At 39.3% G+C, this 142,869-nt stretch overlaps 6 protein-coding genes and 1 pseudogene across 16 annotated transcripts; 3 read left to right on the forward strand and 4 right to left on the reverse strand.

Moving 5' to 3' along the window:
* Window positions 1-22,347: 22,347 nt before the first annotated feature.
* LOC119743076 lies at window positions 22,348-28,853 on the reverse strand (annotated as a pseudogene).
* Window positions 28,854-28,952: 99 nt separating this feature from the next.
* On the forward strand, window positions 28,953-45,282 carry LOC119743074. Of its 5 annotated transcripts, XR_005272962.1 has the most exons (8): window positions 29,142-29,154; window positions 30,006-30,007; window positions 32,782-32,966; window positions 34,572-34,729; window positions 42,779-42,827; window positions 43,143-43,206; window positions 43,455-43,490; window positions 45,246-45,282. XR_005272962.1 is itself a non-coding variant. In XM_038219419.1 (6 exons), the coding sequence occupies exons 1-4, from the start codon at window positions 29,063-29,065 to the stop codon at window positions 42,791-42,793; spliced, it is 450 nt and encodes a 149-aa protein (XP_038075347.1). In that variant the 5' UTR covers window positions 28,969-29,062; the 3' UTR covers window positions 42,794-42,827; window positions 43,455-43,490; window positions 45,246-45,281. The 5 variants fall into 5 exon arrangements, 1 of the variants encoding a protein (XP_038075347.1); XR_005272963.1 differs by lacking the exons at window positions 30,006-30,007; window positions 43,143-43,206 and adding an exon at window positions 43,267-43,313 and having other exon boundaries at window positions 28,953-29,154; window positions 45,246-45,279; XR_005272961.1 differs by lacking the exon at window positions 30,006-30,007 and having other exon boundaries at window positions 28,959-29,191.
* Window positions 45,283-45,363: 81 nt separating this feature from the next.
* Window positions 45,364-104,822, forward strand: LOC119742921 (tRNA (uracil-5-)-methyltransferase homolog A-like). Its single transcript, XM_038219185.1, has 8 exons — window positions 45,364-45,403; window positions 71,927-72,076; window positions 72,873-72,921; window positions 80,512-80,575; window positions 80,835-80,870; window positions 82,529-82,686; window positions 102,334-102,422; window positions 104,589-104,822. Exons 2-8 carry the CDS (start codon window positions 71,937-71,939, stop codon window positions 104,725-104,727), a joined length of 675 nt encoding a protein of 224 aa, XP_038075113.1. The 5' UTR covers window positions 45,364-45,403; window positions 71,927-71,936; the 3' UTR covers window positions 104,728-104,822.
* On the reverse strand, window positions 51,922-54,394 carry LOC119742922. 2 transcript variants are annotated; one of them, XM_038219186.1, is made up of 4 exons: window positions 53,658-54,394; window positions 53,051-53,170; window positions 52,742-52,792; window positions 51,922-52,370 (listed from the first exon to the last, which is right to left on the reverse strand). In XM_038219186.1, the coding sequence occupies exons 1-4, from the start codon at window positions 53,770-53,772 to the stop codon at window positions 52,273-52,275; spliced, it is 384 nt and encodes a 127-aa protein (XP_038075114.1). In that variant the 5' UTR covers window positions 53,773-54,394; the 3' UTR covers window positions 51,922-52,272. The 2 variants fall into 2 exon arrangements, with proteins under 2 accessions (XP_038075114.1, XP_038075116.1); XM_038219188.1 differs by lacking the exon at window positions 53,051-53,170.
* Window positions 54,472-62,059, reverse strand: LOC119742920. Of its 6 annotated transcripts, XM_038219179.1 has the most exons (7): window positions 61,855-62,059; window positions 61,232-61,293; window positions 60,760-60,821; window positions 60,524-60,585; window positions 60,288-60,349; window positions 59,895-59,956; window positions 54,472-59,527 (listed from the first exon to the last, which is right to left on the reverse strand). In XM_038219179.1, exon 7 carries the CDS (start codon window positions 59,461-59,463, stop codon window positions 54,631-54,633), a length of 4,833 nt encoding a protein of 1,610 aa, XP_038075107.1. In that variant the 5' UTR covers window positions 59,464-59,527; window positions 59,895-59,956; window positions 60,288-60,349; window positions 60,524-60,585; window positions 60,760-60,821; window positions 61,232-61,293; window positions 61,855-62,059; the 3' UTR covers window positions 54,472-54,630. The 6 variants fall into 6 exon arrangements, with proteins under 6 accessions (XP_038075107.1, XP_038075108.1, XP_038075110.1 ...); XM_038219180.1 differs by lacking the exon at window positions 60,524-60,585; XM_038219182.1 differs by lacking the exons at window positions 60,524-60,585; window positions 60,760-60,821.
* Window positions 104,823-109,724: 4,902 nt separating the features above from the next.
* LOC119742457 lies at window positions 109,725-112,776 on the forward strand. Its single transcript, XM_038218390.1, has 3 exons — window positions 109,725-109,761; window positions 110,276-110,444; window positions 112,102-112,776. The coding sequence occupies exons 2-3, from the start codon at window positions 110,288-110,290 to the stop codon at window positions 112,251-112,253; spliced, it is 309 nt and encodes a 102-aa protein (XP_038074318.1). The 5' UTR covers window positions 109,725-109,761; window positions 110,276-110,287; the 3' UTR covers window positions 112,254-112,776.
* A 26,961-nt stretch (window positions 112,777-139,737) lies between these two features.
* LOC119743328 lies at window positions 139,738-140,730 on the reverse strand. Its single transcript, XM_038219732.1, has one exon. The coding sequence runs from the start codon at window positions 140,728-140,730 to the stop codon at window positions 139,738-139,740; it is 993 nt and encodes a 330-aa protein (XP_038075660.1).
* Window positions 140,731-142,869: the final 2,139 nt, after the last annotated feature.

Raw genomic sequence — 142,869 nt, forward strand, 5'->3', positions numbered from 1 at the left:
ATTTAGGTACTAACAGGTACTGAAATAGTCTTAAATATATGAACGATTCCATGGTAAACTGTAAGTGTACTCTTGACCAAAGAAATCTTGTCCACTTGACCATCGTGAAAGCTAATTACATTGAGCTATTAGCAGACACCCTTCTAGATATTTTTGGCTGGTTCATATTATGATTCCGAGGAAGTGCAGTTGAACCCTTAATGATATCTTTCACATTGCCTCTTGTATTTTCTTTGCTGTCCTAAGCTTCAACAAAGCCTCTGATACAAAATCTGGACAGGGTAAGACTGCTCTTGCCAGTCTACTCTAATGATACATCCTTTCCTATGAACACAACACCAAATTAATATACGACATATATCACCATTTAGGGTATGGCTTGCCAAGGGGCAGTCAACCAGTTGGAGCTGGTTCTTTAATTGTTTAAGTACAAACAATAACTATACAGATATTCAATGTAATTTAATTGTTTAAACACCGCAACAAACTCCCGAAGAAACCCACTGGATTAAAAACCAGAGATAAAACTCCATGAGCAAAAACTCTGGGAAAACCTTGTGGTTGCCAGCAAAACAAAACGTTTGGCACTTTTACACAAAGCTATTTTTAAAGCTGATCCATTCTCAGTTTTTCCTTAACTGAACTGAAGTCGCAAGCTAGAATGATCCCCCCAACGCCTCGTGCGTTCTATGTACGTTCTATGCACGTTCTTGCGTATGCAAATTTGACACACCCTTTCTACCCTTACGTAACACCGCCTCCCAGAATTCATTCCTCAACCAATTAGACACATTTTGCCTGTTATACAACTGTAATGCAGGCAAAGATAATTCTTATCCTGGAATTAATTGTGACAGGGCCAACACATGTATCCCCACAGGAAACAAAAGGGGACGCTGCGCCATTAAGCCAACAATGCTGTGTTATTTTGATAAGTTTTCACCAATTTTGTATTGTGTGCAGAATGCTTATTTTTGCTCTGCACTGCCAGTATTTTTTTGCAGAACCTAAAAATATAGGCCTAATCCCTTGAAATAATTAATTTCTTGTATAGCAACATGAGAACTACGTGTGTAACCCTCTTAAGCAGGGACACTATATTGTAGTTGCAGCCCATGAGGTCTTGGTGAAGTTTACAATGTATTTTGCTGACAAACACTAATGAGGAACAGGGTGATGATACCATGTCACGTAGATACCCTGGATTACATGCAGATGGGGTGCAGTGAGCTTGTCATAATTGCCTGTCCATACAGCTAGGCATGATATGATGATTTTAGGTTGATCTGTTTGGACTCTGCATGAATGCCACTAAAAGAGTAGCACATCAGTGGAGCTTGGAAAGATTAAGACGATCAGAATACAAACACCAAATATTGGACAAGTACAGTTCTATGTACACGTTATGTACATGTACCATTTAATTTGCAAACCTACTTCTTACACTTGCATTATTTACAATTATTATTAAGTCGTAGAAAGATTATCAGTTGGTCAAACTTTAAACATATACGTCAACTTATGCAGTACTCCGAATCACTAGGAAGGTGGAAAACAATTGCAAACTAAACTTAGTATATTTCTAAGTTATGAACTCTTAATTCAAACAATTCAAAAAGAAGAATTGATATGAAATAAATCTCTGGTTTTAATTTCTGATTAAACGCAACTTAAAGTAGAATGCAATAGGCGTGGGTACTTTTCATTTGCTTTTCCCACTAGCATATAAAGACATTACTGTTCTATACATTTAAAAATATCAGCAACAACTTTAAATTTCGATTCTCAATAAAAGTGGACACCCCTGCTTAACACCTTTGAAAATTGAATGGGGCCGGACATAAAACCATTCATTAAAGCCCTGCTTGAAATATCTGTATAAAATACTTTCATATAATAAATAAAAACAGGGCCGAAACAGGTTCCAAAGCTTGAAAAAGAAAATTCCAATTAACTGTATCAAGCTTTTCTATTGATCTAAGGAAATGATCAAGGAATTAAGACTCTTGGAATCTACAGTCGACTCTCGTTACTACGAGGTCAGCTGTTGTTGCCTAATCATATTACTCTTTAAGCCATCTAGTTCAAATTGTTGATTCAGACATGGAAGCCTGCATTTTGAAAGCCTTTTGAAAAAAATGTCAGCACTATATTTGAAAGTCTGCTAATTTACACTCAGCACGTGAACTGTTAATGGACTGTTGAAACTACTAGACTGTTAAAGGGACTCAATGTTCTACATGTTATTTTTTAAAACAAAAAATTGAGCGCATTTTCCCACAAACTCAAAAAGGGGAGGTTGTTACAATATGTACAGTACACCCTTTAGCCAAAAGAGGGCGCTGTGTATATGTCATTCTCAGAAACATGGCTGCTTCCAGAAAGTTATAATTTGTGTCAAACATTACCAACAGTTTGTACACGGCGAGTCGCAACAGAACAGCAGTATTAAACTTTACTAAGTCAGTTATTGGTAACGTGAAGTGCGTGTGGAACGGTTTTTGTCGCAGCATTTGGGTTATCAATTGCATGTCTGTATACACCGTGTGTGATGTACAAGTCTACCATCGCCTTTTGTACAACACAGTGGTGGAGCGTAGTAAAAAATGATGTTTGCTGTGTTTTATGGCAGCCAAAGGACTGATGAGTAGACAAATTTGTTTGTCCTTGGTACGGGGTCTTAGTTTTACCAACTGCATTGAATGACCGATCAAAATGAAGCCTACAAAATCCTCTGTACAGTGCAAAGTGTGCATTTATTACTTGAAGTAATGGCGCGTCATGAATCCGGGAACTTTCAGCGCAGTGCGCACACTACGGTAGCCCGCCGGTCACGCTGTCAATTGCGTGCAAATCTCCGTAGCTCATTCTGCTGTTAGTCAAAATGTGTGTGTTGTCACAAGTAGGAAAATGTACCAGGTACGGATGCATGGTCGTTCATTTTGTAAATTTGATTTCCTCCAGAATGTTTAAGAAATATATCTTCTAGTTAAAACTCGGTGTGCATTAATCTGAAAAACACTTGGGACTTACGACAATACCTCGTGTTATCCGATGAGCATTTTTCACGCACTCACTGACATGCACCATGGATCGTTTATGTAGCTAATACAAGGGCCACATGCTCTTGTTGAAATGGTAATGAATTTGCCTTCAAAACATTAAATCTTGTTCTCCATGAAACTATGATGTATAAGAAATGAAGTCACACAGTATGTAACAGTAAAACTTGTATGGTATTTGAGAAGAATAAAGAAAACAAAATAAACAGACTTTCAACCCAACAACCTGACAACGGGGCAAGCGGAAGCATCGCCATCCGCGTACCGGTACCGTACCAAATGATGCGATGTCACCAACCTCGCGAAGGCACGCACATAAGTACATTAATATTTTTAGTTCGTGACCAACAGAAGTGTTGCATTCAGTGTGCACATAAAGATGAGGATACTGGTGATTTATTTTCAATGTAGACAGTAGAGGGCGTAGGTCTGAGTTGAATTGTTAATGCACTGGTTGTGTGATATGATTTCGGTGGGGAATGTGGGTGGCTTTTGTTAAAATTGGGATATTTAGAGCATGGGTGGGAGAATAATGAATTTTAAAAAATAATTTTACGTCTATCTCAAGTCAAATGAGTGTGACTTTGTGTATGTTAATTGTTTTCAAATCTCTCAGAAGTCTGGCGTTATCTTGAATACTTCTGCCTTGGATCCTGCAGGTCTGGAAAGGATTAATAACAAAAGGAATAACTATTCCCAGACAAAGGCAAATAGCTATAGAGACAATCTTGTAATCTACATTGAGTAACGAAATAAGTCTTTCTTTCTGAGGATTAAGCTGATCTCCAGCTTTTTCAAGCAAAGTTATCACAGTTCTGTATTGGGAAGTTGGCAAGATGTTATCGTCAAAAGATCTATGATACACTTCAAGAAGTTAATTTTCACCCTCTGCTTCTTGTTTCAGCTTCCTTTCATTAATTCAGTGTACCCACTGACACCCCATATTGAACAGAGCTAAACAGTGCAACTGCCCGTTGCATCATCCTAATTAGGCTAGAATCATTCATGGGTTTATCTCTATCCTAATCCCTGGAGATGTTTATCGTGAATTTATTCCTGCATGTACACTCCCAGCAAGTTCTTATTAAAAAGGGGCCTATGGGTCATTCTTTAGTATCAAGTGTCTACTTTCATGTCCTGACACTTTAAGGCACTATAAATTGAAACATATAGAATGAAAATTATATTTTTAAGCTTCTTCTTTCGTATGCTACCATCGTCTCTTCATCACACCTGCAACTTGGTGGAGAAAAGCCATGTCTTTGTGTCAGCGTCCAGGGTGATAATGCTATGTTCGCCGTGGGGTGGCCGGTGCTGTGGACAGGACTCGATTATATGGTCAACTGACTGCTCTGGGTGGCCACAGTCGCATGCGGCGCAGTCCCTGAGCCCCCAGCCTTTCATAGTCGCAGCGAAGGGGCCTACGCCAGTTCTGAGGCGGTTCAGCATCGTCCACTGTTTGCGCGGCAGGTCTTCGCCGAGCAGCTCGCCTGGCTCGTCCATGAAACGGTGCAGCCTGGAATGGTCTGCTGCTTGCCACTCTTCTGTCCAGCGCCGTTTGAGCCATAGCCTTTTGGAAATGTCAGGTGGTACGGAGCACAGAAGCTGGTGGGCGTGCTCCTTGAAAGGACGTCGTGACTTTAGGCGGGCGCGGTGTGGGATCTCTGTGGCAGTTTTGTGGAGAAGATGGTTGTCGTCATTGGTGGCCTTGCGACGGTGCCAGGACGGCGGCTTCTCGACGTAGAGATTGTGGGGCAATGCCTGCGAGGATCGGTAGTTGGTTGACCAGTGTGGCGCGCAGGCAGCCGGAGACCGTGCGCAGGGCATTGTTGAGTGTAATGTCCAGCTTCTTGGTGTGGATGCTCCTACACCAGACTGGGGCGCAATACTCAGCGGCGGAGAAGACCAGCGCTTGGGTGGAGATGCGCAGTGTCTTAGTCGATGCACTCCACGTTGTGCCAGCTAGCCGTCGTATGAGGGCAACGCGGGCTGATGTCTTTGCTGACACATTTCCCAGGTGTTGGCGGTACGTCAGGGTGCGATCGAGCTTGACCCCTAGGTATGTCGGAGTGCCTGGAACTGGAGTCTGTTGTTGTTCATGATGTTGAGCTCGCGGCTTGCCTCTCTGTTGTTGAGATGGAATGCGGAGGACATGGTTTTGGCCACAGAGAGCTTCAAGCGCCAGTTCAACAGATACGTGGACCAGGTGTCCATGTCGGCCGTGAGCCCCGATATTTTTAAGCTATAAAATTAACTTAAACATGACTCTGATTATGTACAGTGTTAAAAACTCTTTAAAATAATGGACAAGATGCTCATTCTTTACAATACTCCCTCAAAACCCCCTCAAAATGCATGTCCCAGTGTATTTCTCAAAATGTATTTACTGCCATAATTTTTAAAGAAAACAACTTGAAGAGGTAATAATACCCCCACAATACTGGTCTCTTCAAAATGTAAAATTAACGTTGCACCAATTAAACCATATTTTCATGAAATCTGCGCTTTTTCTGGTAAAAAAAAAACGTGTCCCTGCATTTTTTGTCATCTCTGTCACAATATTTTGGAGCTCAATATCTGGTACAGAAATGACGTAAGTTAGACTTGAATCAGTCCATTCGATACCTGGGAGCATTTACAGTATTAGAAACAATCCATTTCAGTGCCTTGCAACTCATAGTTGCCGAGGAATTGTGGATTGTCAAAAACAGTCACGAGAGTACCTTTATTTGGCTTCATCTCCAAAAAAAACCACAAGTTCTGAGCTGGCTTGTAACTCTTATTTGTCAATGTAAAAATTACTATGAAGTGAATCAAATAATCCAGAGTTATAGCTTTGTTGGCATCAATGTTGATTCCCTGACTTACTCTTCAAACTTTGGAATTAAAAAATAATAGACATGTATGCTGCCTCTGAACTATGCAATAATAAATCAGACAATGGTTCTATTTTGGATTATATATGGGAGTGCCATAAAAAGATTAATGTCTTTAAACAAAATCAGGTTTTCCCTCAATTGACAAAATGATTTTTTTTCTCCTCAATAAATTTAACTTGTCATAATCTTTCCATGTGTGTGAGGAAAAATTCAAACCCAGGAATTGTGGTCTTAGTCAACTAGCTGTTTTCCCAACAGTGGAGAATTTATATGAAAACACTATCAATTAATATTTCTTTGGGCCCTATTAAAAATAAAGCATTATTTCCTCACATAGAAAACTACTTCACATCACCACTCCAATACAATAGAAACTAAAATTACAGAGAGATCATGTTGCAAGGATTGAATGAAGTCCCTGAAAGCCATCAGCCCTGTTTTTGGTACATAATAATTGTCAATTATCAGATTGATCTTCGATCAGGCCAATTAAATATGTTGAACACTTTCAAGTGCTTCAACATGGGGGGGGGGGGGTGGGGAAATGCACATATGTGATGTACGTGAGCAACCACTAGCTTAATTGTCACTTCCTTAACATGCTCAACATCCAAAATGTTTCACTTCCTTGACATGCTCAAATTCCAAAATGTTTAAATAGGATTATGTGAAATCTTATGTGAGATCTGCGGTTTATGCAACAGGATGGGATCGGTGCGATTGCAAACCCCGCACTTTGTGAATGCACATCGCCATGATCCCAACCTCCTTGGTATACGATTCTTTCCCTGCTAAATACTAACGACGGGCCATGAACTCCTTGCAGTTTTTCAGGTTTTAAGAAAATCAAGTTGACGGTGGACACACTGAAACCACCTCACAAGCAGAGATACAACCACGACAACAGAAAGTTCCATGACCCAACATGGCAACTTTTGCGAGGCAGGCATTGTTACATTTTTTTACAGCTACACATGCTGTTTCAATTTACCCCGAGTAAATTTAAACTTTATTATTGATTTGTAACCACTAAAAAGTGTGAAATTATGCTTAGAACAATGGTACGGACTGCTGACTCTAAATCTGGAGGTTGCGGGTTCAAATCCAGGGTGGGAATTTTACATTTTAAATTTTTTTTAGGGGGGGTAAATTGAAACTTTATAGTTAACTTTGTAACCACAAAAAGTGTGAAATTATGCTAAGTGCAGTGGTTTAGACTGCTGACTCTCAATCTGAAGGTTGCTGGTTCAAATCCAGGGTGGGAATTTTACATTTTAAAATTTTATTTCTTTTTGGGTCAATTGAAACTTTATAGTTAATTTCGTAACCACCAAAAAGCATGAAATTATGCTTAGTGCAGTGGTTCAGACTGCTGACTCTAAATCTGAAGGTTGCGGGTTCAAATCCGGGAAGGGAATTTAAGATATTAAAATTTTATTTCTTTTTGGGTCATCTGAAACTTTATAGTTAATTTCGTAACCACTAAAAAGTGTGAACCCACAACCTTCTCAATTTGAAGGTTGCGGGTTTAAATCCAGGGAGGGGGGGGGGGGATTTTAGATGTTCTAATTTTATTTCTTTTTGGGTAAATTGAAACTTTATAGTTAATTTCGTAACCACTAAAAAGTGTGAAATTATGCTTAGTCCAATGGTACGGACTGCTGACTCTAAATCTGGAGGTTGCGGGTTCAAATCCAGGGTGGGAATTTTACATTTTAAAATTTTATTTCTTTTTGGGTCAATTGAAACTTCATAGTCAATTTTGTAACCACTCAAAAGTGTGACATTATGCTTAGTCCAATGGTACGGACTGCTGACTCTAAATCTGAAGGTTGTGGGTTCAAATTCAGGGTGGGAATTTTACATTTCAACATTTTATTTCTTTTGGGGTAAATTGAAACTTTATAGTTAATTTCGTAACCACTAAAAAGTGTGAAATTATGCTTAGTCCAATGGTGTGGACTGCTGACTCTCAATCTGAAGGTTGTGGGTTCCAATCCAGGGTGGGAATTTAACTTTTTAAAAATGTTATTTCTTTTTGGGTAAATTGATTTTTTATAGTCAATTTCGTAACCACTAAAAAGTGTGAAAATATGCTCAGTCCAATGGTATGGACTGCTGACTCTCAATCTGAAGGTTATGGGTTCAAATCCAGGGTGGGAATTTAACATTTTAAAAATGTTATTTCTTTTTGGGTCAATTGATCTTGTATAGTCAACTTCGTAACCACTGAAAAGTGTGAAAATATGCTTAGTCTAATGGTACAGACTGCTGACTCTAAATCTGGAGGTTGCGGGTTCAAATCCAGGGTGTGAATTTTACATTTTAAAATTTTATTTCTTTTTGGGTTAATTGAAACTTTATAGTTAATTTCGTAACCTCTAAAAAGTGTGAAAATATGCTTAGTCCAATGGTACGGACTGCTGACTCTAAATCTGGAGGTTGCGGGTTCAAATCCAGGGTGGAAATTTTACATTTTATTTATTTTATTTATTTTTGGGTAAATTGAAACTTTATAGTTAATTTCGTAACCAATAAAAAGCATGAAATCATGCTTAGTGCAGTGGTTCAGACTGCTGACTCTAAATCTGAAGGTTGCGGGTTCAAATCCAGGGTGGGAAATTTACATTTTAAAATTTTATTTCTTTTGGGGTAAATTGAAACATTATAGTTAATTTCGTAACCACTAAAAAGTGTGAAATATGCTTAGTCCAATGGTGTGGACTGCTGACTCTCAATCTGAAGGTTGTGGGTTCCAATCCAGGGTGGGAATTTAACATTTTAAAAATGTTATTTCTTTTTGGGTAAATTGATTTTTTATAGTCAATTTCGTAACCACTAAAAAGTGTGAAAATATGCTTAGTCCAATGGTACGGACTGCTGACTCTAAATCTGAAGGTTGTGGGTTCAAATCCAGGGTGGGAATTTTACATTTTAAAATTTTATTTATTTTTGGGTAAAATGAAACTTTATAGTTAATTTCGTAACCTCTAAAAAGTGTGAAAATATGCTTAGTCCAATGGTACGGACTGCTGACTCTAAATCTGGAGGTTGCGGGTTCAAATCCAGGGAGGGAATTTTACATTTTAAAATTTTATTTATTTTTGGGTAAATTGATTTTTTATAGTCAATTTCGTAACCACTAAAACGTGTGAAATTATGCTTAGTGCAGTGGTTTAGACTGCTGACTCTCAATCTGAAGGTTGCGGGTTCATATCCAGGGTGTGAATTTTACATTTTAAAATTTATTTCTTTTTGGGTAAATTGATCTTTTATAGTAATTTTCGTAACCACTAAAAAGTGTGAAAATATGCTTAGTCCAATGGTACGGACTGCTGACTCTCAATCTGAAGGTTGTGGGTTCAAATCCAGGGTGGGAATTTAACATTTTAAAAATGTTATTTCTTTTTGGGTAAATTGATTTTTTATAGTCAATTTCGTTACCACTAAAAAGTGTGAAAATATGCTTAGTCCAATGGTACGGACTGCTGACTTTCAATCTGGAGGTTGCGGTTGCAAATCCAGGGTGGGAATTTTACATTTTAAAATTTTATTTATTTTTGGGTAAATTGATTTTTTATAGTCAATTTCGTAACCAATAAAAATTGTGAAAAGATGCTTAGTCCAATGGTACACACTGCTGACTCTAAATCTGGAGGTTGCGGGTTCAAATCCAGGGTGGGAATTTTACATTTTAAAATTTTATTTCTTTTGGGGTAAAATGAAACTTTATAGTTAATTTCGTAACCTCTAAAAAGTGTGAAAATATGCTTAGTCCAATGGTACGGACTGCTTACTCTAAATCTGGAGGTTGCCGGTTCAAATCCAGGGAGGGAATTTTACATTTTAAAATTTTATTTATTTTTGGGTAAATTGAAATATTATAGTCAATTTGTAACCACTAAAAATTGTGAAAAGATGCTTAGTCCAATGGTACAGACTGCTGACTCTAAATCTGGAGGTTGCGGGTTCAAATCCAGGGTGGGAATTTTACATTTTAAAAATGTTATTTCTTTTGCGTAAATTCAACTTTTATAGTCAATTTCGTAACCACTAAAAAGTGTGAAATTATGCTTAGTCCAATGGTACGGACTGCTGACTCAAAATCTGGAGGTTGCGGGTTCAAATCCAGGGTTGGAATTTTAGATTTTAAAATTTTATTTCTTTTGGGGTAAATTGAAACTTGATAATTAATTTTGTAACCACTAAAAAGTGTGAAATTATGCTTAGTCGAATGGTACGGACTGCTGACTCTCAAACTGAAGGTTGTGGGTTCAAATCCAGGGTGGGAATTTAACATTTTAAAAATGTTATTTCTTTTTGGGTAAATTGATTTTTTATAGTCAATTTCGTAACCACTAAAACTTATGAAAATATGCTTAGTCCAATGGTACGGACTGCTGACTCTAAATCTGGAGGTTGCGGGTTCAAATCCAGGGTGGGAATTTTATGTTTTAAAATTTTATTTCTTTTTGGGTAAATTGAAATTTTATAGTCAATTTGTAACCACTAAAAATTGTGAAAAGATGCTTAGTCCAATGGTACAGACTGCTGTCTCTAAATCTGGAGGTTGCTGGTTCAAATCCAGGGTGGGAATTTTACATTTTAAAAATGTTATTTCTTTTGTGTAAATTCAACTCTTATAGTCAATTTCGTAACCACTAAAAAGTGTGAAATAATGCTTAGTCCAATGGTATGGACTGCTGACTCTCAAACTGAAGGTTGTGGGTTCAAATCCAGGGTTGGAATTTTAGATTTTAAAAATTTTATTTCTTTTGGGGTAAATTGAAACTTGATAATTAATTTTGTAACCTCTAAAAAGTGTGAAAATATGCTTAGTCCAATGGTACGGACTGCTGACTCTAAATCTGAAGGTTGCGGGTTCAAATCCAGGGTGGGAATTTCACATTTTAAAATTTTATTTCTTTTTGGGTCAATTGAAACTTTATAGTTAATTTCGTAACCACTAAAAAGCATGAAATTATGCTTAGTGCAGTGGTTCAGACTGCTGACTCTCAATCTGAAGGTTGCAGGTTCAAATCCAGGGTGGGAATTTTAGATATTAAAATTTTATTTCTTTTTGGGTCAATTTAAACTTCATAGTCAATTTCGTAACCACTCAAAAGTGTGACATTATGCTTAGTCCAATGGTACGGACTGCTGACTTTAAATCTGAAGGTTGTGGGTTCAAATCCAGGGTGGAAATTTTACATTTTAACATTTTATTTCTTTTGGGGTAAATTGAAACTTTATAGTTAATTTCGTAACCACTAAAAAGTGTGAAATTATGCTTAGTCCAATGGTGTGGACTGCTGACTCTCAATCTGAAGGTTGCGGGTTCAAATCCAAGGTGTGAATTTTACATTTTAAAATTTATTTCTTTTTGGGTGAATTGATCTTTTATAGTAATTTTCGTAACCACTAAAAAGTGTGAAAATATGCTTAGTCCAATGGTACGGACTGCTGACTCTCAATCTGAAGGTTGTGGGTTCAAATCCAGGGTGGGAATTTAACATTTTAAAAATGTTATTTCTTTTTGGGTAAATTGATTTTTTATAGTCAACTTCGTAACCACTAAAAAGTGTGAAAATATGCTTAGTCTAATGGTACAGACTGCTGACTCTAAATCTGGAGGTTGCGGGTTCAAAGCCAGGGTGCGAATTTTACATTTTAAAATTTTATTTCTTTTTGGGTTAATTGAAACTTTATAGTTAATTTCGTAACCTCTAAAAAGTGTGAAAATATGCTTAGTCCAATGGTACGGACTGCTGACTCTAAATCTGGAGGTTGCGGGTTCAAATCCAGGGTGGGAATTTTACATTTTATTTATTTTATTTATTTTTGGGTAAATTGAAACTTTATAGTTAATTTCGTAACCAAAAAAAAAGCATGAAATCATGCTTAGTGCAGTGGTTAAGACTGCTGACTCTAAATCTGAAGGTTGCGGGTTCAAATCCAGGGTGGGAAATTTACATTTTAAAATTTTATTTCTTTTTGGGTAAATTGAAACATTATATTTAATTTCGTAACCACTAAAAAGTGTGAAATATGCTTAGTCCAATGGTGTGGACTGCTGACTCTCAATCTGAAAGTTGTGGGTTCCAATCCAGGGTGGGAATTTAACATTTTAAAATTTTATTTATTTTTGGGTAAAATGAAACTTTATAGTTAATTTCGTAACCTCTAAAAAGTGTGAAAATATGCTTAGTCCAATGGTACGGACTGCTGACTCTAAATCTGGAGGTTGCGGGTTCAAATCCAGGGAGGGAATTTTACATTTTAAAATTTTATTTATTTTTGGGTAAATTGATTTTTTATAGTCAATTTCGTAACCACTAAAACGTGTGAAATTATGCTTAGTGCAGTGGTTTAGACTGCTGACTCTCAATCTGAAGGTTGCGGGTTCAAATCCAGGGTGTGGATTTTACATTTTAAAATTTATTTCTTTTTGGGTAAATTGATCTTTTATAGTAATTTTCGTAACCACTAAAAAGTGTGAAAATATGCTTAGTCCAATGGTACGGACTGCTGACTCTCAATCTGAAGGTTGTGGGTTCAAATCCAGGGTGGGAATTTAACATTTTAAAAATGTTATTTCTTTTTGGGTAAATTGATTTTTTATAGTCAACTTCGTAACCACTAAAAAGTGTGAAAATATGCTTAGTCTAATGGTACAGACTGCTGACTCTAAATCTGGAGGTTGCGGGTTCAAAGCCAGGGTGCGAATTTTACATTTTAAAATTTTATTTCTTTTTGGGTTAATTGAAACTTTATAGTTAATTTCGTAACCTCTAAAAAGTGTGAAAATATGCTTAGTCCAATGGTACGGACTGCTGACTCTAAATCTGGAGGTTGCGGGTTCAAATCCAGGGTGGGAATTTTACATTTTATTTATTTTATTTATTTTTGGGTAAATTGAAACTTTATAGTTAATTTCGTAACCAAAAAAAAAGCATGAAATCATGCTTAGTGCAGTGGTTAAGACTGCTGACTCTAAATCTGAAGGTTGCGGGTTCAAATCCAGGGTGGGAAATTTACATTTTAAAATTTTATTTCTTTTTGGGTAAATTGAAACATTATATTTAATTTCGTAACCACTAAAAAGTGTGAAATATGCTTAGTCCAATGGTGTGGACTGCTGACTCTCAATCTGAAAGTTGTGGGTTCCAATCCAGGGTGGGAATTTAACATTTTAAAATTTTATTTATTTTTGGGTAAAATGAAACTTTATAGTTAATTTCGTAACCTCTAAAAAGTGTGAAAATATGCTTAGTCCAATGGTACGGACTGCTGACTCTAAATCTGGAGGTTGCGGGTTCAAATCCAGGGAGGGAATTTTACATTTTAAAATTTTATTTATTTTTGGGTAAATTGATTTTTTAGTCAATTTCGTAACCACTAAAACGTGTGAAATTATGCTTAGTGCAGTGGTTTAGACTGCTGACTCTCAATCTGAAGGTTGCGGGTTCAAATCCAGGGTGTGGATTTTACATTTTAAAATTTATTTCTTTTTGGGTAAATTGATCTTTTATAGTAATTTTCGTAACCACTAAAAAGTGTGAAAATATGCTTAGTCCAATGGTACTGACTGCTGACTCTCAATCTGAAGGTTGTGGGTTCAAATCCAGGGTGGGAATTTAACATTTTAAAAATGTTATTTCTTTTTGGGTAAATTGAATTTTTATAGTCAATTTCGTTACCACTAAAAAGTGTGAAAATATGCTTAGTCCTATGGTACGGACTGCTGACTCTAAATCTGGAGGTTGCGGTTTCAAATCCAGGGTGGGAATTTTACATTTTAAAAATTTTATTTATTTTTGGGTAAATTGATTTTTTATAGTCAATTTCGTAACCACTAAAAATTGTGAAAAGATGCTTAGTCCAATGGTACACACTGCTGACTCTAAATCTGGAGGTTGCAGGTTCAAATCCAGGGTGGGAATTTTACATTTTAAAATTTTATTTCTTTTTGGGTAAAATGAAACTTTATAGTTAATTTCGTAACCTCTAAAAAGTGTGAAAATATGCTTAGTCCAATGGTACGGACTGCTGACTCTAAATCTGGAGGTTGCCGGTTCAAATCCAGGGAGGGAATTTTACATTTTAAAATTTTATTTATTTTTGGGTAAATTGAAATTTTATAGTCAATTTGTAACCACTAAAAATTGTGAAAAGATGCTTAGTCCAATGGTACAGACTGCTGACTCTAAATCTGGAGGTTGCGGGTTCAAATCCAGGGTGGGAATTTTACATTTTAAAAATGTTATTTCTTTTGTGTAAATTCAACTTTTATAGTCAATTTCGTCACCACTAAAAAGTGTGAAATTATGCTTAGTCCAATGGTACGGACTGCTGACTCTAAATCTGGAGGTTGCGGGTTCAAATCCAGGGTTGGAATTTTAGATTTTAAAATTTTATTTCTTTTGGGGTAAATTGAAACTTGATAATTAATTTTGTAACCACTAAAAAGTGTGAAATTATGCTTAGTCTAATGGTACGGACTGCTGACTCTCAAACTGAAGGTTGTGGGTTCAAATCCAGCGTGGGAATTTAACATTTTAAAATGTTATTTCTTTTTGGGTAAATTGATTTTTTATAGTCAATTTCGTAACCACTAAAACATGTGAAAATATGCTTAGTCCAATGGTACGGACTGCTGACTCTCAATCTGGAGGTTGCGGGTTCAAATCCAGGGTGGGAATTTTACATTTTAAAATTTTATTTCTTTTTGGGTAAATTGAAACTTTATAGTTAATTTCGTAACCACAAAAAGTGTGAAATTATGCTTAGTGCAGTGGTTTAGACTGCTGACTCTCAATCTGAAGGTTGCGGGTCTAAATCCAGGGTGGGAATTTTAAATTTTAAAATTTTATTTCTTTTGGGGTAAATTGAAACTTGATAATTAATTTTGTAACCACTAAAAAGTGTGAAATTATGCTTAGTCGAATGGTACGGACTGCTGACTCTCAAACTGAAGGTTGTGGGTTCAAATCCAGGGTGGGAATTTAACATTTTAAAAATGTTATTTCTTTTTGGGTAAATTGATTTTTTATAGTCAATTTCGTAACCACTAAAACATGTGAAAATATGCTTAGTCCAATGGTACGGACTGCTGACTCTCAATCTGGAGGTTGCGGGTTCTAATCCAGGGTGGGAATTTTACATTTTAAAATTTTATTTCTTTTTGGGTAAATTGAAACTTTATAGTTAATTTTGTAACCACAAAAAGTGTGAAATTATGCTTAGTGCAGTGGTTTAGACTGCTGACTCTCAATCTGAAGGTTGCGGGTCTAAATCCAGGGTGGGAATTTTAAATTTTAAAATTTTATTTCTTTTGGGGTAAATTGAAACTTTATAGTTAATTTCGTAACCACTTAAAAGTGTGAAAATATGCTTAGTCCAATGGTACGCACTGCTGACTCTCAAACTGAAGGTTGTGGGTTCAAATCCAGCGTGGGAATTTAACATTTTAAAAATTCTATTTCTTTTTGGGTAAATTGAAACTTTATAGTTTATTTTGTAACCTCTAAAAAGTGTGAAAATATGCTTAGTCCAATGGTACGGACTGCTGACTCTAAATCTGAAGGTTGCGGGTTCAAATCCAGGGTGGGAATTTTACATTTTAAAATTTTATTTCTTTTTGGGTCAATTGAAACTTTATAGTTAATTTCGTAACCACTAAAAAGCATGAAATTATGCTTAGTGAAGTGGTTCAGACTGCTGACTCTCAATCTGAAGGTTGCAGGTTCAAATCCAGGGTGGGAATTTTAGATATTAAAATTTTATTTCTTTTTGGGTCAATTGAAACTTCATAGTCAATTTCGTAACCACTCAAAAGTGTGACATTATGCTTAGTCCAATGGTACGGACTGCTGACTTTAAATCTGAAGGTTGTGGGTTCAAATCCAGGGTGGGAATTTTACATTTTAACATTTTATTTCTTTTGGGGTAAATTGAAACTTTATAGTTAATTTCGTAACCACTAAAAAGTGTGAAATTATGCTTAGTCCAATGGTGTGGACTGCTGACTCTCAATCTGAAGGTTGCGGGTTCAAATCCAGGGTGTGAATTTTACATTTTAAAATTTATTTCTTTTTGGGTAAATTGATCTTTTATAGTAATTTTCGTAACCACTAAAAAGTGTGAAAATATGCTTAGTCCAATGGTACGGACTGCTGACTCTCAATCTGAAGGTTGTGGGTTCAAATCCAGGGTGGGAATTTAACATTTTAAAAATGTTATTTCTTTTTGTGTAAATTGATTTTTTATAGTCAACTTCGTAACCACTAAAAAGTGTGAAAATATGCTTAGTCTAATGGTACAGACTGCTGACTCGAAATCTGGAGGTTGCGGGTTCAAATCCAGGGTGCGAATTTTACATTTTAAAATTTTATTTCTTTTTGGGTTAATTGAAACTTTATAGTTAATTTCGTAACCTCTAAAAAGTGTGAAAATATGCTTAGTCCAATGGTACGGACTGCTGACTCTAAATCTGGAGGTTGTGGGTTCAAATCCATCGTGGGAATTTTACATTTTATTTATTTTATTTATTTTTGGGTAAATTGAAACTTTATAGTTAATTTCGTAACCAAAAAAAAAGCATGAAATCATGCTTAGTGCAGTGGTTCAGACTGCTGACTCTAAATCTGAAGGTTGCGGGTTCAAATCCAGGGTGGGAAATTCACATTTTAAAATTTTATTTCTTTTTGGGTAAATTGAAACATTATATTTCATTTCGTAACCACTAAAAAGTGTGAAATATGCTTAGTCCAATGGTGTGGACTGCTGACTCTCAATCTGAAAGTTGTGGGTTCCAATCCAGGGTGGGAATTTAACATTTTAAAATTTTATTTATTTTTGGGTAAATTGATTTTTTATAGTCAATTTCGTAACCACTAAAACGTGTGAAATTATGCTTAGTGCAGTGGTTTAGACTGCTGACTCTCAATCTGAAGGTTGCGGGTTCAAATCCAGGGTGTGGATTTTACATTTTAAAATTTATTTCTTTTTGGGTAAATTGATCTTTTATAGTAATTTTCGTAACCACTAAAAAGTGTGAAAATATGCTTAGTCCAATGGTACTGACTGCTGACTCTCAATCTGAAGGTTGTGGGTTCAAATCCAGGGTGGGAATTTAACATTTTAAAAATGTTATTTCTTTTTGGGTAAATTGATTTTTTATAGTCAATTTCGTTACCACTAAAAAGTGTGAAAATATGCTTAGTCCTATGGTACGGACTGCTGACTCTAAATCTGGAGGTTGCGGTTTCAAATCCAGGGTGGGAATTTTACATTTTAAAAATTTTATTTATTTTTGGGTAAATTGATTTTATAGTCAATTTCGTAACCACTTAGAAGTGTGAAAAGATGCTTTTTGGGGTGTGAAAATATGCTTAGTCCAATGGTACGGACTGTTGACTCTAAATCTGGAGGTTGCGGGTTCAAATCCAGGGTGGGAATTTTACATTTTAAAAATGTTATTTCTTTTTGGGTAAATTCAACTTTTATAGTCAATTTCGTAACCACTAAAAAGTGTGAAATTATGCTTAGTCCAATGGTACGGACTACTGACTCTAAATCTAGAGGTTGCAGGTTCAAATCCAGGGTGGGAATTTTACATTTTAAAATTTTATTTATTTTTGGGTAAATTGAAACTTTATAGTTAATTTCGTAACCACTAAATATTGTGAAAAGATGCTTAGTCCAATGGTACGGACTGCTGACTCTAAATCTGGAGGTTGCAGGTTCAAATCCAGGGTGGGAATTTTACATTTTAAAATTTTATTTATTTTTATGTAAATTGAAACTTTATAGTCAATTTCGTAACCACTAAAAAGTGTGAAAAGATGCTTAGTCCAATGGTACGGACTGCTGACTCTAAATCTGGAGGTTGCAGGTTCAAATCCAGGGTGGGAATTTTACATTTTAAAAATGTTATTTCTTTTTGGGTAAATTCAACTTTTATAGTCAATTTCGTAACCACTTAAAAGTGTGAAATTATGCTTAGTCCAATGGTACGGACTGCTGACTCTAAATCTGGAGGTTGCGGGTTCAAATCCAGGGTGGGAATTTTACATTTTAAAATTTTATTTCTTTTTGGGTAAATTGAAACTTTATAGTTAATTTCGTAACCACCAAAAAGTGTGAAATTATGCTTAGTCCAATGGTATGGACTGCTGACTCTCAATCTGAAGGTTGTGGGTTCAAATCCAGGGTGGGAATTCAACATTTTAAAAATGTTATTTCTTTTTGGGTAAATTGATTTTTTATAGTCAATTTCGTTACCACTAAAAAGTGTGAAAATATGCTTAGTCCAATGGTACGGCCTGCTGACTCTAAATCTGGAGGTTGAGGGTTCAAATCCAGGGTGGGAATTTTAGATTTTAACATTTTATTTCTTTTTGGGTAAATTGAAACTTTATAGTTTATTTTGTAACCTCTAAAAAATGTGAAAATATGCTTAGTCCAATGGTACGGACTGTTGACTCTAAATCTGGAGGTTGCGGGTTCAAATCCAGGGTGCGAATTTTACATTTTAAAAATGTTATTTCTTTTTGGGTAAATTCAACTTTAGTAGTCAATTTCGTAACCACTAAAAAGTGTGAAATTATGCTTAGTCCAATGGTACGGACTACTGACTCTAAATCTAGAGGTTGCAGGTTCAAATCCAGGGTGGGAATTTTACATTTTAAAATTTTATTTATTTTTGGGTAAATTGAAACTTTATAGTTAATTTCGTAACCACTAAATATTGTGAAAAGATGCTTAGTCCAATGGTACGGACTGCTGACTCTAAATCTGGAGGTTGCAGGTTCAAATCCAGGGTGGGAATTTTACATTTTAAAATTTTATTTATTTTTATGTAAATTGAAACTTTATAGTCAATTTCGTAACCACTAAAAAGTGTGAAAAGATGCTTAGTCCAATGGTACGGACTGCTGACTCTAAATCTGGAGGTTGCAGGTTCAAATCCAGGGTGGGAATTTTACATTTTAAAAATGTTATTTCTTTTTGGGTAAATTCAACTTTTATAGTCAATTTCGTAACCACTTAGAAGTGTGAAATTATGCTTAGTCCAGTGGTACGGACTGCTGACTCTAAATCTGGAGGTTGTGGGTTCAAATCCAGGGTGGGAATTTTACATTTTAAAATTTTATTTCTTTTTGGGTAAATTGAAACTTTATAGTTAATTTCGTAACCACCAAAAAGTGTGAAATTATGCTTAGTCCAATGGTATGGACTGCTGACTCTCAATCTGAAGGTTGTGGGTTCAAATCCAGGGTGGGAATTCAACATTTTAAAAATGTTATTTCTTTTTGGGTAAATTGATTTTTTATAGTCAATTTCGTTACCACTAAAAAGTGTGAAAATATGCTTAGTCCAATGGTACGGCCTGCTGACTCTAAATCTGGAGGTTGAGGGTTCAAATCCAGGGTGGGAATTTTAGATTTTAACATTTTATTTCTTTTTGGGTAAATTGAAACTTTATAGTTTATTTTGTAACCTCTAAAAAGTGTGAAAATATGCTTAGTCCAATGGTACGGACTGTTGACTCTAAATCTGGAGGTTGCGGGTTCAAATCCAGGGTGGGAATTTTACATTTTAAAAATGTTATTTCTTTTTGGGTAAATTCAACTTTAGTAGTCAATTTCGTAACCACTAAAAAGTGTGAAATTATGCTTAGTCCAATGGTACGGACTACTGACTCTAAATCTAGAGGTTGCAGGTTCAAATCCAGGGTGGGAATTTTACATTTTAAAATTTTATTTATTTTTATGTAAATTGAAACTTTATAGTCAATTTCGTAACCACTAAAAAGTGTGAAAAGATGCTTAGTCCAATGGTACGGACTGCTGACTCTAAATCTGGAGGTTGCAGGTTCAAATCCAGGGTGGGAATTTTACATTTTAAAATTTTATTTATTTTTATGTAAATTGAAACTTTATAGTCAATTTCGTAACCACTAAAAAGTGTGAAAAGATGCTTAGTCCAATGGTACGGACTGCTGACTCTAAATCTGGAGGTTGCAGGTTCAAATCCAGGGTGTGAATTTTACATTTTAAAAATGTTATTTCTTTTTGGGTAAATTCAACTTTTAAAGTCAATTTCGTAACCACTAAAAAGTGTGAAATTACTTAGTCCAATGGTACGGACTACTGACTCTAAATCTGGAGGTTGCGGGTTCAAATCCAGGGTGGGAATTTTACATTTTAAAATTTTATTTATTTTTGGGTAAATTGAAACTTGATAGTCAATTTCGTAACCACTAAAAATTGTGAAAAGATGCTTAGTCCAATGGTACGGACTGCTGACTCTAAATCTGGAGGTTACAGGTTCAAATCCAGGGTGGGAATTTTACATTTTAAAAATGTTATTTCTTTTTGGGTAAATTGATTTTTTATAGTCAATTTCGTAACCACTAAAAATTGTGAAAAGATGCTTTGTCCAATGGTCCAGACTGTTGACTCTTAATCTAGAGGTTGCCGGTTCAAATCCAGGGTGGGAATTTTACATTTTAAAAATGATATTTCTTTTTGGGTAAATTCAACTTTTATAGTCAATTTCGTAACCACTAAAAATTGTGAAAAGATGCTTAGTCCAATGGTACGGACTGCTGACTCTCAATCTGAAGCTTGTGGGTTCAAATCCAGGGTGGGAATTTTACATTTTAAAAATGTTATTTCTTTTTGGGTAAATTCAACTTTTATAGTCAATTTTGTAACCACTAAAACGTGTGAAAAGATGCTTAGTCCAATGGTACGGACTGCTGACTCTCAATCTGAAGCTTGTGGGTTCAAATCCAGGGTGGGAATTTTACATTTTAAAAATGTTATTTCTTTTTGGGTAAATTCAACTTTTATAGTCAATTTCGTAACCACTAAAAAGTGTGAAATTATGCTTAGTCCAATGGTACGGACTACTGACTCTAAATCTGGAGGTTGCGGGTTCAAATCCAGGGTGGGAATTTTACATTTTGAAATTTTATTTCTTTTTGGGTAAATTGAAACTTTATAGTTAATTTCGTAACCACAAAAAGTGTGAAATTATGCTTAGTGCAGTGGTTTAGACTGCTGACTCTCAATCTGAAGGTTGCGGGTTCAAATCCAGGGTGTGAATTTTACATTTTAAAATTTTATTTATTTTTGGGTAAATTGATGTTTTATAGTCAATTTCGTAACCACTAAAAATTGTGAAAAGATGCTTTGTCCAATGGTCCGGACTGTTGACTCTAAATCTAGAGGTTGCCGGTTCAAATCCAGGGTGGGAATTTTACATTTTAAAATTTTATTTATTTTTGGGTAAATTGAAACTTTATAGTCAATTTCGTAACCACTAAAAATTGTGAAAAGATGCTTAGTCCAATGGTACGGACTGCGGACTCTCAATCTGAAGGTTGCGGGTTCAAATCCAGGGTGGGAATTTTACATTTTAAAATTTTATTTATTTTTGGGTAAATTGATTTTTTATAGTCAATTTCGTAACCACTAAAAATTGTGAAAAGATGCTTAGTCCAATGGTACGGACTGCGGACTCTCAATCTGAAGGTTGCGGGTTCAAATCCAGGGTGGGAATTGTAGATTTTAAAATTTTATTTCTTTTGGGGTAAACTGAAACTTTATACATGTCGTTAATTCCGTAACCACTAAAAAGCATGAAATTATGCTTAGTGCAGTGGTTCAGACTGTTGACTCTAAATCTAAAGGTTGCAGGTTCATTCCCACGCTCGGAATTTTAGATTTCAAAATTTTATTACTTATTAGGTCAATTGAAACTTTACAGTTAATTTTGTAACCACAAAATAGTGTAAAGTTGTGCTTAATAAAGTAATACGGACTGATGACCCTAAATCTGAACTTCTGAAGGTTGCTGGTTCAATTCCCACAGTTGGAGTTTTAGATTTTAAAATTTAATTAATTTTGAGGTCAATTGAAACTTTATATTTTTTTCAAGTTTGAAACCAGTCCACACTTCTAGTCTAGCAAAAGCCAAAAAGTAAAAAAGCAAATACTTTTAGCTTGAAGCAAATAGTGAAAGCATTTGCTCTCATTTTTATTCACGCAAATAAAAGTTATGCTTAAAAATACGTTGTAAAAAAAAAAGGAAATGCTAGTTTTTATACATACGGTCGAATGTTTCAATGTAAAAAAAAATTGCATCGTTTATGTTTCAGTAATACATGTAGATATAAAGTGTTTGAGGACCTATGTGGATCTGTTCGGGCCTACAACGACACCCATTCACTGAGCGGATTCGGGATTACCCATCGAGAACTCGAAAAGATAGGAGAGACCAAGGCCAGTTGCTTTGGTAAAATTTTTCATTCAGGTAAGACAAACTTCCATGAAGACTCAACTCATTAGTTCAAGTCCCCCCCCCAACTAAGCCCTAAGACAACACTGAGTGTACACTGTTTACAAAATATGTCAGGTTTTATTTAGTTAAGTGGCTTTCAGGCTGTTAGTTCTCCCACGTTTTAATGGTGGTCTCTCATTTGACATGTCGTCTCCAAACGTTCTTTTGTCGAAGCCGTCGGGGCAGAATATTTTGGGCGTGCTGTTGGAAAGATCAATTTCAAACTTTTGTTCTTGTGAAAATCCTGTTGCATGACATCACAGCCTGTATTGTGACGTGGATGAGTTCTACCTGATTGATAAACGTGACCTGACAGAGAGGTGGCATGTCTTGGTGACAGTCCCTTGCTTGTCAGTTGGTATGGAATGTCATTTGGTGACAACTGAATGTCCTTATCCAAAGGCAAGACGTCGTTTCCCACGGTATCTCTGGGGTTATCGACAATGTTGCCGAGCGGCTCCGAATCCTCCTCCAACGTTATCGTCATGACGACTGTCTTCTCCATGTTCCCAAGGGTGCCCTCCGAGGACGACATCATGGCCATGTGTGAAATGTCCTGTGATTGGTCGGTCAGGTCTGGTACCAAGACTGTAGTTTCAGCTGCAGATTCCTCGGGGGCTGATTTGGATAATGCGCAGGCCTGAGCGTACAGCCGCAGCTGTGCTAGATGGTGGTGCAGCAGCTGGGTGTGCTCCTCAGACATGTGTTGCAGTAACTCTTGCAAAATGGACTGGTTCTCACTGTTGTTGGTCAGACGTTTCAAACTGGACGTGTGCATCATGGACAGCTGCTGCTTGAGTGACGTGTTTGTGTTGGACAAATACTCAACCTGGAGGGCAAGAAGGATGGGCAGAGAAATTATTTGTTAACAGATGGAATTTTAATAGACCAATCCATTAGGCTCTGCCCCATGATGTGTAACCAATCACAACCATGACAGCGCACACCAAAGTCTGACATTTATGCACTTACTTTATGATGTGTGCAGTTGGAGCATGAATGCTTAAGAAGGCACATGTGTTGTTGCCCAGTTATTTAGTGCAACTAGAGTATGAGTGCAACCACGGATCTTCTACACAAGGATAAACGACACATCTGAGCTTGTGTACATAATGTGTGGAACGGTTTGTCTGCATATATGATATGCAGCATCAGAGCATAGAACAACGTAGAACGTGTAGAAAATGTAGAACAATGACAACAACAGTGCACACCATGATCGCCCACAGCTGGCATCCTGACAGAAATCCGACCACTGAAAGAATGCAGTCGCATTAGTGTGCCTGCATTAGTTCTGATCAAGGTATGTCCCCCCTCCCACTTTTGAGAAGCGATTGACGCCTTTGATACCTGTTGCATTCAGGGAACAAAATCCAAACTCATTCTTAGACCAAGACCAGATGGAATGCCCGCTGACCTTTGTACAAAGCCTTTCTATATTGCCTTTCATCCTGTGCTCTGTCTGGGCCCACGTGGTCCGCTCCTCCTCAAGAGTCTTCTCCAGACGTTCCTTCTCCTGCAGCAGCAGCGACAAGTTGTGCTCTGTGTAGCAAGTCTCGTCCTCCAAATCCCCTTTGCTCCCTCCGTCTGGTATCTCAATAAGGACAACTGTTTACGAGAGGACAGAATGGTCGAGGGAAAGGTTGAGTAATTATCCTGGATACTAATTCCTGTATTATAGAAAGTCCCTCAGGCCACTCCGGGTGAGGGCTACACAGAGGGGAACGACAGGAGTTTATAGAGTAGAAATGTCGACATGTATGTTGCGCTTCAATGGGACAGATAATCTGTAGCCTTAAAAACAGGATACAGGCAAGGAAGTCCCAAGAGATGCTGTGCGTGTCAAGAACACATAATTTCATGTAACTGGGTGTAAGCAATCACTCATTTTTCAAACCTTATTCCTAACATTAGGTGGGCAAGGTGAAGGACAAATTCCAATATTTAATTAACTGTTGAAGTATGCTTTCAAAATGTATTGCCACCCTGACTTATTATATTTTTTTTGTTTAGAACCTTCTCGAATCTTCCAAAATTCAATCAACTTAAATAACACCAATGGCACACCCTTTACACCTTGTAATTTCAATTTGTAAAATCCACTGTCAATATTGGCCCTCACCCGCCCCAACCCCTTAAAAAAATGCTGAAATTTTGGTTGTTTTGTTTATTTCAATGACCAAACAAGTGCAGGAGTGAAGACAACTGTTTTAAACATGCTGTTGTCTACCCATTCCCTTCTTCCATATGGATTCACGATGTATCAATTGAAAACAAAGTGGAGGGGGTGTTGGGTGGGGGTTGGGGGAAGAGTTCTTCCTTGCATCAAATGCCTCCCTCTTGGCTTTTAGTCAGCTTCTTCTAATTATCCTTCACTGCTGGTGGCATTATCCTCCCTAACCTCTGGGTAGATGCTGAAGGATTCTTGGAGGGTCATGGTTAATATTCTTACCATCTTACCTTCCCCATTGGCAGTGCTCTGGCTCGGATCATTGATGCAGGCGTACTGGTACTCGATCTGCGGCTGCTGCCCGTCAGTCTGCTCATAGCCCGGGGATGATGTGTCCGTCTCCGATGGCTGCTGTGACTGGGGGACTATGAGGTGTGTTACCAGGCTGGCACTGTTGGGTGCTGGATCAGTGTATGTGGTGAAGATCTGGTTGACATCCTGGGTAAAAATGGTGGGGTGAAGTGGTTGAGGATGATAAAATGAGACAAAATCTGCAGGGTTGCAAAAGATTTACGACACAAACGTACAGTGATAAATTTGGTTCACACTTTCTTAAAAGACACGAAGTATTGGCATTTGATATCATCCTTGTAGAACTACCATACCTGCTCACAGGGTACATACATTTCAACTGATTAAATGCATTTCATTGGTTTTTTTTATGCAGATTATAAAAGGGGACCATTACATCACATCAACAGCATACTAAGTTGTCTTGAAGCAGCACTGAAACTGTGAAGGTTAAAAAAAAGTAGTTTTATACACTTTAAGCCACAAATTATTCTCAAAAGAATGGATACTTGAGTCAAATGTTTGATTGTGAAATTTATTTCAGAGAGTCTTTTGACCCTAAATCCCTAGCATGATTTACTAGGAACCATACCCATCCTGGCAAATTCCAACACCATATGGGAAACTGCACACACACATATTTCTGACTTCAGTTTAGGGGTACTATACCCATCCCAACAGATTCCAACAATACATGCTGTTGGGGTTTCATGGGTTGAGTTCTGTTCAGGTGTAAGCTATAAATAAGTCCAATGAGTTTTGGAATTCAAGCATCAGAAATTTGAAACAGTTTCTGAGTGAACCATGGTAGTTTTACCAATCTGTGTCAATGTTTAACTCGCCCGTACCCCCCGCCCTGCAAACAGGACGCTGGGATACTCTGATGAGCTTCACAGAATCTTGTGAAGGAAATGGCCTATGACCTATGTATAAAGCATCTGGCTGCAGCTGTTCAAGACCGCAGTTAGACAATGTGCGCAAATGCTATCCGAAAACTTCCCATAGAATTGGGCACATTCCATACCGGATGTGATTTCTGTTTCATTGCGGACCATGTGGACACAATTTTGAGCGTCGCATAATGCAATCCGACCGTTCGTGATTCGAAACGGAGTCTGCGCAAGTGACGGGAATTGTAAATTTACAAAACAGATATGTTTTACAGAATTTCCGTACATTGTTACGCTTTTCAACGAGAAAAAAAATCCCACAAACTGGAATAAAAGAGAAATGAATCAGTCTCAATGGCCGTTTCAAACCTTGCAGAGTCATGACCTTGATGACGCGCAGGTCACTGGTCACGCAAAATCCAACCAATCAGAGCGCGAATTCATCAGAGTATCCCAGCATCCTGTTTGCAGGGCGGGGGGTACGAGCGAAAATGTTTAACAGCTTCACTGTTGACACAGTTTAATTGTAGTTTACATGTATTGTACATGCAGTCTTATGTGCCCACTGGAATAGAATGAAGTACATGATTGTAAAATTGACCATGACATACTGTACCCGAGTACATACTGTATCCGAGACAGGCTAGCTACATGACATATGTTGGCCCCATCATTGAGTACGCCGCTCCAGCCTGGGATCCCCACACTGAGAAAAATATCAAAAAAACAGGAGCAAGTTCAGCACAGCAGCGCCCGCTACGTCACCGACAACTACGACCGCACCTGCAGCGTAACATCAATGCTTAACGACTTGCACTAGAGTCCACTCAAGGCCAGGCGTCTCCAGAGCCATCTAGGGATGCTTTATAGGATCTGCTTCAACGTGGTAGACATACAGTACACTGGAACACCTTCCTCACTGAAACCACATCTAGTACTAGAGGTCACAGTTCACGGTTCTTCGTGCCCCATTGCAGAACACTGGTCTATTCCTCATCATTCTTCCCACAAACTTGCAGAGACTGGAACTCCCTGACGTTTGACGCGCAGGTCACTGGTCACGCAAAATCCAACCAATCACGTGTACTATACATGTACTTATAGTTTTATCAGAACAGCGAGTCAAGCGCATTCATTGTTCTTGGAGCATGCCCCCCCCCCCTCCCCCCGCAGTGCATTGTTCTTCTCATCGCAGAAGTCTGCACTTTATGAAAGGAAGGAATGACTATCTGTATTGTGGTCTCTGGATTACGGAAGTGTTGCTGGTAGTGCTTCATAGCCTCGTCCCTCCTGCTGAAACCGTTGCGACAGTGGTAGCAGTTCCAGTGGGCACCCTTGAAGTATTTCTACTCGTGTATGATGCCGTGGACGATGCAGGATCTACAACACCGCAATATTTTAAGACCTGGGGAGGGATACAGTAGAAGATTGGTTTGACAATTTTGACATAAGCTGACAGCCGTATGCACTTTGACAAAACATGAACTATGGATCTTTTTATATGGTTCTCTTGCTGTAGGCACAAGTAAGCTATTGACCTGAGTTAGGACTCTTGTTCAGGCAGGGATGCAAAGATTTTCCCGAGACACAGTCGGCGTTTGGGCATGGCCTGTGACAATTGAGTCTATCGAACACTGATATCTGCTAAGAATAACCACCCCAGGTATCTGTCAATTTCATAAAACTCCCACAAATGCCACTACCTTGTCCTGCTGTCCACTACCTTCAACTTATCTTAATTCAACTCCCAAACCTTTCCACAAACACGGACCACAAGTCGTCTTGTTGCATGACTCATGAAGAGAAAGTGAAAACATTGTCCTTAACCTAAAACTTATTTCTTGGGATCCAGTCACAAGTATGCGAGAGCTTGGTCTTGTTCCCAAATGCAAACTCACCCCCAAAGTTGATGCCTTTATCCACGTGCTTGACCCTGTAGTGCACCTTGAGGAGAATCTCATCAGTGAAGAGACTGTCCTGGGAGCAGAATGGACAGTGCAGATGCGGAGCCTTCATCAAGGAGTGGCTACACTCCCTGTCTGTGCATTGTATGGGCGTCCAGTCTGCCTCAGCGCCTTTCATTCGCACTGATGGATGCGCCTACAGTTGCAAAAAAAATGAGACAACCGTCAAGTTTACATGTATGATGTAAAAAAAAAAATATATATAAATGTATGAAACGGCAACACCAATTAAATCTTCACAGAAGTTTTCAAAGTGGAGAGGGGGAAACAAATTAGGCCAAATAAAAAAACAAAAACATGTCTAGCGTCCCCGCCTGCTTCCTTTTAGGAGGCTGCCTCCTTAGGTTCTTTTTTTTTAAACCAAACTTTTTTTTAAATTTTCAATAGTGACATCAGTTTAGCCTCTTACATTGTATCTGTTGCATCATGGAGCTATAAACACATTTCAATATAAAGCTGGTATGTAATTTGCCGAGTCCAATGGCGGCCATTTAAAAAAAAAATGGCAGCCATCTTGAAAAATAGCCCGGTCGGGCTATTGGGGAGGACAAAAAAAAAAAGAAGGGTCTCCCGCTTCCTTTTTTAAAAAAAAAGCAGGACCCTAAGCATATTCTTTTTGGAAAGATTCCCACATCTGGCCATCACTTGTCATCCTGTGTTTATAGTGTGTACAATGTGAGACTGGTCTGAACATTTCTAAGTGTTTTCTCAGTAAATACCCCAATAAATTCCCTGCTAAATTTGACATACTTTCTGATGGCTGATAGGTCGCTGAAGGAAAACATTATTGATGGCCAGATATGGGAATCTTTCCGAAAAAAAGTAGCACTAGCCATGATAGGGATAGCGAGCAGTAGCCATTCAATATTGTGAAGTGTCCGGAAACTGGGCGATTTCACATTTTGCTTTTTGTTTAAAAAAGTCACACGACGAGGTGTCCAACTTAAAAATATAAATAATTTTCCAGAATATCTTGGGTACCTACCACATGAATAGCCATATTCAACAACTCCTTTGCCTTGAACATGCCTTGAATAATCACATAAATAAATTCTGGGGGAAAATATCAAGGGGAAAAACTAGTGTTCAGCGTAAACAGCGCCCTCCAGAAAAAAAAGAAAAATGTGGCTTTAAAGGGTTTTCCAAAATTCGATTCATTCCCAGTGCGGCTTGTTCTATTAAACCAATTTGAAGAAGAATAATTATGTAATTTCCACACAGCTACTCAGAAAGCGTGGGATGTCAAATAAGAAGAGACAAAAAGGTATTATTGAGCTTCCGTTACGGGAGACGCAGGCATCTCGTTAAAAAAAGAAGGATGCCAGTTCAATGATGAAGCTGCGAACCTGCGACGAAGGCCGAGGTTTCGAAACAGCTTGCATGTGAGGGACACATGAGGGCAGCATTCAACAACATAAACACGCGACTCTTGAAAATCTGGCGCTACGCCGTATTCTTCCGAGTGGCTGAAAACTTTCTTATTACGTCAGTATCAGTACTACAAGTTTGTTTTAATTATAAGGTAACATTAATTTGGTTGTTTTAATAGCTATTGGTGAAATCTGCATTATTTTATTTAGTGAAACGTACTGCAGAAGTAGCCGTCATGACTGCACTCCCGTAGACGCACGCACGTCACTGGCACTGCGTTTATCAATAGCGTCGTATCATTGTATCAAATTCGTTATGTGTGTTCGTGAAGAGTTTGAGATGCTGGAAAAAAAGTCCATACTGGGCCACCAGGCAAGATTACCATATGCGAAGTTCACTAATTTTCCTCTGTATTGACTAACAAGCCCCCAGATAGCAATTTCATGTCATCAAAGTCAATTTGAGCAGTGAGAAAATACAAGCATTTTCTTAGAAAACACTTCAAAATGCAGACATTTCCCACAGAACCGCTGCACAGTTGCCCCTAAACTCCACACAATACCTCATGACATACTCACGTAATATGCGCAGAACAAACATCGCTGGATTTTGTCGGGTTTTTTTTTGCTAAAATGATGAAAAATATGCCCTTTCCGCACTGACAACCTGACGTGCACGCATATGATCCAGCGATGATTTTCAGTTGCAAAAGAAATGATAGTATGCGCATGTGTACAAATGCAAGTACCGTACCTCCCGCGGCGCGCTCCGAGCGAACCGAAAAATCATCGCTGGATCATTCATATGTGTGCACGTTTCTAGTGTCAGATTTGCTCAGTGCGAAAAGGGCATATTTTTCATCATTTTAGCAAAAAAAAACGACAAAATCCAGCGATGTTTGTTCTGCGTATATTACGTGAGTATGTCATGAGGTATAGTACGGAGTTTAGGGGCAAACTGTGCAGTGGTTCTGTGGGAAATATCTGCATTTTGATGGATGTTTTTGTACTTAATTAGTGTTTTGTGCTGCAAACAATTTTGCGGGGTTCTTCATCTACGTGGAGCCTACGTGGAGCCTCATAGTTCTAGGAGTAAAACGTGAGATGTGCCCATTGTATTTTTCACAACACAAGTGAAAGCCCAACACAATGAAAGCCCAATGCTGATTGGCTGCTAAAAAAAATAAGTAACATATTTTATTTTTATCAGCCAATCAGCAGTGAGCTTTTACATTGCATCTAGCTTTCACATTTGCCATCTTGGTTTTTGAGTCTGTTTTCTGGTTGTCGTCGTCTTTTAGTTCTACCCCTTAATTTCCCTCATAAATCAAAAGCCTGCCCTCTTTCCACAAAATTAAAGTTTTGATAATAAAGAAGGTGTCATTACCACCTGTTCAGATGTGTCAAGAAATATCAGAATGTCACTTTTTAGTGTCATTTAGTTGGCTGTCTTGATGAGTCTTTCAAATATAGGGATGGGTCCTAAATGTAAGGATTACCCATAGGTATGTCATAGATAAAGGGCAGTGTTTTTAATATATGAAGAAAATTTGGGGGTAAAATGACGACGACAACGACAAAACGCAACACGAAAATAAAGATGGCGATCACCGCGCGATGGACTATGTGTACCATGAGCACACAAGTCGCGCTGCATGACACCAACTGGCCTGTAAACCGCGTAGGACAATCGTAATTTCTACCCCAAGAAACTTTTCAAAAATTGCCAAAAATGTGTCAAAACATTGAGAGAAGTCTGTTTAAGTTGACAATGTCATTTTTTAGAAATAAAAAACGTTCCTGATTCTAATTTGATAAAAACAAAACAGGGGCCCTACACTACACGATTGCCCTAATTTTTCCCTTCAGTGACCTATCAGCCATCAGAAAGTGATAATAGGCCTGTGTCCTAAACAGTCAGATTTAGCAGGGAAATGTTGAAGTAGGCCTGTATTTGAAATTGAGAAAACACAGAAATTTTCAGACCAGTCTCATACGGTTTGTGCTCAGGGTGAAAAGCGATGGCCAGATACGGGAATCTGTCCAACCCCAGCTCCAATGCTCATCGGCAATTCAACATGATATGAGCTGGTGGTAGTCCAAGTAACTTATCGCTTTTTCAACATTCAGACATGGTCTGGCAAGAAGGTCACCAGACCATGTCCGAATGTTAAAAGGGCGATAAGTTGGGTCCAAGTTACTCGGACTAAAGCTGAGGCACACATCTGTTTTTTGTCCAGCAACCAAAATATGGCAGAGGCTGTAAAAAATGGCCTCGGAAAAGCCATTGAAATCATTTTTTTTCTTCATATTTTAGTTTAATAAAGCTAGTTTGAGTAACACCAGCTCCAATGCTCATCAGGAATTCGACATATAGCGCTAAAACTGTGTTGTGCAGACACAGGAGTATATGAGAACATGGGAATCTTATGCTTTCAAGGTTTTGCCTCCTCTAGAGACCTTTATATTTTAATACTTATATTATTTTTTATTTCTGTCATGAAGAGGAAATTCATGTGTTTGAAATTGATACTAGATTCTAAGAGGCCCTAAAAACGGGACTCTCTGTATAGGTCTGTATCACAAAAATGGTCCCTTTCCCCTCTATTAATCCCAACCCAGATTGTGATACAGATACAGAGAGCCCTGTTTTTCAGGGCATCTTAGAATCTACAACATACTTTTAGCTCCGAGCAGCTCTATATGTCAAATTCCTGATGAGCATTGGAGCTGGAGTTACTCAAGCTAGTACTAAGCATTGTTCTGTTTCAAGTCAACCATTTGCTTCGTAAATGATTGCTGCATGGCGTGAAGTAAGTTTAATCTCATCTGGGTTTGGATAATAGGGGAAAAGGTAAAGTTTAGTATAGGCCAAATTTCACGGCCTCCGCCATTTTCCAACTGCTGGACAAAAACTAGATGTGCCTCCAGCTCTACATGTCAAATTCGTGATGAGCATTGGAGCTGGAGTTTCTCATCTCCATCTTGTATGGCAAGTTTTCAATACCTTAATTTTTGGGTCTCTCATAGACGGTATTGAGAGTCCCAAATTTTTGGACTAGAGTTTCTCAAGCTAGAGCTGGGGGAACAACTATTGGAAAGAGTTCCATACCTGGACATCACTTGACACCCGGTGCACAAACCCTATGAGACTGGTCTGATAAATTTGAAGTGTATTCTCAGTAAAAACTTCAATATTTTTCTTGCTAAATTTGACTTTTAACTTGTAATCCCTTTCTGATGGCTGATGGGTCACTGTGGGGAAATATTAGTGATGTCGATGCAATATGTATGGAATTCTTCCCCAACTATTTTTTCCCCAGCAGTCAGAAAATGGCGGAGGCCATGAACAACTGAAATTGTCTTTTTCCCCCATTATCCAAACCTAATTGAGATTAAACTCACCTAATACAATGCAGAACTCATCACAGAGCAAAGGATCGGCTTGAAACAGAACTAAACCGACTAAAAGATGGGGGGAAAATGATGATTTTGGTGGCTTTTCAGATAGAACCGTCGCGTCGCAGCTGTGTTGTGGCGACATTTACAGCGCACATCTGAAACTGGTATGGTAACCACATGTACATCATGCTGCATAGAGACATGAACACAATATGGTTACCATACTAGTTTCAGGTGCGTGTTGTGATTTCAAATTTCGACCCCTCCCCCTAGATATCCCACCGGTCATGGCTTCCAATAGTTTGCAACTGCTTTATGTGCAGTTTCTTTATATTTCCAGTGTGTTTTTGGTCCAACGTAATAACACCAAAATGGATGAGAAGCAGGGAGCAACTTCTGATGATGTCCCAACTGGGGAGGTAACGTCTACCACAGTTACGGAGGGTGATGTTGTCAAGATGCCAACAGATGTGGCCATCACTATGGATGCTATTCCCAATGAAGATAAAGAGGACAAATCCAAAGGTGACTTGTTATTCTTTTACTTGGTGAAGACGTTTGCCCCTTTGCCAGGTCAGCTAAGTGTAATCCCATTCATGTGATTTTGTCCATTCTTGCCAATTGCAAAACTTGATACTATATTCCAGTGGAATTCACTTTGCTGCAAAACAGTTTCATTGTTTTCCAGGTTGTTTTTTTAAATTGGGGGATCGAGGGTTCAATTTCATAAAAAATTGTCATTGTTGAACTGTCCAACTTGTTAATTTCTGATGAATGAATGCAAAGTTTACAAAGCCATTCATATCTTAAAACATTAATTCTTTGTGATTAATACAAAGCCCATTGAGAAAAGTTAAATAAAAATATCAAAATATTACGAGGCATCAAGTATCAAGTATCAGAAAACCTTACCAGCTCAAGTACCAGACTGGTGATAGTACAAATCATTGTTTGTGTTTGGTAGTGTTTAATTACGTACAAAAAGAATAGTTTACAAGTAATGAGTGATTCAGAGTGAAATGGGAGGAATATTATCGCAAGGTAAAATCTGGACTTTTCCATTTCACGAGGCAAAGCCAAGTGAATTGGGTGGGAAAGTCCAGATTTTACCAAGAGATAATATTTCCCCCATTTCACAATTTAAAGCCATTCATTATTTGTTATATATAACTGATTTATATATCCTTGTCATTTGATATATTTTAATTTTTTATTTCAATACAAAATTGGTGAAAACTGTATTTCTCTCTTCCAAACCACTCCTTCATGAAAATGTTTGAACTCAACTCTGTAGCGCTGGCTCTTTGGAGCAACACGCGCCGCGCGCAATGCTGAACGCACAACGTACCAGCATACATTTGCACACAAATACAGCTTCATGGAACAAGAATGATCCTTCGCTTGTACCCCCGCCCTGCAAACAGGACGCTGGGATACTCTGATGAGCTTCACAGAATCTTGTGAAGGAAGTGGCCTATGACCTAAGTATAAAGCATCTGGCTGCAGCTGTTCAAGACCGCAGTTAAACAATGTGGCAAATGCTATCCGAAAATTCTCGTAGAACTGCTCATATTCCATACCGGATGTGATTTCTGTTTCATTGCGGACCATGTGGACAAAATTTTGAGCGTCGCATAATGCAGTCGTTCGTGATGCGAAACGGAGCCTGAGCGAGTGATGGGAATTGTAAATTTACGGGGAAAAAACATCTCTAAACTGGAAAAAAGAGTAATGAATCAGTCTTAATGGCCTTTTCAAACCTTACAGGGTCATGACCTTCATGACGCGCAGGTCACTAGTCACGCAAAATCCAACCAATCAGAGCGTGAATTCATCAGAGTATCCCAGCGTCCTGTTTGCAGGGCGGGGGGTACGAGCGAAGACATTCATATTTTGTAGCATTCATTTTTCAATTATCCATGGGTACGTTACAGTGTATATGAAGACTATTAAACTTTGGAATGCTTTTTATTCAAAGATTGAAGTTTATTGAATTGATTTTCTTGTGCAGTGTCTCACTTGAAAACTTATAATTAAACCTAGAAATATCTCATGCTTAAAAAAAATCAAAGTAACTTGATTTTATCTGATTGGAATTGGTCTTTTAATTTGTTTTTTTTTGTCTATCAGGTCTTGACCCACAAGATAACCATTCCACCATCACCTCTGACGGACCGGTGACTGGCGCTGCCATAACGGATCCTTATCACTGTCTGACACAACAGCACTTCACCTCAGAGATCTTTAAGATTGAGATCCAAAACCTCCCAAGACATTTTGGATTTGCGGTGAGTTTGCTCTCTAAGCACTCAACTCTCGATAATGATAATACAGTTTGTGCTCTATTAAGAGTTTATGATGTTCTCCATGGTGAGGATTTCTCAGGGTCTTTTTGTAATTTTGTATAACAGAATTTAAAGGCCATTGGATGAATTTCACTGAAACCTGGAAATATCCTAGCCTCATGTCTATATGAAAGTAATGGTAAACTGCATGTAGAAAGTTGTAATCTTTTTTCCAGTGCACTTTTTACATTGCCTGTATACTTTAATAGTTTTTTCTACTGTTGCTGTGATATCGCTTTAGGTATTTCACATTTACAGCTTTGTGATTTTCTGTGCAACTTGTGAAACTAAAATTCATTGCATTGAAAATGTACATGTACACGTAGCAGCTTGTTGTTGAAGTATCTGACTGACTGCCTGTGCCTCGTGCACAATGAACAAAGAGTCACATCAACCTCAACCAAAACACTTTGTAACTTTTCGTCCTTAAACAGCAGTGACTCTGAAGTTCCAGCTCATGACATCACTGCCCCACTCACAGAGTTGTAATGACTCGAGTCAATGACTCGACTCGAGTCCGACTCGAATCACAAATTTTGGTGACTCGACTTGACTCGAGTCCCTAAGGGCAAATGACTCGACTTGACTCGAGTCCCTCATCAGAAGACTCGACTCGACTCGAGCGAAGGCTAATAAGAGTCCCAAAAATAAAAGCACAACTTTGCGAAAAGTATTTGCAATGACTTACGGTGCAAAATTTAGACTCAATTCGCTTTGCGAATAGCACTCTTGTACAAATATACAATGTGATTCTAGAACGCACAAAATACTATCCAGGAACCAGATTTGTAAACACATTTTCTAATTGGCTGTTTCATCATTGGTTTTGGGCGATTTCTTATTAAAGCTCTTGGATTCGAATGCTGGCTAAACTTGTGGCCTCCTTTCATAAATGTTGGTATAAAGTGTTCAAATAATCGTGACTCGAATTGACTCGAGCTAAATATTTGACTCGACTCGACTCGACTCGACCTTTCGGCCTAATGACTCGACTCGACTCGAGTCACTTCTTTAAAATGACTCGACTCAACTCGAGTCACTTCTTTAAAATGACTCGACTCGACTCGAGTCGCAAAAATCAGTGACTCGTTACCACTCTGCCCACTCATGAATATGGAACTTGGCACTTTCTTAAAAATATTTCAAAGCCTGGATCATCGCAACCCTTCATGAACTAAAACCTCAAAATCTGTTTCAAACGCACTTGAGTACATGTATCTGCAGTGGAAAATGTAGGGTATCAATGTAGATGTAGGGTATAAATGTAGATGTTTGTGCCAATTCATGTAGATTTTCACACAGACAAAGTTTAAAAACAAACTTGCTCATTTAAAGGCACACAAAAACCTCATTTAAGTAACAGTTAACATGTACATAAGTATGCAGTTTTGTAATCCATTTGCCTAGACATTCATTTTCAAGTGTTTCTGAGCCAAGAATATAAGATTTGCTGTGATCTGGCAGATGCAAGATCATGAAGATAGGCGCAGATACAAGTGGCGCTTTCAGCGTGCTCAATGCATGTTCCTGTGCCTCTTCCCATTTCACATGATTTGGTTTTCATTTCTTAGGCCCCCCCCCCCCCCAAAAAAAGTCTCCGGTTTGTGGTATGGAGCTTGCCCAAAAAGTGGTGCGGCGACGCGGCTTTTTTTTTTGCTTCAAATGTCAGCTGATGACTGCAAATGGTGCCCGACTAAACTTAGTGCAAATATATGGGAGTCCATAGAGGCCATATAAAGCTTATTCTCGATCATAACCCCATCTAAAAACATGTTAAAATTGTGCAGAAGCAGGATTCCAGTCAAACCAGTGAGTTTGGCGGTTTTGAGACATCTTTTTTTATTGAAAAAAAAAAACTTTTTCATTTTGCCGACGCGCATGGCTACGGCGACGCGTGCGCATACCAGAAACCGGAGACTTTTTTTTTTGGCCTTAGTCAGATCTGTAATTGGCACTGCAATGGCTGAAAAGTTTGGAATGAATTTACAATAGTAATTCACAAGGCCCATAAGTGATCTAACTTCCTTTTTCATTCTTGGACGAGATGCATTCAGGATTTTTGTGATCTTTTCCGGCTGTGGCTTTACAACACCGTTTCCTACAATGTGCCCTAGAAAATCAAGGGAATCATATCCAGCCATACATTTCATTGGTTAAGCAGTCAAATTTCCTTGCGCAAGGGGTTCAAAACATCTGAATTATTTTGATGCGTTGCTCCCAAGTATCCGTGTATATCAGAATATCATCAATGAAATTCACGACATGCTGTATGTTTTCCAGCAATTTTCTCATCATGCGTGTGAAAGTAGCCGGTGCATTTACCGTTCCGAGAGGTAACACAGTGAATCAGTACAAACCCTGGGAGGTAATGAATGTAGTCTTATCTTTGCCTGCGTCGGCAATCGGTATTTGCCAGTACCCTTTTCGCGGTGCCTACTCGTGCCATGAGGTTTTTTTGATTTCGGATTGGTTCAGGATCGAAAACGGTGACTCTGTTTAGTTTCCGAAAATCTACGCAAAACCGATTTGTGCCGTCTTTCTTTCGCACTAGAACGATGTTTGAGGCGTACTTCGACTCTGATTTTTCGACAACACCGAGTTTGATCATGGTATCGATTTCCTTCTTGATTACATCTTGAGTTGAAAATGGTACCAGATATGCTTTGGAGTAGATTGGGTTATCCGTTGTGAGTTTGACATTATACTCAATGAGATCTGTGCAACCAGGAAGATGGGTTAAGACGTTGGCGTATTCTGCGAGCGTTTCCGTCAGTTGCTGTTTCTGTGCTACTGTTCGAGTCTCACAGATCTGCACATCTTACCAAGTTTCAGTTCGTGTTTTCGGTAGTAGTTTTACCTCCATCATTCCTTCTTCGATCTCGTCATCGATTACTCTGTGGCTAACGTGGGTGAGACTTGCCGCGGCATGGATGATTTCTGGTGCGTTTTGGGTTTCTGATCGAACTATGTACTTTTTGAGGAGATTTATGTGAAATGTACGCAGCTTACCGTTCATCTCGATACAATGTCACGTTGTGCAACTTTCTGTAATACAGGAAAAGACCCTTTCCATTGCATGAGTAATTTGTTTGCGTCAGTTGGCAGGACAACTAATACTCGGTGGCCGGTATCAAACTTTCGATCTCAAGTACGCGCGTCGTAGTATTTCTTATAGCGAGTACTGGACTTCGCGAGTTCTTCTCAAGCTAGTTCGCAAGTAGACTCTAGCCGTTCACACAAGTCTATGACATATTGGTAAGTTGTCTTTACCTCTTCATCTAATTCTTCTCCAGTCCATAACTCTCTGAGGATAGTAAGAGGACCTCGTACTGAACGACCGTACATGAGCTCAAAGGGAGAGTACCCCATGCTCTCTTGTGGAGATTCTCAGTAAGCAAACAACAACGCAGGGATATACCAATCCCAATCACGAGGTCTCTCACTGCACATGCGCCTTAACATTCGTTTCAGTGTACCATTGAATTTCTCAACAAGTCCATTACAGATTGGATGGTAGGGTGTTGTTTGCAGTTGTTTCATTAACATAAGTCTGCCTATTTCTTTCATTAGATCCGAGGTGAATGGTGCGCCCATATCTGATAGCATTTCATTTGGATCGCCCATTGGAGTGAAGATTTCAAACAAAGCTTCCACTACGCGTTCTGTTTCAATCCTAGGTAGGGCTACGGCTACCAGATAGCGCGTTGCATAGTCGACCAAAGTCAGAATGTATCTATTGCCTCGTTCCGTGATGGCGTGAATTGGTCCTATTAAGTCTATGGCTACTCGTCTAAATGGCGTATTTATTAAAGGTATTCTACCTAGAGTAACCTTGCCGACACAACCTTTCGCGACCGTTCTTTGGCATATGTCACAGGAAACGCAGTATCTTCGGATGTCGCCTTGCACGCCTGGCCAAAAGAAATTTGCAAGTACGCGGTCTGTTGTTTTCTTGATACCGAGATGCCCTGCCATGGTGAAATTGTGTGCATGCCTCAATACCTTCGAGTGCATTTTCTTTGGGAGTACCAACTGTGTGATTACACGATAGTTTTCTGTCGATGGTGAAGCCAATTCATGGTAGAGTAATCCGTCCGAGATGAAATACCTAGTTTCGTTATCCTTACCAGTTCGTCGGCTTTGACCTGTTTCCGCGAGGGTCAATAGCTTTTCCAACAACGGATTTTCATGTTGCGCTTTAATTATTTCCGTACGAGATTCGGAGAGATTTTGCACTTCGAGAAATTTAAGATGACGCAAGTTCGTGACTTTCTTTAGCTTTTGCGCTCTTGTCTCAACTGCAGCTGTTTTCTCGTCGCAAGGGCTTTGGCATTTCTGTTCCGGTGTGTCATTTCATTTACCTGACCAACTGGGATCAGGATCACGCGGGTCTCTAACACCTGTTATGTTTCCCTATAAGATCGTACAAGGGATTTGGCATACACAATGAATTCACGGTTCCTACAAAATACAGCGAATCTATTTCAATACGCGCGACTGAAACATTCCGTGTACTGTCTAGAAGAACACACTTTTGTTTTGTCTCCAACATTTGTTCCTTCTTAACTAAACTCTGTTTGACGACAACCGTACTACATCCGCTATCACGGAGAACCTTAACCGTTTAGTTGCCTTACTGGAATTTGATTACCGATTGTACACGCGACACTAATCATGGGGACTTCATGCCCACAAGACAGTTTCAAGTTTTCTCCTATTTGACCTGCACATTCGCATAGTGATGACTTTTTGGTTATGCACCCAGCAACTTCTTGTATCTTGCCCTGTTTCTTCGTCGGTTCGTTCTGTTACTTGCAGATTGCAGATTGAGCTAGATAGCCCTATGAACAAGAACAATAGAAGCACTATCAAACTAATCCTAGCGCAAGTGCGTTTGTGAGGGGAGATTCCAGAAATACCTAACAGCTTGGTTTCATGTGACTTAGTGCGTGTTACATAATCGCCAACATGACATGACAATCTGTCTATAGGCATCGCAATTTGGGCTTCTCAATGCACGCTGCCTAGCAAGGGCTTCCATAAACCACCTTGAACATCTATCGTGTATAACCACACACCTGAGACTACCGGCTTTTCTCAATTTGTTTTTTCATTTCCCGGACGAGCCCCCATTTGTTACATTCCCTGGTTTGCTCCTCCCCAAGAAATATAACCCTCAGTAGTCTGGTACACCGTCACACAAAATAAATTGTCAATTCACTCGAATGAATTGACAATTTATTTTGTGTGACGGGTGTACCAGACTTCTGAGGGTCATATTTCTTGCGGAGGGGCAAACCAGGGAATGTGACACTGATAGTTGGTTACCATCTGTTCTTGGCCTGCACATTACTGAGGACACAGGAAGTATTGACAATTCCCTACTTTAAAGTAAAATACGTTTCTATTCTTGATAATATGCTGTGAACTTTTCTCGTTACCAGTAAGGTGTTTCACGGTAATATGCGCCAATCACAAGATGGAATTTTTGCAGATGAAAATCAAATTAGGTTTCGCCCTTCTCCGACGTATATACACTGTTTACTCGGTGTGTTAAGGGCCTGTCACATTATATGTGATCTCATAGGAGACCTTACGGCGACCAAAAATATTTCATAAATTTAACAATCGCAGCGAGGACACAAGAAAATGACATCTTTCTGTATCAAAGAAGCTCAAGCTATGCTCATACTGTGCTCTTTCCACGCTTACGATGCGCTCAACTTGCTCTCTATGCACCCCTGTCAAGCTCAATTACTTGATCTAGTCGCTGCGCTGTCACTGCACTCTTACTACGCTCTGCTCCCTGTTGATACGTCCTAGTAGCTCGCGTCGCGCTCTCTATCCGACCAAAATACGCTCATTTGACGTCACTTGCGCTGTATAAATACCACGACAAAACGGTCAATACACAGTCCAGTTTCAAAATTATTCTACAAGTTCACCGCATTCGAGTTACTTTCTCATGGAGACTACATCGACTGTCTTGCGCCTAGGCTGCCTCAATGCCACTTCAATGTCGCACGATTCATGCTCGCACAGCGCCCGAGTTGCATCATTGCGGCATCCTGGCCAGAGCGCAGAGGTGTTGCGATTGTTTTGGGCATGTTCAAAGACCTTGGCACTCATCGAAGACCATTAAGACCCTCCGGCGCCCATCTGGTGACCTATGTAGTTGTCGCTGTGATCTAGTAGTTGTTTTTGAGCCCCAGCTATTTTTCAAGGACGCAGTAAGAGCGCACATAAGATTGCAGACAGTGTGACAGGGGCTTTACCTCCCAAGAGAAAGTTGCCTCATACACGAACATCAATGCGTTGTGTACCACGTGTGCAAGCACTGAGAAAAAGGAACATTGTTCTTGACAGCTTTCCAGTGACTGCTGACTCGCTGTGTGTTGTGCATGCCCTTGTCTTGGTGGCTTGCTGCTGCTTGGCCTGGCAGCATGGTGCTCTTGGTCATTTTCTGCCTGCATGTGGAATCACATGAAGCTCAATCTGCTTCCCTGGCTGCAATGGTCGGCTGGGATTCCGTCTTGGGAAGCAACGACAGCACAGTTTGAGGAATGAGAAAGCCTTGACTACAGCTGCACGACAGTCAGCGTTAGTCAGCACTGTAGACGAGGGAATTAATTGAGCTATTGATAAGTTTGAAGATTTTCTGCAAGTTCTAGATATTCAATAGCTTGGGCAGGCAAAGTATAAGTTGTTCCCAGGGTATAAATAATTGCAGCTGAAACGTTCAGTGGGTTCAGAATGAAAAAAAAATGGCAGTATTGATGATAACCATACAGAGGACCTTGCCTACTCGCTTGGGACAATTTGGCAACTGTGCTGATTGCTTGCACACTTTAACTACTACAAAGATGTACAAAGCAAGAGTGGCTACTAAACAGGTAGTGTTGGTAACAAAATTAATCCAAAAAAATGATGTCTTTAAAGACAGTCTCTGGCAACAATATCGGAATCACACCAACAGTAATTGTTGGCACCCAGAGTCCTGCTGATATCTTTGCTGCTCGTGATTTAGAGGCTTTTTCCTTGAATGTCAGAGGATTGCGCACTGCAGAGAATCTCTCAGCTGCTATGATCACTACAAAAAAACTGGAAACAGCACCAAACATGTATTTGACACTCTGGAATGCTTTGTACACTTTGGATGAACACAATACAAATATAAATTGATTTCAGCTTTGTTTGTTTTGGATTTCAGCGTTTTTCCCTCACTTGCCGTGTACAAAAGTATAGGAGATTTCAAAATTTCAGCTTTTGTACACCTTTTTCAGCTGTTTTCAGCTATTTTTATCAGTGGTCAATCACACCCCTGAATAGTCCAGAAAATGTTGCCTCATTTTTCTTGAGAATCAATTGAAACTCAGCAAACTTTGGGCCAACTTTTGAAATAAACTTCCTTTCCACGCACAAAAATCCCAAAGATTAAAAGGGGGGGGGGGGAGTTGGTAAAACAAATGTTTACAAACAAAAAGCAAAAAAAATGAACACAAAACCAAAACTTCACAATTCATAAGCTGCTCGAATGAGACTCGCACCAACAATCTCCTGCTTCCTAGTGCAGATGTCTCAACTACTTGACCATCAGGCTTGCTGGGGTTGGCTGGCTGGTCCCAATCTGATATAGCAGGTGCCACAATCAATGAGTTTAATTAATTGTTTACGTAGGGGAGTTGTGAATGTGAATACCTGGTTTTGCCCTTCACCAATGTAAATTTGAATGCACTGTATATTCAGTGCTGTCTGAGAGCTTACGAGCAAAGATTCTGCCAGCTTGCTTGGGTGGGATATGAACCCATGACCTCCTGCTTACTAGTGCAGACATCTTAACCACTCAATAACAGAGCTTGCAAAGGTTAGTGGGCCAGTTTGAATCTTGTGCATATATAGCTTTGGTTACCACAAGAAATTCACAAGCCTGTTGGAGTGGGATTCGAACCCACACCTTCATGTTTAATAGTGCACTCTTCATTTGATTGACAGGAAGAACCACAGTAGGATGGCATGTGAGTTGGAGCCAATTAAGCCATCGGTGAGTAAGCTAGGTGACAAATATTTGTTGATAAAAATATAGATTTTATTTAAATTTATTTGTAGTATTGTGAATGATTCTATGAATTTCAATCTGAATGATAGTTCACTTTGGCACATAGTGTTAGGTTAGCTTGACTGGTGTGATCTTTGAACTCGGGTAGATAGATAGAGTCAACTTACTTGTACTAAATTAATATTTCAACCTGGATTTCTTGTTAGATAAACTACACAGCATGTGAATCTTTTGTGGGGTAAATATTCCTGATATTGGAGATGTCTGATTTGTATTCATTGTTTGTTTGCCCACTCACAGCCAGTATTGGAGAGTTATCGCAACAAGTGTGAGTTTACCATCGGCAAGGGTGTAGATGGCATCGGTGAGTGAAACTGGCATTTATTTTTATTAATCCAATCTCTTCATTTTTTGTGTGTATCAGCTCCGTTCACAAGTACCCCTTCGCCTGGATATAAAGTGTGCACACAGGTACGTTATAAAAACCGCAACAGAAAGTTTCAGGATTTTTTTCAGTTATCCCCCTAATTTCTTGTCAGGTCTTCATGAAACTTAGCCCTGGATAAATTGTGCAAACGTTTCAGTTTCATGTCTTATTATTTTCATTGACAGATAACACTGTTGGTTTCCGGCTTGGTGCTTACAAAGGTAAGTATTTCCTCTGAAGTTTCCTTTTTGCTAAAGCAAAGATCAGCTTTTATGTTAGATTGGATCGGCTGTCGAGGGGCGTGGCCTATTAGTAGCTACTGCTGATCAATGCAAACCAATCAGAATGCAACACACAGAAAGATTGACAGGTGTACATATTGTGCATTGTCTAATATGTCTGTCAGGAATTAATTATTGAAAAGAAAGAAACAAGCCACAAAAGACTTAAACCCTTGTCATCCCCTTTGCTAACCAATATGTTGGCTTACTTTTGTGGCATGAATATTGAGAGTATATGTTTGTACTTTCAACATTGACCAGCAAGCTCTTTTACTCAGTAGGGATTTTTCAACAATTACATTTGTACAAGCAAGAATTAGGTTTTAAATAAAAACATTCAGGAAAATCACTGTTTGTTTAAATGTTGCTAGTGAACACTTTTATTTATTTTATCACTGATCTTGCTTTTACACGCAAATTTGTTTGTCCTATAAAAAGGACGTGACTTTTAGAAACATGGTTTGCCCTGCAATTTTTTTTCTCAAGTATTACTAGGTATCAGAAAGACGTATGAGCTCAAACACCGATTTGGTGATAGTACATTTCTGTATTATTTGTGTTTAGAGTTTTAAATTACACAAGGAAATCGCAGCTTTAATGAACATATAAAAAGCAGCAATTCCTTGGATACTGTGCAAATTAAGGTTCATCTTGTATGATGCTAACTTTGCAACGACATTCATATTTTACAGCATTGATTTTTCAATTACCCAAATTTGAAGTACCCTTGAGTCCATCTAAAAGAAATATTAGAATATTGCTTTGCATTTAAACATCATACAGACATGGAGCTCATAATGTAATACAACAGACTAGTGGTGCTACACAGATTATGTACAATTATAGAGCATGCAAGTCTCGCCAGTTCACATTCACTTTTCATGTGAACATCTTGGTTCCAAACACTGACTAGTCTAGCCACAGACTCCCGTGTTTGAATTCACCCAATTCACCCGGTGAATGGAAGTGGAGGTCCACATTTTTTTCAATTTACTATAGTAATCAACTTGCAATAGTTTTTGAATGTGTTGTAAATTGGAAAGATTTTTTTCTTGTTCAGAACCCATTCTTTGCCCTTGACTGGATAAACCTAGTAAAATCACCTAGGTTTTTGAGGTCAACTTGCACGCTGTATTGACAGAAGTGGAGTACAAATTGCTGACTTTAACTATCAACTACATTTTTTTCCAGCTAGTAGCTGTGTAGACACCTTTAATACACCAGACTTAAATCCCATACTGTACATCTAAAGCCTACAATGGTCTCGTATATTATATCTGTGCTCTGCAGCAAAACATCTATTCAATTGGATTTCTCCTTGCTATAGATAGAATTCAAGAAAGGTTGAACAAAAATTCTGCACTTTATTTGGTCTGCAAAAAGTATTTTCCACATTGTGCTACAAGTATGCACAAAGATTGGTGTAATGTATTTGGAATCAGATGCTCCTAATGCATAACTTGCAACTTTGTTGATCTGTTACTTAGGCTGTGTCTGAAACGGGCTTCTAGAGCTATGGCTACGGCTATTGTCAGATTGTTCCCATGTAATTGTTATGGGTGAAGACCTAGACAATAGCCATAGACATCTCACTTGCTCATATCAGACTTTAATATACCTTAAAAAAAATACCATTTTAATCTTTTTTCTTCTTTAATTGGAGTTGGTTTTTTAATCTGTTCATTTGTGCATCAGGTCTTGACCCACAAGATGACCATTCCACCAGCACCTCTGATGTACCGGTGACTGGCGCTGCCATAACAGATCCTTATCACTATCTGACGCAACAGCACTTCACCTCAGAGATCTTCAAGATTGAGATCCAAAACCTCCCAAGACATTTTGGATTTGCGGTGAGTTTGCTCACTAAACATTCGACCCTCGATTGTGATAAACATACAGCAACTGAATTAAAGGGCCATGGAATGAATTTCCCTGAAACATGAAAATAATCATATATGAAAGTAATGGTAAACAGCTGCACACTTGCTATCTTTTTTAAGCGCACTTTTTACAATGCCTGTGCACTTGCACAATTGTTTCTAATGTAGCTGTGATGTCGATTTAGATATTTTACTCTTTACATCTTTGGAATTTTCTTTGGAATTTATGAACCTAAAATGTATACATGCAGAGATATCACTTTCAAGTTGTGCATTAAAGTATGTCATTGACTACCTGCTATGTGCTAAATAATGAACAAATCAGTGACATCAACCTCAACCAAAGCACTTTCTCAGCCATAAATTACAGAGGTGCATTTCTTTCCTGAAATAAAAACCACAAAATCTGCTTCAAAAGCACTTAAAAAGTGTTTTACAGTGGAAAATGCCAGGGTCATATGTTAATAGATGTAGTGCCAATACATGTATATATTCACACAGAAAAGAAAGAAGAAACTTGCTTATATAAACATGCATACATGTACACAAAACTCATTCGAGTAACAATTACAATAATTTCTGAACCACTTGCACATACATTGAATGAGTTCCCAGCTGTTCCCTTTACTGACAGTTGGTTGCAATCTGCTCTGGGCCTGCACATTACTGATGTCATGATTTGTACATGTATTGGCAATCTCGAAAGGAATTTTCATTTCCACTGCAGCATATTATACTGTTCATGTTTCTTGACATCAAATCTGCTTGGCATTCCAATGAAGAAGATGCATGAAAAAGAGAAGCCTTCAAACCACCCTACAGTTTGAGCACTGCACAGCAAGTTCAAGGCACACTAACTGTGCATACTGCCCAATTTACGTGAGTGGTTTCCACTCATTACTCACCTGAGAACATTGTTCTTGACAACTTTCAAATGATGGACTCCCTCCTGGTTCTGGATGTGCATACTGCTGCCCTGATGTTGATCTGTCGGTGCCAGTCAGCCCAGGACATTGTTCCCGAGTACTTGCAAGTGACTGCTGGCTCTCTGCTGGTTCTGGATGTACACACTGTTTTCCTTGCATGGATGGCTTGCAGTCAGTCAGACTAGAGCATTGTTCCTGATGAGAACTTGCAAGCGCTGGGGTCCCTGCTGGTTTTGCATGTACCTCAATATGCACTTGAACATGCTGCTGACTGTGCATGGATGCCTTGCTGCTGCTTTGCCTGGAACATTGTTCTTGACAGCTGTCCAGTGACTGCTGACTCTCTGTGTGTTGTGCGTGCCCTTGGCTTGGTGGCTTGCTGCTGCTTGGCCTGGCAGCACAGGGCTCTTGGTCATTTTCTGCCTGAGGAATCACGTGAAGCTCAATCTGCTTCTCTGGCTGCGATGGTCGGCTGGGATTCTGTCTTGGGCAGCAACGACAGCACAGTTTCAGGAATGAGAAAGCCTCGACTACAGCTGCACGATAGTCGGCATTTGTGGCGTTGTAGACTAGGGAATTGATGGAGTTATTGATAAGTCGAAATATTTGTGCACATACAAGCAGAATATGTAGTTTTTCTCCAAGTTCTAAATATTCAACAGCTTGAGCAGGCAAAGAATAATTTAATGCCACTATTGTAATAATCACAGCTGCAATGTGCAGTGAGTTCAGAATGAAGAACACAGCAGTATTGATGATAACCATACGGAGGACCTTGCCTGCTAGCTTGGGACGGTTTGGTACCAGTGCTGATTGCTTGCGTACTTTCACTACTACAAAGATGTACAAAGCAAGAGTTGCTATTAACCAGACAATGGTGATAATGGAAGGAATCCAAAAGATGATGTCATCGAAGACAGTCTTTGGTAAGAATATAAGAATCACAGCAACAATAATTGTGGGCACCCAGAGTCCTGCTGATATCTTTGCTGCCCGAGATTTAGAGGCTTTTTCTTTGTGTTTCAAAGGATTGCACACTGCAGAGAACCTCTCAGCTGCTATGGTAACTACAAACAGACTAGAAACGGCAATAATCATGTATTTGACACATGCGAATGCTTTATGCCCTGCGAAGGTGTACTCTATGGGTGAAAGCAATGCAAATATAAAGTCAGTTATAAGGTACAGCGAGTCAGCCACAGCCAGATTGGATAAGTAGATGTTGATGATTGTACGCATGGACTTCACTCGTATGACTGTGAAGAGAAAGACTAAGTTGATAAGGAGGCCGATTGGTGCAATGATTTCAGCACTTAACCATATTATTTGATCACTTCTGTCTCGACTCTTGTTATAGTCCTGAAGATGCTTTCGTATGTCAGTTGATGGAGTGGAGCTGTCTTGGTAGCCATCACCCATAGTTCATGTACAGTGTAGCCTTGAGCTCCATATCCAACATTTTATTCAGATGCAGCAGAGAGTGTTCTGCCCTATTTCAAGATCACTCCAGTTTTATACACACAGGGAATATAAGACCTCAAGAAATGTGAAGTTGAAACAGAAAGTTTGTTGAAATGTTCTCCCTATTTTTCGGAATTTCTCTTAGACATATTTATACATGTGACATATCTCATGACAGCAGTAGCTGTAACCAAAGCAGACAACTCAGTTTCATTACTGGCATGAATTTGAATTCTGAAAGTTAAATTTGTTTCAGTTTTTATTATTTGCTCCAGATTATACACATGTACATGCACATTGTGTAATCCTCTGTTCATGTTCCTGATTCTGGAAAGTAACATTCACTTAAAACTCCTTTAACTAATTGTAATCACCAACTTCACATGGTACATGTATGCCGACCTATGTAGGTAACAACAAAAAGACAAACTGTCCTCAAAAATGATGAATTTTTCAACAGCTTTTTGCTATTGTGGCTGTCTGCAACCATAGAGCTATATTAAATTACTAGAACGCTAACTCTTCATTCTTGCGCACGGAGACGCTTTGAAGCCGATCTGGGCGCAGACATTTTGAATTTATGTGCGTTTGAAGAACACAATCAAAATAGATAAATTGAATATTAAAAGTGTACTCTACATGCAACATACGCAGTAGAACATACGCAGATAACTTCAGCGAGTGATGACGTTTCAAAAAACGTCACGGCAAAAAGCATCTGCAGCACGGAGGGCAGGGACGCACAAACGTTGCGCTGTTTGCGTGGAACAAAATGAAACACTCATTTGCTGATCGTGTATTTCGGTTTTGGGCATATCGGCTTCAACGACGCACCGGTATGGAATACAACGCAGATATACAAATGGCCGTACAAGAGCCATACAAAATTTCGAGTTTTCTATAGGTTTGTGCACAAACATGGATGCGCCCATAAGGCATTACTTTGTACAATGAGTTAGCGCTCTAGTAATTTAATATAGCTCTATGTCTGCAACCCTCACAAAAAAGTCTTCAATTTTTGCATTTGCAGTTGCACACAATACGATTTGCCCAGTGCGTAGACAGGTTCCTAGTCCCTATATTATCAATTCTGATAGTGGTGGTAAACAGTTTACCACATGAGAACTTAGTAAAAGTCAGGCCATGTTTAATTTGAAATTTATTACATTTATTCCAAAATGAAGCTGGGACTATTTTGGGGGGTTTGTCAAAGTGAATAAATCTTGTATTGCTAGAAAAGAATCCTTTTTTTCTTGTATTGAAACTTGAAAAGAAAAACAGTATTGACTGTATCTTTAAAAGATATATAAAACCGTGAAGGTATTGAACATGCAGGATTAGTTTGAGAAATTATTCCCACATGGTGTTTCCACAAACCTTTCATTCATAAATACATGTAAGTGCACTCCATCTATTATTCAGAAACTTTCACTGTTTGTTGGTTTGTTTGTTTGTTTGTTTTCCAGGAAGTCATAGATGTCGAGAAGCAGAAACTGTGTGGTTACTTCAAGAAAGGGGAGGGCAAGAACTTTCAGCTGACGTCATTGTATCTGAATCTCCAGGGAGAAAGGTGGGTTCATGAAAACATCTCACTCAAAGTGATTTGTTATGTAGGGTCACTGATTGTCCATGTCAAATATGTCTGGTTTTAAGGCCGTGACAGGTACCCTTGGTACCTGTAACCTGACCGCTGATTACGGGTACCCGATTCCATTTTATTGATTTTATTACCCGTAACTGCCTTTGTAAATTACAACAACATTTCAGATCGGCAAGCGCCCTTTTCTATTGATTACTTGCGTATAAATTGACAGCAAAAAAGAGGAGACTTTCTTTTCTATCAATCCTTGCTGTCTTTTTTTCCCAAAATGAATTATGTTCTTCCCTTGGATGTTGATTTATTTACCCATACAACAATTCTGTACTTCCCTTCTGTTTGATATTCAATTTGATCTGATAAGGAATGAAGTCAAATGGAAGTTTTTATTCACAAACCACCATTTGATTTCTGTTGATCTGTGTTTTTTTTCTTTCCTGGGCAAATGTTGGTTTTTATCTGATACGAGTTTGTTTTCACTTTCTGGGGTTGAAATCAGTCTCTGCCTTGCCTGACAATCAAGTTGATGTTGTCATATTCTCAGTTTTGTTGATGAAACATCTTTGCAAGACAATTTGCAAGGGCTAACTACTTGGTCTAACTACGTGTTGGCATGATTTAGTAGAGGTTTGCGGTACCACTATGTAGAAGTCTCTTTGCGGAAGATGTGCGGCTCTGAAAAGAACCGGTTGGTTCTTTTCAGAGCTACACATCTTCCCAAAAAAGACTCTACAACATGCTGTTACTGCAAACCTTCACAAGAACAGTGTCTTCCACACATGTGACAATTTGGAAGGGGAAAGTGTGTTTGTCTATTTTTTTTGTGGCGGGAATGTAACCCCCCCCCTTTTCTTCCCCTGACCCTGACACCCCCCCCCCCCCCCCCCCCCCCGCTACGGATACTATGTAAATATTTCAGTGATAATCAAGATTGTATTGATTTTATTTCAGTCATAGATGTACATGGAAAGTGTTTGAGGACCTACGTGGATCTGTTTGGGCCTACAACGACGCCCATTCACTGAGCGGATTCGGGATTACCCATCAAAAAATCAAAAAGATAGGAGAGACCAAGGCCAGTTTCTTTGGTAAAATTATCCAGTCAGGTAAGACAAACATCTGTGAAGACTCATTTGCATTGGTCGGCATCTCAATTCTATGTGGATGATTTTGAAATTTGAAATTGTGATCAGAAAGTAGGAATCAAATTTAGTACAATTGGTTTTTGATTTCATCCATATAACTATTGATCTTCTTTTTCATATATGTAATTTTTTTGTTGCCCTTCGCTGAAGTATTTTACAAACACTGTACACTCGAGTGTTGTCTGAGGGCTTGCAAGAAAAAAACACAAGCTTACTCGGGTTGGACACAAACCCACAATCTTCTGCTTCCTAGTGCAGACACAATAACCACTCGACCTTGCTGTGGCAAGCTGGCGGTTTGGAGTCTGATGTAGCAGCGCTTAACCCAACTTTGTTTGTGTAGGAGGTCATTAGTTTGAGTCCCACCTAAGCCTTCGGACAACACTAAGTGTACAGTGTGTAAATATGTCGGCGAAGGGCAAACAGAAATCCAATATAAAAAAAGATAATTTACATCTCGTAATTTTTTTTTCCCTGCCCAGGTTCCCATCCAGATGATCCTTGATAAGACAGCAGACGGTACAGGCATCGACTCCAACACCCTAGCCTTACAGATGAAGGGCCATCCTGAGCTGAGGGACAAGCTTCATGTCGTCACCTCATGGGGGCCTTTGCCTGTCTACCCTAGAGTGGTCAACTCAGAATTACCTGGTAGGTACAGTGGACTCTGTGACCAAGTACCAGTGTTGTAGTCAGGTCACCAACGTCGAGTCCGAGTCCGAGTCTCCAATCATAGTTCACTAGCGGGATGCCGCGCTTCGCGCGGCACCCGCTAGATGGTTGGAGTTGACTGGTTGGTATTGTTTGTAAAGTAAAATTTGGAGAAGTTACACTCTGATAATGAAACACAACTGCGAAGTGAGATAAAAAAAAAATTAGACTCTGCGTTGTACACAATCCTGTTTGGAGTCATTTTATCTGAGGCGATCAGACTTGATGAAATATTGTGGTAATTGGAATCATAAATGAGAGGAATAATTGTCGTTGCGAGTTTTGGCAAGTTATACATCTCCATTGTTGGAAAATATGTGATAGTATGCAGCGGTGGTAGTTGTTGTGGTGTTTTCAACCTCATTTTTTTTAAATGTCCATCAACATTTTTGTTACTTTTCTAGAGGTGGGTATACCTTGTGTATTTGTATTATAATCATTGATGTGGTGATTTGATAATGACCAAACTCCCAAGTTGATGGCCTATTTGTGTTCTTAAGAGTTTTGTTGAGCACACAGGACAGTATTTCAGTAGAGAGAAATGGATTTTTTAGGAAAGAGTGGAATAACAGATTTTGTATATGTGGACACAGAAGTCAGGGCCAGGGGTTGTTCACATTGTATAGAAACAGAAGGGATAACATTGGGAAAAAGTAGAGGACTATGGCGTTTTTTATTACAGAAAATACAAAAGTAATAAATTATAATGTAGAGTGATGAGTAAGTAGGTTTTTTTTTAGTGGCAGAGTGTGAAATTGAAGGGGGTGGCACTGTAGTTGTAATAGGAAAATTGTTAATTAAAATCGAGTTTTGAGAAAGAAATAGGACTGGGTGGGTGTGTTTTGTAATAAGGGTTGCTAATAATGATATAACTGGAAGCGATATTGCAACTGATTGATTTAATAAAAAAGTAATAGAACTTTAAAAAACTATGTGGCTAACTACGTTTATAAGGGGTTTCTAGATGATGTTTGGGGAAGTATCTTTTGTAGAAGGGGTTTATTTTTCAGTTTCTGGTGGAGTTTCTGTGTCGGTGAGTGGGATATTGGTGAGTGGGCCATCAGCAATTTCGTCGTTGAAGGCGTCATCTGGAAGTGCTGGAGAAAGAATGAAAAGAAATAGAGGAAGGTTAGAAATGTTGGATATCAAGGCAGGAGTTTAAAATGCTTATTGTTTTGTGTCCTTGAGATGAGTTGCAGTCATAAATATATAAATACTGATTTGGGGATTGTAAAATGGTGGAAGAGTGGATTTTAGGAAAGTTGTGGGTATTCGGTAGGGTAAATGGTAGTATGTGTATGGGAGGGTGGGAAATGTGTTTTATTAGTTGAAAATGAATGTTTGGTGAAGTAATTGAAGAATATGTATGGAGTTGAGTGTAAGGTGAGTAATGAAGATGGGAATAGGGGTATTTAGATCTAGAAAAATGTAGATGAAAGGAAATTTGAAGAAGAATTTTTGACCTTACCTTCGATGTCGGACCATCCTGCCTGGGAAAGGATGTCATCACTTGGGTTGTCTGGGGGATGAGAATGAAACGGATTGTAAGGAATTAATTGGGTATGTGGTGGATCTATATTGTGGCAATAAGTTACAGTAGGAAAGTTGTGTATTGTGGATTGATGTTAGAGAAGTGTGAGAATTTGTTTTTTGTGTTGTGTGTGAAATAGTATGTAAGTTAAGTGATGACTTTAGAAAACCATTGTATTGCGTTTAATGATAACAGTTATGTGTAGGGAGAACAGATGAAGTTTGGAGTGAAAAATGCGTGTGTTACCTGTTTGTTTGTTGTGGGACCTTGAAGGGAGGTACACCTTTGTTGGTCGAGAAGGAGGAATGGACTCGGGTCTTCTTTTGGGAGTAGTTGGAGAGGTTGCAGGAAACAGTCTTTTTTTGGCTGGAAAGGTTTGAAATAAATGTATTGCAAAAATTAAAAGCATTCAAAGTAAACATATATGTTGAAAGGATTTGGAAGGAAGAATTTGTAAAGAGTATGAAATGAAAAACTGATTGTAAATGAGGTCAGGGAGGGGAGTTGTCCTGAAAATGTAAGTTGATGTTGTAAGAAGTTTAGCATTGTATGAATGTTTAGTGAGGTGTTTGAATGGTAATACGTAGTGAAATGTGAATGGTTTATAGTTGTGAGGGCTGTATTGTGAAAGGAGTTTGTGATGGAATTGAACTTGAGGAGGTTTAGAGGAGATGATTGTTTTAACATTGACTTGCATAGAATAGTTGTGTAGATAATGTGTAGGTAGTATTTAATGCGTGAATGGTGTGGAGTTTGTGTTTTGTTCGAATGCTTAATAAGGGGAAATTGAATGAGGATGTGTGTGAGAGAATTGTGAGGTAAAGAAATGAAATTGGAAGGTGGAGAGGTTTACCTGGTGATTGGCGGAGTGAAGCTGAAAGTTTGTTGAGTGCAGATGGAACTTCTTCGCCCAGTGCGGTGATATGTTGGCGTGCTTGCAGTCGAAGCAGGGGTTTTGGACTATCCATGTGGCGTAGTGCGAAGTCCACAGATGTCTGTATTTGTGTGCTAACTTTGGCAATCTGATTAGATTGACATTGGAGAATGTTCTAAGAAAGTTTGTATGTAAGTAGGTGAGTTGGAATTGTTAAGGATTGTGCTGTAAATGGTGAAATTGTGAGGGGAAGTACAGTCTGGGAAGGCAATTTTCAGACAAATGGATTGAGAAATCAGATGTAAACGTTTTGAGAGTATTAAGATAGATTGAACTGGTGTGTGGTAGTTTTGGTAATGGTTGTTATTGTTGTGAACTTTGGAATAGTTTATGGTTATGGATAAAGGATACATGTAGATGAAGTGGGTGTGAGTTTGTGTTTGCATTCAATAGGGGCTGTTGAACAATAGAGGACAATATAGTTTGTAAGAGTGTGAGAGGTACCGTATTGGGTTTCAACAACAATTTTGTTTAGAAATATTTCAAAATTGAAAATACAAAGAAAAGAAGGACAATAAGGGTTGTTGATTGCAGGGCAATACATATGTGTGTGATTTGTGTTGGATTGGAAATGGGAATGATATGGAAATGAGGAGTTGCATTGAATGAGGTAATAGCATGAATTTTGGCATAGTTTTGTAGTGTTTGAATTTATGACTTACTGTGGCAGAGAGGTGGAGTTGATGTTGTTGATCTTTAGAAGAGGGGAAGTCTGGTGAGGCCATAACTGTTCAGATGTGAGGAAGAATTGGGTAAGACATTTGGATATAGGAAGCTGATGAAAAGTAAAAACAGATACAACATAATATTTACAATATGTACAAATGACAGTGAATGTTGGTTAACGGTAGGAGAAAGGCTGAAGTTATTGAGAATTGTGTGAGTTTAGTGTTCACACAAAGATTTCAGGATAAACGATATTTGTTGTTAAAACAGAACCATGTTCATGTTCTTTAGTCATGACTTGGATTGCGTTGGAAGAGCCAACTCTGGAGAGGGCCACATATAGTTGTCCATGTGTGAACACAGGCTTATGAAGTAGGACTCCAGCTTGCGAGAGAGTTTGTCCTTGGCTTTTGTTGATGGTTATTGCAAAGGATGGCCTAATGGGAAATTGTCTCCTGTAGAACTTGAAGGGGAACAGATTGTCTGCTGGCATCATGGGTATCCTAGGAATGAGTATTGTTTTTCCTGCATGGGTTCCACATGTGGCAACAGCATGAATTATGTTGGGAGTGAGATGTGTGATAACATATCGAGATCCATTGCAGTGTCCTTGTGATGGGTTGAGGTTGCGTAGCAGCATAATGGGTGTATGCTTTTGCAGTTGTAGTTTATGTGGAGGTAGTCCAGTAGGTGTTAAGGTGTTAAGAAACTCTGTAGGATACAAAGTTGGATTTTGATCAAGAGGAACAGTGTCAGCACTGTTGAATGTGTGTGAATCTTCAGGAATAGATTTGGAGATGATTTCATTCAGATCATCAACGTCTTTGTTGGTTGTGGCAAGGATTGTTCGTGAACTTATCCAGTTGTTGTTTGTGTAATTATCACTGATGTCAGGGAAGACATGGTCTATGAGATCTTGCACTTTTTGAGTAGATGAAGCAATGTGAGAGGGAATAGCAATTGTGTTGTCGTGAACGGTTGGAAATGAACCATTGCCTATCTGTAGAAGGAATTTGGAGAAGTCATTGCTGTCTGCGCATTGTGTTAAGTGCACTCGCATATTTGTGGTCAAGGATAGGACTTGGACATGTTGCCATAATGGAGATCGTTTTAGGGTGGCGTTGACAATGATGCCTCTAGTTCCATGTCGTACAACTGGAAGAATTTGGCGAAAGTCTCCAGCTAAGACTATGACTTTACCGCCAAAGGGGAGATCACTTTGGAGGATGTCTTGCATTGTGCGATTTAGGGCTTCAAAAGAATGGCGATGTGTCATGGGTGCTTCATCCCATATGATGATTTCAGCAAGACGGATCAAATCAGCTGTGGAGTCACGGGGGGAAATATTGCAAGTGCTGTTTGGTAGTATTTCCAAGGGAATCTTGAAGCGTGAATGTGCAGTTCTGCCACCTACTAATAGGGTAGCTGCAATTCCCGAGGAAGCTACAGCCAGAGCTATATGGCCTTTGGATCGTACATAAGCAAGAAGTGAATTAAGTAGGAAGGTTTTTCCTGTTCCACCAGGAGCATCAATGAAGTATATACCATTGCTTTTGTTGTCAATTGTTGATGAGATTGTTGTGTAGGCTGCTTTTTGGTCTGGTGTCATCTGTGTGGTGCGTGTTTGCACAATACTGTCTTGTTGGAGAGTATCATAATGTAGTTCCTCTCGAACAGCATGAGATAGTGCCTTTACTGCAGACGCTTTGTTTGGTTGAGGTAAACCATAGTCAGTGACAGTTTTGTTGAAGACATTCAGTCTGTTATCAATATCTAACAGTGCTTCATTGTAGATGATGTCGAGAGTCTCTTCTGAAGTGACGTGGTGGCCACCCTTTCTCAGTGTGTACTTGAAATCTTCTGCCAAGTTGTCTTTGTGTTTATTCCAAAGACTTTGGGGATTAGATGGTTGGCAAAAAACCAAAATGGTGACAAAAAGGTCTCGCATTGAAGACGACGAAGATACTTCGGAGGCATCTGTAAGGGATTTATCCCATTCATTGTCATCATCTAGAAGACCAAGGTGTTCACATGCTTCCTTGTAAGTTTCACAGACGTTGCCATGAATGGTTCTGATACCTGGGAAAGATGTTGGGCCTTGTACATGGTGTAAAAGAAGGCGAAGGTAGAAGAGTTCTCCTTGAGAAGGATGAACAGCATACATACGGCCCACGGTATCAGAAGAAGTGCCATGGGGAGAAGGTTGTATACTGGTGTTCTGTTTTCGTTGGATCCATTTTTTAGCAGATTGGTTCCAAGTATAGAACATGGGAATATCTTGGTAGTAGAGGGTGCGAGCTTGAGTGTCAGAAGCATTTAGTGCAAACCATTGGGTCAGGGTTGTTTTGGGTGGGTCATTTAAAAGTGACTGTTGGGGTTTGTTAGGACTAAAGCACACATGCTGGTGATTTGGCAGATGTACAGCTAGTCTCACAACATTTGGATACCTGCCATTTAATGGCATTTCTGTAAGCCTCCAGTATGCATCAGATGCACTGATGTATCGAGCATCAATATAACGTGAAACTTCATCAATGCCAGTGCTTGTAGTTGGTGAAGAGGCAGTGTTGTTTACACTGACAACAACTCTATCGGCACCCTTGTAGATGTACTTGTAGAGATATTTCACAGCTTTGATGGAGCTACAGATTTCTACATTCATATGTCCTTGGTATTTGAGAAGTAAGTAGGGATTGTAGGGAACGACCCAAGAATTATCAATTTGTACTTCTTGACGCCTGTTGAGGTTGAGCATGGCAGTACGTCCTCCTTCTTGCATGTTTCGACGGCGATATATTGGATATGAGTCATTTCCCATTAGGGTGTTTGGCGATAGATGTTTGGGATAGCATTTAGAGCAAGAGTTGTCTTTCATGCAGGGACTTTTGGTGTTGAAATGACCGCATGGGCCATGGATCATAGAGGATGTGACAATTTTATACAGACTTGGATTGGTGGTAGGATCTGGTAGTTCTGCACATGTGATCTGATCAAAGTGGTCAGGTGTCATGGGTTTGTAGTCAGGATGGAGGATGAGAAGAAGGTGTGCATGTGGCAGACCGCGTTTCTGGAATTCTATGGTGTAGCAGTAGGCAAGAACTTTTCCAAGGATATGGTCTTTCAGTATGTCATGTAGTAACGCCTTCCATTTCAAGTTGAAAACGCGAGTGGTTAGATCAGGCCTGTCATGAGTACGTTGAGAGGGTAGTAGTTCAGTAGTGATTTCAGGCCAAGATGGGTTGCAAGTGAAAGTCAAGAAGATATCAGGTTTCCCATATTTTCTGACAATGGCGATGGAATCTAGGTATTTTTGATGCATGTATCTTGGACTGCCGGGGAAAGAGGATGGAAGAATGATTGACTTGCCTGCACGTTGGACATCATCAGCAGCAATGGCATCACATAAACCTTTATATGTGTCTGCTCTGAGTTGTTGTTGGTTATTTCGAATCCATCTGAGACGATTTTGTTCGACCTTTGCATACATGTCCACTAAAAACTGTAGGAACAGTTTGCCAGATCTGTGGAGAGAGTTTGAGTGGTGGTTTCGTACCATGATATGGAACTTGTAGAATGCTAACATTGACAATGTCTTGGCGCTGTGTTTGTTTTTTGTGGCATCCCATTCTTTTAAACCGATGTGCCATCCATCTTCACCATGCGGAAAGAGAAGTACATAATGTAAAGGGTCATAGCTTCTGTGAGTCTCATGGATGCGTTGCAATTGTCCATCACGATGTGTCAAGACTATGTCTCTCTTTCCAGCAGGTTCTTCATTGGATCCGGGTAGGAGAATAGCAATCTGCTCAGATGTAGGTTGGTGATATTGACCAGGGTGAGTAGATTTGGGTTGATGGTCAGCATGAAGTATTAGTGAGTTGTCCGCCAAAGGTCCTAGTTCAGCAGCCATTTTAAATGACCTGACATAGGAGTTGCATAAATGGAGCATTTCTTGCAGTTGTTGTAATTGCTCTTTGCAGACAGACTGAGCATGTCCTTGATGGCGATTGTCCAGTTCGTGTTCAGTGTCATATATGAATAGCTGAGAAAATTTTGGGGCTGTGTTGTGTGCAGGCAAAAGAGATCCAATCAAGTGGTGGACTTGGCCTTGTATTTTGAAGGTAGGCATCCACTGTCCTGGAATGGTTTGTTCTTTGCAACCTAACGATGTCATGGTTAAGGCATTATTGTATGTGCGTATTTGTTTGCGAAAAGCAAGGAGTGATGGTTCTGAAGAAGTTAAGAACGTTTGGAGTGGTTCAGGAGGTGTTGGTGTTGGAGTCAATTTCACTTTACCGTTTCTGCAACAGAGATTGAACTTGTTGGTGGATGAACGCTCCTTGGAATACAGAAGTGCATGACAATGTGGGCATTCGTGAGACATTTGGCCAGAATTATGTGGCCATGCCAATACAGATGGTTGATTTGGATTGCAAGAAATAGTCTGCTCTTGAAAAGAATCAATATCAGACAAAGCAAAGCCAATAGACGAATGTGTAGGTAGTCTTGATACTTGCGTAGTTGGTGAAATGGTACTTAAACTACTGTAAGTGTGATCTACAGCAATCACACTGGGAATGTTGCTTTGGTCCTGTACTGACTCAAATGAAATAGCACATGAATGACTATAAGTGTGATCTAAAGCGATCACAGTGGGAGAGATATGTTTGCTAGACACAGAGGGAATAGCGCATGAAATGTTGTAGGTGTGATCAAGAGCCATCGCCATCTGGTTGACTTCAAAGGAGGAATGAAGAAGTCTTTGTTTTTTCCTTGATGGACTGGAATCCAACTCAGCCATTGTGTGTGGAAAAAGTAATCGGATCAAGAAGGGCAACTGACTGCAGGCAAGTGAAGAAACAAAAGATGTAGGAAAGTCGGTAAACGTTGAAAGGTCGTGTGCATTCCAATTCAGTGTGACACAGGAATGACAGAATTTGGTGTACTTTGAATGTACAAAATGCACTGTCATTTGCACAGGGCCATATGGTACTATAGAGTCAAAATGTGTGCAAATACATGCCAGAAGTAAGAGATGTACAATATGATGTAAAAGCATGTTAATGATGTGTGCATATTAACAACTGTTGTAGATGTAAAAATAGAAATGCTTCTTGGTGGTTCTGTAAAAGGAACATAAAAAGAAGAAAAGGTTGGCAGTAATTATCAACAATTATTTGTGTCAATTGATAAATGTGCGCAAGAAAATCCAAACAACATAACAACAAAGGACGTCAAATTAACACAACAAAGCAACACAAAATTGAGAACATTTAAAGATGTCACTGTGAACAATATGACAATGTCATGCAGTAATTTCCCCTTGACATGTGAATTGTGGAATTTCTCAACATTGTAATGTGTGTTGAAAGATTAACAGTTGTTGGTGGTAAAAGAAGGTAATACATAAAGGAGGAATATCAAAAAAGTTTGAACATGATAGTGAGGTGGGACATGAATACAGACTCCTTGAGGAATGAGTATACGTACCTGTCAATGGTAGTAGCAAAGCAAGGTTTGGTGATGAACTGAGAACAGAGACAATTGACGATCTAATATATAGAGAGTAAACAAAAATAGATATGGACTAAAATGTTACAATTAATTCTGCACAGAGAGAATAGACAACACTGTTTTAAGGTTGTCTTAAAATTAACAAAAAATGGAAATGTATTGAATATGAAACACAAAGAAGAAAATTTAAAAAAAATGAAATGTATCGAATATGTCACAAAAAGAAGAAAATGAAATCATTTATAGACACTTGATTGTAAAAGATGTCCATGGTATTCTCAACCGAGGTGCAAAAGATAGTATCTGCATTAATTATCAGTAGTCACACACCTTTTAATGGAAAAACTGAGATTTCATGAGTATACATACCTGTCACTGGTAGTAGCAAAGCAAGGTTTGGTGATGAACTTAGCACAGAGACAATTAATGATCTAATATATAGAGAGTAAAGAAAAAGAGATATGATCTAAAATGTAACAATTAATTCTGCAAAGAGAGAATAGACAACACTGTTTTAAGGTTGCCTTAAAATTAACCAAAAAATGAAATGTATTGAATATGCAGACTTTTTAATTGAAGAACCGAGATTTCATGAGTATACGTACCTGTCACTGGTAGAAGCAAAGCTAGGTTTGGTGATGAACTGAGCACAGAGACAATTGATGATCTAATATATAAAGAGTAAACAAAAAGAGATATGGACTACAATGTTACAATTAATTCTGCAAACAGAGAATAGACAACACTGTTTTAAGGTTGCCTTAAAATTAACCAAAAAATGAAATGTATTGAATATGCAGACCTTTTAATTGAAGAACCGAGATTTCATGAGTATACATACCTGTCACTGGTAGTAGCAAAGCAAGGTTTGGTGATGAACTTAGCACAGAAACAATCGATAATCTAATAAATAGAGAGTAAACAAAAAGAGATATGGACTACAATGTTACAATTAATTCTGCAAACAGAGAATAGACAACACTGTTTTAAGGTTGCCTTAAAATTAACCAAAAAATGAAATGTATTGAATATGCAGACCTTTTAATTGAAGAATCGAGATTTCATGAGTATACGTACGTGTCACTGGTAGAAGCAAAGCTACGTTTGGTGATGAACTGAGCACAGAGACAATTGATGATCTAATATATAGAGAGTACACAAAAAGAGATATGGACTAAAATGTTACAATTAATTCTGCACAGAGAGAATAGACAACACTGTTTTAAGGTTGTCTTAAAATTAACCAAAAAATGAAATGTATTGAATATGCAGACCTTTTAATTGAAGAACCGAGATTTCATGAGTATACGTACCTGTCACTGGTAGAAGCAAAGCTAGGTTTGGTGATGAACTGAGCACAGAGACAATTGATGATCTAATATATAAAGAGTACACAAAAAGAGATATGGACTAAAATGTTACAATTAATTCTGCAAAGAGAGAATAGACAACACTGTTTTAAGGTTGCCTTAAAATTACCACAAAAATGAAATGTATTGAATATGAAACCAAACGAATAAAATTGGAAAAAGAAAGAATGTATTGAATATGACACAAAAAGAATAAAATGATATCATTTATACTTATTGACACTTGATTGTAAAAGATGTCCATGGTATTCTCAACTGAGGTGCAAAAGACAGTGATGTGAATATCTGCTGAACCTAGAATGACATTGTTGTGTATTGTGTGTCTGTTATCATGGGTTCGTGAAAGATGCATTAGACTAAGCTTGGTCCAGTCATGTTCCAGTCCAGTCATGGTCCACGTGGTCCAGTAAATAATGACCACCACACTACGCAATCATTGGAGTCACAAACTGACACTTTTCACAAACAACAATGCTTAGTTTTCAGTTAGTTTTCAGTGCCAGTGGCGTTAAAAAGAATACCACTTTTCACATTTCGAAAGAATACATATCATAAATGAGACTTACCGTTCAAAGAGAAAACTGGAGCAAATCAACAAAGCTGTGCTGAAGAGATGAGGGGCAAGAGATGTGGGGCAAGTTCATGGGCTGCATGCTCATAACGAATGTCTACGTGGCACGTCAATTATCCGGCCCGTACGCTGCATGCTCATAACGAACGTGGGCTGCATGCTCAATACGTGGCACGTCAATTATCCAACCCATGCTCATAACGAACGAACGAACGTATACGGGTACGACGTTGCACGTCCGACGTGGCACGTTCATTATCCGGCCCGTACGCAAGATGGCGGCTGGCTCAATGGGGAAAGGAATTCTGGGAAATATGGGGCGGAAATAGCCGGGCCCCGTTCCGCATCCCCCGCAGCCAACAGGCGCGATGGGGACGGGAGACCGGTCGGGAAAATGGCAGCGCCCCCGAATCATTTTCGCGATTGTAGTATAGATACCATATACTGTTTAAGAGAAAACCCACGGAGAAGTATTGCCCAGAAAAAAAAAAAAGATTAATCGCAACAAATCCAAAGAGTGGTCGGGTTGTGCCCGACCACTCAAAAATCTGATTTAAATCAAATAAATCTGATTTTTTTTTTATTTATTTTTTTTAAATCACAAAAATCACCAACCAGTTGGTTTACATTTGTTAATGTTACTGATTATGGAAAGTAGAATTCACATTGTTCATGTTTGCGGATCTTTGTATGGTAGATAACAACAAAAAGACAATTTTCATTTTTAAAAGTCGGTGCTACCTGTCCTCAACAATGTTTTCTCTTCCTGATGAATTTTTCAACTGCTATGTCTTTTTTAAGGGAAAAAGTACTTGTACTTGTTTTGCCAGTTTAGTCATCTGTATGCAACCCTCTGAAAAAAAGTTCTTTTTGGTTGTATTTGCACACTATGAGACCCGCCTGCTGAGTAGACTGGTTCCTGGTCATTGTATATTCTGATAGGGGTGGGAAACAGTCAACCACATGAGAACTGAATAAAAGTCAGGCTGCATTTGTTCCTTCATTTTCATTGTTGTGTCCCCACTCACAGCCAGTATTATACGCAACAAGTGTGAGTTTACCATGGGCAAGAGTGTAGATGGCATCGATAAGTTAAACTGACATTCATTTTTATTCATATCCAACTTTTCATGTTTGTTCTGCATCCTTTGGATTGGATGATTTCTGGGAACTCTGAAGTGTCGTTGGTGGGATGTGAACCCCAACCCCCTGCTTTATATAGAAACTCTCTCATGCAGGGGTAGATTGAGACCAACTGTCCCTGGACTTACTGGCAAACTTGGTCTCTTGGCATAAACACTAGAGGGTGGGGGATCTATCCCCACCCCTCCCATGTTTTGACCAGAGGTGGGGAGATGAGCAATGGCATCATCATGTGTTAGGGGAAAATGCTGCTTGTTGAATCCTTTCAACATGACTTTACAAAGAAGTTGAAGTTGTTCTGAGGGAAGCAAAGAGTAACCCGAGGCACTCTTAAATGAAAGTAAAGTTTAACATCAAAGCGTTTATTTTCTTGTTTTCGATAGAGCATACCTATCCACCAGTATTGGTGTTCAAGGCACTGCATCATTAAGTTAAAAGTGCACCTTGCCTGGAATGGACATAACATTTTATACGATGTGCCTGTTATGAACACCGCAACCGAAAGTTTCAGGAATTTTTTTTCTCAGTTATTCCCGTAAATTCTTGTCAGGTCTTCATGAAACTTGGCCCTGGATAAATTGTTTCAGTTTCATGTCTTCTTATTTTCATTGACAGATACCACTGTTGGTTTCCGGCTTGGCGCTTACAAAGGTAAGTATTTCCTCTGAAGTTTCCTTTTTGCAAAAGACGTAGATCAGCTTTCATGTTTGATTGGATCAGCTGTCAAGGGGCATGGCCTATTAGTAGCTAATGCTGATCAATTCCAACCAATCAGGATGCAACACACAGAAAGATTGACAGGTGTACATTTTGTGCATTGTCTAATATGTCTGTCGGGAATTAATTTTTGAAAAGAAAGAAACAAGCCACAAAAGACTTAAACCCTTGTCATCCCCTTTGCTAACCAATATGTTGGCTTACTTTTGTGGCATGAATATTGAGGGTATATGTTTGTACTTTCAACATTGACTAGCAAGCTTTTTTACTCAATAGGGATTTTTCAACAATTACATTTGTACAAGCAAGAATTAGGTTTTAAATACAAAATTCAGGAAAATCACTGTTTGTTTAAATGTTGCTAGTGTACAATTTTATTTATTTTATCACTGATCTTGCTTTTACATGCAAATGTGTTTGTCCTGTAAAAAGTATGTGACTTTTAGAAACATGGTTTGCCCTGCATTTTTTTTTTCTTCAAATGTTACTAGGTATCAGAAAGACGTAAGAGCTCAAACACCAATTTGGTGATAGTACTTTTCTGTATTATTTGTGTTTAGAGTTTTAAATTACACAAGGAAATAGCAGCTTTAATGAACACATAAAAAGCAGCAATTCCTCGGATACTGTGCAAATTAAGATATATCTTGTATGATGCTAACTTAACAACGACATTCATATTTTACAGCATTGATTTTTCAATTACCCGAATTCGAGGTACCCTTGAGTCCATCTAAAAGAAATATTAGAATATTGCTTGGCATTTAAACATCATACAGACATGGAGCTCATAATGTAATACAACAGACTAGTGGTGTTACACAGATTATGTACAATTATAGAGCATGCAAGTCTCGCCAGTTCACATTCACTTTTCATGTGAACATCTTGGTACCAAACACTGACTAGTCTAGCCACAGACTCCCGTCTTTGAATTCACCCAATTCACCCAATGAACGGAAGTGGAGGTCAACATTTTTTCAATTTACTATAGTAATCAGCTTGCAATATTTTTTGAATGTGTTGTAAATTGGAATGATATTTTTCTTGTTCAGAACCCATTCTTTGCCCTTGACTGGATAAACCTAGTAAAATCACCTAGGTTTTTGAGGTCAACTTGCACGCTCTATTGACAGAAGTGGAGTACAAAATGCTGACTCTAACTATCAACTACATTTTGTCCAGCTCATAGCTGTGAAGACACCTTTAATACACCAGACTTAAATCCCATACTGTACATCTAAAGCCTACAATGGTCTCGTATATTATATGTCGGTGCTCTGTAGCAAAAAGTCTATACAATGCATTTCTCCTTGCTAAAGGATTTTTCAAGAAACTTCAAACAAAAAACAGCACTTTATTTGGTCTTCAAATATAATTATCCACATTGTGCAACATGTATGCACAAAGATTGGTATACATTTGGAATCAGATGCTCCTAATGCATAAGGCCCAAAAAAAAAGTCTCCGGTTTCTGGTATGGAGCTTGCCCAAAAAGTGGTGTTTTTTTTTTTTTTTAACCTGATTTTTTTGCCGACGCGCATGGCTACGGCGTCGCGCGCGCATACCAGAAACCGGAGACTTTTTTTGGGGGGCCTAACTTGCAACTTTGTCAATCTGTTACTTAGGCTGTGTCTGAAACAGGCTTCTAGAGCTATGGCTACGGCTATTGTCAGATTGTTCCCATGTAATTGTTTTGGGTGGAGACCTAGAAAATATAGCTCTAGCCATATCAATTTGTTAATCTGTTCATTTGTGCATCAGGTCTTGACCTATGTACAAGATAAACATTCCACCAGCACCTCTGACGTACCGGTGACTGGCGCTGCCATAACGGATCCTTATCACTATCTGACACAACAGCACTTCACCTCAGAGATCTTCAAGAGTGAGATCCAAAACCTCCCAAGACACTTTGGATTTGCGGTGAGTTTGCTCCCTAAATATTGAACCCTCAATAACAATAACCGTACAGTTTGTGCCTTTTTAGGAGTATGTATGTATTGTGCTCCATGCTTGGGATTTGTCAAGGTTTGTTAATAACAGAATCAAAAGGCTGTAAAATGAATTTCGCTAAAACATGAAATATCCTAGCCCTGTGTTTGTATGAAAGTAATGACCACATTTTACGCACACTTTTTTGCAATGCCCGTGCACATGTTCACAATTGTTTCTAATGTTGCTGTGATGTTGATTTAGGTATTTTACACTTTACAGCTTTGGGATTTTCTGGATAATTTAGGGGTTTTCCATATGTTAGTACCAATACATGTATATTTTCACACTGAAAAAAGTAACAGTCTTGCTCATTTAAAGGAAGGGTAGATCATTTGTCATTTGTGCATTTTTTTTCTTCATTTGAAGCAACAAAAGTGCTCAAAATCTAAAAACGGGTGCTTAACAACTAAACACAATGAAGTTTAAGCTCTGTGAATGCAGTATATTCCAAAACTATACTCTAGGATCTCAGGTTCAATTCAAAAGTTGCTGAGTCATGTTTTATATTGCGTCCAAATTCAGCCCCAGGGACACATTCTCATTCAGTCAATTGCAGCTACGCGATGTCATGCACTGAACTGATGTATAATAGAAACCTAGTGTGCGTGTGCGTCGTGTCAACGCTTGTGCGCACATATTCATGGATTCACCAAATTTACAAACCAACTACGTGAACTAACTTGATGCATCGTTGGAAATAGCTTTCTTTCATTGTTTCCTTCAAAATGACAGCATGCCAGAAAGAATGATATCACAAGGAGTTTAGTGCCATTAAAACCAAAAGTTTTTTAACAATAATTTTGTCAGTTACTTTTTGGATAGCTGCAAATGATCTACTCTACCTTTAAACACGAACAAAAATTTGATTCAGATAACAATTAAACTATTTGGGATTTATTAATTTCTGAACAATTTACATACATACATTGCATGAATACCAGCTGTTCCCTTTACTGATAGTTGGTTGCAATCTGCTCTGGGCAGGCCTGCACATTTCTGATGTCATGGTGCGTACATGTATTGGCAATTCGCTGAAGTAAATAACATTTCAACTCCAGCATAATGTGTTGTTAATGTTTCTCAATGTCAAATCTACTTGGCATTCCAATGAAGAAGATATATGAAACAGCCTTAAATCTGCTCTACAGTTTAAACACGACTGCAAGTTCAAAAGCACATTGACTCTGCACATTGCTGCCCTTACATGGATAGCTTGCACTCATCAGTTACCAGAGAACATTGTTCTTGACAAAATTTCCAACGATTGACTCCCTTCTGGTTCTGGATGTGCATAGTGCTGTCCTTGTGCTGATGGCTCGGTGCCAGTCAGCCCAGGACATTGTTCCTGAGTACTTGCAAGTGACTCCTCAGCAAAAACCGCGCGCTAAAAAGAGCCTTCACTCTTCCATTTTGACAGTTCGCTACACGTGGTCTGAGCCTCTCACCGTGTGATGCGTGTTGCCATGCCGTGTTTGACATCGCAGCCCCGGCCGGTCATGTAGCGTGGCACGCGGTAAACATGACGACAGTCACTTGTCCAACGCGGCGATTCCCCCATTTTTTTAAGTATCGTATCGGCCTTACACCATTTGTGCTAAAATTTTGGGGGCTATTTTCTGTACCTTTCGTGGTGCAGAAAGACATAGAAATGTTCTAAAAAGTTGATTGAAAACAAACATGTCATTGAACAGATTTCACTGCACTCATCAACTTGCCCGCACAATATGTCAGTCACGTGAAAATACACGTGATATTAACGTTGCAATATTGACCAATCAACGCCAAGGTTTTCCTGGTAGTTGAATATATTAGTGTATTATGATAATTACGCTCCGGTTAGCGGTTGTTGCATTGGCATATGTGCATAATGTACATCGTACAGTGGCACCGCGCCGTATGTTGGGCCGTAGCCGGGAGATCGGGAAGGGCTGCGCGCCGGGGTACGGTGTATGAGATGACCCGCGTGTGTACGTACATACGAACACAACAACGATAACCATAAAAAGACATTTGTTGAATGGTGTTTGTATGCACAGATCCTCTACACAATATCCGTGATGTATGATTGTCATGACGGGACATGCAGAGGTAAAATACAAACATGACAAAAGGGCACGCTGGCCAAGTTGGCCGCGACATGTGTATTTTTTGAAGGGGCATTGCGGCCAAGTTGGAAGGGCATGCGGCCATTGGCCGCGGTGGCCGCGGTAAAGATTGAGGCCTGATAGCGATGACTTTTTGGTTATGCACCCAGCAACTTCTTGTACATTGTATTTCTTGCCCTGTTTCTTCGTCGGTTCATTCTGTTACTTCCAGACTTGCAGATTGAGCTAGATAGCCCTATGAACATGAACAATACAAGCACTATCAAACTAATCCTAGCGCAAGTGCGTTTATGAGGGGAGATTCCAGAAATACATAACTTACGCAACAACAGCTTGATTCCATGTGACTTAGTGCGCGTTACATAATCGCCAACATGACATGACAATCTGTCTGTAGGCATCGCAATTTGGGCTTCTCAATGCACGCTACCTAGCAAGGGCTTCCATAAACCACCTTGAACATCTATCCTGTATAACCACACACCTGAGACTACTTGTTTTTTTCATTTCCCGGACGAGCCCCCATTTGTCACATTCCCTGGTTTGCTCCTCCCCAAGAAATATAACCCTCAGTAGTCTGGTACACCGTCACACAAAATAAATTGTCAATTCACTCGAATGAATTGACAATTTTGTGTGTGTGACGGTGTACCAGACTACTGAGGGTCATATTTCTTGGGGAGGGGCAAACCAGGGAATGTGTCACTGATAGTTGGTTGCAATCTGTTCTGGGCCTGCACATTACTGATGACACAGGAAGTATTGACAATTCCCTACTTTAAAGTAAAATACGTTTTTATTCTTGATAATATGCTGTGAACGTTTCTCGTTACCAATAAGGTGTTTCACGGTAATATGCGCTAATCACAAGATGGAATTTTTGCAGATGAAAATCAAATTAGGTTTCGCCCTTCTCAGACGCATATACACTGTTTACTCAGTGTGTTAAGGGCCTGTCACATTATATGCGATCTCATAGGAGACCTAACGGCAACCAAAAATATTTCATAAATTTAACAATCGCAGCGAGGACGCAAGAAAATGACAACTTTTTGTATCAAAGAAGCTCAAGCTACGCTCATACTGTGCTCTTCCCACACTTACGATGCGCTCAACTCGCTCTCTATGCGCCCCTGTGCGCCCCGAGCTCAATTACTCGATCTAGTCGCTGCCGCTGCGCTTTCATACATGTCACTGCACTCACACTACGCTCTGCTCGCTGTTGATACGTCCTAGTAGCTCGCGTCGCACTCTCTATTCGACCAAAATACGCTCATGTGACGTCACTTGCGCTGTATAAATACCACGACTAAACGGTCAATACACAGTCCAGTTTCAAAATTATTCTACAAGTTAATCGCAGTCGAGTTACTTTCTCATTAAGACTACATCGACTGTCTTGCGCCTAGGCTGCCTCAATGCCACTTCAATGTCGCACGATTCACGCTCGCACAGCGCCCGAGTTGCGTCATTGCGGCACCCTGGCCAGAGCGCAGAGGTGGAACGAGTGTTTTGGGCATGTTCAAAGACCTTGGTGCTCATCGGAGACCATTAAGACCCTCCGGCGCCCATCTGGCGACCTATGTAGTTGTCGCTGCGATCTAGTAGTTGTTTTTGCACCCCAGCTATTTTTCAAGGACGCAGTAAGAGCGAACATAAGATCACAGACAGTGTGACAGGGGCTTTACCTCCCAAGAGAAAGTTGCCTCATACACGAACATCAATGCATTGTGTACCGCGTGTGCAAGCACTGAGAAAAAGGAACATTGTTCTTGACAGCTGTCCAGTGACTGCTGACTCACTGTGTGTTGTGCATGCCCTTGGCTTGGTGGCTTGCTGCTGCTTGGCCTGGCAGCATGGTGCTCTTGGTCATTTACTGCCTGCATGTGGAATCACATGAAGCTCAATCTGCTTCCCTGGCTGCAATGAATGGCTGAGATTCCGTCTTGGGAAGCAACGACAGCACAGTTTGAGGAATGAGAAAGCCTTGACTACAGCTGCACGACAGTCAGCGTTAGTCAGCACTGTAGACGAGGGAATTAATTGAGCTATTGATCAGTCTGAAGATTTTCTGCAAGTTCTAGATATTCAATAGCTTCGGCAGGCAAGGTATAAGTTGTTCCCAGAGTATAAATAATTGCAGCTGAAACGTTCAGTGAGTTCAGAATGAAAAAAAAATGGCAGTATTGATGATAATCATATAGAGGACCTTGCCTGCTCGTGCTGATTGCTTGCACACTTTAACTACTACAAAGATGTACAAAGCAAGAGTGGCTACTAAACAGGTAGTGTTGGTAACGAAATTAATCCAAAAGATGATGTCTTTAAAGACAGTCTCTGGCAACAATATCGGGATCACACCAACAATAATTGTTGGCACCCAGAGTCCTGCTGATATCTTTGCTGCTCGAGATTTAGAGGCTTTTTCCTTGAATGTCAGAGGATTGCGCACTGCAGAGAATCTCTCAGCTGCTATGATCACTACAAAAAAACTAGAAACAGCAACAAACATGTATTTGACACTCCGGAATGCTTTGTACACTTTGGATGAACACAATACAAATACAAATTGAGTCATAAGGAAGAGCAAGTCAGCCATGGCCAGATTGGATAAGTAGATGTTGATGATTGTACGCATGGACTTCACTCGAAGGACTGTGAAGAGAAAGTCCAAGTTTAAGAGGCGGCCGATTGGTGCATTGATTTCAGTACTTAACCATAGTATTTGTTCATTTCTTTTGTGAGTCTTGATAAAGTTCTCAAGGTGCTTTTCAACTTCATCGTTCTCCATATCCAACCTTTTTTTCAGATGTAGCAAAGAGTGTTCTGTCCTTTTTATTTCTCTTCAAGACTTTTTTACATGTACATTGTGTAATCTGTCGTTAAGGTTTTGCTCATATCTAGGTTACTTAAAAAAAAAGTGAAATGGCACTCTGCACTTTCTACATGTAGAGTTTTACAGCTCATAAAAGATTACAGACATAACGTAACGCTTGAATTATCTATAACTGAATAAAATTAGATTCAGATCAAAAAATGACACAAAATCTTTCAGGTCGTTCACTACGTTTAGCTTACAACATATTTATTTATAACTCACATATAGAAACTTGACACAAGCTTTAGATTTGGGCTTTGGATTATCAAGAAAGACATTTAAAGTACAGATACAAATAGTCACTGCATCAACAAAGATTTGAAACCATGGAATTCCTACACTCTCTTGCTTGAAATTGAAAGTGTACTTTGAATTCTGCTATCAAATGTTATACTAAGAAAGTACCCATGATCTTTTCTTTTTTGTTCTTGGCCCAAACTGATGACCAGCTTTGCCAACAGATTGGCTCCCGTCTGTACATTATTGATACTGATTGTGGGGGGGGGGGGAACCAGCCTACCAAGCAAGAACAGAAATAATGTTTGGTAGCCAATAATTTGGAATTGTAAAGTAATAATTCAATAACTGAGCATGAGCTTTTTTTGTGTTTGGTGTTTCATTCAAAAGTGAATAACTTTTGTAGTGCTTGAAAAGTAGCAGATTGGTAAAGAAATCTGTTTTTCGGGATGAAACTCGAAAATAGCACGGAACTTTAAGTAAATTTAGTACTTCAACTGGCATTTGTTGAGTAAAACTGTTATGTGGACAGTTTTCCTTGTTTTTTTTCTAGAAGGTACAGCATTAAAGGTTGCATGTCTATGTAGAGTGTGTGTGCGATTCACAGTTTCAGATGATTCTTATTTTATCTGATAAACTGTCTAAGTTGAACACATTACCCTCATTGTTTCAAGCTTAAACTTTAATTTGCACATGCACTACCAGAACTATGAACTGTAGTTATGAGAATGGTTGTATGTAGAAAGATGACAAGTTCCACACACAATCCATTACCCTTTGGAGATACGGCGGACACAATACGAGGGCACTATTTGGTCTGGGTCTACTCTTTTGCATAACCTACCCCAATATACCCAAATCAAATAACACCCTTGTATTGTGTCTGCCATATCGCAAAAGGCTTAGAAGTTGAGCTATTCACTTTTTCCAAAATTTGTGAAGACACTGGAATACTGAATGTGCTTTTCACATCTTTTCCTAATCTGCAGGTTAAACAACATGGTGACTCCACTGTGGAACCAGCCGTATGAGGACCAGCTATCCACCAAACAAACCAACACCAGGGAGTTTCTGAGGAATTTATCCAAGATGCTGCAACGGAACATTGGGGAGATGTCTCCCTGGCTGAAGCAACAAAGGTGAGCTACTCGCCAAAGACACAGGATGGTTGTGGGCCAGAATGGAAATGTGATCTTCGTTGACAAAAAACTGTTTCCAGACACAGTTTTCTGGCAAGTGGACTTACATGTACAGCTGCCCTGAAATTTTGTTAAAGTCCAGAAAAAGATGCCTATTTTTCTTGAGAATCAATTAAAACTCAGCAAAGTTTTAGCCAACTTCTGAAATCAACTTCCTTTCCACACACAAAAGTCCCAAAGATTAAAGGGGGGGGGGGAGTTGGTAAAAAGAATGTTTACAAACAAAGAGCAAAAAAATGAACACAAAACCAAAACCTCACAATTCATAAGCTGCTCGAATGAGACTCGCACCAACAATCTCCTGCTTCCTAGTGCAGATGTCTCAACTACTTGACCATCAGGCTTGCTGGGGTTGGCTGGCTGGTCCCAATCTGATATAGCAGGTGCCACAATCAATGAGTTTAATTAATTGTTTACGTAGGGGAGTTGTGAATGTGAATACCTGGTTTTGCCCTTCACCAATGTAAATTTGAATGCACTGTATATTCAGTGCTGTCTGAGAGCTTACGAGCAAAGATTCTGCCAGCTTGCTTGGGTGGGATATGAACCCATGACCTCCTGCTTACTAGTGCAGACATCTTAACCACTCAATAACAGAGCTTGCAAAGGTTAGTGGGCCAGTTTGAATCTTGTGCATATATAGCTTTGGTTACCACAAGAAATTCACAAGCCTGTTGGAGTGGGATTCGAACCCACACCTTCATGTTTAATAGTGCACTCTTCATTTGATTGACAGGAAGAACCACAGTAGGATGGCATGTGAGTTGGAGCCAATTAAGCCATCGGTGAGTAAGCTAGGTGACAAATATTTGTTGATAAAAATATAGATTTTATTTAAATTTATTTGTAGTATTGTGAATGATTCTATGAATTTCAATCTGAATGATAGTTCACTTTGGCACATAGTGTTAGGTTAGCTTGACTGGTGTGATCTTTGAACTCGGGTAGATAGATAGAGTCACCTTACTTGTACTAAATTAATATTTCAACCTGGATTTCTTGTTAGATAAACTACACAGCATGTGAATCTTTTGTGGGGTAAATATTCCTGATATTGGAGATGTCTGATTTGTATTCATTGTTTGTTTGCCCACTCACAGCCAGTATTGGAGAGTTATCGCAACAAGTGTGAGTTTACCATCGGCAAGAGTGTAGATGGCATCGGTGAGTGAAACTGGCATTTATTTTTATTAATCCAATCTCTTCATTTTTTGTGTGTATCAGCTCCGTTCACAAGTACCCCTTCGCCTGGATATAAAGTGTGCACACAGGTACGTTATAAAAACCGCAACAGAAAGTTTCAGGATTTTTTTCAGTTATCCCCCTAATTTCTTGTCAGGTCTTCATGAAACTTGGCCCTGGATAAATTGTGCAAACGTTTCAGTTTCATGTCTTATTATTTTCATTGACAGATAACACTGTTGGTTTCCTGTTTGGCGCTTACAAAGGTAAGTATTTCCTCTGAAGTTTCCTTTTTGCAAAAGACGTAGATCAGCTTTCAAGTTTGATTGGATTGGCTGTCGAGGGGTGTGGCCTGTTAGTAGCTACTGCTAATCAATTCCAACCAATCAGAATGCAACACACAGAAAGATTGACAGGTGTACATATTGTGCATTGTCTAATATGTCTGTCAGGAATTAATTATTGAAAAGAAAGAAACAAGCCACAAAAGACTTAAACCCTTGTCATCCCCTTTGCTAACCAATATGTTGGCTTACTTTTGTGGCATGAATATTGAGAGTATATGTTTGTACTTTCAACATTGACCAGCAAGCTCTTTTACTCAATAGGGATTTTTCAATTATTACATTTGTACAAACAAATATTACGTTTTAAATACAAAATTCAGGAAAATCACTGTTTATTTAAATGTTGCTAGTGAATACTTTTATTTATTTTATCACTGATCTTGCTTTCAAACGCAAATTTGCTTGTCCTATAAAAAGTATGTGACATTTAGAAACATGGTTTGTCCTGCAACTTTTTTTCTTCAAATATTACTAGGTATCAGAAAGACGTAAGAGCTCAAACACCGATTTGGTGATAGTACATTTCTGTGTTATTTGTGTTTAGAGTTTTAAATTACACAAGGAAATAGCAGCTTTAATGAATATATAAAAAGCAGCAATTCCTCGGATACTGTGCAAATTAAGATACATCTTGTATGATGCTAACTTTACAACGACATTCATATTTCACAGCATTGATTTTTCAATTACCCAAATTTTAAGTACCCTTGAGTCCATCTAAAAGAAATATTAGAATATTGCTTTGCATTTAAACATCATACAGACATGGAGCTCATAATGTAATACAACAGACTAGTGGTGCTACACAGATTATGTACAATTATAGAGCATGCAAGTCTCGCCAGTTCACATTCATTTTTCATGTGAGCATCTTGGTACCAAACACTGACTAGTCTAGCCACAGACTCCTGTCTTTGAATTCACCCAATTCACCCAATGAACGGAAGTGGAGGTCAACATTTTTTCAATTTACAATAGTAATCAGCTTGCAATATTTTTTTAATGTGTTGTAAATTGGAATGTTTTTTTCTTGTTCAGAACCCATTCTTTGCCCTTGACTGGATAAACCTAGTAAAATCACCTAGGTTTTTTAAGGCAACTTGCATGCTCTATTGACAGAAGTGGAGTACAAAATGCTGACTTTAACTATCAACTACATTTTTTTCCAGCTAGTAGCTGTGATGACACCTTTAATACACCAGACTTAAATCCCATACTGTACATCTAAAGCCCACAATGGTCTCGTATATTATATATCTGTGCTGTGCAGCAAAAAAAGTCTATACAATGGATTTCTGCTTGCTAAAGGATTTTTCAAGAAACTTTGAACAGAAAAACAGCACTTTATTTGGTCTTCAAAAAAAAAAGTTATCCACATTGTGCAACATGTATGCCCAAAGATTGGTGTAATGTATTTGGAATCAGATGCTCCTAATGCATAACTTGCAACATTGTTGATCTGTTACGTAGGCTGTGTCTGAAACAGGCTTCTAGAGCTATGGCTACGGCTATTGTCAGATTGTTCCCATGTAATTGTTATGGGTGAAGACCTGGACAATATAGCTCTAGCCATATCAATTTGTTTAATCTGTTCATTTGTGCATCAGGTATTGACCCACAAGAGAACCATTCCACCAGCACCTCTGATGTACCGGTGACTGGCGCTGCCATAATGGATCCTTATCACTATCTGACGCAACAGCACTTCACCTCAGAGATCTTCAAGATTGAGATCCAAAACCTCCCAAGACATTTTGTGACGGTGAGTTTGCTCCCTAAACATTGAACCCTCAACAATGATAATTATACAGTTTGTGCTCTTTTAAGAGTTTATAATGTACTCCATGGTTAAGATTTCTCAATGTCTTTTAATAGAATAACAAAATTAAAGGGCTGTGATATGAATGTCCCAACTTGAGCATTTAAACAACCAAGCCTTGTGTTTTTATGAAAGTAATAATAAGCAACTGAATGCTTGTAATCTTTTGAAGTGCACTTTGTACAATGCCTGTGCTTGCTCGTAACTGTTTGTAATGTTGTTCTGATACATTCATTTAGGTATTTTACACTTGACAGCATTGGGATTTTCTGTGTAATTTATGAGCCTAAATTCCTCTGCATTGAACATGTATGTATATTTACACATAGCAGTTTGTACATTAAAGTATCTCATTGACTGCCTGCCATGTGCTAAATGAAGAAAACAGTCACATCAACCTCGACCAAAACACAACTTTTTGTCCTCAAACAGCAGTGGCACTAAAGTTCCAGCTCATGACATCACTGTATTGCTCATGAATATGGAACTTGGCACTGTCATAAAAAATATTTAAAAGCCTAAAACATTTTCAGACTTAAAATACAGAGGTGCATTTCGTCAAATCAAACCTGAAAATACCTTTAAAAGGCACTTAAAACAAACATATTTACAGTGGAAAAAATTCTGGGTTATCCATATGTTAGCGCCAATACTTTCACACACACAGAAAGTAAGAAAAGTGCTCTTTTGTACACACATACAAAACCTCCTTCAAATAACAGTTAACAACTATTGAATTTGTAATTTCTGCACAACGGAATTCCAGCTGTTCCCTTCACTGATAGTTGGTTGCAATTTGCCCTGGGCCTGCACATTACTGATGTTATGATATGTACCACATTTCAACTCCAGCATATTATGCTTTAAAAATTTCTCGATGTCAAACCTACTTGGCATTCCAATGAAGAAGATGTATGGAAAAAAAACCTTAAAAACTGCTATACAGTTTGAACGCTACACAGCAAGTTCAAAAGCACACTGGCTCTGCACACTGCTCCCCTTACATGCATGGCTTGCACTCATCAGTTACCAGAGAACATTCCTCTTGACATCTTTCCAACGACTGACTCCCTTCTGGTTCTGGATGTGCATTCTGCTGCCCTTGTGCTGAAGGCTCAGTGCCAGTCAGCCCAGGACATTGTTCCTGAGTACTTGCAAGTGACTGCTGGCTCTCTGCTGGTTCTGGATGTTCACACTGTTCCCCTTGCATGGATAGCTTGCAGTCAGTCAGACTAGAGCATTGTTCCTGATGAGAACTTGCAAGCGCTGGGGTCCCTGCTGGTTCTGCATGTACCTCAACATGCACTTGAACATGCTGACTGTGCATGGATGCCTTGCTGCTGCTTTGCCTGGAACATTGTTCTTGACAGCCGTCCAGTGACTTCTGACTCTCTGTGTGTTGTGCTTGCCCTTGTCTTGATGGCTTGCTGCTGTTTGGCCTGGCAGCATGGTGCTCTTGGTCATTTTCTGCCTGTGGAATCACACGAAGCTCAATCTGCTTCCCTGGCTGCGATGGTCGGCTAGGATTCCGTCTTTGGCAACAACGACAGCACAGTTTGAGGAATGAGAAAGCCTGGACTACAGCATCACGATAGTCAGCATTTGTGGCACTGTAGACTAGGGAATTAATTGAGCTATTAATAAGGTGGAAGATTTCTGCACACATTGCCACTGTGTTTGCTTTTTCTGCAAGTTTTATAAATTCAATATACTGGGAAGGCCCACTTGTAGAAGGACTCCCTGCTGCAATGATAATAATTGCAGCTGCAGTGTTCAATGAGTTGAGAATGAAGAACACAGCAGTATTGATGATAACCATACGGAGGACCTTGCCTGCTAGCTTGGGACGGTTTGGCAACAGGGCTGATTGCTTGCTTACTTTCACCACTACATAGATGTACAAAGCAAGAGTTGCTATTAAACAGACAATGGTGATAATGGAATGAATCCAAAAGTTGATGTTAACAAAGACAGTCTCTGGTAAGAATATCAGAATCACAGCAACAGTAATTGTTGGCACCCAGAGTCCTGCTGATATCTTTGCTGCTCGAGATTTAGAGGCTTTTTCCTTGAATGTCAGAGGATTGCGCACTGCAGAGAATCTCTCAGCTGCTATGATCACTACAAAATAACTAAAAACAGCAACAAACATGTATTTGACACTCTGGAATGCTTTGTAGTCTTTGGATGAACACAATACAAATATAAATTGAGTCATAAGGAAGAGCAAGTCAGCCACAGCCAGATTGGATAAGTAGATGTTGATGATTGTACGCATGGACTTCACTCGAATGACTGTGAAGAGAAAGACAAAGTTCAAGAGGAGGCCGATTGGTGCAATGATTTCAGTACTTAACCATAGTATTTGTTCATTTCGTTTGTGAGTCTTGATAAAGTTCTCAAGGTGTTTTTCAACTTCATCGTTCTCCATATCCAACCTTTTTTCAGATGTAGCAAAGAGTGTTCTGTCCTATTTTAAGATCACTCCAGTTTTATACTAACAGCGAATATAAGACCTGGAGCAATGTGTAGTTGAAACAAAAAGCTTCTGCATTTTTCCCCTTAGTGTTTTTTTATCTCTAAGATTTGTAAGGATAAGTTCTTTGTTCCTTGTTTTGAATGCATACTAAACCAAAGTAGACAATAGAGTTTCACAGTTTACTTTGGCATAGATGTGCTTCAGAATAACTTTTTATTTTCTCTTCAAGACTTTTTTACATGTACATTGTGTAATCCGTCGTTAAGGTTTTGCTCATATCTAGGTTACTCAAAAAAAAAGTGAAATGGCACTCTGCACTTTTTACAGAGTTTTACAGCTCATAAAAGATCACAGACATAACATACAATGGATTATCTATAACTGAATAAAATTAGATGCAGATCAAAAAATGACACAAAATCATTCAGTTCGTTCACTACATTTTGCTTACAACATATTTATTTATAACTCACATATAGAAACTTGACACAAGCCTTAGATTTAGTGTTTGGATAATCAAGAAAGACATTTAAAATGCAGATACAAATAGTCACTGCATCAACAAAGATTTGAAACCATGGAATTCCTACACTCTGAGCTTTTTTGTGTTTGGTGTTTCATTCAAAAGTGAATAACTTTTGTATTGCTTGAAAAATAGCAGATTGGTAAAGAAATCTGTTTTTCGGGATGAAACTCGAAAATAGCACGGAACTTTAAGTAAATTCAGTACCTCATCTGGCATTTGTTGAGCAAAACTGTTATGTGGACAGTTTTCCTTGTTTTTTTTTTCTACAAGGTACAGCATTAAAGGTTGCATGTCTATGTAGAGTGTGTGTGCGATTCACAGTTTCAGATGATTCTTATTTTATCTGATAAACTGTCTAAGTTGAACACATTACCCTCATTGTTTCAAGCTTAAACTTTAATTTGCACATGCACTACCAGAACTATGAACTGAAGTTATGAGAATGGTTGTATGTAGAAAGATGACAAGTTCCACACACAATCCATTACCCCTTTGGAGATACGGTGGACACAATACGAGGGCGCTATTTGGTCTGGGTCTAGTCTTTTGCATAAGTTACCCAAATATACCCAAATCAAACACCCTTGTATTGTGTCTGCCATATATCGCAAAAGGCTTATAGCAGTTGAGCTATTCACTTTTTCCAAAATTGTTAAGACTCTGAAATACTGAATGTGCTTTTCACATCTTTTTCCAATCTACAGGTTAAACAACATGGTGACTCCACTGTGGAACCAGCCGTATGAGGACCAGCTATCCACCAGACAGACCAACACCAGGGAGTTTCTGAGGGATTTATCCAAGATGCTGCAACAGAACATTGGGGAGATGTCTCCCTGGCTGAAGCAACAAAGGTGAGCTACTCACCAAAGACACGGGATGGTTGTGGGCCAGAATGGAAATGCGATCTTCGTTGACAAAAAACTGTTTCCAGACACAGTTTTCTGGCAAGTGGACTTACATGTACAGCTGCCCTGAAATTTCGTTAAAAGTCCAGAAAATGATGCCTCATTTTTCTTGAGAATCAATTAAAACTCAGCAAAGTTTTAGCCAACTTCTGAAATAAACTTCCTTTCCACACACAAAAGTCCCAAAGATTAAAGGGGGGGGGGGGGAGTTGGTAAAACAAATGTTTACAAACAAAGAGCAAAAAAATGAACACAAAAGCAAAACTTCACAATTCATAAGCTGCTCGAATGAGACTCGCATCAACAATCTCCTGCTTCCTAGTGCAGATGTCTCAACTACTTGACCATCAGGCTTGCTGGGGTTGGCTGGCTGGTCCCAATCTGATATAGCAGGTGCCACAATCAATGAGTTTAAATAATTGTTTACGTAGGGGAGTTGTGAATGTGAATACCTGGTTTTGACCTTCACCAATGTAAATTTGAATGCACTGTATATTCAGTGCTGTCTGAGAGCTTACAAGCAAAGATTCTGCTAGCTTGCTTGGGTGGGATATGAACCCATGACCTCCTGCTTACTAGTGCAGACATCTTAACCACTCAATAACAGAGCTTGCAAAGGTTAGTGGGCCAGTTTGAATCTTGTGCATATATAGCTGTGGTTACCACAAGAAATTCACAAGCCTGTTGGAGTGGGATTTGAACCCACAACCTCGTGTTTAATAGTGCACTCTTCATTTGATTGACAGAAAGAGCCACAGTTGGATGGCATGTGAGTTGGAGCCCATTAAGCCATCGGTAAGTAAGCTAGGTGACAAATATTTGTTGTTAAAAATATAGATTTTACTTAATTTATTTGTAGTATTGTGAATGATTTTATGAATTATAATCTCAATGATAGTTCACATTGGCACATAGTGTTAGGTTAGCTTGACTGGTGTGATCTTTAAACTCGGGTAGATAGAGTCACCTTACTTGTACTAAATTGATATTTCAACCTGGAATTCTTGTTAGATAAACTATACAGCATGTGAATCTTTTGTGGGGTAAATATTCCTGACATTGGAGATGTCTGATTTGTTCCTTTAAATTTCATTGTTTGTTTGCACACTCACAGCCAGTATTAGAGAGCTATCGCATCAAGTGTGAGTTTACCATCGGCAAGAGTGTAGATGGCATCGGTGAGTGAAACTGGCATTAATTTTTATTTATCCAATCTGTTAATTTTTTGTGTGTATCCGCTCCGTTCAAAAGTACCCCCTCGCCTGGATATAAAGTGTGCGCACAGGTACATAATGTGCCTGTTATGAAAACCGCAACAGAAAGTTTCAGGATTTTTCTAAGTTATCCCCCTAATTTCTTGTCAGGTCTTCATGAAACTTGGCCCTGGATAAATTGTGCAAACGTTTCAGTTTCATGTCTTATTATTTTTATTGACAGATAACACTGTTGGTTTTCGGCTTGGCGCTTACAAAGGTAAGTATTTCCTCTGAAGTTTCCTTTTTACAAAAGACGTAGATCAGCTTTTATGTTTGATTGGATCGACTGTCGAGGGGCGTGGGCTATTAGTAGCTAATGCTGATCAATTCCAACCAATCAGAATGCAACACTCAGAAAGATTGACAGGTGTACATATTGTGCATTGTCTAATATGTCTGTCAGGAATTAATTATTGAAAAGAAAGAAACAAGCCACAAAAGACTTAAACCCTTCTCATCCCCTTTGCTGACCAAAATGTTGGCTTACTTCTGTGGCATGAATATTGAGGGTATATGTTTGTAATTCCAACATTGTTCAGCAAGCTTTTTTACTAAATAGGGATTTTTCAACAATTACATTTGTACAAGCAAGAAATAGGTTTTAAATAAAAGAAATTCAGGAAAATCACTGTTTTTTTAAAATGTTGCTAGTGTACACTTTTATTTATTTTATCACTGATCTTGCTTTTACACGCAAATTTGTTTGTCCTATAAAAAGTATGTGACTTTTAGAAACATGGTTTGCCCTGCAAATTTTTTTTCAAGTATAACTAGGTATCAGAAAGACATAAGAGCTCAAACACCGATTTGGTGATAGTACATTTCTGTATTATTTGTGTTTAGAGTTTAAATTACACAAGGAAATAGCAGCTTTAATGAATTTTTTCAATTACCTAAATTTGAAGTACCATTGAGTCCATCTAAAAGAAATATTAGAATATTGCTTTGCATTTAAACATCATACAGACATGGAGCTCATAATGTAATACAACAGACTAGTGGTGCTACACAGATTATGTACAATTATAGAGCATGCAAGTCTCACCAATTCACATTCACTTTTCATGTGAACATCTTGGTACCAAACACTGACTAGTCTAGCCACAGACTCCCGTGTTTGAATTCACCCAATTCACCCAATGAACGGAAGTGGACGTCAACATTTATTCAATTTCCTATAGTAATCAACTTGCAATATTGTTTTAATGTGTTGTAAATTGGAATGATGATTTCTTGTTCAGAACCCATTCTTTGCCCTTGACTGGATTAACCCAGTAAAATCACCTAGGTTTTTGAGGTTAACTTGCACGCTCTATTGACAGAAGTGGAGTACAAATTGCTGACTTTAACTATCAACTACATTTTTTTCCAGCTAGTAGCTGTGATGACACCTTTAATACACCAGACTTACATGTAAATCCCATACTGTACATCTAAAGCCTACAATGGTCTCGTATATTATATCTGTGCTCTGCAGCAAAACATCTGTTCAATTGGATTTCTCTTTGCTAAAGATAAAATTCAAGAAAGGTTGAACACAAATTCTGCACTTTATTTGGTCTGCAAATATAATTATCCACATTGTGCTACAAGTATGCACAAAGATTGGTGTAATGTATTGGGAATCAGATGCTGCTAATGCATAACTTGCAACTTTGTTGATCTGTTACTTAGGCTGTGTCTGAAACGGGCTTCTAGAGCTATGGCTACGGCTATTGTCAGGTTGTTCTCATGTAACTGTAATGGGAGAAGACCTAGACAATAGCCATAGACATCTCACTTGCTCATATTAGACTTTAAAATAAAATAGCAATTTAGTCGTTTTTTCTTCTCTAATTGGAGTCGGTCTTTTTAATCTGTTCATTTGTGCATCAGGTTTTGACCTACAAGAGAACCATTCCACCAGCACCTCTGACGTACCGGTGACTGGTGCTGCCAAAACGGATCCTTATCACTATCTGACGCAACAGCACTTCACCTCAGAGATCTTCAAGATTGAGATCCAAAACCTCCCAAGACACTTTGGATTTGCGGTGAGTTTGCTCTCTAAGCATTCAACCCTCGATAATGATAATCATACAGTTTTGTGCTCTTGTAACAGTTCATATTGTGCTCCATGGTTGGGATTTCTTAAGGTCTTTTTATGCATCAGAACTGATTAAAAGGCCATTGAATGAATTTCACTAGCCTCATCTTTATATGAAAGTAATGGTTAACAACTAGATACTAGGTAATTTTTTTTCCCCAGTTCACTTTTTACAATGCCAGTACACTTTAAGAGTTGTTTCTAATGTAGCTGTGAAGTTGAACTAGTTGTTTCACATTTACAGCTTTGGGCTTTTCTGTGTAATATGAACCTAACATTCATTGCATTGTGCATTTATAAATGTACAAAGCAGTTTGTGCATTAAAGCATCTCATTGGCTGCATCATAATGCCATGTGCTAAATGAGTGCAACAGTCACATCAAACTCCACCAAAACACTGTTGTAATTTTTTTGTCATCAAACAGCAGTGGCACTGCAGTTCCAGCTCATGACATCACTGCACTGTTTCGTGAAAATATTTAATTGCCTGGAACATCATAAGACTTAAAACGCAGAGGTGGATTTCATAAAATCAAGAACTGATGTTTCAAAGGCACCTCAAAAATTACATATTTACAGTGGAAAATGTCAGGTGTGTCATATATGTTAGTGCCAATATGTGTATATTTTCACACTGAAAAAGTAATAAAAAATATTGTTCTTTTAAACATACACGAAAAGCTCATTAAAGTAACAATTAACATAGGCCCTAATGGGATTTGTAATTTTTGAACCACTTGCATACATACATTGAATGAGTTCCAGCTGTTCGCTTCACTGATAGTTGGTTGCAATCTGCTATGGGCCTGCACATTACTGATGTCATGGTAGATTCAGGTATTGGCAATCTGCTTTTACTAAAATACATTTGAACTCCAGCATCTTATGCTTTCAATATTTCTTGACATCAAATCTCCTTGGCATTTCAGTGAAGTAAATGTATGAAACAGCCTTAAATCTGCTCTACAGTTTAAACACTACACAGCTCCCCTTACGTGGATGGCTTGCACTCATCAGTTACCAGAAAACATTGTTCTTGACAACTTTCCAACGATTGACTCCCTTCTGGTTCAGGATGTTCATACTGCTGCCCTTGTGCTGAAGGCTCGATGCCAGTCAGCCCAGGACATTGTTCCTGAGTACTTGCATGTGACTGCTGGCTCTCTGCTGGTTCTGGATGTACACACTGTTCCCCTTGCATGGATGGCTTGCAGTCAGTCAGACTAGAGCATTGTTCCTGATGAGAACTTGCAAGCGCTGGGGTCCCTGCTGGTTCTGCATTAACATGTGCATGCACCTCAACATGCACTTGAACATGCTGCTGACTGTGCGTGGATGCCTTGCTGCTGCTTTGCCTGGAACATAATTGTTCCTGACAGCTGTCGAGTGACTGCTGACTCTCTGTGTGTTGTGCATGCCCTTGGCTTGGTGGCTTGCTGCTGCTTGGCCTGGCAGCATTGTGCTCTTGGTCATTTTCTGCCTGTGGAATCACACGAAGCTCAATCTGCTTCCCTGGCTGCGATGGTTGGCTGATATTCCGTCTTGGGCAACAACGACAGCACAGTTTGAGGAAAGAGAAAGCCTTGACTACAGCATCACGATAGTCAGCATTTGTGGCACTGTAGACCAGGGAATTGATCGAGCTATTGATAAGTTGCAGAATGTTTTTAGATATAATCAGAGCTTGTAGTTTTTCTGCAAGTTCTAGATATTCAACCTCTTGGGTCGGTCTAGTATAACTGTTACGTATGATTCTAATAATTGCACTTGCAATGTCTAGTGAGTTCAAAACGAAGAACACAGCAGTATTAATGATTATCAAACGGAGGACCTTGCCTGCTCGCTTGGGACGCTTTGGCAGCAGGGCTGATTGCTTGCGGACTTTCACTACTACATAGATGTACAAAGCAAGAGTTGCTATTAAACAGACAATGTTGATAAGGTGAGCAATCCAAAAGATTATTTCATAGAAGACGGTGTCTGTTATTGGTAAAAATATGAGAATCACAGCAACGATAATTGTTGGATCCCAGAGTCCTGCTGATATCTTTGCTGCTCGAGATTTAGAGGCTTTTTCTTTGTGTGTTAAAGGTCTGTGCACTGCAGAGAATCTCTCAGCTGCTATGGTAACCACAAAGAAATTACAAACCGTTATAAGCATATAACGAACACCCCGGGCTGCAACTTGCAAGGCGTCTATTGGTTGAATAAACAGTGCATACAGAAGGCTATATGTAAGGAAGAGCAAGTCAGCCACAGCCAGATTGGATAAGTAGATGTTGATGATTGTACGCATGGACTTCACTCGAATGACTGTGAAGAGAAAGACTATGTTGAGTAGGATGCCGATCGGTGCAATGATTTCAATACTTAACCATTTTATTTGAAGAAGTCCGTGTTTAGTCTCGTGAAAGTTGTCACGAAGCTTGTCAAGTTCACATTCCCTCCCAGTTGATGGAGTGGAGCTGTTTTGATAGTCATCACCCATAGTTTATTTACAGTGTTGTATTGATCGTCATGCCGAACATTTTGTGCACTATTGGAAGATCACTGCTGTTTTGCCTTTAACAGAGAATGTACACTGTGCGTTTATGAGAAATTAAGTTGAAAACTAAAGCTCCTTCGTATTTGTCCGGATTTTTAATCTTTTTATTTTGGTTTTGTTTTAACAGCAGTGTTACAAAAATAATCAACACAGTTTCATAATTGACATTGGCATGATAGTTGCCATTTTTGTTTAAGTTTGTGTATACATCCTTTTAGTTTAGTGTCTTTCCCTCCCATACATTGCATACACATGTGCGCCTTGTTCTACAACCCAAGCTATCCCAAAGCCACAAAATCCCAGCCCTTGAATAATATTGTACTTTGATGGATTCAGAATTTCAGAACACATGTGTTTCCATTACAGATAATGTGATATTAGTTTTTGTTGGGATTTTGGAGAATTGATAAAGCTTCCTTGGAGTTAAAGAGTTAAATCTTGGATTAACCCTAACCTTTCCCAAATCCTTCAAAACGTGGTTTGCAAAATGGAGGATTTTGCAGGATTGTGGCTCTGTGGCAAAAAAAATGTGTGGCTGTTTTTTACGGATGCACTGTTTTAATATCTTTATGGGCCAGACCTTGTTTATATGCTCAGCCGTGTTGTTTATATGCTCAGCCGTGCATAAATTTAGGCCTAGATTATACTTGAAATCCTCCGCACTGCTCCAGGATGTCCCTTGCCCTGTCTCAACATATTGACAGTGATTGCTGGAGGATTTTGCAGGATTGAGGCAGTGGTTACCCCATTCTAGAAATAACTTATAATTTTGCAGGATTACGTTTCCCGTTTTCTAAAATCAAAATTCCATTTTCTTAACATTGAAATTTCCATGTTCTTCGGGTTTCTTGAAAAACAGAAACCACGATCACATACAACACTTGAAGTTTCGCTCTAGATGTCAACGCACGCACTCGGCTGAGGGGGAATACAGAAAATCATGTATAATACATGTACATACACGTCCATGGAATACAATGGAATGTCGTTCTGTGATGCATAATTCGTGACGGACGGCTTGCCTGTGGACCAATTCGGAACCACTGTGCGCGCTGTGAGAGACGAGAAGGTCGTTTAGCAGTTGTGATACGGATGATGCGGTATTCTTGGTTTCAAGACGTTCTTTGCGGTATTCAGCGTTTGAATTGCATGAACTGTGCGTGAGCATGTTGCACAGACTGCTCTGCGAAAGACGTCGTGGAACCAAGTTATGTACATCCAGTCGAGTGTCCATATTTGAAAAGATGGTAAACTGAAACTGTGTTCTAAATCAATCTGTTCAGCAAAATGTTGCAAATATTGCAACAGTATTTGCTCTGAATCAAACACGATACAGTTTAGGGCAATTTCAGCATTATGTAATGTTCATGGCAGGGATTTACAAAGCTCAGTGATTTAACCTAAAAGCCTATTTTTCAAAACTCGCACATCCATGATCTACATGTAGTTATGGTTATGGAATACACATTTTTTGGAGGGGGGGGGGGCCAACAAAAAGTTTTGGTCCTCCAAAAAGTTGGTCCCAAAAATTACGGTGTGGGGTTCAGGGCCTGCAGGGAAGCGAACATTTTTTTGGACTCTAGATGATCCGTGGTGTGATTTGAGGCAACCAAATCTTTTTGAGGAAAAGATGATGGTGTATGTGGTACCTGCCTTTATTGCGACGTCACATTAAAAAATGGGTTCGTTTTGGAGGAGAAGAGCAATGGCCCTGTTGCCCCCCCCCCCCCAAGGATCAGCCCTTGGGTCCAGGAGATTACAAACTACGAGTCTTGGATCAAGAAAGGAATCATTAATTAGATATCACGGTTAACTGGCTCTGTCTTGGAGGTTACACTTCCTTTCATAATGCTAGAATTGCCCATGTGTGTATTTCTTTTTGTTCTGACAAGAGTCACAAGGGAGGTGTAATCTATTTTCAGCTGCACTAAATCTTCACAAACCGTCGCGTCAGTACAACAAGCTCGTATCTCCTAAAATGGCATGAACGACACAAAATGCGAGTTTTAGAATGTCAAAAGGTTGTATCTCGCTTAAAATAACCCGGATGTACACGCTAAGGCAAAAAAAAAAAGGTCTCTGGTATGGAGCTTGCCCAAAAAGTCGTGCGGCGACACGTTTTTTTTTTGTTTTACCTGTTTTTTTTGCTTCAAATGTTGGCTGATGACTGCAAATGGTGCCCGACTAAACTTAGTACAAATATATGGGAGTCTAGAGAGGCCACATAAAGCTTATTCTCGATGATAACCCCATCTTAAAACACGTTAAAATTGTGCAGCTGCAGAATTCCAGTCAAACCAATGAGTTTGGCGGTTTTGAGACGTCATCTTTTGTTGGAAAAAAAAACTTTTTCATTTTGCAGACGCGCATGGCTTCGGCGACGCGCGGGCCTACCAGAAACCGGAGACTTTTTTTTGGCCAAAGTCAATGGACGTGGAGATACGTCCATTGACTTTGCACGGATAACAGTAAGGCCAAATAAAAAAAAAACACGGAGCGTATTCGCGCGAGATACGACTTTGTTGCAGAATGGAGTTACGACCTTGTTGCACTGACGTAGCTTGCTTGCATGTAATTTGTCTGCTCTTGATAAAATTGAGGGGAAAGATTTTATTTTTGAACTTCCCAGCAAAAAGGGAATCTCTTACTTTTTTCTTTCATCGTGATTGTTACAAAGACTGTACCATGGGTTTACTACACAGAGTTGGAATTTGGAGTGTTCGTGAAACTTGCTAGCACAAATAACCAGCAAGATAGGGATGAATGTTTGAGACATGAAAGAAAAACTGGCGCCAGAAAATTCTAGTCAGGAGTGAGTGACATGGGAGCTTGTTAAAGAGTGAAAGTTGAGTGTGCTGACGTAATGAAACACAAATAAGAGCACAGGGAAACTTGATACAAGTTTTAGTTTTGATGTTTGGATAATCAAGAAAGAAATTTAAAATATAGATATAAATAGTCACTGCATCAACATAGCATTGAAACCACACTCTCCTCCTTGAAATGGAAAGTGTACTTAGACTTCTGTTTTTAATTGTTATACTTAGAAAGCATCCGTGAACTTTTCTTGGTTTGGGGACAAACTGATCCACTTTGCTAGCAGACTGGTTCCTGGTCCACGCTTTATCGATACTGATTGTGGGGCGGAAACCAGGCTACCTCGCCAGAACAGAAATGTCTTCTGACAGCCAATAATTTTAAGTTGTAAAGTAATAATTCAAAACCTAAACATTGGCTGATTGTTTTGAGGTTTAAAAGTAAATAACTGTTGTATTGCTAGAGAAATAACAATTCAGAAAAGAGTGTACAGTATTTATACATCGGCGAAGGGCAAAACCTAATATTGATTTACATCACCCCAACACAAAAATCCATCTTATGAATAGTTAGATGCGGTACTCGCTGCTATGTACAACATACATCAGATTCGAACCAGCCAACCGATCCCCCAAGCTCGGTGTTTTGAGTGGCGAGACATCTGCACTAGAAAGCAGGAGGTTGTGGGTTAAAATCCAACCTGAGTGATTTTTTTCCAACTTTCACTTGGGAGGTAACACACTGAGTATTCAGTGTTTATATGTCAGTGAAGGGCAAAACCAAATGTTAATTTAGAAAAGAAATCTCATTTTTGGGGATGAAACTCGAAAATAGCATGGGGAACACAACTTTAAATCCTTCCCCCCCCCCCCCCCAACACAAACATTCCATCTTACAAATATTCGTCTCCTTTCCTGTTACATTCAGTGCTTGCAATGGATTAACTGATGGAAATCCAATTGTTTGTTTCATCCCTCAGCTGCCAAGAAGATAAGGAGGAGGCATTGAAAGTACTCAACGGACACAAATGGAAAGGACAAGTGCTCAAAGCCAAGGTATTCACTATTTTGTGGTTTTACTTTTGACACAAGTTACTGTTGGCACTTGTCACTGGATTTAAATGAATAAGAACTGCCTCAGCATTGCCTATTATATAACAACCAAGTAAATCCTTGTCATTTGATTGGAGGATTGTAGGTTCCGCGGCATTCATTAACTGTGCATAACTGTGCATTTTTGGTCATAACTGTGCATTTTTGGTCATAACTGTGCATTTTTGGTTCCATTCACCGTGCATTTTCGTCCCATCCCTTTTGATCTATTGCACGCCGCGCGCAGTTTCTGTTGGCACTTGTCATTGGATTTAAATGAACTGCCTCAGCATTGGCTACCTGTGCAAGGGGTCTCGTGGCTGCTATTGCTGTGGTTACAGGTTCACATTCCCGCAATGACTCTCCGTAGCTCGCCAAGCCAGTTGAGGACCCGGACACTAAGAGCCTCACTCTTAAGAGAAGTCAAGAGGAATCTGATGGAAACACCCAAGAAGCTAAGAGGAGGAAGGAGGAGGACAGCTTACCAGTAGAAGAGAGGTGAAGACATTGAGATAGAATGCAGGGTTGGGCTGGATTCGAACCACCATCCATTAGAAAAGTACTTTGGTTCTCAACCAACCAAAATCATCACAACACTCATTTCTTCTTTCATGCAAGGGTACAAACAAATGGCTCATTCATGATTTTTTGTTGTTGATGATTTTGTCGGATATAGGAAGGTAGACCCCAGCCAATAATACCATTGATAAGGCTTGATACCCCTTGAAAGTTGAAGTGCAAAGAATGTGATTGCCTTCACTGTGGTAGATTTTTTTGAGGAAGGGAAAGGAAATGTGTTACCTCAAGTACAGGGCAAGTCAAAAAAAGTGGAACCCAAAACCCCCAAAAATGTATTTCATATTTAAAATATATGTAGCACCAAACATAATAATGACTGGAAAGCCAATTTCGCAAGCTACTTTTAGATGAAATTTGCTCAATTCGCTTAAAGAATATCACCATTTAAACATAATGACCCTAAAACCTGTTTCGTCAAAAAAAAACCCAGTTAATATTGTACTCTGATTTATAAGATCTACTGTTTTTTTAAAAGACGGGCCTCAAAAGGACTTTGTTAAATATTTTTTACTTTTAAGCTGAGGTTTTATTGCTGGTAATGTTTGAAGACAAGTGTGATGATTCCTGAAATCGCATTTTTGGACAAAAGAGGTTTTGTGGTCATTGTCTTTAAATGGTGATAGTCTTTGAGTGGATTGAGCAATTTCAGTAATTTTTTTTTATCTAAAAGTAGCTTATGAAATAGGCTTTCCAGTCATTATGATGTTTGGTGCTACATATTTTTTTTAATTTGAAATCTAATTTTTGGGGTTTGGGTTCTGCTTTTTTTTACTCACCCTGTAGTTCATGATCAGCACAAGAAAACCATTCTTACATACAAGATTACCATTTTATGAGCCAAACTTGTCACTTCAAAAGTTCAATTGACATTGTGAACATGAAATTTGTTGAGTGAAACTGTTACGTGGTCAGTTTACTCTTCCTTGCTATTTGTTTTCCTTGAAGGGACAGCATCAAAGCTTGCATGTCTGTGTAGAGTAAGTTGACCACATTTCTCTTGGTGTTTCAAGTCTAAAATTTACATTGCGCATGCACCACTAAAACTACGAACTGAAGTTATGAGAATGGTTTAATGTATGAAGACAGATCACAAGTTACTCACACAATCCATTACCCTTTATGAGATATGGCGGACATGATACAAAGCGCTATTTGGTTTAGGTCAAGATATTTGGATTTACCCCAAATTTACCCCAATCAAATGTCGCCTTCTGATTGTGTCCGCCATATCTCAAAAAGGGTGATATCAGTTGAAGCGTTCATGATTATGAAAATTCTTAAGACTCTGAAATACTGAGTGTGCTTTTCGCTCTTCTCCCAATCTGCAGGTTAAACAACACGGTGACTCCACTGTGGAACCAGCCATATGAGGACCAGCTATCCACCAGACAGACCAACACCAGGGAATTTCTGAGGAATTTATCCAAGATGCTGCAACGGAACATTGGGGAGATGTCTCCCTGGCTGAAGCAACAAAGGTGAGCTACTCACCAAAGACATGGGATGGTTGTGGGCTAGAATGGAAATGTAATCTCCCTTGACAAAATTTTTCCAGCCATAGTTCTCTGGCCAGTGGACCTACATGTACAGCTGCCCTGAATATTGATAAAGCCCCAGAAGATGTTTCCTCTTTTTCTTGAGAATCAGTTAAAACTCACCAAAGTTTTACCCAATTTTCTGAAATGAGCTGTCTTCCCTACACACAAAAGTCACAAAATTAAAAAAAGAGGAAAACCCAAACACAGAGCCAGTCAATTCACAGCTGCTTGAGTGGGACTTGCACCGGCTACCAATGAGAGTTGAGGTGAACCCCAACCCCCTGCTTAGAGAGACTCTCTCATTCAGGGGCAGATTGAGACCAACTGTCCCTGGACTTACTGGCAAACTGGAAAAATACTGCTCTTTGAATCCTGTCAACATGACTTTGCAAAGAAAATAGAGTAGTTCTGAGAGAAGCAAAGAGCAACCCTAGGCACTCTAAATTGAAAGTCAAATTTCAAATCATAGCATTTCTTTTCTTTTTTCTTTTTTGGAGATAGAGCACACCTATCCACTAGTATTGGTGCTCAAGACATTACTTCATTAAGTTAAAAGTGCACATTGCTTAGAATGGACATAAAGTGTGCACACATGTAGATGTGCATGTGATGTGCCTGTCATGAACACTGCAACAGAAAGTTACAGAAAAAAAAATTCTCAGTAATTCCCCTAATTTCTTGTCAGGTCTTCATGAAACTTGGGCCTGAATAAATTGTGCAAGCGTTTCAGTTTCATGTCTTATTATTTTCATTGACAGATAACACTGCTGGTTTCTGGCTTGGTGCTTACAAAGGTAAGTATTTCCTCTGAAGTTTTCTTTTTGCAAAAGACGTAGATCAGCTTTCATGTTTGATTGGATCGACTGTCTGGGGGCGTAGCCTATTAGTAGCTAATACCAATCAATTCCAACCAATCAGAATGCAACACACAGAAAGATAGACAGGTGTACATATTGTGCATTGTCTAATGTGTCTGTCAGGAATTGATTATTGAAAAGAAAAAAACAAGCCACAAAAGACTTAAACCCTTGTCATTCCCTTTGCTAACCAATATGTTGGCTTACTTTTGTGGCATGAATATTGAGAGTATATGTTTGTACTTTCAACATTGACCAGCAAGCTCTTTTACTCAGTAGGGATTTTTCAACAATTACATTTGTACAAGCAAGAATTAGGTTTTAAATAAAAAAATTCAGGAAAATCACTGTTTGTTTAAATGTTGCTAGTGTACACCTTTATTTATTTTATCACTGATCTTGCTTTTACACGCAGATTATTTTGTCCTGTAAAAAGTATGTGACTTTTAGAAACATGGTTTGCCCTGCAATTTTTTTTCTCAAATATTACTAGGTGTCAGAAAGATGTAAGAGCTCAAACACCAATTTGGTGATAGTACATTTCTGTATTATTTGTGTTTAGAGTTTTAAACGCAAGGAAATAGCAGCTTTAATTAACATATAAAAAGCAGCAATTCCTCGGATACTGTGCAAATTAAGATACACCTTGTATGATGCTAACTTTACAACGACATTCATATTTCACAGCATTGATTTTTCAATTACCCAAATTCGAAGTACCCTTGAGTCCATCTAAAAGAAATATTAGAATATTGCTTTGCATTTAAACATCATACAGACATGGAGCTCATAATGTAATACAACAGACTAGTGGAGCTACACAGATTATGTACAATTATAGAGCATGCAAGTCTCGCCAGTTCACATTCACTTTTCATGTGAACATCTTGGTACCAAACACTGACTAGTCTAGCCACAGACTCCCGTCTTTGAATTCACCCAATGAACAGAAGTGGAGGTCAACATTTTTTCAATTTACTATAGTAATCAACTTGCAATATTTTTTGAAGGTGTTGTAAATTGGAATGATTTTTTCTTGTTCAGAGGCCATTCTTTGCCCTTGACTGGATAAACCTAGTAAAATCACCTAGGTTTTTGAGGTCAACTTGCACGCTCTATTGACAGAAGTGGAGTACAAATTGCTGACTTTAACTATCAACTACATTTTTTCCAGCTAGTAGCTGTGAAGACACCTTTGATCCATCAGACTTCAATCCACTACTGTACATCTAAAGCCTACAATGGTTTCGTATATATCTGTGGTCTGCAGGGAAAAAAGTCTATCCAATGGATTTCACCTTGCTAAGGCCAAAAAAAAAGTCTCCGGTTTCTGGTATGGAGCTTGCCCAAAAAGTGGTGCGGCGACACGGCTTGGTTTTTTTTTTTTTTTACCTGATTTTTTTTGCTTCAAATGTCGGCTGATGACTGCAAATGGTGCCCGACTAAACTTAGTGCAAATATATGGGAGTCCAGAGAGGCCACATAAAGTTTATTCTCGACCATAACCCAATCTAAAAACACGTTAAAATTGTGCAGCAGCAGGATTCCAGTCAAACCAGTGAGTTTGGCGGTTTTGAGTCATCATCTTCCATTGAAAAAAAACATTTTTCATTTTGCCGACGCGCATGGCTACGGCGACGTGCGCGCATACCAGAAACCGGAGACTTTTTTTTTTGGCCTAAAGGGTTTTTCAAGAAACTTTGAACAAAAAACCAGCACTTTATTTGGTCTTCAAAAAAAGTTATCCACATTGTGCAACATGTATGCACAAAGATTGGTATACAATCAGATGCTCCTAATGCATAACTTGCAACTTTGTTGATCTGTTCCTTAGGCTGGGTCTGAAACGGGCTTCTAGAGCTATGGCTACGGCTATTGTAGATTGTTCCCATGTAATTGTTATGGGTGAAGACCTAGACAATAGCCATAGACATCTCACTTGCTCATATTAGACTTTAAAATACCTATAAAAAAAATACCAATCTAATCTGTTTTCTTCTCTAATTGGAGTTGGTCTTTTAATCTGTTCATTTGTCTCAGTTTTTGAACCACAAGATGACCATTGCACCAGCACCTCTGACGTACCGGTGACTGGCGCTGCCAAAACAGATCCTTATCACTATCTGACACAACAGCACTTCACCTCAGAGATCTTCAAGATTGAGATCCAATACCTCCCAAGACACTTTGGATTTGCGGTGAGTTTGCTCCCTAAATATTGAACCCTCAATAACAATAACCATACAGTTTGTGCCTTTTTAGGAGTATGTATGTATTGTGCTCCATGCTTGGGATTTGTCAAGGTCTGTTAATAACAGAATCAAAAGGCTGTAAAATGAATTTCACTAAAACATGAAATATCCTAGCCCTGTGTTTGTTTGACCACATTTGACGCACACTTTTTTGCAATGCACCTAAATGAACCTAAAATTGATTGCATTGTTCATGTGTAAAAGTTTGTACATTTAAGTATCTTACTGGCTGCATGCTATGTGCTAATGAATGCAACAGTCACATCAAACTTGATCAAAACACTTTTGTTAACATTATTTTCCCCTCAAACAGCAGTGACACTGAAGTTCCAGCTCATGACATCACTGTATTTCTCATGAACATGCACCTTGGCACCATCATAAAAATATGTAAAAGCCTGAAACATCCAAAGACTTGGAATACAGAGGTGCATTTCCTAAAATAAAAACATCCAAATCTGTTTCAAAAGCACTTAAAAAAAAAAATCTTTATTTACAGTGAACTTTCAGGGTTATCCATATGTTAGTACCAATACATGTACATTTTCACACTGAAAAAAGTAACAGACTTGCTCATTTAAAGGAAGGGTAGATCATTTGTCATTTGTGCATTTTTTTTTCATTTGAATCAACAAAAGTGCTCAAAATCTAAAAACGGGTGCTTAACAACTAACACAATGAAGTTTACGCTCTGTGAATGCAGTATATTCCAAAACTATATTCAATGATCTCAGGTTCAATTCAAAAGTTGCTGAGTCATGTTTTATATTGCGTCCGAATTCAGCTTCAGGGACACATTCTCATTCAGTCAATTGCAGCTACGCGATGTCATGCACTGAACTGACATATAATAGCAACCTAGTGTGCGTGTGCGTCATGTCAACGCTTGCGCGCACATATTCATGGATTCACCGAATTTACAAACCAACTACGTGAACTAACATGATGCATCATTGGAAATAACTTTCTTTCATTGTTTTCTTCAAAATGACAAGCATGCCAGAAAGAATGATTTCACAGGGAGTTTAGTGCCATCAAAATTAAAAGCCTTTTAACAATAATTTTGTCAGTTACTTTTTGGATAGCTGCAAATGATCTACTCTACCTTTAAACACGAACACAAATTTGATTCAGATAACAGTTAAACTATTTGGGATTTGTTAATTTCTGAACCATTTACATAGATACATTGCATGAATACCAGCTGTTCCCTTCACTGATAGTTGGTTGCAATCTGCTCTGGGCAGGCCTGCACATTTCTGATGTCATGGTGCGTACATGAATTGGCAATTCGCTGAAGTAAAACACGTTTCAACTCCAGCATAATATGCTGTTAGTGTTTCTCGATGTCAAATCTACTTGGCATTCCAATGAAGAAGATGTATGAAACAGCCTTAAATCTGCTCTACAGTTTAAACACGACAGCAAGTTCAAAAGCACATTGACTCTGCACATTGCTGCCCTTAAATGGATAGCTTGCACTCATCAGGTACCAGGGAACATCGTTCTTGACAACTTTCCAACGATTGACTCCCTTCTGGTTCTGGATGTACACACTGTTCCCCTTGCATGGATGGCTTGCAGTCAGTCAGACTAGAGCATTGTTCCTGATGAGAACTTGCAAGCGCTGGGGTCCCTGCTGGTTCTGCATGTACCTGAACATGCACTTGAACATGCTGCGGACTGTGCATGGATGCCTTGCTGCTGCTTTGCCTGGAACATTGTTCTTGACAGCTGTCCAGTGACTGCTGACTCACTGTGTGTTGTGCATGCCCTTGTCTTGATGGCTTGCTGCTGCTTGGCCTGGCAGCACGGTGCTCTTGGTCATTTTCCGCCTGTGGAAGCACATGAAGCTCAATCTGCTTCCCTGGCTGCGATGGTCGGCTGGGATTCCGTCTTGGGCAGCAACGACAGCACAGTTTCAAAAACGAGAAAGCCTTGACTACAGCTTCACGAAAGTCAGTGTTTGTGGCACTGTAGACTAAGGAATTGATTGAGCTATTGATCAGTTGCAAAATATCAATGCATGTAGTCAGAATATATACTATCTCTCCAAGTTCCAGATTGGCAACAATCTGAGAAGTTGAAGTATACTTTGATGCCACTACACCTCCATGTATTATCATAATTGCAGCTGCAGTGTACAGTGAGTTCAGAATGAAGAAAACAGCAGTGTTGATGATAACCATGCAGAGGACCTTACCTGCTCTCTTGGGACGGTTCGGCAACAGGGCTGATTGCTTGCGTACTTTCAGTACTACATAGATGTACAAAGCAAGAGTTGCTATCAAAGAGGCAATGCTGATAATGGAATGAATCCCAAAGTAGACTTTAATGGAGACAGTGTATGTTAATGGTAAGAAAATCAGAATCACACCAACAATAATTGTTGGCACCCAGAGTCCTGCTGATATCTTTGCTGCTCGAGATTTAGAGGCTTTTTCCTTGAATGTCAGAGGATTTCGTACTGCAGAGAATCTCTCAGCTGCTATGGTAACCACAAAGAAATAAGAAGTAGCGGTAAACGTGCATTGGACACTTGATATTGCTTTGTAGACCAATAAGTTTAACTCCATAGGTGAAAACAATGCAACTATGAAGTAAGTCATAAGGTAGAGGGAGTCAGCCACAGCCAGATTGGATAAGTAAATGTTGATGATTGTACGCATGGACTTCACTCGAACGACTGTGAAGAGAAAGACAAAGTTTAAGCAGAGGCCGATTGGTGCAATGATTTCAGCACTTAACCATAATATTCGAAAAGTTCTTTGTTCACTTATGTAAAAGTTCTCAATATCCTTTTCAACTTCAGTTTTCCACCCAGTTGATGGAGTGGAGCTGTTTTGGTAGCCATGACCCATAGTTCATGCACAATAGCATTGAGCTCCGTGAGCTACATTATATTCAGATGCAGCAAAGAATGTTCTTTTCAAGATCACTCCAGATTTATACTTACAAGGATTGTAAGACCTTGAGCAAAGCGTAATTGAAACAGAAAGTTTCTTGTTCTTTTCTCTTTTTTCCCCCAACATTTCTGTCCGATTTTAATGCATGTGACTATCTTGTGGTATCAGTTCCTGTAACCAAAGCAGATGCATGTAAGTCAGTTTCACTACTTGAACTGACATGAAATCTGAGAATTGAATTTGTTTTTGTTTTGATAATTTGCCCCAGATTTAACATGCATATTGTGTACATGTAATTGTTTTTTTTATGCAAGTCGTCCCTTCACAAGGCATAAATGCCACTCAATGTAAGGGCTACCGTACAAGAAAAGAAAAGACAGAAAAAAAAGAGGATGATAGAAAATAAGACAATTAAGTTTAGTGCGTGAGAGATGCATGTTCACATTGTGTTTATACAGGGTGAGTTAAAAAGAAAGTGACCTGCACTCAAGATTTTTAAAAGCAATCAAATTAGATACACCAAAGAAGTATGTCTTAAAAGAGCATGTTCTTCCACTCATCTGAAAAAAACCCAATCACTAACATTGATCCATGTCATCCAAAGTTATGCATGTTTTACTAAAAAGAACCCATTTGTGTAGCTGTCCAAGGAATGGGATAATATTGCAAGCTAAATGAGCTAAGTGAGAATTACAGATTACACACAAGCATTCAAATACAAATGAAACTTTAATAATTGAAATCAAGACAATTTTTACTATCAGGTTGTGTGTTTTGAATATGAGAAACAAGACAACTCTTTTTTTCTTCGAAATACTGATAATGATTTTTGTATATTTTCCTTTGTAAGTTCTCGTTCATTCATGGAGGTGGGAAAACGATGGATGTTTCATTGTCCTCAATGGGTACATGTATTATCAGTTCACAGCACGGTAATTGATAAGTGGTGGACAGCCAAGTTTTTTATAGAAATAGACATGAATTGGGAATAGAGTATGCAATTTAAGTGAAATTTTCACAGTTAATAGTCAATAAGATGTACTTTATTCGTGTTTTTTTTTATTAACATAGAATGAGCCAAATATTTTAAACATTTCTTTCAAATTCGGTCACTTTCTTTTTTACTCATCCTGTAGTTGGTTCAACCGGTAACGTGGGAATAAACTTGATGAATACATCCTGAAAATGGCTTTGGGGATAATGACAGTATATTGATGTGATTGGATGGAGGAGCAGGTAGTTGGTAGTTGGTTTAAATTTGGTCTTGCTACTGATGACGGAAAGTAACATTCACTCAAAAGTCAAAACAACTTTAAGCACTAATTTTACTTTGTACAAAGGTATATAGATGTAGACAACAGCAAAAAAGAGGAGATTTTCTTTTCTATCAATTCTTGCTGTCGTTTTTCCCAAAATGAATTGTGTTCTTCCCTTGGATGTTGATTTATTTACCCATACAACAATTCTGTACTTCCCTTCTGTTTGATATTCAATTTGATCTGATTAGGAATGAAGTCAAATGGATGTTTTTATTCACAAATCATAATTTGATTTCTGTTCATCTGTTGCTTTTTTTTCTTTCCTGGGCGAATGTTGGTTGTCATCAGATCGGAGTTTTTTTCACTTTCTGGGGTTGTTGTCATTTGAAATCAGTCTCTGCCTTGCCTGACAATCAACCAACTGTTGGCTTGTGACAGATTTCACAGGGTAAAGTCTCAAGAAAGCATAAAATTAAAGAGTAATGTTATAAACAACCGGCAGTATTTTACAGCTCTACATTTAGGAGCAATTTTGTATTTTTAGGGGGTGTGCAAATACGAGTAGTAAAGGAACCAGGTACCCTATTGAAAAAAATAAACAGGTTCCTGGGTAGCCATTAAAGAAACCCAATGCCAAACATGCCAAAATTCAAATCTCGGAAGTTGCTGTTGAGATTGTTTACTACAACTGCATCGGCACATCAGTACAGCAACACCGCGTTCCCACTTGAATTGGAAAAAGGTGGATCAAGATCCGGCATTTTGGTGTGATCGTTATCTTACCGCAACGAAACCGCAAGCCACGTTCCCACGTATGCTTGATCCACCTTTTCGAACGGAAATGTAGAGTTCAAAATGTCACTGAGTTCGGAATTATGTGCCATCAGTGGGAGTGCCAGTGTTACATGCTAGGATGGGTCAGTTTTCAAACAGCGCTATCAGAATTCACCTACAAAAATTGCGCGAATTCCCCGACACAAATCACGGATCGGTAGGATCCTTGCGTTCATAGATTAATTGGTGAAATTGAACAGCGCCGCTCATTGTGTGACATCACGGCAAAAACCAATGCATTGATAAGGGATTCCCTGGTTCTGAAGCTTCTCATTGTTAAAAATGGTCACATGATGTAGTACGACATCATTTTCCAATTTTCTGTAATTAGTACTACAGATTTGTCACCTCCGAAAGTACCGTGTTATCATCGCATACTCGTAAGCTTTTCTCTGATTCTGTGCCAAAGTGACGTGGTTTGGTGAGTGCGGACTAAGAGGTATTTATGGATGAAAAAATAGGTAAAATTTCATGAATAAAAAAGGTTTATAAATGGATGGATATGCAACGAAAATTGGCTGCATGCATCACACAGTGCTAGCTGGTAGTTCGGCGGTTGTTTATTGTGCATGTTGTGTACGTTGGAAATATTTTCACATGAGCTTCACGCCTGAAAATGTGTTTCTTCGTTCATGACATAAGACCACAACATTTTCATGCCACGCGTGCACCGGGCGGATGTTAACAGGTCAAGTTGCCGGATCAGACCCACCTTTTGCATTCCCATCTGATTGTGATCCTCCAATTGCCGGATCTGATCCACCAATTGGGGGATTTGTATCCTGGTCCAGAGGTGGATCAAAAAGGTGGATCTTATCCTGATCCACTTTATGAGCTCCGTGCGCTACCAAAATAGGGCACCCTTTTACCTAGCAACGACGTCCCAAGGGCGGGTGATATCGCTGGTTGACGCGCACCGTTCCTTGTGTGTTACGCGCGTACACCAGGGGATTTGTTCTATGTACACGCAGTGGCCGCGCTTTGCAGCAAATGAATTGCAGTCAGGCAAGATGGCATCGGTCGGTCACCCCCAACTGAACTTCCTTCGCCGGTGAGGGGGTACTTGTGAACGGAGCGGATAACGGTCAGCGTTCCCACTACACACAATTGCCGGATCTGATCCACCAATTGGGGATCTGATCCGGCAATTTGGCAAAAGGTGGATCAGATCCCCCAATTGGTTGGTGGATCAAGTGGGACCGGGGTCCAAGATACATGTACAGCGAGCTTTATAGCTTTACGGTTTTGTAAACTGCAGTTTAGTAACTAAGTAATTCTTGTAACTAAGTAATTTGTAAAGTTGGTTGTGGCCGGGTACTACTCCTAGAACTATGAGGCTTCACGTAGTGGAGCCTCATAGGTTCAGAACCCCGCAAAATTGTTGTCAGCACAAAACACTAATTAAGTACAAAAACGTCCATCCCAACGAAGCCGTTTCCCACAGAACCGCTGCACAGTTTGCCCCTAAACTCCGTACAATACCTCATGACATACTCACGCTATGTGCACCCAACAAACATCGGTGGATTCTGTCGGTTTTTTGCAAAAATGATGGAAAATATGCCCTTTCCGCACTGAGCCAACCTAACACTTGAAATTTGCACGCGCGCAGAATGATCGCAGTCATTTTCGTACTATTTTCGTACGTACTCGCACTTGTATGCATGCGCATACTATCGTTCCGCTCCTACACCATACCCCCCGCGGCGCGCTCCGAGCGATCGAACCCGAAAATGACTGCGATCATTCTGCGCGCGTGCAAATTTCAAGTGTCAGGTTTCATAGTTCTAGGAGTAGCCGGGTACCTGATCCCATAATAATCTAGAACCGGTTCCTGACATCGACGGTCGGGTACTCAGGTACCCGGTTCCGATGCACGGCCCTAGTATATTTTGCATTTTTTTGGTTTCCTGATTGAGCTTATCCTGTCAAGGGTAATAAATGGGTTTTGTATTAATAAGGAAAAAATACAAATTTGAAAATTCTGAAATACATGAATATAGGCCTACAGGGTAAGGCAAAAAAAAAGTGACCAAATTTGAAAAATATTCACTATCAATATTTCTGGGGAAAAAAGAGTGGACTTGTTCTTCTTTTTCATTACACAAAATCTAATAGTATCAATAATGCTTCAGTCTTTATTTCAATTATTAAAATCTCATTTGTTTTTGAATGCTTGTGTGTCATCTGTAATTCTCACTAAGCTCAATAGATACCGGTACATGTACCGATACCAGTGGTCCTGATTCCAAAATAGGTTCTTTTGAGTAAAACATGCATTTAACTTCAGATGACATGGATCAATTTCAGTAACTTTTTTTACGTTGAGTTAATGAACATGCTCGTGTAAGACCTACATTGGTGTATCAAATTTGATTGCTTTCTAAGGAAACAAATTTGAATCCGGGTCACTTTCTTATTTTACTCGACCTGTACAACACTATCGAATTCATATCACCCAACCCAAAATGTCATCTTATAAATAGTTGGGTTGCAGTACCTGCTGCTAGGTCAGATTCAAACCAGCCAGCTAAACCCTGGCAAGCTGTGTGGTCGAGTGGTAAGCTGTGTGCACTACATGTAGTAAGCAGGTGGTCCTGGGTTCGAGTCTCAACCGAGTATAGAATGTGCATTTTTCTCTCACAAGCACTGGGACAACACTCGGAGTACACAGTGTCTATAGTACGTCCGTGACGGGCAAAAAACCAACACTGAAAATATTGCAAATTGGTGACTAAGTAATTATAAAAATGTCATCCTCCACTTCAATGCAATCAATCGTGACAATGAGAATTTGACAGATACAAACAATGGGAGTCTGTGACTAGACTAGCCAGTGCTGGGTACCAAGATAAAAAGTGACTGTGAACAGGCAAGTCTCGCATGCTCAATTGTGTACCCTTTTTAATTTACAGCAACCGAAGAAGATGTTGACTGGTCTGCAACTGAAACCCAAGAAAGTCAAGGCAGTCAACAAGGCAACCTATGCTTTTGTGACATTCAGGTAAATTAATGCAAACTCTCTGTTGAATTTGGCTGCCAAGGTCAGTTCTTGCTTGTCAAATCATGTGGGCATCTACATCGAGTCAAGTGTCCAGGTTTGAAAAGATGGTAAACTGAAACTTCGTAAATAAATCTGTTAAAGCTACAGTCCATCATTTGCAGCTATCCCAAAAGTAACTGACATAATTATTGTTTAAAACCATACTTGGTTGAAAGATAGTAAGGGGACTAAACTCCCTGTGAAATTATTCTTTCTGGCAAGCTGTCATTTTGAAGAAATCAACAAAAGAAGGCCTTTCCAACGGTGCAATTGGCTCAGTGAGAACGTGTCTCAGCTGCTGAATTCAGGCCCAATTCAAAATATAATTCAGCAACATTTGATTTGAAATTGAGATCCTACAATGTTGTTTTTCTTGAAATATACAGCTAAAGCTGAGCTGAAACTTCATTAGGTTAATAGTTGTTAAGCACCCTTCTTTAGATCTTGAGCACTTTTGTTGCTTCAAACGAACAAAATGCACAAATTACGAATGATGGACTACATGTATACCTTTAAGTAAAATGTAGCAAATTTTGCAACAAATTTGCTCTGAATCAAATTTGATACAGTTTAGAGCAATTCAAGCATTATGTTATGTTCGTGGCAGAGATTTGAAAAGCTCTGTACCTAAAAATCTTCTTTCTTATTTTTACATCTTACACATCCATGATCTAGTTATAGTCCAGGAGATTACAAACTAGGAGTCTTGGATCAAGATAGGAATCATTAATTAGATATCACGGTTAACTGGCTCTGTCTTGGACGTTATACACTTCCTTTCATAATGCTAGAATTCCCCATGTGTGTATTTCTTTTTGTTCTGACAAGAGTCACAAAGGAGGTGTAATCTATTTTAAGCTGTACTTAATCTTCACAAATGTCCAATGTAGCTTAATTTTTCTATTCTTGACAAAATGGAGGGAAAAAGGTTTTGTTTTTGAACTCCCCAGCAAAAAGTGAATCTCTTAATTTATCTTTCATTTAATGGTGATTATTGCAAAGACTGTGCCATGGGTTTACTACACAGAGTTGGAAATTGGAGTGTTCAGGAAACTTGCTAGCACAAATAACCAGCAAGATAGGGATGAATGTTTGAGACATGAAAGAAAAACCTGCCGCCAGAAAATTCTAGTCAGGAGTGAGTGACATGGGAGCTTCTTAAAGAGTGAAAGTTGAGTGTGCTGACGTAATGAAACACAATTCAGAGTGCAGGGAAACTTGATACAAGTTTTAGTTTTGTTGTTTGGATAATTAAGAAAGAAATTTAAAATACAGATACAAATAGTCACTGCATCAACATAGCATTGAAACCACACTCTCCTCCTTGAAATGGAAAGTGTACTTAGACTTCTGTTTTCAATTGTTATACTTACAAAGCATCCACCAACCTTTCTTCTTGGTTTGGGGAAAAAATGATCCACTATGCTGGCAGACTGGTTCCTGGTCCATGCATTATCGATACTGATTGTGGGGTGGGAACCAGGCAGCCTCTAGAGAACAGAAATAACTTCTGGCAGCCAATAATTTTAAATCGTAATTTAAAGTAATAATTCAGTAACTAAACATTGGCTGTTTGTTTTTTGTTTAAAAGCGAATAATTGTTATATTGCTAGAAAAATAGCAATTCAGAAAAGAGTATACAGTGTTTATACATCGGCGAAGGGCAAAACCTAATATGGATTTACATCACTCCAACACAAAATTCCATCTTATGAATAGTTAGATGCGGTACTCACTGCTATGTACAATGTACATCAGATTCAAACCAGCCAACGGATCCCGCAAGCTCGGTGTTTTAGGTGGTGAGACGTCTACACTAGAAAGCAGGAGGTCATGGGTTAAAGTCCAACCCGAGTGATCTTTTCTAACTTTCACTTGGGAGGTAACACACTGAGTATACAGTGTTTATACCTCAGTGAAGGGCAAAACCAAATATTAATATAGAAAAGAAATCTCATTTTTGGGATGAAACTCGAAAACAGCACTGGGAACGCAACTTTAAATCCTCCCCCCCCCAACACAAACATTCCATCTTACAAATATTTACTGGTATCTCCTTTCCTGGTTACTTTGGTTGCTTGCGATGGATTAACTGATGGAAATCCAATTGTTTGTTTCATCCCTCAGCTGCCAAGAAGATAAGGAGGAGGCATTGAAAGTACTCAACAGACACAAATGGATAGGACAAGTACTCAAAGCCAAGGTATTCACAAAGTCACTTGTGGTTTTTACTATTGGCACTTGCTTCTGTTGGCACTTTCAATGAATTTACATAACTGATCAACAGTCTTAGTATTGGCTACCAGTGCAAGGGGTCTCGTGGCTGCTATTGCTGTGGTTACAGGTTCACGTTCCTGCAATGACTCTTTTCCTGTAGCTTGCCAAGCTAGTTGAGGACCCGTACACTAAGAGCCTCGTTCTGAAGAGAAGCCAAGAGGAATCTGATGGAAACACCCAAGAAGCTAAGAGAAGGAAGGAGGAGGACAGCTTACCAGTAGAAGAGAGGTGAAGACATTGAGATAGAATGCAGGGTTGGGCTGGATTCGAACCACCAACATAGAAATGTACTGCAGTTCTAAACTCAGATATCATGAATACAATTGGTGCTATTTGTTTGGGTCAAGTATTTTGTATTGACCCCAAATTTACCCAAACCAGCATCCTGAAATTGTGTCTGCCATATCTCAAAAAGGCTAATAGCAGTTGAACCTTTTACTATTACTCAAACTTGATTAAGACTCTGAAATACTGAGCACAATTTTTTCATCCTTTTCCAATCTGCAGGTTAAACAACACAGTGACTCCACTATGGAACCAGCTGTATGAACACCAGGGAGTGTCTTGTCTTGATGCATGGCCAGTGTATGGAAGGACGGCAACCGGCATGTCCGGTGTGTTCGGGGTCTGAGACTGGTTCCTATTCAGTAAGAAGTTTTGATGTTTAGGTCTGTTCCCATTGTCTCTTAGAATTGGGTCGTTTATGTAGGGGAGTTGTCAATGTTAATATCTAGTTCTGTCCTTCACCAATTTAAATTTGAAAGCACTGTATAGGCATACTAAGTGTTTTCTGGAGATAACTAGCAAGAAATTCCCTAGCTTCTTGGGTGAGATTTGCACATGTTTTAACCACTTGATAACCAAGCATATCAAAGTTTGTTGGATAAATATTCCTGACATTGAAGATGATGTGTATATACTTTGGATTTGATGATTTCTGTCATTGGTGGGATGTGAACCCAAACCCCCTGCTTTTAGAAACTCTCTCATTCAGGGGCAGATTGAGACCAACTGTCCCTGGACTTACTGGCAAATGGGGTCTCACGGCATAAACACCAGGGGGTGGGGATAAGGGGTGGGGGTTTATCCCCACCCCTCCCATGTTTTGACCAGGGGTGGGGGATGGGCAATGGCATCATGATGTGTTGAGGGAAAATGCTGCTCATTGAATCCTGTCAACATGACTTTACAAAGAAGTTGAATTATTTTTGAGAGAAGCAAAGAGTAACCCGTGAAAATATTTAATCGCCTTGAACATCCTATTAAAGACTTAAAACGCAGAGGTGGATTTCATAAAATCAAAAACTGATTTTTCAAAGGCACCTCAAAAATTACATATTTACAGTGGAAAATGTTGGGTGTTTCATATGTTAGTGCCAATATGTGTACATTTTCACACTAAAAAAGTAATAAAAGAAACTTGTTCTTTTAAACATACACGAAAAGCTCATTAAAGTAACAACTAACATAGGCCCTAATGGGATTTGTAATTTTTGAACCACTTGCATACATACATTGAATGAGTTCCAGCTGTTCCCTTCACTGATAGTTGGTTGCAATCTGCTATGGGCCTGCACATTACTGATGTCATGGCAGGTTCAGGTATTGGCAATCTGCTTAACTAAAATACATTTGAACTCCAGCATCTTATGCTTTCAATATTTCTTGACATCAAATCTCCTTGGCATTTCAGTGAAGTAAATGTATGAAAAGCCTTAAATCTGCTCTACAGTTTAAACACTACACAGCTCCCCTTACGTGGATGGCTTGCACTCATCAGTTACCAGAAAACATTGTTCTTGACAACTTTCCAACGATTGACTCCCTTCTGGTTCTGGATGTGCATACTGCTGCCCTTGTGCTGATGGCTCGGTGCCAGTCAGCCCAGGACATTGTTCCTGAGTACTTGCAAGTGACTGCTGGCTCTCTGCTGGTTCTCTGCTGGTTCTGGATGTACACACTGTTCCCCTTGCATGGATGGCTTGCAGTCAGTCAGACTAGAGCATTGTTCCTGATGAGAACTTGCAAGCGCTGGGGTCCCTGCTGGTTCTGAATGTACCTCAACATGCACTTGAACATGCTGCTGACTGTGCATGGGTGCCTTGCTGCTGCTTGGCCTGGAACATTGTTCTTGACAGCTGTCCAGTGACTGCTGACTTGCTGTGTGTTGTGCATGCCTTTGGCTTGGTGGCTTGCTGCTGCTTGGCCTGGCAGCACGGTGCTTATTGACATTTTCTGCCTGTGGAATCACACGAAGCTCAATCTGCTTCCCTGGCTGCGATGGTCGGCTGGGATTCCGTCTTGGGCAGCAACAACAGCACAGTTTGAGGAATGAGAAAGCCTTGACTACAGCTTCACGAAAGTCAGCGTTTGTGGCACTGTAGACCAGGGAATTAATTGAGCTATTGATCAGTTGCAAAATTTCAATGCATATAGTCAGAATAGTTATTGTCTCTCCAAGTTCCAGATTGGCAACAATCTGAGAAGTTGAAGTATACTTTGATGCCACTACATCTACATGAATTGTCATAATTGCAGCTGCAGTGTGCAGTGAGTTCAGAATGAAAAAAACAGCAGTGTTGATGATAACCATGCTGTTGGCACCCAGAGTCCTGCTGATATCTTTGCTGCCCGAGATTTAGAGGCTTTTTCCTTCAATGTCAGAGGATTTCGTACTGCAGAGAATCTCTCAGCTGCTATGGTAACCACAAAGAAATTAGAAGTAGCAATGAATGTGTATAGGACACTTGATATTGCCTTGTTGACCAATAAGTTGGACTCTATAGGTGGAAACACTGTAGATATGAAGTAAGTCATAAGGCAGAGGGAGTCAGCCACAGCCAGATTGGATAAGTAGATGTTGATGATTGTACGCATGGACTTCACTCGAATGACTGTGAAGAGAAAGACAAAGTTTAAGCAGAGGCCGATTGGTGCAATGATTTCACCACATAACCATGTTATTTGATTAACTCTTTCTAGACTCAGGTAAAAGTTCTTACGATGCTTTTCAACTTCAGTTATCCACCCAGTTGATGGAGTGGAGCTGTTTTGGTAGCCATCACCCATAGTTCATGCACAATGTAGCATTGAGCTCCGTGAGCTACATTCTATTCAGATGCAGCAAAGAATGTTCTTCTGTATTTCAAAATCACTCCAGATTTATACTTAGAGGGATTGTAAGACCTTGAGCAAAGTGTAATTGAAACAGAAAGTTTCTTGTTCTTTTCCTTCTGTTTCCCCCAACATTTGTGTCCGATTTTAATGCATGTGACTATCTTGTGGTATCAGTTCCTGTAACCAAAGCAGATGCATGTAAGTCAGTTTCACTACTTGCACTGACATGAAATCTGAGAATTGAATTTGTTTCAGTTTTAATAATTGGCTCCAGATTAAACATGCATATTGTGTACATGTAATTGTTATTTTATGCAAGTCGTCCCTTCACAAGGCATAAATGCCACTCAATGTGAGGGCTACCGTACAAGAAGAAAAGACAGAAAAAAAGAGGATGATAGAAAATGAAGACAATAAAGTTTAGTGTGTGAGAGATGCATGTTCACCTTGTGTTTATACAGGGTGAGTTAAAAAGAAAGTGACCCGCATTCAAGATTTTTTTTTACTTAAAAAGCAATCAAATTAGATACACCGAAGAAGTATGTCTTAAAGAGCATGTTCTTCCACTCATCTGAAAAAAACATTGATCCATGCCATCCAAAGTTATGCATGTACAAAACGTTTGACTAAAAAGGACCCATTTGTGTAGCTGTCAAAGGAATGTGATAATATTGAAAGCTAAATGAGCTGAGTGAGAATTACAGATTACACACAAGCATTCAAATACAAATGAGATTTTAATGATTGAAAGCAAGACAATATTTACTATAAGATCTATATATCTTTTTGACTCATCCTGTAGTTGGTTCAACCGGTCACGTGGGAATAAACTTGATAAATACATCCTGAAAATGGCTTTGGGGATAATGACAGTATATGGATGTGATTGGACGGAGGAGTTGGTAGTTGGTTTCAATTTCGTCATGTTACTGACGACGGAAAGTAACATTCACTCACAACATCTTTAAGCACTAATTTTACTTTGTACAAAGGTGTATAGATGTAGACAACAGCAAAAAAGAGGAGATTTTCTTTTCTTTCAATCCATGCTGTCTTTTTTCCCCAAATGAATTGTGTTCTTCCCTTGGATGTTGATTTATTTACCCATACAACAATTCTGTACTTCCTTTCTGTGTGATATTCAATTTGATCTATTAAGGAATGGAGTCAAATGGAAGTTTTTATTTACAAATCACAATTTGATTTCTGTTCATCTGTTGCTTTTTTTTTCTTTCCTGGACGAATGTTGGTTGTCATCTGATAAGATTTTTTTTTTCAATTTCTGGGGTTGTTGTCATTTGAAATCAGTCTCTGCCTTGCCTGACAATCAAGTTGATGTTGTCATATTCTCAGTTTTGTTGATGGAACAATTTCTTTGCAAGACAATTTGCAAGGGCTAACTACTTGGTCTAACTACGTGGTGTCATGATTTAGTAACGGTTTGTGGTACCACTATGTAGAAGTCTCTTTTGGGAAGATATGTGGCTCTGAAAAGAACCGGTGTGTTCTTTTCAGAACCACACATCTTCCCAAAAGAGACTCTACATGCCTACATGGTGTTACTGCAAACTGCAAACCTTCACTAGAACACTGTCTTCCACAAATGTGACAATTGGGAAGGGGAAAGTGTGCTTGTCTATTTTTTATTTGGGGGGAATGTAATCCCCGACCCCTTTTCTTCGCTTGACATCCCCCCCCCCCCCCCCCGCACCTGATACTATGTAAATGTTTCAATAATTACATTGTTTATGTTTCAGTGATAGATATAAAGTGTTTGAGGACCTACGTGGATCTGTTTGGGCCTACAACGTCGCCCATTCACTGAGCGGATTCGGGATTACCCATCGAGAACTCGAAAAGGTAGGAGAGACCAAGGCCAGTTTCTTTGGTAAAATTATCCAGTCAGGTAAGACAAACATCTGTGAAAACTCATTTGCATTGGTCCACATCTCAGTTCTATGTTGATGATTGTGAAATTTGAAAATGTGAATCAGAAAGAAAGAATCAACTTCAGTACAATTGGTTTTCATCCATTTAATTATTGCTATTCTTTTCATTTATGTACTTTTTGTTGCCCTGGCCGAATTATTTTACAAACACTGTACACTCGAGTGTAGTCCGAGGGCTTGCACGGAACAAAAACACAAGCTTTCTTCGGGTTGGACACAAACCCACAATCTTCTGCTTCCTAGTGCAGATGCATTAACCACTCGACCACTGAGCTTGCTGTTGCAAGCTGGCCATTCTGAGTCTGATGTAGCAGTGCTTAACCCAACTTTGTGTGTGTAGGAAGTCATTAGTTTGAGTCCCACCTAAGCCTTCGGACAACACTAAGTGTACAGTGTTTACAAAATATGTCTGCGAAGGGCAAACAAAAATCCAATATAAAAAAAGATCATTTACATCTCGTAATTGCCCAGGTTCCCATCCAGATGATCCTTGATAAGACAGCAGACAGTACAGGCATCGACTCCAACACCCTAGCCTTACAGATGAAGGCCCATCCTGAGCTGAGGGACAAGCTTCATGTCGTCACCTCATGGGGGCCTTTGCCTGTCTACCCTGGGGTGGTCAACTCAGAATTACCTGGTAGGTACAGTGGACTCTGTGACTAAGTACCAGTGTTGTAGTCAGGTCACCAACGTCGAGTTTGAGTCCGAGTCCCGAGTCACAAGCCTCGAGTCCAAGTCCGAGTCACGAGTCACTTGTTTTTAGTTGTTCACCAAACTAATCATTTTTTTAAAATTATTTTTCAATCATCCATTCTGTCTTTTATGTAAATCCCAGTGTATATAGTTGTGTGTGTACATGTTGTTTAGACCCAAAATGTGTTTTCCTTTTAATTCCTATCCATAAAAAAATCCTCCCTCGTCCCTTCCCTCCTCGTTATTCCTCAATGATCCTTTCCCATCCCTACGTTAGGTTTTTTCTTTTGATGAAATTACGTGACTCGAGTCCCAAGTCACCAAGTGCGAGTTCGAGTCATCATCCTCGAGTCCGAGTCTGAGTCATTTTCCAATGTGACTCGAGTCGAGTCTGAGTCACAAAAAATGTGACTCGAGTCAAACTTAAGTCCGAGTCCTGGACTCGAGTCCTACAACACTGCCAAGTACTCCCTCTTAAGAAAAGTGGAACTCTTGAACGCATTGTCACCCAACACCTTGCGCTGATGTTAAAGCTATAGTGCATCATTTGCAGCCATCTGAAAAGTAACTGGCGTAATTATTGTTGAAAACAAACTTGGTTGAAAGATAGTAAGGGAACTAATCTCCCTGTGAAATTGTTCTTTCTGGGAAGCCTCTTTCTGGGAAGCTCTCATTTTGAAGAAATCAATGAAAGAAGGCCTTTCCACGGGCGCGCGGTTGCTATAATTCGTTGGATCAGTGCGCGACGTCGTGTATAGCTGCAATTCAAAACTATTCAAAACATGATTCAGTAACTTTTGATTTGAGTCAAACACGGGAACCTTTTCACCACAGGAATCTGCATGCCAAATAAAACTCTAATCAAATTAGGTTCTGCCCTCCCCGACGTATAAGCGCTGTATGCTCAGTGTGTTACCTCCTGAGTGAAAGTTGGAGAAAAAAAAATGTTGGCGAGGGGCAAAACCTAAATTGATTTTTACATCACCCCAACGGAAAATTCCATCTTATGAATAGTCAATGCGATACCCGCTGCTATGTACATCAGATTCAAACCAGCCAACCAATCCCCTTAGCTCGGTGGTCGAGTGGTAAGACATCTACACTAGAAAGTAGGAGGTCATGGGTTCGAGTCCCACCCGAGTGATTTTGTCCAACTTTCACTCGGGAGGTAACACACTGACCGTTTATACCGACCATTTATATGTCGGTGAAGGGCAAAACCTAATTTGATTTACATCACCCCGACACGAAATTCCACCTTATGGATACTTAATAAAATTAGTGTTACATACTTTGCGTAAAGATATTTGTTGTTTGGAAGAGGGAAGTACCTCAGACAGTCAGACCACCGTTTAAACAAGAGATCTGACCTGACACGTGTACATTAGGACATTCAAGGGCCTCATGATTCTGATATTTAGTCCCCCTGCAAATATTTAAATAATGTTGAACCCTGCGTCATATGTAGATCTGACAATCTACGTGCTTGCCAGTATCAGACTGTAAACGGCCTGCAAGAGCCTGCCATTTTGAGTCTGCGTTTAGTTTACCCACCATTTTGCTCGTCTCATTTTGAATATTCTTTGGTCATTTTTCCTCAGAGGATCTCAAGACATCTATCTCCAGGCATCTTCTCAACATGCATCTCGACCCCAAATGGCAAGCTCAACTGAACCAATACATGGTGTCCAAATTTGTGCCGGTTACACTGGATCAGTGCAAAGGTTTTATTAAAATAAAAATGTTCCAATAAACCAAAAAGGGAAACCGACTATTAGTGTATTATAAAATATGTTGCATTATTATGATATAACAATTGTAACAAAATAAGGGGACAGTGTTAAAAAAATCATAACAACTCTTTGTTGAAATCAGTACTCATGAATTGTAACTTGTCATGATGCAATATTGTGCTCTAAATTAATAATGCAATATACATATTTTATTATGTAAACATGTTTTTTATATATTTTACTGAAACCACAGAGACTAGTCGTCAATGTACAAGCTATTGTCACATCTTGCTGTGTTCAATGAGTTCGTTAGCAGGGCTCAAATTTTGTGTGAAAATTGTGTGGATAACAGTACCTGAAAGTATTATTTACTGGACCAATGTACATTCACAGATAAAATTGAAACACTGTTAACTCAAAGCCATGTGTATCATATGCAATGACCCGGAGAAGCATTGATTTAATGACAAAACTCTGTTCAAAGTCAAGATAGGAGTGGTACCAAATACCCTTTGAAAATATTCCAGCTGAAATTGTTTCGTGTGGATGTTGAAAGAGGGTGTCCACGGCACATTTTAACATTATGTATTAGCAATGGAATCCAGTTACAAGACACCCCAAAAAAGTGAATGTATTTCCTCAGTTTTCTTAAAATGTATACTATCCAATCAACCTTCAACAGGTTAGTTGTCATGCACCCTGCTTAAGATTTTTAGCAATTTTGTTGCTTCAAACGAAAGTAAAGGCACAAGAAGCAAATAATCATATGTACCTTTTAAGAAAGTTGCAGTCATTAGGATTATACAAGAAGTGTATTTCATTGCTTCTGATGGTAAATGGGAAACATCAAATGTGAACATTTTTAATAGTCAAATGAGTCCTGCATTTGTAGGATTAATCATGATCATGATAATCTTGAGACCAGATTTAGACAGCACATGCAATCATGAAAGGCATGTATTCATCTGTGTGCAATGTGTAATTATAAAACATCAAGATGAATGTTTATTCCCTTTGTTTTAAGTTGCCAAATCTTCCAAAGAATTTATATACAATTTAGAAGTGTTTTTGTCATTTCGTATAACCTTCGAGAGTGAAATACATTTTAACTTCAAAACAATGTGTGTTACAGTGAAGTGCAAATTTGCCTCGTTAAGATTATTTATGCAAATGCGATAAGGTTTTCTGTCATGGATGTTGGTATGAATTTAGATGATGTGGATATGATTCACCTACTTTAATGTAATTGTGTTTGTCATTTATAATACATGTACACCATATAATTATTCAACTTATCAGAATTTATGTGCTGTAAATTTTGGATTTTTGTGACTTGGTTTAAAAATTAACAGTCACTTCTTTCATATTTCAAAAAACTATATTTCCAATGGCAAATTATTAAAGTGGATGCGGTGTTTAAAGGGAATCATACTTTTTATTCTATAAATGTTCTATTTTTCTGGCAACATGATGTTAGAAATGAACTCTTTTGAACTTTTAATAAAATTGTATTTTCAATGGCAAATTTTATATTAAATACATGTACATGTAGATCTGAGCCAATTTACTTGTTTCAGTCAAATTATTCTGTGTGAAAGATTGACCATTTTTTTCCTCTTGCTTATGTCATTGTGTCACGCTTAATTTCTTGTTTACAGAATCCCAATGTTTTCAAGTAGATATCATGGCTGATGGAAAGTACTCAAGAAAAATAATCAAATCCAAATTTAAAATATCTTGAAAAATTTAAGTATCTTCCTTTTCTTGTACATATATTCAATGGGGAGTGCCCAGGGGAGTGCCGATAAAAGCCTACAATCGTGCACACTACATTACCTAATAGTGTACAGGGGCGGATCCAGGAATTTCGCAGGGGGGGGGGTGTTACATCAGCCAAAAAATCCGATGTAAACAGGTGTTTTTTTCCGGACATTTGGCCTCCGTAAAATTAAAAACTAGGGGGGGGGGGGGGGCTGGTTCCATATTTTAATAGGGGGCGCTGTTCAAATTCGACGATTAGTAACGCTAGATTACAGACTGGTGTGCCGTATTTTGAACAGGGGTACATTATACCAGTATAATTTTTTAGGAATTTGTATGATAATGGTTTTGTTTTATTTTTTTTATTTTTTTTTTTTACCCCAACCCCCCTCCCTCTAGATCCGTGCCTGGTGTAAAATTGATGGCCCCTGCTCACAACTGTTTTTTTTTTAGGGGGAAGGGGGGGGGGGGGGGGGGGAGAGACCGTTCGAATGTAACATCACCTTAATTCTAACATTTGCCACCGTCTTTTTGTACGGAATTCCTTTTTTTTAATGGGGGGGGGGGGTCTCAACAAACGTTTGGGTGCTCCCTGCCCCCCCCCCCCCCCCCCCCCACACTGGTGGAACCACATCTGAGGGTGAGTTCCCTCAACTGACTCGGCCCATTTCGGTTCTGTAGGCCACATTTCTTGCGTTTACCACAATTTGGTAAAAAAATAATGGACCCAGGATATTATACATATACTTAAACACAAAAACATACATACATAATCTTTACACCGTTCTAAAGGAACTTTGTTCTACTTTTTTTCATTTTGAGGTAGCATTTTTGGTATCAGGGGTCAATCTCTCTGGGGGTAATCTTGCCACCAAGTCTATGTTAAAAAGTTTCTACCGGTAATTTTAACAGCGCCCTCTAAACAAATCTTTGAGAGTGGTGATTTTGAAATTTCGGACTAGCTTCGGACTCGGTGTCGTAATCATTTCCACAACTAATTACATGTCCGATACAAGCAAGTCATAACATTTGGGCTGTCAACAACAAGAAATGTTCAAAGCAAAACAAAGACCGATACCAGTATATCCCGAAAGTGACAAAATAACATCGCTGGAAGTCAAAGCTAAATCTTTCAAACGAAACCAATGTTTACGAAAATTCCCAAGGTATGACGTATTGCCCACGTGAGGGCGCATACAGGTGGTGTTGTTTTGTGATACTGACAGGTGCAAAATGAATGATTGCAATTCACACGTGGTGGTTTGTTGTCATGTCAGTGCTGCATGCACATGTCACAATGAAAAGACCCTGTACTCAAGCCCTTCTCGCAAGTGTCGTCGCCATGTTGGGTCACTTTCTCCGGATGTTTTCATGGTTGTTTCTCTGCTAATTTGTGAGGTACTTGGTTCAGTACGTCCGCCGTCAACTCGATTTTCTTAACCCCTGAAAAACTGCAAGAAGTTCATGGCCTGGTCGTGAGTATTTAACAGGGACAGAATCGTATTACCAAGGTTGCGATCATGGCGATGTGCATTCACAAAGCGCGGGGTTTGCAATACAATTTTCCGTAAACCGTAGATCTAAAATTTTCACATAATCCTATTTAAACATTTTGGATTTTGAGCATGTTAAGGAAGTGACAGTTAAGCTAGTGGTTTCTCACGTTCGTCATGTGCATTTTCCCATGTTGAATAACTTGAAGTGTTCAACATATTTAATTGGCCTGATCGAAGATCAATCTGATAATTGACAATTATTATGTACCAAAAACAGGGCTGATGGCTTTCAGGGACTTCATTCATCCTTGCAACATATCTCTCTCTCTGTTATTTTAGTCTCTATTGTATTGGAGTGGTGATGTGAAGTAGTTTTCTACAGGAAATAATTAATGCTGGGTTCCTTTATTTTCAATAGGACCCAAAGAAATATTGATTGTGAAAAGAATGCAAAAGTCATATCCGTCACACCTTTTGTGACGGAAATGACAATTATTATATTACTTGGCTTTTGGAGGTATAATTACCTTTTCAAGTTGTTTACTTTACAAATTTGGCAGTAGGTACATATTGAGAAATACACGGGGACATGCATTTTGAGGGGGTTTTGAGGGAGTATTGTAAAGAATGAGCATCTTGTCCATTATGTTAAAGAGTTTTTAACACTGCACATAATAGGAGTCGTGTTAATTTCACTGCTCAGAAATCTTATTTTCATTCTATATTTTTTCGAATTATAGTGCCTTAAAGTGTCGGGACATGAAAGTAGACACTTGATACTGAAGAATGACCCATAGGCCCCTTTTTAATAAAAACTTGCTGGGAGTGTACATGCGGGAAGAAATTCATGATAAACTATCTCCAGCATTTAGGATAGAGATAAACCCACGAATGATTCTAGCGTAAGGTTGATGCATTGGCAGTTGTACTGTTTAACTATGTTCACTATAGGGTGTCAGTGGGTACATTTAATTTTTTGAAAAGAAGCTGAAACAATTAGAAGCAGTAGGTGAAAATTAACAAAAATCCACTTTGAAAAAAGATGTATATCATAAATTTAATTTAGCTACTTAAACTGTGCCTATTAATTTACTTGTGCTTTTAACAAATTCAATAAATATATAAAATCTGATATCAAAAAGTATTTTTGTCCTCTGCAGGCTGAGTGTAAACATTAAACTGAAATCCACAGGCAAAAGGGGAACTATGTATTGGTGGAGTGAGGAAATTATGGATGTGACATTTACACATTTAAACATTTAAAATAATAAACAAAATTCTAAATCGTATTTTTCCAAAAGTTTTAACAAAACTCAAATTTTAAAAACAGGAACCTATTTTCCGCTATCTTCCTTTGAGTTGAGCATGCATAACAAAAATAATCCAAACCTATTCAATTTGCTAAAAGCTAAGGAGAACTGCAGTACTAGATTACTTTCAGGCTACGTGCTCATCTTTTTATTGTTTTCAATGACAGCCCTCTTTTTATTATGTTACTCATTTATTATTTGTTGTGTCGATCATGTTGGTCTGCACAATGGGCAGTCGTCAGTCTTTGTGAAAGGGCTCAACATTGAGATGGTTCTTTAAATGTTTGCTAAACATTTACAAAATGAAACGTCACATCCTTAGAAGACATTGGAGGAGGAGGTCTAAGAAATTGGAGGAGGAAGGCAATTGGAGGTCTGTGGATGTTTGAGCTACTACGTACATGTAGAGGGTAACAGATGTCTCTGATGGTGATGCTGAAGTTTCGCAGAGCTATCGTCTGTTTGCTGACCTTCATTGCTAGACGGACAGAGCATGGATGTAGCTGCTTGATACTCATGATGATGGTGTCCCTTTTGGTGAGTGCTGGGTGTTCACTGATTTCCTGTAATTCTCCCCATCTGCCATGTGCTCTGTGTTTGTGCTGTCTGGCGTTGAGTTCTCTTGCTGGTGTACCCAGTGTACACCTTCTGCATTCGCAGGGGATGCATCAGGTTCGGTCTTGGAGGCTTGCTTGTCCTGTGGGCTATTGTGGATCTTGTGGGTGTGGAAAGCCCGGATACCTTTGTCATTTAGGAAGTACTGGATGTGATGAGAACTGCCTGTGTTGGGCTGTGTAATAGGCGGGGTGAGCCTAGTGGGTTCGACCTTGGGTGTAGGGGACCCTTTGGTAGGTGAAAGACTTTGGATCTTGCGTCTTGACTGGATGAGCCTTGAATCTGTTGTGTTGTAGTGCTGTCTTGATATGGTAAAGTTGTTGCCGGCCAGGATTGTGGTTGCTGATGCAGGCTTCCCAGACAAGGTTGCTCTTTGACTGGTGTTTGGATTTCCGGGTGCAGGAAGGATTGGTTGTCGATGTTGCCAGTCAGTGTCTGTCGGTCATCTCTAATAGACTCAGGGGTCGAGGGTGTTGTCAGACTGTTTTCAGACCTTAGCATCCGGGGATGAGATTCAAGGCGCCTGATCCTCACTGCGCCAGATGCTGCTGTAAATCCAGTTGAAGTCTTTCAGGACCTGCTGGAGGTCCCATGCTGTATGATGAAGTGATGAGAGTCTCATCCATGTACTGAAGACAAACTCTTGGTCTCAGATCTACGAAGGCAGTACTCCTATATGAAGGCATTGACTAAAACTGGGGATAGAGTTGATCCTGTGGAAGTTCCAGAAGGCTGCTTGGACAACTGGCTGTTCATTGGAAGAAAGACAGCAGGATGTAGGTGGGTCGCAGATCATGAACCTGGTTTGGAGTGTGGGGCTTCATATTTCTGCAGGGCGTAGTCAAGTCGGAGTCCCCCTTGGCACCGAGGCATGAGTAGCCTGTGGGGATGGCAGTGAATATCTGGTAGCCTTCATCGGGGTTGACCATGGTGTCGTTGGGAACACTGTGAGGTTGCGCTCATGGTGTCATTGGGATCATCACCCTCACCATCCCCATCACCCCCACTGGCGGCCGCCACCACCCCCCTCACCCTCACCACCACCATCACCATCATCATCATGCTGCTGCTGCTGCACTGCGCTGCGCTGCGCTGCGCTGCGCTGCGCTGCGCTGCGCTGCGCTGCGCTGCTGCTGCTGCTGCTGCTGCTGCTGCTGCTGCTGCTGCTGCTGCTGAAAACCTTTACTTGTGATCCCAACAAAGCCATGTGCAGCTTCAGTGGAGACTCCAGGTATTCATCACCAATCCCATGGGTGAGGCATGTCTCAAGGTCTCGGTCAGGAAACCTTCATGAAGACAAGCTGTGTGAGTGTGAAACCCTCTCTCTGGATTAGGTTTGTGATCTCCTACCCATCTACATCCTGCCGTCCTTCATCCAGTGGACAGGTCAATTCTTCAAGCAGTCAGCTGGAACTTCCACAGGATTAACCCCATCTCCAGTTCTGGCCAATATCATCATATAGTTCTGTACAGCTTTCGTGGATTTGAGAGCAACAGTTATCTTCAGTTTGTGGATGACACTTTCATCATTTTATCACACAGCACAGTACCTCCAGCAGTTCCTGAGACACTTCAGCTGGTTCACACACAGCAGCATCTGGCTCACCTTGGATCGAATCTTCTTCCTGGATATTGAGGCCTCCAGGCAGTCTGGCAGTATTCTCAGCCCTTTTGTCTATCAGAGAGCCACACATTGATAGGCATCTCCACAATCAATCTGTCCAGTGCCCTGGGATCTATTCATCAGTCATTGGCACCCTTGTCTGGCAATCCTTCATCATTGACCACGATCCTTTGCTGCGACAACTTTGCTATGTCAAGGCAACAATCCAACACGACCGATTTGGGGTACATCAAGTTGAGACACTTGATCCGAAGTCTTTCACTGACTAAAGTGTTTCGTATACTCAAAGTCTACCCATCAGGTTCATCTGGTCCATTACACTTCCCTTCATAGGCAGCTCTTATTGCATTTAGTCCTTCCTGAATGACACTGGCATCTAGGTTTTCCATGCCTAACATGATCTGCAATAGCCTACAAGGATGAGTAAGACTCTGAGACCTAACCTGATGTAACACCTGTGAATACAGAAAGGTCTGCATTGGGTACATCGGTGAGGATCTTAGCGCTGGACTCCATGAACACAAGGCGCATGGTTCTTTGGGGAGATTGCAGGAAATTTTTGATAATTCAGCATTTTACCGATCGGTAGCACCTCATCATAAGTATTGAGTGCCACAATCCTTGCCGAGTCTGAAAGGCCTTGGATGTCTGGCACAGGATTTTTCTGCAGGACATCAGTTCCATCATCAGTGATATCTGGAGTCCTTTGCTGTGCTAGCATCTCAATATTCCACAGGCCTCCAATACTCACTCCACCAATAGTTAACATCTAGTTCCCCTTTTAGCTTGTCTGTGGGTGTCTGTCCTCAAAACTCAGCTCTGTAAGTAACATTCATGTACATGTACTCACTTGACATTCTATAGTGAACAAAAATTGCCCTTTCTTGCCTTATGTTAATTGTCCTGTCTTGCCTGCCACTTTCTTGCCTAAAGTGCCAATATTTGCCTAAAGTGCCACTTAATTCTTACCTAAAGTGCCAACTATTTCTTGCCAAAAGTGCCAACTATTTCTTGCCAAAAGTGCCAATTAATTCTTGCCTAAAGTGCCAATTAATTCTTGCCTAAAGTGCCAATCCTTGTCTAAAGTGCCATCTCTTGCCTAAAGTGCCATCTCTAGCCTCAAGTGCCATCTCTTGCCTCAAGTGCCATCTCTCGCCTAAAGTGCCATCTCTCGCCTAAAGTGCTAACTCTTGCCTCAAGTGCCAATTCTCGCCTAAAGTGCCAATTAATTCTTGCCTAAAGTGATAATTCTTGCCATGTTGTCTAATGTCTCTAGGCCTATTGCCATCACTTGCCATAATTACATCCCTTCTTTACCGATACTGTCCTACGTGCAAAATGTTATTCCAATCAAAGCTGCCATGCATCAACCCTCCTTGCCAGGCATGTACACTCCCATTCTAGACACACAATTCTAGTTCTAACCTCAGTTAGTTGCCTTCAACTTCAAGTCAATGGCTGGATTGAAGGTCTAGTTCATTAGGTTTTTTTAGGTTAAGATTAATTCAAAGTAATCCCTTGCTAATTTGTTTAGTCATACAGAAAATTGGTAAAAGTTCACACTGAAAGCCACAGCCCTTTACGTTGTTTTATTTCAATTAATTGTACTGGATGCTAGTATTGCTGCTGTTGCAAGCAGGTCATCACCCTTATTAGGTAAACCATGCAAAGCCAAACCATTGGCACCAGTTGTCTTTTATGTGGACGACCACACAAGTAATGTACTTGCATGCATATGGTGAGTAACCACTTAATTTTGTCACTTCCTTTGAAAAACATGTTCACCAGAGCCCTTGAATTAGAAATTGTTTGAAACAAAATAAAAAAACAAAAACAAGACTATGAAACCCCCCTCCCCCAAAACACCCCTACCCTTATCCTAACCACTGACTTTGTGACTCAGCATGGCAACACTTGTTAAATCTTTGATACTTGATAAAAAATTACTTCTACTTTTTAAATACATTCAACGTTTTCAATCCTTTTTTGTTATAACTTCAAATTTGTGTTACTTTTTATTGTTGATTCTTTTTGATAGGCAATTTGTTGGTGTCATTTGACATTTCTTGATCTTTTAAAGAATTTGGGGTCAGAGAAGGCAAACCCATCTACATGTAACAAGAATTATGGTGTTTTCACTAGCTTATTAATTGAGTGTGAGTGTTGCCTCAAGTAGGCCTACTCAAGTCTAAGCTTTGGGCTTGTCCACGTAGTAAGTGCGAGGGCATAAATGTCAAAACCAAATCATGATTTCTGATTTAAATATTTTTTTGGTATTTCCATCAGTTTTTTTACAAAAAACTTGAACACCTTTGAATCTCCTGCTTTTGTCTGTTGATGGAATGGACTGTCACAGTGCCTTTAAACAAGATCTGACTGTTGGTGACTAGCCTGTGTAAAAGGCATGGCAGGGGAAAAGAATTGAAATTTTGACTGTCTGTGACCGATCACACAAAAGTTAGTGTTGAAGGCTACTTAACAGTAATGACCGAATTTAAATAAGTGTCAGCAGTTTATTACTTTACTTTGTCTTACATTTTATTTTGGTATTCAAAATCAAGAAAAACCAAATTAAACTAAAGTCAAAATTCAGGCATGCAACTTTTCCTCGGATCTGCTGATTTCCTTGGTTTTAACTTTTCGTGAATGCTATTACAAATTGAAAATACCATACAAAGTCTTGTGTGGTTTTGGAGTTTCCTTTTTTCCCCCTAAAATGCCAGTTGCATGCCTGAAAACAGTAAACATACATAAGCATTTGAATAATCATTATCATTAGAAAAAAGGTTCAAAATATCTTGTGATAAAACACTGAGGCACACAGTATTTCAAAAGGGTTTGTTTGACTTTTTAGAAATGATTCAGTACAATGTTAGGCTGTAATATGATTTATTTCAATTAATTATTTTGCTTGAAAAATATTCCTGAACTAGCAATTTGCTCCCTATGTTCCTCCAGTTACATGAATTAGGAAACTAGTATTTTTAAGTTGGTCACCAGTAATCCTCACCGTTTAGAGAAAACATATCCCCATCTATAGGCAAGAAAACTGAATGAGTCAGTGGACAATGCAGTAAAGAGACAGTGACAGCAGTTACTTTCAAAACCACTTCTACGTTTGTCCACTAAGTCATTAAAAAAAGCAATGTACCGGTATACTAACTTTGGATGTTTCCAAAGGATCTATTAAAAAACAACAATGACCAGTTAACTACTACTTCCAAATTCAATTTCCAGTCAAATTTGCCAAAAACAAAATACCTCTTCAATTTATAAATCACAAAAAAACATGTCTTGTAAATCAAGATGATCAAAGAAATCTATCTAAATAGATTTCAATAACAATTAAATGTTATTGCAAATAATAACAAATACAGTTCACCGTATTTTAAAACTTTGGTGTTCTGCTGCTGATTTCAGCCTCTCAGTGGTGTTACACTAGAGATGACAGCCTTTCCGGTGTCCTCTGTCGTCTCTGCGACTCTACGTCAAACTCGACGGTTGCTACTGCATTAATCCACGTCTTGAGCATCCCGGCTCATCAACCATCTACCTCAAATTTGCACCTCAGGCTACAGGCTACAAGGGCCAAGGGCCATGGTTTCCTTGTCATTCACGATCTTGGATTCGCTGATCCAGCCGCTCTTGGTCTCAGCTCCACACCACTATTTGCCTTAATAAGCAGTCTGTAATATCTGCTTCTGCAAGTTGCAGCAAATGCGGCAGCTATACCGGCTTGTAAGAAAGCGCGCGGCTCAGAGGATCAAAGCATGACATCCATGTCTATCAAAAATCAAATGTGCTCTGCCATGGCACACCCAAAAATCTCTCTTATACCAGCAATCACTGCAAACCAACCGTGATACCTAACATTCCTCTTCATTCATTACAACCTCAAGGAATTCAAACACAAAGATTGAGGAAGAATTGGATAAGCTTATTCAATTAAACACAAAAGGCATTACATGCTATTGGTATGGGTAACACAAAGGAAGAGAATTCTACTGCTCCTGTCAGTCCTGTATTGCTAAACAAAATAGTAGGTTATTTACATGTTGGCAAAGAAATCCATGGCCCTGTGTAAATAAGAGTCAGAAGTTAATGAATAAACATGAAGAAGTCTACAAGCACATTTGGAAAGATATAAAACACTTCAAATCTAAGGGGAATTCTGACAGTAGCATAGTGTAGTGTAGACTTACCATCGGGTAAACTGTTTGTGTGCTCCGTGCCTTGGCTAGCAACAGACTGATGTGCTGCGCCTCTTCATGCAAGTATGCCCTCAACGAAAGCGCACTATGCAACTGTTCACGTGACGTGCTTCATAGCAACACTCGTAGCGATGTATGATTTGCATTACAATGGGCCCTCTTTAATTAAGCCAGGGTGTCCCGACCTGAAAGCTTATACACAATAACTCACAAATTACATTAATAAAAAATAACAATTTTGCCAACATGAAAAGTTACCTCTTGTTAACTGTGGTACTGGAGATGTCTTACAGTTTAATTTGTTTTAATTAAGAGAATACTTTAAAGAACATTTTCATAACAATTTAAGAACCATTTAAGAACCTTTTCCAAACAAGTTAAGAATGATTTTAGAATATTTTAAGAGCACTTTAATAACACTTTTAAATTATGGGACGTCTCTAATGGGAGCAGTACTCAGAAAGAATAATTTGGGACCTAATGGTTCATTTCTTCTTAAGCTTGGCATTGAAGATGATGTCAAACATCCACATCCTTTTCTGATCTTGGTTGCTATGCTGGCTGAAACTTGGTGACGATGAAGGTTTTGTCATCTTGGTAGCAGTCCAGCTCAATGTCTCCTCAAGATCGATGTCTGGCACCAGCTCACCCGAACTGGTCCCAGTTGGACCAGTAAGTTTTTGATGCTGGACCATTTATTGATACGGCACTCTGGTATGGTTGACTGCTGCATTTTTCTCCTTCAGAACCCAGGTTATGGTGTCGTTCTTTAGTTGGGCCTCACTTGTTTTGATTGGCTCTGCATGTTTTGATTGGCTCTGCACATCCCGCCTGCATGGCTTCTTCTACTGGTGACTCAGCCCTAGAGGTGTTGCGTTCGATGCTTGAGGAAGCTGGACAACAGCTCGCAATTACGCCTTGTTACACAGTAATTAGGTTTGGGTTTGGACGGGGTCTACCCGATGTTCCCCAATACCTGTTCCCCAATACCTATATATGTTCCCCAAAATCCTCAGGGTTAGGCTTAGGGTTAGGGTTAGGTTTAGATGGTTAGGGTTGGATGGTTAGGTTTAGATGGTTAGGTTTAGATGGTTAGGTTTAGATGGTTAGGTTTAGATGGTTAGGGTTAGGTTTAGATGGTTAGATTTAGATGGTTAGGTTTAGACGCTTAGGGTTAGACGCTTAGGGTTAGATGCTTAGGGTTACATGCAGATGCTTGCAGGGTCAGGGTTGTGGAACATGTAGGTATTGGGCAACATAGGTAGGCACCTGGTTCGGACAATGCCAGACTTGCATAGGCGATAACTCTTTGTTTCCCTTCCTAAACTTGCGAGAGAACTCACTCATCCCATCCCTGCTGGCATCAGATCGAGTATGTATTGGCCCTCCAATTGAGAGTAACCCAGGGTATGGGCCTCCTGCAATTCTTTCTTGAGGGTGTTGAAAGAGCTGTCACACTACTCGTCCCATATGAAATCACGATTCTTCTTGGTTAAACAGTGTACGTAGTGGCCGTGCTTGTAGTGAGTGTATCTCGTTCTTCCAGTAGGAAGAAGACTTTGAAAAGTTCCTCACAAAGGTTTGAATGGTCTTTGTATGTTTGAAGGGTTTGTTTTGCATGAGGTATGCAATTCTCATTCGTCTTTGGTAGTGGTTTGGCCGGAGTGGGAACAAAGTTTAAATCTTTACTCGGGGCTGTTTTCTCTGATGTGGAGATGGATAGCTTATGATAGGTTGAATATAACGTGTTCATTGTTTTTGTTTTTGGCCAAATAAGCTCGGGATTGGGTTTTATTTACTCGGTGGAGTTCCATGTGAACTTTACAAGGAAGCTTGAAATATTTGAAATGATATATATTGTAGGTTGTGTTTCCAGATGTCGAAGGAGTTGACAGTTTCATTCTTGTCCAAACACCATTGTTTTGGTGCTCGATGTGAACTGGCAATGGTGATTGGAAGGGTAAGGACACTCTTGTTGGTAAAAACTGAAAGTTAGTGTTATTACGCAGCTGTAGTATCAGCTGGCTAGCTGTTCACCTGTTTGTGAATGATGCATATGGGTCAGAAGTCCAAATGTAGCACTCAAAGTCGGCGGTTTGTTGTGACCAGTCCTTTTATGAGCTGAAAAGTGCATGGAAATGTTTCCAACGTTGCCACCATGCCACTATAGTAGTTGAATGGGGGATACCACATGAATGAATCACCATTGCAGGCCTGCACCAGAGACGGGTACTAATACATGTACCGTTGAAAAGTGTTATTTAGCTAAATCATATTTTTGTTGTGTGATTTATATCTTGCAGACACTTTGCTTCCACAATTTAAGTCTTTACAATTTGCAATAATTAGGTTTTGCCCTTCACCGACATATAACCACTGTCTACTCGGTGTGTTACACCCGAGTAAAAGTTAAACAACCTCACGTGCTTGGTGGTCGAGTGGTAAGACGTCTGCTCAACAAAGCAGAAGGTTGTGGGTTCGATTCCCACCCGAGTGCTTTTGCTGACTTTCACTCAGGTTGAACACACTGAGTATACAGTGTTTGTACGTCGATGAAGGACAAAACCTAATATTGATGCAAATTCTATCTTATGAATAGTCTTTGCTACTTGATATGAACACTCCCCGATAGAAACGATACATGACACTCATTTGAAAATCCTCTGTACAGGCCTGGCATATCTTTTAAAAGTAAAGGCCTCAGATGCAGATGCTTCCAGGGTTAGGGTTGTGGAACATGTAGGTATTGGGCAACATAGGTAGGCACCTGGTTCGGACAATGCCAGACTTGCATAGATGATAACTCTTTCTTTCCCTTCCTAAATTTGCGAGAGAACTGACTGATCCCATCCCTGCTGGCATCAGATCGAGTATGTATTGGCCCTCCAGTTGAGAGTAACCCAGGATAGTGACCTCCTGCAATCCTGTCTTGAGGGTGTTGAAAGAGCTGTCACACTACTCGTCCCATATGAAATCACGATTCTTCTTGTTAAACAGTGAACGTAGTGGCCGAAGGGGGGATGCCACATGTTGAATGGGGGATACCACATGAATGAATCACGGTCAAGTACCTCCCTCTCTCTTCAGTCCGATGGCGTAATTTGCGCTCAGTGGCCATTACTAGTCTACGCCAACAATCTTGATCCACTGCTGATCTTGATGCTGCTGCAAGTCCCTGTCTGGTCCACTGCTTTATGTCGTTGGTTCCATGATGTTGTTGGAGGACGTCTCTTCCCATAGACCAATCCCTGGATTATTTCTTTGTCGATTCCTTCGCGGCGCATGACGTGGCCAAAGAAATGCATCTTCCGCACAGCCATCTGTTGTCTCAGCATCAACTCACTCCCTGTGCTATCCAATACCCAGCGGTTGGTCCTCCTCTCCATCCACGACACTCGGAGAACGCGTCTGTATGCCCAGATCTCAAAGGTATCCACTCTACGCTAGTCTGCCCTTGGACTCACAACCGTAGGAAGCTATAGCTATAAATAGTGACACACACGTAACAATAACAATATAATAATATAAAGGACATCAATACAGTGAAATAGTAAATTATAAGAATTATGCACAGAAGTTACATGTGCCACAATATTGCACTATGACACAAAACAAAACAAGAAAAAAAAAACATGTTCACATCACAAAATCACCACATTCTTAAAAAAGTAAAATATACTGAAAGAACAGAACAAGGATTAAAAATGACGGGCCTGGTGTGCTATTACCCCGATTTGAGTCTATGCAGCACTCTGTTCCCTGGCTAGCAACAGACTAATGCGCAACGCCTCTTTTTCCCACAAGTACGCCCTCAATGATCGTACGCTACCAAACTGAAAAGGTGACGCGCTTCATAGCAGCACTTCACATGCTTTATAGTTGTCAACTCTAATATGTCGGAATCTACATGTATACTGTATACTCACCAGCTTAACTTTGCAAATAAAAAAAAAGGATGTGACTATTTCGTTGGAATAATTCCTTTGGCAATGAAGGGGGGGGGTAATGTTACTGCAAAAATAGATTTAACATTAATGCCACCATACTCTGTGTGCCTCAGTGTTTCATCGAAATATAATTTGGAAACTGTTCTCTGATTATTTCATTTAAACACGATATAGACCTACCTTGACAAATAAAAATGTTAATCTAATTCTTCTCACATATGGATCATGTGCCAACTTTCTAACCATAAATATTTTACTTTCTTCAATTACCGACTATCAAAAACCATTGAAAATACCAGTAAAATGTGAAATTATTCTTTTAAATTAGAAAACTCGGGAAATGTTTGAACAATATAGTACTCAAGTTATTACTCGTACGCATATATGTTATTGATAATTCATAGCATAATATGGTAATATTTATTGTCCTTTCATAGTCAACTTGAATATGTCTGAGTCAATACGTTATACTCATCAGCTTAACTTTGTAAGTTTAGTTGCATGTGAATATTGCATGGGAATAATACTGAAGGCAATGATGAAGGATTAACGCTACTGCGAACATTGATTAAATGAGATCAATATGCCACCATACTCTTTGAAAATATATTAAAAATGGCATTTTACTATATTAGAGTATTGGTATACAGAACAGGTCTTAATATATACATGTAGGACACTTAAGTTGGGATTTGCTTTCTCTGACGATCAAATTGCTTGAGAGTCAACAAATTCAAATCAATGTTGACTCCAATGAAACTTCTGCATAGTGCCACATTGAATGTCAGTTGAAAGACCACTTTACCACTGGCCAGTTGTTTGGTGGTTTGCTATGCTATTTTATAAGGGCACACTAATCAGTATTCACAGTGTTTTACAATCCCACAAGGACAAGCAGGACCTGAAGTGCAGACCTTGAGAGAATCTGCTGCGAATGTGGTGAGGTGCAATGCGAGACTCGATGAATAAAGATCCCTGTTTTGGCCCATCCTCACTGGACAGTCCGATGGGTCACCTATACTCAAGGACTCGGCACCCATAGCAATGTGTCCCCACTTTAGCAAGCCTACGGGTCTTCTATACCCATGGCATCTTACTCCTGTGCTGGGCCCAGGGACAATAGACCTGCTTTGTTTACCTTCACTGGAGGAGCAGTAATGATTGGCTGTACTCTGTGAGGAGCATCTCCATAGCCAAGGAGTCAGGAGTCATCCAGCCCTCAAGGATAGCACCAGCTTCTCTCGTCTCATTAGCATCTCCTGTCACTGATGATGCACAGAATGGAGACCAGGAGTCATGGAAACACGAGCTTGTCCCAATTGCAGTTGCTAGGTAAGACTGTGCCATACTTTTTAATCATTCTTAAAAGAAAATATCTCGAAAGAAAATGTGTAATTCCCATGGTGAAAACTTATCTGAATAACACAGTGCTTGTTGGCCTCTACTTTTGAATGCCCTCATGTAAAGTTGTTTTTTTCCTGTGGATTAATTGTCTTGGTCCTGTGGATTACTTGTCGTGACTTTGAAACATTGCAAATCACAATATGCATCTAGTCAATATCTATGTTCGTTCATTTTCCTGCCAACTAAGTTGGCATGTAAACAGTAAAAACATGATATTTTTTCCATCGTAAACTATGTACCTTTCCACCCAGCACTTTGTCCAGTCTGGAAGCTGGCTGCCCATATGCTTGTACCTCTTTCCTGTTTGAATCAATTTTTTACCGAGAGCTTGGTCCTCTTTGATTCACTCAGGCCACTTTTTTTTCCCCTGTGTCCCTTTCTGTTGCCTTGATGAATTTGCCCTGCTAGTGTGTCATTATGTAGGTTGTGTTGCCTGACAAAATGACCAAATGTGGCCATATTCAAGGGAAGGTGTCACTGTTGCTGTTAGGCATACAGAGTGCATACTCCCATAAATATCACTTTCAAACAAACGTTTGATCTGAAGTGTAAAATCTCTTTAAAATGCTAATTAAACCAAACTATGTCATCCGTCACTGACCAAATCTTGGTCAGCAACAACGTTTTCTGTAAAGTTACTGGACAAGCATTATCAGATAGTGATTTTTCTGTGGCTTATATCTCTTCTCTTTTATACAACTGCAACTCCTCAGAGAGTTCTATGTACATGTCAACCATTGCAAGAATGTAAAAAGAAAACAGTTTTTGATCGGGTTTTTAACAATTGTGTAACATGGTGCACAACTTAAAAACAAAAAGAAAGAAAAGTTAGTACCACTTGATAAAAAAAGTCATTTGTGGAAGTCCCCCTCCCTATTTTTCACGTAAAACACCTCATAGTTAGGATTGAATGATGAAGATCTAATTTCCTATTAGTGAGAATATTTTTCTAGCTAAAGCTGTAATAGGAAATGTTTGTTGTGTGGTGTATGAACATATGAAGAGTGTATTTCCAAAATGCGATGTACGCCATTTTCTTCCCTTTGAGAATCCTACTCTCCCCTGGCTGCCCAAAAGCACTTTAAATAGCTGTTACACAGGGTGTGCATAAAAAAATGCATCAGTTACAAAAACTGTGCTTAAATAAACAATCAAGGAACTATGATGATATAAGCTTTGGTAGTGTGTAACGCACTTGACCATAAGCTTTAATTTGAGACCAATTGCAATTTATGTTCTTCTGATTGGCTGAGCAATCTTTTTTTAACTGATGAATTTTATATCTGTCGTTCAATATAATTAACCCATTAGCATCTTGGTCTGTATTTTATTACAGTGTATTTATTCACTGAAAAAATTAATCATAGGGTGCCTTTAAGTAGCTCACTGGGATCGACTCTGTAAAGGGAGACATTAGCTATGACAGCCGGACTAATCAAATATTCAACCGTGGGCCATCACGATCCTCACGTGATGTCCGTACAAAATGCCCATTTCAGACTGCGTGTTAAGTTTGAGATTTACTGCTTTTTAGAGAGTTGCAAAAGTAAAATGTTGGGCTGGAATTACAGCCTCTAAAGTTGAAATTAACTAAATAAATAATTACCCTTTTGCTTGAAATAAGTTGATTTTTGGATCCGCTCGACATTTTCGCTGTCTAGCCGCCAAATTTGTTCGTTTCTTGAAATGAACAACACTTGTATGCATGGGACCTGTTTCCACCACTGAGTTTGGTCCTTGAGCAGTTTCTTTGGTGGCTGACTCGAGACGTTGGAGCGAATTGAACGGCAAGGGGCTAACCTGAGACATCGATCCGGGTGAGCTACATGTACATTGTACTCGAATGTACCCTAAGAGTGCTAGGGCAGTTTTGGTGCTACAGTGAGTAACAGGCAGGGCAGTTTTGGGCGCTACAGTGACTAAAAGTTAAAATAAAATATGCAGGCCTGCACCAGGGATGGGTGTTAATACAAGTACCTTTGAAAAGTGTCATTTGAACAGCTAAATTATATTTTTGTTGTGTGATTTATGGCTTGCATACATTTTGCTTGCACAATGTAAGTCTTTACAATTTTCAATAATTATGTTTTGCCCTTCACCGACATATAACCACTGTCTACTCGGTGTGTTACCCCCGAGTGAAAGTTAAACAATCACACGTGCTTGGTGGTCGAGTGGTAAGACGTCTGCTCAACAAAGCAGAAGGTTGTGGGTTCGATTCCCACCCGAGTGCTTTTGCTGACTTTCACTCAGGTTGAACACACTGAGTATACAGTGTTTGTACGTCGATGAAGGGCAAAACCTAATATTGATGCAAATTCCATCTTATGAATAGTCTTTACTACTTGATATGAACACTCCTCGATAGAAACGATACATGACACTCATTTGAAAATCCTCTGTACAGGCCTGGCATATCTTTTAAAAGTAAAGGCCTCATTGGCCTACATGTAGGTTGGAAGTAACATGGCTTGATAGGATCATTTGCAAGTGCTCAAAAATTTGCCTTCTGAAATAACCTGTTAAATAAAGGCACACTTTTTGTTCATGATCTTTAAAAGATGTGACACTTGAGCTGAATAGTCAGCTATTTTATTTACATTTCTGTAATTGCAAATGATACTATTGGCCTTTCAAGATAGCTTTTGCTATTGATTTTAATTTCTGTTGAAAAGCACTGATTATACAGTGCCCGTAATTATAGTTTACAATTAATGAATGTTTGTGAGTGCAATGGTAAGAATAATTTCATGAAATTGAAATTATTCTTTCCATTGCACAATCGTGAAATATTCATTATTTGTATACATGTAATATAAATTATCCTGATGCAAATTCCATCAAAAGTCAAAACTGACAAAGTGTAATTTTTCTAATGATGAATGGAAAGAGAGCCCACATCATAGTAGCTTGGTGTAAGAGTATGGTCTTGTACTTGTAACTGCCCTTGGGTATGTTGCAGTTGGAAGTGGATTGCACCAGATTCCTGGTGTCAGTTTTACAGGACAAAAAAGCAATGACAAAACTGTTCAATGAAAAGTATGCGAACATACAGTAGTCTGCTTTTACAAATAGGCCTATGTCTAAAAATAGGGAAATTGTTCAAACTATATGTTGACGAGTTATATAGCTCAGCATGTCAATGCCATACTGTGTATTTACTCATGTAGGGCATTTATTGATCAAGATGCATGGCACTCAAACACAAGCTGAAGGTACCATGGAGCACTTGGTCTTGGTAAAACACCATGCCCCACACCACAGGAGTCTTACAATATTGATCCAATTTTGTACCAGAGGCCATCTGCCCATTCACTGCTTGTACACGTTATACCGTGATCAATGCAGGGTACATTGAAAATAAAAGTGAGATAGCATTGGCACCCAAGTCATATTTAAGAGGATGACCTCCTTGGTGTCTGCAAGATACAATTATTACACATTATTGATGTTCAATGCTGTACATTTATTTATTTATTGGCAAGATGGCTTTTGTGCCAATTGTAAGCCACTACTTCCTGCATCTTGGTGCCAAGACATGATATGACGGTGCATATATTTCGGTGTAAAGTAAAACTTTACCCTTGGTTGAAGCCAAATTTATCAGATTTCTAAATAAATGCAAATGTGAACATGTATGATCCGGCAAGGATTCTAAAGAGTAATTTAATAAGCAGTGAATGCAGCTGTGTCATTGCAATTGCTTCTTCAGGGAGTTTGGACCCTTCCCGTGCCGATCCCCAGGTCCAACTGACTCAGTCGCTAGTACCTGATAATAAAAAGGGTCTCGATCTCAGGGTGACAAGTTTACAGTGCAGTGGAAACAATCATAGGTGAACTTTGCGCCATCACAGATCAACACGAGGCATTGATGCACGGTGGAATATTTGTCTCTAAAGAAACACGGCAGAGCTCTTCACGTACAGTTTAAATTAGCAGGGAAATGACAGTGATAGCTCATCAGATCCTGGTCGACTTTTACCTGTATTATGCAGCAGAACACCTGCAGTATTAGAAATCCAGGATAAGCCTTACTGGACATGCTGGATGATATGCAAGAAATTTGGCATAAACACCTGGAGACTCAACTAGGCCTGAAATGATTGCAAGTAGTACAAGCTTTCCCTTGCTTACAGCTAATTGGGTAGGCCTAACTGTACATACGCCTAGTGAGATGGTTGTTTTTCCCCGAGTTGTCACACATGGTAATCCTGCCGAACCGCCACTAACGGTGTTACAGATAAGCATCTAGTTGGCCGTTTAAAGATGTCTGTATCCTAGGATACATGAACTTCAAAGCCAGAGATGATGGAAATCGGAGCTGTGCCATTGATTCTGCCATTGAAGTAGCTCAATAAGAACTGTACGTTGACATGTTTTTTTGAGCCGTAGAGATGTTGCAGAGACTCTGCTTAAAACTGGAAACTTTGCAGCAGAACATGGAATACCTGCATGTCGATGATTTTGTTCTGATCATGTTTTCTGAGCTCGTTTGCATGGCAGTGACTCGGCTCATTATCCTCAAGTATTGAAGCGGGACATCTGATACAGCAGCTTTGTGTATGTCCTGGGTTAGTTTGAGCTGTGGGTTACTCTGCATAAATCCGCCGAACCTGAAACCTTGCAGCAGGACTTGGCATAGATGATCAAGGATTCAGCTCTGATAGTGATATTTTCTGATGAGCTCTTCAGCATTACAGAGACTCAGCTAGATCGAGACCCTTAAACAATGCAGTGAAACTTGGCATAAAGGCGAGATGCTTGTAATCAGCATAGAGTTAAAAAGAGGAGGTGCCTGATCCTTGGAATAACCCAACATCAGGGTGACGGTGGGGTATCAGTACCTGGCTGTCGGTGAAGGCGTAATCCCTACTGTGGTTTGAGACTGAAGTATCACATGATATGCATAATTCATCCGTTGTTTTATTAAAATGAAAAATTTAGATTCTTGAAAGTGACAGTTTAATATTTGATCCAGCAACATTTAAATGTATTGCTGTTTATACTTTATGAAACAAAGCATTTAAAAGCTGTTATAATTTTACTAATTGTATATTTTTGTGGTCACTTTTCATTGTGATGAATTCTTTGTAATTGATACTTTATTACGCAGTACAGACTTTTGATGGAAATTGCGTCAGGTTGGTGTAATTTTAATGTAAGGTTTTCACAATGACATGATTTTTCAATTTAAATCCTCCTGCTGTTTCAACAGTCACAGACAGTAAAAAAATAATCCTCTTCCTCTGCCATGCTTTTTACACAAGCTAGTCACCAACAGTCAGATCATATTTCAAGCAAGCTAGCATGTGATTAGTCAAATTCAGTCATCAGGCAACAGCAGGCAGGAAGTAGGCAGAGCTGTCTTATCAATCATCTACAGTCAAAGTATAGCTGTATCAAGTTACATAAACAGTCCTAGCCAGTCAATCCTGCTTTATGTGGGCTGGGAGCTCTAAACTGTTGAAAACAGTCACTTGTGAGAATTAGATTGAAAGGACAACTTTAAACAGAATGTATGTTTGCATAGGAGGGTTAAATGTAGGGTTTTACCAGAATTTGCCCTTCACTGACTACGGCAGTGGAGGGCAAAATCCAGTGAAATATATTATATGAAGGCGTTCAAACCAAATGCCTTTGTAAAAACTAGTTTGATGCATGAAAAGTACAGTGGCGTATAGATAGCTGGATGGTGGTGGGGGGGGGGGGGAAAAGCCCCTGGCAGTATTTGATGGTGTCATAAAACAACAGTCTTTTTAAGAGCTTTTAAGATGGTTCAGACATCCCCCCCCCCCTCCACAAAAAGCTATGCTACTGATTGCATTCATACATGTACATTGTACACTAATTTGTGTTCGCTGATTAATTAATTAGTTTAATTCACTTATGCCTGCCAACCTTCATGTACCTGAGATTCATGTTTAACAACCGATCTCTTTTTTTTTGCAAAATATTTTTGGCTAAATATTCCTTTCTGTTTTAGTGGCAAATGCAAGCAGAGGTGCTGGTTTGTTGTATAGCCCAGCCATAAAACCAAGGCCACTAAAATGTGTGGGCTACAAACCATCTAGGAAGCACACAGAAAGACATTAAGTCTTTGTAATTTTTTGTATTTAAACTATAAACACTTTTGTTGGCTCATGAAATTGAAGATGAACGTTCAGCATGCCAATCTGGTTTGTGTTGCCTGTGAATGTGCTTTCCATGAATATGATGCCATTTCCTACAACATTTTTGTGTGGTATGTGGAAATAAGGAATAGGTGCCCAATCCTCGGAATAACCCAACATCAGGGTGACACTGGGGGTATCTCCAGCTGTCGATGACCCTACACTTCAGTTTAGGAGCCTCTTGTTACATGATATGACTGTTTTTACTCTTCATTAAACTCATGCTTTTCATCTGTTGCTTATTAAAGCTATACATGTACATGTACCGGTACTTTATTTGAAGGCAAAGTAAAGCCATATTTTTTTCTTACCGTGTACCTCACTCATTACAGTAATGAGTTCAAGGGCCTTTAAAGTTAATGTCATTTTCTACAGTCTAGCATTTTATTGATAAAGTGTGAATGGGGTTTACAATAAAAATTCTTTAAGTAATGAAGGCTAATCCTTCTTATGGATGTACATATAAACTTGACACGTACATCCATAAGAGGGATTAGCCTTCATTACTTAAAGAATTTATTACCCAACCCTTAAATAGGCACTGTAGTGTCCGAAACTGCCATGCCTAATCAATGTAGTGTCCAAAACTGCGATACCTAATCACTGTAGTGTCCAAAACTGCCATGCCTAATCAATGTAGTGTCCAAAACTGCGATGCCTAATCACTGTAGTGTCCAAAACTGCCATGCCTTAAATATTAGGCATGGCAGTTTTAGACACTACAGTGATTAGGCATGGCAGTTTTGGACACTATAATCACTATAGTATCAAAAACTTCCATGCCTAATAACTGTAGCGCCTGAAACCACCTGTGCACTCCATGGTTTTATTGATTAATTTTTCATTGATTACAAAATACACAATGTAGTACAAGTGCTGATAGAATTAACTTTTATTTAAAAATATGACCAGGAAGGAATGCATAAAATTCTGTCATTTTCTTTGATACAAAATTAGTCAGCTGATGCTGTTTTCCTGGATGAACTTTTGTGTCAAGTGACTGTAAATATTAACATTCTTGGGACAAACCAAATTTCCTAATTATTTGAGCTAATTATATTTGAATGTAAACAGGCGGTCATGGGTTCACTCCCAGCTGAGCAAGCTTGTGATTTTTTTCCTACCAAGCTCTTAGAAAAAGCACTGGTGTACCTATACATGTACATATACCCACAATGAAAAACTATCCAAATCATAAAACAGGTCTTCATCATTCAATCCTTTACCTTTCCTTTCTTATCCGTTGAATATTGTCCCTTGCAATAGTTAAGGTCGTTTGCGTAATTTAGGTACTAACAGGTACTGAAATAGTCTTAAATATATGAACGATTCCATGGTAAACTGTAAGTGTACTCTTGGCCAAAGAAATCTTGTCCACTTGACCATCGTGAAAGCTAATTACATTGAGCTATTAGCAGACACCCTTCTAGATATTTTTGGCTGGTTCATATTATGATTCCGAGGAAGTGCAGTTGAACCCTTAATGATATCTTTCACATTGCCTCTTGTATTTTCTTTGCTGTCCTAAGCTTCAACAAAGCCTCTGATACAAAATCTGGACAGGGTAAGACTGCTCTTGCCAGTCTACTCTAATGATACATCCTTTCCTATGAACACAACACCAAATTAATATACGACATATATCACCATTTAGGGTATGGCTTGCCAAGGGGCAGTCAACCAGTTGGAGCTGGTTCTTTAATTGTTTAAGTACAAACAATAACTATACAGATATTCAATGTAATTTAATTGTTTAAACACCGCAACAAACTCCCGAAGAAACCCACTGGATTAAAAACCAGAGATAAAACTCCATGAGCAAAAACTCTGGGAAAACCTTGTGGTTGCCAGCAAAACAAAACGTTTGGCACTTTTACACAAAGCTATTTTTAAAGCTGATCCATTCTCAGTTTTTCCTTAACTGAACTGAAGTCGCAAGCTAGAATGATCCCCCCAACGCCTCGTGCGTTCTATGTACGTTCTATGCACGTTCTTGCGTATGCAAATTTGACACACCCTTTCTACCCTTACGTAACACCGCCTCCCAGAATTCATTCCTCAACCGATTAGACACATTTTGCCTGCTATACAACTGTAATGCAGGCAAAGATAATTCTTATCCTGGAATTAATCGTGACAGGGCCAACACATGTATCCCCACAGGAAACAAAAGGGGACGCTGCACCATTATGCCAACAATGCTGTGTTATTTTGATAAGTTTTCACCAATTTTGTATTGTGTGCAGAATGCTTATTTTTGCTCTGCACTGCCAGTATTTTTTTGCAGAACCTAAAAATATAGGCCTAATCCTTTGAAATAATTACTTTCTTGTATAGCAACATGAGAACTATGTGTGTAGCCCTCTTAAGCAGGGACACTATATTGTAGTTGCAGCCCATGAGGTCTTGGTGAAGTTTACAATGTATTTTGCTGACAAACACCAATGAGGAACATGATACCATGTCATGTAGATACCCTGAATAACTGGATAACTTGCAGATGGGGTGCAGTGAGCTTGTCATAATTGCCTGTCAATACATCTACATGTAGGCATGATATGATGATTTTAGGTTGATCTGTTTGGACTCTGCATGAATGCCACTAAAAGAGTAGCACATCAGTGGAGCTTGGAAAGATCAAGACGATCAGAATACAAACACCAAATATTGGACAAGTACAGTTCTATGTACACGTTATTATGTACCATTTAATTTGCAAACCTACTTCTTACACTTGCATTATTTACAATTATTATTAAGTCATAAAAAGATTATCAGTCAAACTTTATACATGTACGTCAACTTATGCAGTACTCCGAATCACTAGGAAGGTGGAAAACAATTGCAAACTAAACTTAGTATATTTCTAAGTTATGAACTCTTAATTCAAACAATTCAAAAAGAAGAATTGATATGAAATAAATCTCTGGTTTTAATTTCTGATTAAACGCAACTTAAAGTAGAATGCAATAGGCGTGGGTACTTTTCATTTGCTTTTCCCACTAGCATATAAAGACATTACTGTTCTATACATTTAAAAATATCAGCAACAACTTTAAATTTCGATTCTCAATAAAAGTGGACACCCCTGCTTAACACCTTTGAAAATTGAATGGGGCCAGACATAAAACCATTCATTAAAGCCCTGCTTGAAATATCTGTATAAAATACTTTCATATAATAAATAAAAACAGGGCCGAAACAGGTTCCAAAGCTTGAAAAAAAAATTCCAATTAACTGTATCAAGCTTTTCTATTGATCTAAGGAAATGATCAAGGAATTAAGACTCTTGGAATCTACAGTCGACTCTCGTTACTACGAGGTCAGCTGTTGTTGCCTAATCATATTACTCTTTAAGCCATCTAGTTCAAATTGTTGATTCAGACATGAAAGCCTGCATTTTGAAAGCCTTTTGAAAAAAATCTCAGCACTATATTTGAAAGTCTGCTAATTTACACTCAGCACGTGAACTGTTAATGGACTGTTGAAACTACTAGACTGTTAAAGGGACTCAATGTTCTACATGTTATTTTTTAAAACAAAAAATTGTGCGCATTTTCCCACAAACTCAAAAAGGGGAGGTTGTTACAATATGTAAAGTACACCCTTTAGCCAACAGAGGGCGCTGTGTATATGTCATTCTCAGAAACATGGCTGCTTCCAGAAAGTTATAATCTGTGTCAAACATTACAAACAGTTTGTACACAGCGAGTCGCAACAAGAACAGCAGTATTAAACTTTACTAAGTCAGTTATTGATAACGTGAAGTGCGTGTGGAACGGTTTTTGTCGCAGCAATTGGGTTTATCACTTGCATGTCTGTATACACCGTGTGTGTCAGTACAAGTCTACCATCGCCTTTTGTAACAACACAGTGGTGGAGCGTAGTAAAAAATGATGTTCGCCGTGTTTCATGGCAGCCAAAGGACTGATGAGTAGACAAATTTGTTTGTCCTTGGTACGTGGTCTTTAGTTTAACCAACTGCATTGAATGACCGATCAAAATGAAGCCTTCAAAATCCTCTTTACAGTGCCAAGTGTGCATTTATTACTTGAAGTAACAGGGCGTCATGAATCCGGGAACTTTCAGCGCAGTGCGCACACTATGGTAGCCTGCCGGTCACGCTGTCAATTGCGTGCAAATCTCCATAGCTCATTCTGGAAAATGTACCAGGTACAGATGTATGGTTGTTCATTTTGTAAAATTGTTCCTTCCGGAATGTTTAAGTAATACATCTTCTAGTTTAAACTCGGTGTGCATTAATCTGAAAGTCTTGGAAACAGCCACGAGGCCGTCTTTTTCTTTGTCAGCCTTCCTCGTTTGGGTGGCACCATAAAGAAATCCTGTGATGGCGCAGGAATTGCAAATGCCTATTGTCTGCCTTGGATCCTGCAGGTCTGGAAAGGATTAATAACAAAAAGAATAACTATTCCCAGGCAAAGGCAAATAGCTATAGAGACAATCTTGTAATCTACATTGAGTAAGGAAATAAGTCTTTCTTTCTGAGGATTAAGCTGATCTCCAGCTTTTTCAAGCAAAGTTATCACAGTTCTGTATTGGGAAGTTGGCAAGATGCTATCGTCAAAAGATCTATGATACATGTACACTTTAAGAAGTTAATTTTCACCCTCTGCTTCTTGTTGCAGCTTCCTTTCATTAATTCAATGTACCCACTGACACCCCATAGTGAACAGAGCTAAACAGTGCAACTGCCCATTGCATCATCCTTTGGCTAGAATCATTCGTGGGTTTATCTCTACCCTAAACCCTGGAGATGTTTATCGTGAATTTCTTCCTGCATGTACACTCCAAGCAAGTTCTTATCAAAAAGGGGCCTGTGGGTCATTCTTTAGTATCAAGTGTCTACTTTCATGTCCCTACACTTTAAGGCACTATAAATTGAAACATATAGAATGAAAATTAGATTTTTAAGCTTCTTCTCTCATATGCTACCATCGTCTCTTCATCACACCTGCAACTTGGTGGAGAAAAGCCATGTCTTTGTGTCAGCGTCCAGGGTGATAATGTTATGTTCGCCGTGGGGTGGCCGGTGCTGTGGACAGGACTCGATTATATGGTCAACTGACTGCTCTGGGTGGCCACAGTCGCATGCGGCGGAGTCCCTGAGCCCCCAGCCTTTCATAGTCGCGGCGAAGCGGCCTACGCTGGTTCTGAGGCGGTTCAGCATTGTCCACTGTTTGCGCGGCAGGTCTTCACCGAGCAGCTCGCCTGGCTCGTCCAAGAAACGGTGCAGCCTGGAATGGTCTGCTGTTTGCCACTCTTCTGTCCAGCACCGTTTGAGCCATAGCCTTTTGGAAATGTCAGGTGGTACGGAGCACAGAAGCTGGTGGACGTGCTCCTTGAAAGGACGTCGTGACTTTAGGCGGGCGCGGTGTGGGATCTCTGTGGCAGTTTTGTAGAGAAGATGGTTGTCGTCATTGGTGGCCTTATGCGACAGTGCCAGGATGGCGGCTTCTCGACGTAGAGATGGTGGGGCAATGCCTGCGAGGATTGGTAGTTGGTTGACCAGTGTGGCGCGCAGGCAGCCGGAGACCGTGCGCAGGGCATTGTTGAGTGTAATGTCCAGCTTCTTGGTGTGGGTGCTCCTACACCAGACTGGGGCGCAATACTCAGCGGCGGAGAAGACCAGCGCTTGGGTGGAGATGCGCAGTGTCTTAGTCGATGCACCCCAAGTTGTGCCAGCTAGCCGTCGTATGAGGGCAACGCGGGCTGATGTCTTTGCTGACACATTTCCCAGGTGTTGGCGGTATGTCAGTGTGCGATCGAGCTTGACCCCTAGGTATGTCGGAGTGGCCTGGAACTGGAGTCTGTTGTTGTTGACGATGATGTTGAGCTCGCGGCTTGCCTCTCTGTTGTTGAGATGGAATGCGGAGGACATGGTTTTGGCCACAGAGAGCTTCAAGCGCCAGTTCGACAGATACGTGGACAAGGTGTCCATGTCGGCCCTGAGCCCCGATATTTTTAAGCTATAAAATTAACTTAAACATGACTCTGATTATGTACAGTGTTAAAACTCTTTAAAATAATGGACAAGATGCTCATTCTTTACAATACTCCCTCAAAACTCCCTCAAAATGCTTGTCCCAGTGTATTTCTCAAAATGTACCTACTGCCATAATTTGTAAAGTAAACAACTTGAAGAGGTAATTATACCCCCAAAGCCAAGTAATACTGGTCTCTTCAAAATGTAAAATTAACGTTGCACCAATTAAACCATATTTTCATGAAATTGAGCTTTTTTTCGGGTAAAAAAAAAACGTGTCCCTGCATTTTTTGTCATCTCTGTCACAATATTTTGGAGCACCATATCTGGTAGAGAAAGGACGTTAGTAAGACTTGGATCAGTCCATTCGATACCTGGGAGCATTTACAGTAAGAAACAATCCATTTCAGTGCAGTGCAACTCAGTAGCCGAGGAATTGTGGATTGTCAAAAACAGTCACAAGAGTACCTTTATTTGGCGTCATCTAAAAAAAAAAAAAAAAGTTCTGAGTTGGCTTGTAACTCTTATTTGTCAATGTAAAAATTACTATGAAGTGAATCAAATAATCCGAGAATTATAGCTTTGTTGGCATCAATGTTGATTGCCTGACTTACTCTTCAAACTTTGGAATTAAAAAATAATAGACATGTATGCTGCCTCTGAACTATGCAATAATAAATCAGACAATGGTTCTATTTTGGATTATATATGGGAGTGCCATAAAAAGATTAATGTCTTTAAACAAAATCAGGTTTTCCCTCAATTGACAAAATGATTTTTTTCTCCTCAATAAATTTAACTTGTCATAATCTTTCCATGTGTGTGAGGAAAAATTCAAACCAAGGAATCGTGTTCTTAGTCAACTAGCTGTTTTCCCAACAGTGGAGAATTTATATGAAAACACAATCAATTAATATTTCTTTGGGCCCTGATTAAAAATAAAGCATTATTTCCTCACATAGAAAACTACTTCACATCACTACTCCAATACATAGAAACTAAAATTACAGAGAGATCATGTTGCAAGGATTGAATGAAGTCCCTGAAAGCCATCAGCCCTGTTTTTGTACATAATAATTGAATCAATTATCAGATTGATCTTCAATCAGGCCAATTAAATATGTTGAACACTTTCAAGTGCTTCAACATGGTGGGGGGGGGGGGAAATGCACATAATGTGATGTACGTGAGCAACCACTAGCTTAATTGTCACTTCCTTAACATGCTCAACATCCAAAATGTTTCACTTCCTTGACATGCTCAAAATCCAAATGTTTAAATAGGATTATGTGAAATCTTAGATCTGCGGTTTATGCAACAGGATGGGATCGGTGCGATTGCAAACCCCGCGCTTTGTGAATGCACATCGCCATGATCGCAACCTCCTTGGTATACGATTCTTTCCCTGCTAAATACTAACGACGGGCCATGAACTTCTTGCAGTTTTTCAGGTTTTAAGAAAATCAAGTTGACGGTGGACACACTGAAACCACCTCACAAGCAGAGATACAACCACGACACGGAAAGTTCCCATGACCCACATGGCAACTTTGCGAGGCAGGCATTGTTACATTTTTTTTACAGCTACACATGCTGTTTCAATTTACCCCGAGTAAATTTAAACTTTATTATTGATTTGTAACCACTGAAAAGTGTGAAATTATGCTTAGAACAATGGTACGGACTGCTGACTCTAAATCTGGAGGTTGCGGGTTCAAATCCAGGGTGGGAATTTTACATTTTAAATTTTTTTTAGGGGGGGGGGGTAAATTGAAACTTTATAGTTAATTTCTTAACCACTAAAAAAGCATCAAATTATGCTTAGTGCAGTGGTTCAGACTGCTGACTCTAAATCTGAAGGTTGCGGGTTCAAATCCGGGAAGGGAATTTAAGATATTAAAATTGTATTTCTTTTTGGGTCAATTGAAACTTTATAGTTAATTTCGTAACCACTAAAAGTGTGAACCCACAACCTTCTCAATTTGAAGGTTGCGGGTTTAAATCCGGGGGGGGGGGGGGGGGGATTTAGATGTTCTAATTTTATTTCTTTTTGGGTAAATTGAAACTTTATAGTTAATTTCGTAACCACTCAAA

The sequence above is a fragment of the Patiria miniata genome, unplaced genomic scaffold, assembly GCF_015706575.1.
Source record: "Patiria miniata isolate m_02_andy unplaced genomic scaffold, ASM1570657v1 HiC_scaffold_6, whole genome shotgun sequence".
In the NCBI taxonomy this organism is placed as follows: domain Eukaryota; kingdom Metazoa; phylum Echinodermata; class Asteroidea; order Valvatida; family Asterinidae; genus Patiria; species Patiria miniata.

Coding starts and splice junctions, on each gene's coding strand:
- LOC119743074 (XM_038219419.1), top strand. CDS start 29,063: ATGAGGGCAGCATTCAACAACATAAACACGCGACTCTTGAAAATCTGG. Junction 29,155..32,781: donor GCTGAAAACTTTCTTATTAC/GTCAGTATCAGT, acceptor TTATATTTCCAG/TGTGTTTTTGGTCCAACGTA. Junction 32,967..34,571: donor TAAAGAGGACAAATCCAAAG/GTGACTTGTTAT, acceptor TTTGTCTATCAG/GTCTTGACCCACAAGATAAC.
- LOC119742922 (XM_038219186.1), bottom strand. CDS start 53,772: ATGGATAGTCCAAAACCCCTGCTTCGACTGCAAGCACGCCAACATATC. Junction 53,171..53,657: donor TTCACTCCGCCAATCACCAG/GTAAACCTCTCC, acceptor AAACCTTTCCAG/CCAAAAAAAGACTGTTTCCT. Junction 52,793..53,050: donor GTCCCACAACAAACAAACAG/GTAACACACGCA, acceptor CTCATCCCCCAG/ACAACCCAAGTGATGACATC.
- LOC119742920 (XM_038219183.1), bottom strand. CDS start 59,463: ATGCTTTTACATCATATTGTACATCTCTTACTTCTGGCATGTATTTGC.
- LOC119742921 (XM_038219185.1), top strand. CDS start 71,937: ATGGTGACTCCACTGTGGAACCAGCCGTATGAGGACCAGCTATCCACC. Junction 72,077..72,872: donor CCCTGGCTGAAGCAACAAAG/GTGAGCTACTCG, acceptor TTTGATTGACAG/GAAGAACCACAGTAGGATGG. Junction 72,922..80,511: donor TGGAGCCAATTAAGCCATCG/GTGAGTAAGCTA, acceptor GCACACTCACAG/CCAGTATTAGAGAGCTATCG.
- LOC119742457 (XM_038218390.1), top strand. CDS start 110,288: ATGATCCTTGATAAGACAGCAGACAGTACAGGCATCGACTCCAACACC. Junction 110,445..112,101: donor GGTCAACTCAGAATTACCTG/GTAGGTACAGTG, acceptor ATTTTTCCTCAG/AGGATCTCAAGACATCTATC.
- LOC119743328 (XM_038219732.1), bottom strand. CDS start 140,730: ATGGACACCTTGTCCACGTATCTGTCGAACTGGCGCTTGAAGCTCTCT.